The sequence below is a fragment of the Ovis canadensis genome, chromosome 21, assembly GCF_042477335.2.
Source record: "Ovis canadensis isolate MfBH-ARS-UI-01 breed Bighorn chromosome 21, ARS-UI_OviCan_v2, whole genome shotgun sequence".
Classification (NCBI taxonomy): domain Eukaryota; kingdom Metazoa; phylum Chordata; class Mammalia; order Artiodactyla; family Bovidae; genus Ovis; species Ovis canadensis.
Genome location: NC_091265.1, coordinates 8,960,437 through 9,102,517, shown reverse-complemented (window position 1 = coordinate 9,102,517; position 142,081 = coordinate 8,960,437).

Sequence of the window (142,081 nt, the reverse complement as noted above, 5' to 3'; positions counted from 1 at the left end):
ATCCATGTCAGCACTGGAGAGGAATCCTCAGGTTCCGGCCCCGACTCCACACAAGGTCTTAGGCCACGGCATCGATGGGAGAGGAATCCCGAGAGGCCCCCGAGGAACTCGCATGGGGACTGGCCTTTCCTGAGGCCACCAGAGCGGGTCCCTGAGGTCCCCGTCGTAAGTCGAGAGCACCTGCCGCAACTCGAGAAAATCCAGGAGGTTATGCCCTCCAGGCAAGATGAGGCCCATTTCCATTGAGGCTTCTCGAGGCCAATCACATCTAACCACTGGACCTTCCAAAGGGTCCTTCACACCCTTGCTGCAAGTCCAGAAGTTCCCCGACATACCCGTCTGCACTCGAGAGGAAGCACGTGGGGTCCCGCACACATCCAGGGGAGCCCCGTTTCCGCCTCCTAGCTCGAGATGAGGGATCCTTTCCCTGTTTCGTAGAGAAAGAATTCCCGGCGTTCCCGTCGCATTTCAAGAGGAGGCGCTCTCCACAGGAAAGGCGAGAGGAACTCCAGGGTCGAGCCACCATTCCAAGAGTAACCCAGATGTGTCAGTCCATACCAGAGGAACCTGTTTTCCCTGCACTGCCTTGACGTTCAAGCCGAGGATCGACTACCACCACGTGTGCACGTGGGACAGCCCTGTGGGAAAGCCTCGTGGGAAAGCCTCGTGGGAAAGCTCGAGGGAAAACCATAGATCCTTTGATCCACGCGGCGGACTGCGTGACACTGCTGCTACCGCTCTGGAAGAAAGCGCAAGTCCATGCCCGCATTCGAGACGAGGACTGACTCCCCTGGGGAGACTCCAGAAGTACCCCAAGATCCATGTCAGCACTGGAGAGGAATCCTCAGGTTCCGGCACCGACTCCACACAAGGTCTTAGGCCCCGGCATCGATGGGAGAGGAATCCCGAGCGGCCCCCGAGGAACTCGCATGGGGACTGGCCTTTCCTGAGGCCACCAGAGAGGGTCCCCGAGGTCCCCGTCGTAAGTTGAGAGCACATGCCGCAACTCGAGAAAATCCAGGAGGTTTTCACCTCCAGGCGAGATGAGGCCCATTTCCGCTGAGGCTTCTCGAGGCTAATCACATCTAACCACTGGAATTTCCAAAGGGTCCTTCACACCCTTGCTACAACTCAAGAAGTTCCCCGACATACCCGTCTCCCCTCGAGAGGAAGCACAAGCGTCCCGCACACAACCAGGGAAGCCCCGTTTCCGCCTCCCACCTCGAGATGAGGGATCCTTTCCCTGTTTCGTAGGGAAAGAATTCCCGGCGTTCCCGTCTCATCTCAAGAGGAGGCGCTCTCCACAGGAAAGGCGAGAGGAACTCCAGGGTCGTGCCACCATTCCAAGAGTTCCCCAGATGTGTCAGTCCATTCCAGAGGAACCTGTTTGCCCTGCACTGCCTTGACGTTCAAGCCGAGGATCGACTCCCACCACATTTGCACGTTAGACAGCCCAGTGGGAAAGCCTGGTGGGAAAGCCTCGTGGGAAAGACTCGAGGGAAAACCATACATCCTTTGATGCACGCGGCGGACTGCGTGACACTGCTGCTACCGCTCTGGAGGAAAGCGCAAGTGCATGCCCGCATTCGAGACGAGGACTGACTCCCCTGGGGAGTCTCAAGAAGTACCCCAAGATCCATGTCAGCACTGGAGAGGAATCCTCAGGTTCCGGCCCCGACTCCACACAGGGTCTTAGGCCCCGGCATCGACGGGAGAGGAATCCCGAGAGGCCCCCGAGGAACTCGCATGGGGACTGGCCTTTCCTGAGGCCAACAGAGCGGGTCCCTGAGGTCCTCGTCGTAAGTCGAGAGCACCTGCCGCAACTCGCGAAAATCCAGGAGGTTTTGCCCTCCAGGCGAGATGAGGCCCATTTCCGCTGAGGCTTCTCGAGGCTAATCACGTCTAAATACTGGAATTTCCAACGGGTCCTTCACACCCTTGCTGCGACTCAAGAAGTTCCCCGACATACCCGTCTCCACTCCAGAGGAAGCACGTGGGGTCCCGCACACATCCAGGGGAGCACCGTTTCCGCCTCCCAGCTCGAGATGAGTGATCCTTTCACTGCTTTGTAGGGAAAGATTTCCCGGCGTTCCCTTCGCATCTCAAGAGGAGGCGCTCTCCACAGGAAAGGCGAGAGGAACTCCAGGGTCGTGCCACCATTCCAAGAGTCCCCCAGATGTGTCAGTCCATTCCAGAGGAACCTGTTTTCCCTGCACTGCCTTGACGTTCAAGCCGAGGATCGACTCCCACCACGTGTGCACGTGGGACAGCCCTGTGGGAAAGCCTCGTGGGAAAGCCTCGTGGGAAAGACTCGAGGGAAAACCATAGATCCTTTTATCCACGCGGCGGACTGCGTGACACTGCTGCTACCGCTCTGGAGGAAAGCGCAAGTGCATGCCCGCATTCGAGACGAGGACTGACGCCCCTGGGGAGACTCCAGAAGTACCCCAAGATCCATGTCAGCACTGGAGAGGAATCCTCAGGTTCCGGCCCCGACTCCACACAAGGTCTTAGGCCCCGGCATCGACGGGAGAGGAATCCCGAGACGCCCCCGAGGAACTCGCATGGGGACTGGCCTTTCCTGAGGCCACCAGAGCGGGTCCCTGAGGTCCCCGTCGTAAGTCGAGAGCACCTGCCGCAACTCGAGAAAATCCAGGAGGTTTTGCCCTCCAGGCGAGATGAGGCCCATTTCCGCTGAGGCTTCTCGAGGCTAATCACGTCTAACCACTGGAACTTCCAAAGGGTCCTTCACACCCTTGCTGCAAATCAAGAAGTTCCCCGACATACCCGTCTCCACTCGAGATCAAGCACGGTGGGTCCCGCACACATCCAGGGGAGCCCCGTTTCCGCCTCCTAGCTCGAGATGAGGGATCCTTTCCCTGTTTCGTAGGGAAAGAATTCCCGGCGTTCCCATAGCATCTCAAGAGGAGGCGCTCTCCACAGGAAAGGCGAGAGGAACTCCAGGGTCGTGCCACCATTCCAAGAGTCCCCCAGATGTGTCAGTCCATTCCAGAGGAACCTGTTTTCCCTGCACTGCCTTGACGTTCAAGCCGAGGATCGACTCCCACCACGTGTGCACGTGGGCCAGCCCTGTGGGAAAGCCTCGTGGGAAAGCCTCGTGGGAAAGACTCGAGGGAAAACCATAGATCCTTTGATCCACGGGGCGGACTGCGTGACACTGCTGCTACCGCTCTGGAGGAAATCGCAAGTGCATGCCCGCATTCGAGACGAGGACTGACTCCCCTGGGGAGACTCCAGAAGTACCCCAAGATCCATGTCAGCACTGGAGAGGAATCCTCAGGTTCCGGCCCCGACTCCACACAAGGTCTTAGGCCCCGGCATCGACGGGAGAGGAATCCCGAGAGGCCCCGGAGGAACTCGCATGGGGACTGGCCTGTCCTGAGGCCACCAGAGCGGGTCCCTGAGGTCCCCGTCGTAAGTCGAGAGCACCTGCCGCAACTCGAGAAAATCCAGGAGGTTTTGCCCTCCAGGCGAGATGAGGCCCATTTCCGCTGAGGCTTCTTGAGGCTAATCACGTCTAACCACTGGAACTTCCAAAGGGTCCTTCACACCCTTGCTGCAACTCAAGAAGTTCCCCGACATACCCGTCTCCACTCGAGAGGAAGCACGTGGGGTCCCGCACACATCCAGGGGAGCCCCGTTTCCGCCTCCTAGCTCGAGATGAGGGATCCTTTCCCTGTTTCGTAGGGAAAGAATTCCCGGCGTTCCCGTCGCATCTCAAGAGGAGGCGCTCTCCACAGGAAAGGCGAGAGGAACTCCAGGGTCGTGCCACCATTCCAAGAGTCCCCCAGATGTGTCAGTCCATTCCAGAGGAACCTGTTTTCCCTGCACTGCCTTGACGTTCAAGCCGAGGATCGACTCCCACCACGTGTGCACGTGGGACAGCCCTGTGGGAAAGCCTCGTGGGAAAGCCTCGTGGGAAAGACTCGAGGGAAAACCATAGATCCTTTGATCCACGTGGCGGACTGCGTGACACTGCTGCTACCGCTCTGGAGGAAAGCGCAAGTGCATGCCCGCATTCGAGACGAGTACTGACTCCCCTGGGGAGACTCCAGAAGTACCCCAAGATCCATGTCAGCACTGGAGAGGAATCCTCAGGTTCCGGCCCCGACTCCACACAAGGTCTTAGGCCCCGGCATCGACGGGAGAGGAATCCCGAGAGGCCCCCGAGGAACTCGCATGTGGACTGGCCTTTCCTGAGGCCACCAGAGCGGGTCCCTGAGGTCCCCGTCGTAAGTCGAGAGCACCTGCCGCAACTCGAGAAAATCCAGGAGGTTTTGCCCTCCAGGCGAGATGAGGCCCATTTCCGCTGAGGCTTCTCGAGGCTAATCACGTCTAACCACTGGAACTTCCAAAGGGTCCTTCACACCATTGCTGCAACTTAAGCAGTTCCGCGACATACCCGTCTCAACTCGAGAGGAAGCACGTGGTGTCCCGCACACATCCAGGGGAGCCCCGTTTCCGCCTCCTAGCTCGAGATGAGGGATCCTTTCCCTGTTTCGCAGGGAAAGAATTCCCGGCGTTCCCGTCGCATCTCAAGAGGAGGCGCTCTCCACAGGAAAGGCGAGAGGAACTCCAGGGTCGTGACACCATTCCAAGAGTCCCCCAGAGGTGTCAGTCCATTCCAGAGGAACCTGTTTTCCCTGCACTGCCTTGACGTTCAAGCCGAGGATCGACTCCCACCACGTGTGCACATGGGCCAGCCCTGTGGGAAAGCCTAGTGGGAAAGCCTCGTGGGAAAGACTCGAGGGAAAACCATAGATCCTTTGATCCACGCGGCGGACTGCGTGACACTGCTGCTACCGCTCTGGAGGAAAGCGCAAGTGCATGCCCGCATTCGAGACGAGGACTGACTCCCCTGGGGAGACTCCAGAAGTACCCCAAGATCCATGTCAGCACTGGAGAGGAATCCTCAGGTTCCGGCCCCGACTCCACACAAGGTCTTAGGCCCCGGCATCGACGGGAGAGGAATCCCGAGAGGCCCCCGAGGAACTCGCATGGGGACTGGCCTTTCCTGAGGCCACCAGAGCGGGTCCCTGAGGTCCCGGTCTTAAGTCGAGAGCACCTGCCGCAACTCGAGAAAATCCAGGAGGTTTTGCCCTCGAGGCGAGATGAGGCCCATTTCCGCTGAGGCTTCTCGAGGCTAATCACGTCTAACCACTGGAACTTCCAAAGGGTCCTTCACACCCTTGATGCAACTCAAGCAGTTCCGCGACATACCCGTCTCCACTCGAGAGGAAGCACGTGGGGTCCCGCACACATCCAGCGAGCCCCGATTCCGCCTCCTAGCTCGAGATGAGGGATCCTTTCCCTGTTTCGTAGGGAAAGAATTCCCGGCGTTCCCGTCGCATCTCAAGAGGAGGCGCTCTCCACAGGAAAGGCGAGAGGAACTCCAGGGTCGTGCCACCATTCCAAGAGTCCCCCAGATGTGTCAGTCCATTCCAGAGGAACCTGTTTTCCCTGCACTGCCTTGACGTTCAAGCCGAGGATCCACTCCCACCACTTGTGCACGTGGGACAGCCCTGTGGGAAAGCCTCGTGGGAAAGCCTCGTGGGAAAGACTCGAGGGAAAACAATAGATCCTTTGATCCACGCGGCGGATTGCGTGACACTGCTGCTACCGCTCTGGAGGAAAGCGCAAGAGCATGCCCGCATTCGAGACGAGGACTGACTCCCCTGGGGAGACTCCAGAATTACCTCAAATCCATGTCAGCAGTGCAGAGGAATCCTCAGGTTCCGGCCCCGACTCCAAAAAAGGTCTTAGGCCCCGGCATCGACGGGAGAGGAATCCCGAGCGGCCCCCGAGGAACTCGCATGGGGACTGGCCATTCCTGAGGCCACCAGAGCGGGTCCCTGAGGTCCCCGTCATAAGTCGAGAGCACCTGCCGCAACTCGAGAAAATCCAGGAGGTTTTGCCCTCCAGGCGAGATGAGGCCCATTTCCGCTGAGGCTTCTCGAGGCTAATCACGTCTAACCACTGGAACTTCCAAAGGGTCCTTCACACCCTTGCTGCAACTCAAGAAGTTCCCCGACATACCCGTCTCCACTCGAGAGGAAGCACGTGGGGTCCCGCACACATCCAGGGGAGCCCCGTTTCCGCCTCCTAGCTCGAGATGAGGGATCCTTTCCCTGTTTCGTAGGGAAAGAATTCCCGGCGTTCCCGTCGCATCTCAAGAGGAGGCGCTCTCCACAGGAAAGGCGAGAGGAACTCCAGGGTCATGCCACCATTCCAAGAGTCCCCCAGATGTGTCAGTCCATTCCAGAGGAACCTGTTTTCCCTGCACTGCCTTGACGTTCAAGCCGAGGATCCACTCCCACCACGTGTGCACGTGGGACAGCACTGTGGGAAAGCCTCGTGGGAAAGCCTCTTGGGAAAGACTCGAGGGAAAACCATAGATCCTTTGATCCACGCGGCGGACTGCGTGACACTGCTGCTACCGCTCTGGAGGAAAGCGCAAGTGCATGCCCGCATTCGAGACGAGGACTGACTCCCCTGGGGAGACTCCAGAAGTACCCCAAGATCCATGTCAGCACTGGAGAGGAATCCTCAGGTTCCGGCCCCGACTCCACACAAGGTCTTAGGCCCCGGCATCAACCGGAGAGGAATGCCAAGAGGCCCCCGAGGAACTCGCATGGGGACTGGCCTTTCCTGAGGCCACCAGAGCGGTTCCCTGAGGTCCCCGTCGTAAGTCGAGAGCACTTGCCGCAACTCGAGAAAATCCAGGAGGTTTTGCCCTCCAGGCGAGATGAGGCCCATTTCCGCTGAGGCTTCTCGAGGCCAATCACATCTAACCACTGGAACTTCCAAAGGGTCCTTCACACCCTTGTTGCAACTCAAGAAGTTCCCCGACATACCCGTCTCCACTCGAGAGGAAGCACGTGGGTCCCGCACACATCCAGGGGAGCCCCTTTTCCGCCTCCTAGCTCGAGATGAGGGATCCTTTCCCTGTTTCGTAGGGAAAGAATTCCCGGCGTTCCCGTCGCATCTCAAGAGGAGGCGCTCTCCACAGGAAAGGCGAGAGGAACTCCAGGGTCGTGCCACCATTCCAAGAGTCCCCCAGATGTGTCAGTCCATTCCAGAGGAACCTGTTTTCCCTGCACTGCCTTGACGTTCAAGCCGAGGATCGACTCCCACCACGTGTGTACGTGGGACAGCCCTGTGGGAAAGCCTCGGGGGAAAGCCTCGTGGGAAAGACTCGAGGGAAAACCATAGATCCTTTGATCCACGCGGCGGACTGCGTGACACTGCTGCTACCGCTCTGGAGGAAAGCGCAAGTGCATGCCCGCATTCGAGACGAGGACTGACTCCCCTGGGGAGACTCCAGAAGTACCCCAAGATCCATGTCAGCACTGGAGAGGAATCCTCAGGTTCCGGCCCCGACTCCACACAAGGTCTTAGGCCACGGCATCGATGGGAGAGGAATCCCGAGAGGCCCCCGAGGAACTCGCATGGGGACTGGCCTTTCCTGAGGCCACCAGAGCGGGTCCCTGAGGTCCCCGTCGTAAGTCGAGAGCACCTGCCGCAACTCGAGAAAATCCAGGAGGTTATGCCCTCCAGGCAAGATGAGGCCCATTTCCATTGAGGCTTCTCGAGGCCAATCACATCTAACCACTGGACCTTCCAAAGGGTCCTTCACACCCTTGCTGCAAGTCCAGAAGTTCCCCGACATACCCGTCTGCACTCGAGAGGAAGCACGTGGGGTCCCGCACACATCCAGGGAGCCCCGTTTCCGCCTCCTAGCTCGAGATGAGGGATCCTTTCCCTGTTTCGTAGAGAAAGAATTCCCGGCGTTCCCGTCGCATTTCAAGAGGAGGCGCTCTCCACAGGAAAGGCGAGAGGAACTCCAGGGTCGAGCCACCATTCCAAGAGTAACCCAGATGTGTCAGTCCATACCAGAGGAACCTGTTTTCCCTGCACTGCCTTGACGTTCAAGCCGAGGATCGACTCCCACCACGTGTGCACGTGGGACAGCCCTGTGGGAAAGCCTCGTGGGAAAGCCTCGTGGGAAAGCTCGAGGGAAAACCATAGATCCTTTGATCCACGCGGCGGACTGCGTGACACTGCTGCTACCGCTCTGGAAGAAAGCGCAAGTCCATGCCCGCATTCGAGACGAGGACTGACTCCCCTGGGGAGACTCCAGAAGTACCCCAAGATCCATGTCAGCACTGGAGAGGAATCCTCAGGTTCCGGCACCGACTCCACACAAGGTCTTAGGCCCCGGCATCGATGGGAGAGGAATCCCGAGCGGCCCCCGAGGAACTCGCATGGGGACTGGCCTTTCCTGAGGCCACCAGAGCGGGTCCCCGAGGTCCCCGTCGTAAGTTGAGAGCACATGCCGCAACTCGAGAAAATCCAGGAGGTTTTCACCTCCAGGCGAGATGAGGCCCATTTCCGCTGAGGCTTCTCGAGGCTAATCACATCTAACCACTGGAATTTCCAAAGGGTCCTTCACACCCTTGCTACAACTCAAGAAGTTCCCCGACATACCCGTCTCCCCTCGAGAGGAAGCACAAGCGTCCCGCACACAACCAGGGAAGCCCCGTTTCCGCCTCCCACCTCGAGATGAGGGATCCTTTCCCTGTTTCGTAGGGAAAGAATTCCCGGCGTTCCCGTCTCATCTCAAGAGGAGGCGCTCTCCACAGGAAAGGCGAGAGGAACTCCAGGGTCGTGCCACCATTCCAAGAGTCCCCCAGATGTGTCAGTCCATTCCAGAGGAACCTGTTTGCCCTGCACTGCCTTGACGTTCAAGCCGAGGATCGACTCCCACCACATTTGCACGTTAGACAGCCCAGTGGGAAAGCCTGGTGGGAAAGCCTCGTGGGAAAGACTCGAGGGAAAACCATACATCCTTTGATGCACGCGGCGGACTGCGTGACACTGCTGCTACCGCTCTGGAGGAAAGCGCAAGTGCATGCCCGCATTCGAGACGAGGACTGACTCCCCTGGGGAGTCTCAAGAAGTACCCCAAGATCCATGTCAGCACTGGAGAGGAATCCTCAGGTTCCGGCCCCGACTCCACACAAGGTCTTAGGCCCCGGCATCGACGGGAGAGGAATCCCGAGAGGCCCCCGAGGAACTCGCATGGGGACTGGCCTTTCCTGAGGCCACCAGAGCGGGTCCCTGAGGTCCTCGTCGTAAGTCGAGAGCACCTGCCGCAACTCGCGAAAATCCAGGAGGTTTTGCCCTCCAGGCGAGATGAGGCCCATTTCCGCTGAGGCTTCTCGAGGCTAATCACGTCTAAATACTGGAATTTCCAACGGGTCCTTCACACCCTTGCTGCGACTCAAGAAGTTCCCCGACATACCCGTCTCCACTCCAGAGGAAGCACGTGGGGTCCCGCACACATCCAGGGGAGCACCGTTTCCGCCTCCCAGCTCGAGATGAGTGATCCTTTCACTGCTTTGTAGGGAAAGATTTCCCGGCGTTCCCTTCGCATCTCAAGAGGAGGCGCTCTCCACAGGAAAGGCGAGAGGAACTCCAGGGTCGTGCCACCATTCCAAGAGTCCCCCAGATGTGTCAGTCCATTCCAGAGGAACCTGTTTTCCCTGCACTGCCTTGACGTTCAAGCCGAGGATCGACTCCCACCACGTGTGCACGTGGGACAGCCCTGTGGGAAAGCCTCGTGGGAAAGCCTCGTGGGAAAGACTCGAGGGAAAACCATAGATCCTTTTATCCACGCGGCGGACTGCGTGACACTGCTGCTACCGCTCTGGAGGAAAGCGCAAGTGCATGCCCGCATTCGAGACGAGGACTGACGCCCCTGGGGAGACTCCAGAAGTACCCCAAGATCCATGTCAGCACTGGAGAGGAATCCTCAGGTTCCGGCCCCGACTCCACACAAGGTCTTAGGCCCCGGCATCGACGGGAGAGGAATCCCGAGACGCCCCCGAGGAACTCGCATGGGGACTGGCCTTTCCTGAGGCCACCAGAGCGGGTCCCTGAGGTCCCCGTCGTAAGTCGAGAGCACCTGCCGCAACTCGAGAAAATCCAGGAGGTTTTGCCCTCCAGGCGAGATGAGGCCCATTTCCGCTGAGGCTTCTCGAGGCTAATCACGTCTAACCACTGGAACTTCCAAAGGGTCCTTCACACCCTTGCTGCAAATCAAGAAGTTCCCCGACATACCCGTCTCCACTCGAGATCAAGCACGGTGGGTCCCGCACACATCCAGGGGAGCCCCGTTTCCGCCTCCTAGCTCGAGATGAGGGATCCTTTCCCTGTTTCGTAGGGAAAGAATTCCCGGCGTTCCCATAGCATCTCAAGAGGAGGCGCTCTCCACAGGAAAGGCGAGAGGAACTCCAGGGTCGTGCCACCATTCCAAGAGTCCCCCAGATGTGTCAGTCCATTCCAGAGGAACCTGTTTTCCCTGCACTGCCTTGACGTTCAAGCCGAGGATCGACTCCCACCACGTGTGCACGTGGGCCAGCCCTGTGGGAAAGCCTCGTGGGAAAGCCTCGTGGGAAAGACTCGAGGGAAAACCATAGATCCTTTGATCCACGGGGCGGACTGCGTGACACTGCTGCTACCGCTCTGGAGGAAAGCGCAAGTGCATGCCCGCATTCGAGACGAGGACTGACTCCCCTGGGGAGACTCCAGAAGTACCCCAAGATCCATGTCAGCACTGGAGAGGAATCCTCAGGTTCCGGCCCCGACTCCACACAAGGTCTTAGGCCCCGGCATCGACGGGAGAGGAATCCCGAGAGGCCCCGGAGGAACTCGCATGGGGACTGGCCTGTCCTGAGGCCACCAGAGCGGGTCCCTGAGGTCCCCGTCGTAAGTCGAGAGCACCTGCCGCAACTCGAGAAAATCCAGGAGGTTTTGCCCTCCAGGCGAGATGAGGCCCATTTCCGCTGAGGCTTCTTGAGGCTAATCACGTCTAACCACTGGAACTTCCAAAGGGTCCTTCACACCCTTGCTGCAACTCAAGAAGTTCCCCGACATACCCGTCTCCACTCGAGAGGAAGCACGTGGGGTCCCGCACACATCCAGGGGAGCCCCGTTTCCGCCTCCTAGCTCGAGATGAGGGATCCTTTCCCTGTTTCGTAGGGAAAGAATTCCCGGCGTTCCCGTCGCATCTCAAGAGGAGGCGCTCTCCACAGGAAAGGCGAGAGGAACTCCAGGGTCGTGCCACCATTCCAAGAGTCCCCCAGATGTGTCAGTCCATTCCAGAGGAACCTGTTTTCCCTGCACTGCCTTGACGTTCAAGCCGAGGATCGACTCCCACCACGTGTGCACGTGGGACAGCCCTGTGGGAAAGCCTCGTGGGAAAGCCTCGTGGGAAAGACTCGAGGGAAAACCATAGATCCTTTGATCCACGTGGCGGACTGCGTGACACTGCTGCTACCGCTCTGGAGGAAAGCGCAAGTGCATGCCCGCATTCGAGACGAGTACTGACTCCCCTGGGGAGACTCCAGAAGTACCCCAAGATCCATGTCAGCACTGGAGAGGAATCCTCAGGTTCCGGCCCCGACTCCACACAAGGTCTTAGGCCCCGGCATCGACGGGAGAGGAATCCCGAGAGGCCCCCGAGGAACTCGCATGTGGACTGGCCTTTCCTGAGGCCACCAGAGCGGGTCCCTGAGGTCCCCGTCGTAAGTCGAGAGCACCTGCCGCAACTCGAGAAAATCCAGGAGGTTTTGCCCTCCAGGCGAGATGAGGCCCATTTCCGCTGAGGCTTCTCGAGGCTAATCACGTCTAACCACTGGAACTTCCAAAGGGTCCTTCACACCATTGCTGCAACTTAAGCAGTTCCGCGACATACCCGTCTCAACTCGAGAGGAAGCACGTGGTGTCCCGCACACATCCAGGGGAGCCCCGTTTCCGCCTCCTAGCTCGAGATGAGGGATCCTTTCCCTGTTTCGCAGGGAAAGAATTCCCGGCGTTCCCGTCGCATCTCAAGAGGAGGCGCTCTCCACAGGAAAGGCGAGAGGAACTCCAGGGTCGTGACACCATTCCAAGAGTCCCCCAGAGGTGTCAGTCCATTCCAGAGGAACCTGTTTTCCCTGCACTGCCTTGACGTTCAAGCCGAGGATCGACTCCCACCACGTGTGCACATGGGCCAGCCCTGTGGGAAAGCCTAGTGGGAAAGCTTCGTGGGAAAGACTCGAGGGAAAACCATAGATCCTTTGATCCACGCGGCGGACTGCGTGACACTGCTGCTACCGCTCTGGAGGAAAGCGCAAGTGCATGCCCGCATTCGAGACGAGGACTGACTCCCCTGGGGAGACTCCAGAAGTACCCCAAGATCCATGTCAGCACTGGAGAGGAATCCTCAGGTTCCGGCCCCGACTCCACACAAGGTCTTAGGCCCCGGCATCGACGGGAGAGGAATCCCGAGAGGCCCCCGAGGAACTCGCATGGGGACTGGCCTTTCCTGAGGCCACCAGAGCGGGTCCCTGAGGTCCCGGTCGTAAGTCGAGAGCACCTGCCGCAACTCGAGAAAATCCAGGAGGTTTTGCCCTCGAGGCGAGATGAGGCCCATTTCCGCTGAGGCTTCTCGAGGCTAATCACGTCTAACCACTGGAACTTCCAAAGGGTCCTTCACACCCTTGATGCAACTCAAGCAGTTCCGCGACATACCCGTCTCCACTCGAGAGGAAGCACGTGGGGTCCCGCACACATCCAGCGAGCCCCGATTCCGCCTCCTAGCTCGAGATGAGGGATCCTTTCCCTGTTTCGTAGGGAAAGAATTCCCGGCGTTCCCGTCGCATCTCAAGAGGAGGCGCTCTCCACAGGAAAGGCGAGAGGAACTCCAGGGTCGTGCCACCATTCCAAGAGTCCCCCAGATGTGTCAGTCCATTCCAGAGGAACCTGTTTTCCCTGCACTGCCTTGACGTTCAAGCCGAGGATCCACTCCCACCACTTGTGCACGTGGGACAGCCCTGTGGGAAAGCCTCGTGGGAAAGCCTCGTGGGAAAGACTCGAGGGAAAACAATAGATCCTTTGATCCACGCGGCGGATTGCGTGACACTGCTGCTACCGCTCTGGAGGAAAGCGCAAGAGCATGCCCGGATTCGAGACGAGGACTGACTCCCCTGGGGAGACTCCAGAATTACCTCAAATCCATGTCAGCAGTGCAGAGGAATCCTCAGGTTCCGGCCCCGACTCCACAAAAGGTCTTAGGCCCCGGCATCGACGGGAGAGGAATCCCGAGAGGCCCCCGAGGAACTCGCATGGGGACTGGCCATTCCTGAGGCCACCAGAGCGGGTCCCTGAGGTCCCCGTCATAAGTCGAGAGCACCTGCCGCAACTCGAGAAAATCCAGGAGGTTTTGCCCTCCAGGCGAGATGAGGCCCATTTCCGCTGAGGCTTCTCGAGGCTAATCACGTCTAACCACTGGAACTTCCAAAGGGTCCTTCACACCCTTGCTGCAACTCAAGAAGTTCCCCGACATACCCGTCTCCACTCGAGAGGAAGCACGTGGGGTCCCGCACACATCCAGGGGAGCCCCGTTTCCGCCTCCTAGCTCGAGATGAGGGATCCTTTCCCTGTTTCGTAGGGAAAGAATTCCCGGCGTTCCCGTCGCATCTCAAGAGGAGGCGCTCTCCACAGGAAAGGCGAGAGGAACTCCAGGGTCATGCCACCATTCCAAGAGTCCCCCAGATGTGTCAGTCCATTCCAGAGGAACCTGTTTTCCCTGCACTGCCTTGACGTTCAAGCCGAGGATCCACTCCCACCACGTGTGCACGTGGGACAGCACTGTGGGAAAGCCTCGTGGGAAAGCCTCTTGGGAAAGACTCGAGGGAAAACCATAGATCCTTTGATCCACGCGGCGGACTGCGTGACACTGCTGCTACTGCTCTGGAGGAAAGCGCAAGTGCATGCCCGCATTCGAGACGAGGACTGACTCCCCTGGGGAGACTCCAGAAGTACCCCAAGATCCATGTCAGCACTGGAGAGGAATCCTCAGGTTCCGGCCCCGACTCCACACAAGGTCTTAGGCCCCGGCATCAACCGGAGAGGAATGCCAAGAGGCCCCCGAGGAACTCGCATGGGGACTGGCCTTTCCTGAGGCCACCAGAGCGGGTCCCTGAGGTCCCCATCGTAAGTCGAGAGCACCTGCCGCAACTCGAGAAAATCCAGGAGGTTTTGCCCTCCAGGCGAGATGAGGCCCATTTCCGCTGAGGCTTCTCGAGGCTAATCACATCTAACAACTGGAACTTCCAAAGGGTCATTCACACCCTTGCTGCAACTCAAGAAGTTCCCCGACATACCTGTCTCCACTAGAGAGGAAGCACGTGGGGTCCCGCACACATCCAGGGGTGCCCCGTTTCCGCCTCCTTGCTCGAGATGAAGGATCCTTTCCCTGTTTCGTAGGGAAAGAATTCCCGGCGTTCCCGTCGCAACTCAAGAGGAGGCGCTCTCCACAGGAAAGGCGAGAGGAACTCCAGGGTCGTGCCACCATTCCAAGAGTCCCCCAGATGTGTCAGTCCATTCCAGAGGAACCTGTTTTCCCTGCACTGCCTTGACGTTCAAGCCGAGGATCCACTCCCACCACGTGTGCACGTGGGACAGCCCTTTGGGAAAGCCTCGTGGGAAAGCCTCGTGGGAAAGACTCGAGGGAAAACCAAAGATCCTTTGATCCACGCGGCGGTCTGCGTGACACTGCTGCTACCGCTCTGGAGGAAAGCGCAAGTGTATGCCCGCATTCGAGACGAGGACTGACTCCCCTGCGGAGACTCCAGAAGTACCCCAAGATCCATGTCAGCACTGGAGAGGAATCCTCAGGTTCCGGCCCCGACTCCACACAAGGTCTTAGGCCCCGGCATCAACGGGAGAGGAATGCCAAGAGGCCCCCGAGGAACTCGCATGGGGACTGGCCTTTCCTGAGGCCACCAGAGCGGGTCCCTGAGGTCCCCATCGTAAGTCTAGAGCACCTGCCGCAACTCGAGAAAATCCAGGAGGTTTTGCCCTCCAGGCGAGATGAGGCCCATTTCCGCTGAGGCTTCTCGAGGCTAATCACGTCTAACCACTGGAACTTCCAAAGGGTCCTTCACACCATTGCTGCAACTTAAGCAGTTCCGCGACATACCCGTCTCAACTCGAGAGGAAGCACGTGGGGTCCCGCACACATCCAGGGGAGCCCCGTTTCCGCCTCCTAGCTCGAGATGAGGGATCCTTTCCCTGTTTCGTAGGGAAAGAATTCCCGGCGTTCCCGTCGCAACTCAAGAGGAGGCGCTCTCCACAGGAAAGGCGAGAGGAACTCCAGGGTCGTGCCACCATTCCAAGAGTCCCCCAGATGTGTCAGTCCATTCCAGAGGAACCTGTTTTCCCTGCACTGCTTTGACGTTCAAGCCGAGGATCCACTCCCACCACGTGTGCACGTGGGACAGCCCTGTGGGAAAGCCTCGTGGGAAAGCCTCGTGGGAAAGACTCGAGGGAAAACCATAGATCCTTTGATCCACGCGGCGGACTGCGTGACACTGCTGCTACCGCTCTGGAGGAAAGCGCAAGTGTATGCCCACATTCGAGACGAGGACTGACTCCCCAGCGGAGACTCCAGAAATACCCCAAGATCCATGTCAGCACTGGAGAGGAATCCTCAGGTTCCGGCCCCGACTCCACACAAGGTCTTAGGCCCCGGCATCAACGGGAGAGGAATGCCAAGAGGCCCCCGAGGAACTCGCATGGGGACTGGCCTTTCCTGAGGCCACCAGAGCGGGTCCCTGAGGTCCCCATCGTAAGTCGAGAGCACCTGCCGCAACTCGAGAAAATCCAGGTTTTGCCCTCCAGGCGAGATGAGGCCCATTTCCGCTGAGGCTTCTCGAGGCTAATCACATCTAACCGCTGGAACTTCCAAAGGGTCATTCACACCCTTGCTGCAACTCAAGAAGTTCCCCGACATACCTGTCTCCACTCGAGAGGAAGCACGTGGGGTCCCGCACATATCCAGGGGAGCCCCGTTTCCGCCTCCTAGCTCGAGATGAGGGATCCTTTCCCTGTTTCGTAGGGAAAGAATTCCCGGCGTTCCCGTCGCAACTCAAGAGGAGGCGCTCTCCACAGGAAAGGCGAGAGGAACTCCAGGGTCGTGCCACCATTCCAAGAGTCCCCCAGATGTGTCAGTCCATTCCAGAGGAACCTGTTTTCCCTGCACTGCCTTGACGTTCAAGCCGAGGATCCCCTCCCACCACGTGTGCACGTGGGACAGCCCTGTGGGAAAGCCTCGTGGGAAAGCCTCGTGGGAAAGACTCGAGGGAAAACCATAGATCCTTTGATCCACTCGGCGGACTGCGTGACACTGCTGCTACCGCTCTGGAGGAAAGCGCAAGTGCATGCCCGCATTCGAGATGAGGACTGACTCCCCTGGGGAGACTCCAGAAGTACCCCAAGATCCATGTCAGCACTGGAGAGGAATCCTCAGGATCCGGCCCCGACTCCACACAAGGTCTTAGGCCCCGGCATCGACGGGAGAGGAATCCCGAGACGCCCCCGAGGAACCCGCATTGGGGCTGGCCTTTCCTGAGGCCACCACAGCGGTTCCCTGAGGTCCCCGTCGTAAGTCGAGAGCACCTGCCGCAACTCGAGAAAATCCAGGAGGTTGCCCTCCAGGCGAGATGAGGCCCATTTCCGCTGAGGATTCTCGACGCCAATCACATCTAACCACTGGAACTTCCAAAGGGTCCTTCACACCCTTGCTGCAACTCAAGAAGTTCCCCGACATACCCGTCTGCACTCGAGAGGAAGCACGTGGTGTCCCGCACACATCCAGGGGAGCCCCGTTTCCGCCTCCTAGCTCGAGATGAGGGATCCTTTCCCTGTTTCGTAGGGAAAGAATTCCCGGCGTTCCCGTCGCATCTCAAGAGGAGGCGCTCTCCACAGGAAAGGCGAGAGGAAGTCCAGGGTCGTGACACCATTCCAAGAGTCCCCCAGATGTGTCAGTCCATTCCAGAGGAACCTGTTTTCCCTGCACTGCCTTGACGTTCAAGCCGAGGATCGACTCCCACCACGTGTGCACGTGGGAGAGCCCTGTGGGAAAGCCTCGTGGGAAAGCCTCGTGGGAAAGACTCGAGGGAAAACCATAGATCCTTTGATCCACGCGGCGGACTGCGTGACACTGCTGCTACCGCTCTGGAGGAAAGCGCAATGCATGCCCGCATTCGAGACGAGGACTGACTCCCCTGGGGAGACTCCAGAAGTACCCCAAGATCCATGTCAGCACTGGAGAGGAATCCTCAGGTTCCGGCCCCGACTGCACACAAGGTCTTAGGCCCCGGCATCGACGGGAGAGGAATCCCGAGAGGCCCCCGAGGAACTCGCATGGGGACGGGCCTTTCCTGAGGCAACCAGAGCGGGTCCCTGAGGTCCCCGTCGTAAGTCGAGAGCACCTGCCGCAACACGAGAAAATCCACGAGGTTTTGCCCTCCAGGCGAGATGAGGCCCATTTCCGCTGAGGCTTCTCGAGGCTAATCACATCTAACCACTGGAACTTCCAATGGGTCCTTCACACCCTTGCTGCAACTCAAGAAGTTCCCGGACATACCCGTCTCCACTCGAGAGGAAGCACGTGGGGTCCCGCACACATCCAGGGTAGCCCCGTTTCCACCTCCTAGCTCGAGATGAGGGATCCTTTCCCTGTTTCGTAGGGAAAGAATTCCCGGCGTTCCCGTCACATCTCAAGAGGAGGCGCTCTCCACAGGAAAGGCGAGAGGAACTCCAGGGTCATGCCACCATTCCAAGAGTCCCCCAGATGTGTCAGTCCATTCCAGAGGAACCTGTTTTCCCTGCACTGCCTTGACGTTCAAGCCGAGGATCGACTCCCACCACGTGTGCACGTGGGACCGCCCTGTGGGAAAGCCTCGTGGGAAAGCCTCGTGGGAAAGACTCGAGGGAAAACCATAGATCCTTTAATCCACGCGGCGGACTGCGTGACACTGCTGCTACCGCTCTGGAGGAAAGCGTAGGTGCATGCCCGCATTCGAGACGAGGACTGACTCCCCTGGGGAGACTCCAGAAGTACCCCAAGTTCCATGTCAGCACTGGAGAGGAATCCTCAGGTTCCGGCCCCGACTCCACACAAGGTCTTAGGCCCCGGCATCGACGGGAGAGGAATCCCGAGACGCCCCCGAGGAACTCGCATGGGGACTGGCCTTTCCTGAGGCCACCAGAGTGGTTCCCTGTGGTCCCCGTCGTAAGACGAGAGCACCTGCCGCAACTCGAGAAAATCCAGGAGGTTTTGCCCTCCTGGCGAGATGAGCCCCATTTCCGCTGAGGCTTCTCGAGGCCAATCACATCTAACCACTGGAACTTCCAAATGGTCCTTCACACCCTTGCTGCAACTCAAGAAGTTCCCCGACATACCCGTCTCCACTCGAGAGGAAGCACGTGGGGTCCCGAACACATACAGGGGAGACCCGTTTCCGCCTCCGAGCTCGAGATGAGGGATCCTTTCCCTGTTTCGTAGGGAAAGAATTCCCGGAGTTCCCGTCGCATCTCAAGAGGAGGCGCTCTCCACAGGAAAGGCGAGAGGAACTCCAGGGTCGTGACACCATTCCAAGAGTCCTCCAGATGTGTCAGTCCATTCCAGAGGAACCTGTTTTCCCTGCACTGCCTTGACGTTCAAGCCGAGGATCGACTCCCACCACGTGTGCACGTGGGACAACCTCGTGGGAAAGCCTCGTGGGAAAGACTCGAGGGAAAACCAAACATCCTTTGATCCACGCGGCGGACTGCGTGACACTGCTGCTACCGCTCTGGAGGAAAGCGCAAGTGCATGCCCGCATTCGAGACGAGGACTGACTCCCCTGGGGAGACTCCAGAAGTACCCGAAGATCCATGTCAGCACTGGAGAGGAATCCTCAGGATCCGGCCCCGACTCCACACAAGGTCTTAGGCACCGGCATGGACGGGAGAGGAATCCCGAGACGCCCCCGAGGAACTCGCATTGGGGCTGGCCTTTCCTGAGGCCACCAGAGCGGTTCCCTGAGGTCCCCGTCGTAAGTCGAGAGCACCTGCCGCAACTCGAGAAAATCCAGGAGGTTTTGCCCTCCAGGCGAGATGAGGCCCATTTCCGCTGAGGATTCTCGAGGCCAATCACATCTAACCACTGGAACTTCCAAAGGGTCCTTCACACCCTTGCTGCAACTCAAGAAGTTCCCCGACATACCCGTCTGCACTCGAGAGGAAGCACGTGGTGTCCCGCACACATCCAGGGGAGCCCCGTTTCCGCCTCCTAGCTCGAGATGAGGGATCCTTTCCCTGTTTCGAAGGGAAAGAATTCCCGGCGTTCCCGTCGCATCTCAAGAGGAGGCGCTCTCCACAGGAAAGGCGAGAGGAAGTCCAGGGCGTGACACCATTCCAAGAGTCCCCCAGATGTGTCAGTCCATTCCAGAGGAACCTGTTTTCCCTGCACTGCCTTGACGTTCAAGCCGAGGATCGACTCCCACCACGTGTGCACGTGGGAGAGCCCTGTGGGAGAGCCCTGTGGGAAAACCTCGTGGGAAAGCCTCGTGGGAAAGACTCGCGGGAAAACCATAGATCCTTTGATCCACGCAGCGGACTGCGTGACACTGCTGCTACCGCTCTGGAGGAAAGCGCAAGTGCATGCCCGCATTCGAGACGAGGACTGACTCCCCTGGGGAGACTCCAGAAGTACCCCCAAGATCCATGTCAGCACTGGAGAGGAATCCTCAGGTTCCGGCCCCGACTCCACACAAGGTCTTAGGCCCCGGCATCGACGGGAGAGGAATCCCGAGAGGCCCCCGAGGAACTCGCATGGGGACTGGCCTTTCCTGAGGCCACCAGAGCGGGTCCCTGAGGTCCCCGTCGAAAGTCGAGAGCACCTGCCGCAACTCGAGAAAATCCAGGAGGTTTTGCCCTCCAGGCGAGATGAGGCCCATTTCCGCTGAGGCTTCTCGAGGCTAATCACGTCTAACCACTGGAACTTCCAAAGGGTCCTTCACACCCTTGCTGCAACTCAAGAAGTTGCCCGACATACCCGTCTCCACTCGAGAGGAAGCACGTGGGTCACGCACACATCCAGGGGAGCCCCGATTCCGCCTCCTAGCTCGAGATGAGGGTTCCTTTCCCTGTTTCGTAGGGAAAGAATTCCCGGCGTTCCCGTCGCATCTCAAGAGGAGGCGCTCTCCACAGGAAAGGCGAGAGGAACTCCAGGGTCGTGCCACCATTCCAAGAGTCCCCCAGATGTGTCAGTCCATTCCAGAGGAACCTGTTTTCCCTGCACTGCCTTGACGTTCAAGCCGAGGATCGACTCCCACCACGTGTGCACGTGGGACAACCCTGTGGGAAAGCCTCGTGGGAAAGCCTCGTGGGAAAGACTCGAGGGAAAAACATAGATCCTTTGATCCACGCGGCGGACTGCGTGACACTGCTGCTACCGCTCTGGAGGAAAGCGCAATGCATGCCCGCATTCGAGACGAGGACTGACTCCCCTGGGGAGACTCCAGAATTACCCCCAAGATCCATGTCAGCACTGGAGAGGAATCCTCAGGTTCCGGCACCGACTCCACACAAGGTCTTAGGCCCCGGCATCAACGGGAGAGGAATCCCGAGAGGCCCCCGAGGAACTCGCATGGGGACTGGCCTTTCCAGAGGCCACCAGAGCGGGTCCCTGAGGTCCCCGTAGTAAGTCGAGAGAACCTGCCGCAACTCGAGAAAATCCAGGAGGTTTTGCCCTCCAGGCGAGATGAGGCCCATTTCCGCTGAGGCTTCTCGAGGCCAATCACATCTAACCACTGGAACTTCCAAAGGGTCCTTCACACCATTGCTGCAACTCAAGAAGTTCCCCGACATACCCGTCTGCACTCGAGAGGAAGCACGTGGGGTCCCGCACACATCCAGGGGAGCCCCGTTTCCGCCTCCTAGCTCGAGATGAGGGATCCTTTCCCTGTTTCGTAGGGAAAGAATTCCCGGCGTTCCCGTCGCATCTCAAGAGGAGGCGCTCTCCACAGGAAAGGCGAGAGGAACTCCAGGGTCATACCACCATTCCAAGAGTCCCCCAGATGTGTCAGTCCATTCCAGAGGAACCTGTTTTCCCTGCACTGCCTTGACGTTCAAGCTGAGGATCGACTCCCACCACGTGTGCACGTGGGACAGCCCTGTGGGAAAGCCTCGTGGGAAATCCTCGTGGGAAAGACTCGAGGGAAAACCAAACATCCTTTGATCCACGCGGCGGACTGCGTGACACTGCTGCTACCGCTCTGGAGGAAAGCGCAAGTGCATGCCCGCATTCGAGACGAGGACTGACTCCCCTGGGGAGACTCCAGAAGTACCCCAAGATCCATGTCAGCACTGGAGAGGAATCCTCAGGTTCCGGCCCCGACTGCACACAAGGTCTTAGGCCCCGGCATCGACGGGAGAGGAATCCCGAGAGGCCCCCGAGGAACATGCATGGGGACTGGCCTTTCCTGAGGCCACCAGAGCGGTTCCCTGAGGTCCCCGTCGTAAGTCGAGAGCACTTGCCGCAACTCGAGAAAATCCAGGAGGTTTTGCCCTCCAGGCGAGATGAGGCACATTTCCGCTGAGGCTTCTCGAGGCTAATCACGTCTAACCACTGGAACTTCCAAAGGGTCCTTCACACCCTTGCTGCAACTCAAGAAGTTCCCCGACATACCCGTCTCCACTCGAGAGGAAGCACGTGGTGTCCCGCACACATCCAGGGGAGCCCCGTTTCCGCCTCCTAGCTCGAGATGAGGGATCATTTCCCTTTTTCGTAGGGAAAGAATTCCCGGCGTTCCCGTCGCATCTCAAGAGGAGGCGCTCTCCACAGGAAAGGCGAGAGGAACTCCAGGGTCGTGCCACCATTCCAAGAGTCCCCCAGATGTGTCAGTCCATTCCAGAGGAACCTGTTTTCCCTGCACTGCCTTGACGTTCAAGCCGAGGATCGACTCCCACCACGTGTGCACGTGGGACAGCCCTGTGGGAAAGCCTCGTGGGAAAGCCTCGTGGGAAAGACTCGAGGGAAAACCATAGATCCTTTGATCCACGCGGCGGACTGCGTGACACTGCTGCTACCGCTCTGGAGGAAAGCGCAAGTGCATGCCCGCATTCGAGACGAGGACTGACTCCCCTGGGGAGACTCCAGAAGTACCCCAAGATCCATGTCAGCACTGGAGAGGAATCCTCAGGTTCCGGCCCCGACTCCACACAAGGTCTTAGGCCCCGGCATCGACGGGAGAGGAATCCCGAGAGGCCCCCGAGGAACTCGCATGGGGACTGGCCTTTCCTGAGGCCACCAGAGCGGGTCCCTGAGGTCCCCGTCGTAAGTCGAGAGCACCTGCCGCAACTCGAGAAAATCCAGGAGGTTTTGCCCTCCAGGCGAGATGAGGCCCATTTCCGCTGAGGCTTCTCGAGGCTAATCACGTCTAACCACTGGAACTTCCAAAGGGTCCTTCACACCCTTGCTGCAAATCAAGAAGTTGCCCGACATACCCGTCTCCACTCGAGAGGAAGCACGTGGGTCACGCACACATCCAGGGGAGCCCCGTTTCCGCCTCCTAGCTCGAGATGAGGGATCCTTTCCCTGTTTCGTAGGGAAAGAATTCCCGGCGTTCCCGTCGCATCTCAAGAGGAGGCGCTCTCCACAGGAAAGGCGAGAGGAACTCCAGGGTCGTGCCACCATTCCAAGAGTCCAGCAGATGTGTCAGTCCATTCCAGAGGAACCTGTTTTCCCTGCACTGCCTTGACGTTCAAGCCGAGGATCTACTCCCACCACGTGTGCACGTGGGACAACCCTGTGGGAAAGCCTCGTGGGAAAGCCTCGTGGGAAAGACTCGAGGGAAAAACATAGATCCTTTGATCCACGCGGCGGACTGCGTGACACTGCTGCTACCGCTCTGGAGGAAAGCGCAATGCATGCCCGCATTCGAGACGAGGACTGACTCCCCTGGGGAGACTCCAGAAGTACCCCCAAGATCCATGTCAGCACTGGAGAGGAATCCTCAGGTTCCGGCACCGACTCCACACAAGGTCTTAGGCCCCGGCATCAACGGGAGAGGAATCCCGAGAGGCCCCCGAGGAACTCGCATGGGGACTGGCCTTTCCAGAGGCCACCAGAGCGGGTCCCTGAGGTCCCCGTAGTAAGTCGAGAGAACCTGCCGCAACTCGAGAAAATCCAGGAGGTTTTGCCCTCCAGGCGAGATGAGGCCCATTTCCGCTGAGGCTTCTCGAGGCCAATCACATCTAACCACTGGAACTTCCAAAGGGTCCTTCACACCATTGCTGCAACTCAAGAAGTTCCCCGACATACCCGTCTGCACTCGAGAGGAAGCACGTGGGGTCCCGCACACATCCAGGGGAGCCCCGTTTCCGCCTCCTAGCTCGAGATGAGGGATCCTTTCCCTGTTTCGTAGGGAAAGAATTCCCGGCGTTCCCGTCGTATCTCAAGAGGAGGCGCTCTCCACAGGAAAGGCGAGAGGAACTCCAGGGTCGTGACACCATTCCAAGAGTCCCCCAGATGTGTCAGTCCATTCCAGAGGAACCTGTTTTCCCTGCACTGCCTTGACGTTCAAGCCGAGGATCGACTCCCACCACGTGTGCACGTGGGACAGCCCTGTGGGAAAGCCTCGTGGGAAAGCCTCGTGGGAAAGACTCGAGGGAAAACCATAGATCCTTTGATCCACGCGGCGGACTGGGTGACACTGCTTCTACCGCTCTGGAGGAAAGCGCAATGCATGCCCGCATTCGAGACGAGGACTGACTCCCCTGGGGAGACTCCAGAAGTACCCCAAGATCCATGTCAGCACTGGAGAGGAATCCTCAGTTTCCGGCCCCGACTCCACACAAGGTCTTAGGCCCCGGCATCGACGGGAGAGGAATCCCGAGACGCCCCCGAGGAACTCGCATGGGGACTGGCCTTTCCTGAGGCCACCAGAGCGGGTCTCTGATCTCCCCGTCGTAAGTCGAGAGCACCTGCCGCAACTCGAGAAAATCTAGGAGGTTTTCCCCTTCAGGCGAGATGAGGCCCATTTCCGCTGAGGCTTCTCGAGGCCAATCACATCTAACCACTGGAACTTCCAAAGGGTCCTTCACACCCTTGCTGCAACTCAAGAAGTTCCCCGACATACCCGTCTCCACTCGAGAGGAAGCACGTGGGGTCCCGCACACATCCAGGGGAGCCCCGTTTCCGCCTCCTAGCTCGAGATGAGGGATCCTTTCCCTGTTTCGTAGGGAAAGAATTCCCGGCGTTCCCGTCGCATCTCAAGAGAAGGCGCTCTCCACTGGAAAGGCGAGAGGAACTCCAGGGTCGTGCCACCATTCCAAGAGTCCCCCAGATGTGTCAGTCCATTCCAGAGGAACCTGTTTTCCCTGCACTGCCTTGACGTTCAAGCCGAGGATCGACTCCCACCACGTGTGCACGTGGGACAGCCCTGTGGGAAAGCCTCGTGGGAAAGCCTCGTGGGAAAGACTCGTGGGAAAACCATAGATCCTTTGATCCACGCGGCGGACTGCATGACACTGCTGCTACCGCTCTGGAGGAAAGCGCAAGTGCATGCCCGCATTCGAGACGAGGACTGACTCCCCTGGGGAGACTCCAGAAGTACCCCAAGATCCATGTCAGCACCGGAGAGGAATCCTCAGGTTCCGACCCCGACTCCACACAAGGTCTTAGGCCCCGGCTTCGACGGGAGAGGAATCCCGAGAGTCCCCCGAGGAACTCGCATGGGGACTGGCCTTTCCTGAGGCCACCAGAGCGGGTCCCTGAGGTCCCCGTCGTAAGTCGAGAGCACCTGCCGCAACTTGAGAAAATCCAGGAGGTTTTGCCCTCCAGGCGAGATGAGGCCCATTTCCGCTGAGGCTTCTCGAGGCTAATCACGTCTAACCACTGGAATTTCCAAAGGGTCCTTCACACCCTTGCTGCAAATCAAGAAGTTCCCCGACATACCCGTCTCCACTCGAGATCAAGCACGGTGGGTCCCGCACACATCCAGGGGAGCCCCGTTTCCGCCTCCTAGCTCGAGATGAGGGATCCTTTCCCTGTTTCGTAGGGAAAGAATTCCCGGCGTTCCCATAGAATCTCAAGAGGAGGCGCTCTCCACAGGAAAGGCGAGAGGAACTCCAGGGTCGTGCCACCATTCCAAGAGTCCCCCAGATGTGTCAGTCCATTCCAGAGGAACCTGTTTTCCCTGCACTGCCTTGACGTTCAAGCCGAGGATCGACTCCCACCACGTGTGCACGTGGGCCAGCCCTGTGGGAAAGCCTCGTGGGAAAGCCTCGTGGGAAAGACTCGAGGGAAAACCATAGATCCTTTGATCCACGGGGCGGACTGCGTGACACTGCTGCTACCGCTCTGGAGCAAAGCGCAAGTGCATGCCCGCATTCGAGACGAGGACTGACTCCCCTGGGGAGACTCCAGAAGTACCCCAAGATCCATGTCAGCACTGGAGAGGAATCCTTAGGTTCCGGCCCCGACTCCACACAAGGTCTTAGGCCCCGGCATCGACGGGAGAGGAATCCCGAGAGGCCCCGGAGGAACTCGCATGGGGACTGGCCTTTCCTGAGGCCACCAGAGCGGGTCCCTGAGGTCCCCATAGTAAGTCGAGAGCACCTGCCGCAACTCGAGAAAATCCAGGAGGTTTTGCCCTCCAGGCGAGATGAGGCCCATTTCCGCTGAGGCTTCTTGAGGTTAATCACGTCTAACCACAGGAACTTCCAAAGGGTCCTTCACACCCTTGCTGCAACTCAAGAAGTTCCCCGACATACCCGTCTCCACTCGAGAGGAAGCACGTGGTGTCCCGCACACATCCAGGGGAGCCCCGTTTCCGCCTCCTAGCTCGAGATGAGGGATCCTTTCCCTGTTTCATAGGGAAAGAATTCCCGGCGTTCCCGTCGCATCTCAAGAGGAGGCGCTCTCCACAGGAAAGGCGAGAGGAACTCCAGGGTCGTGCCACCATTCCAAGAGTCCCCCAGATGTGTCAGTCCATTCCAGAGGAACCTGTTTTCCCTGCACTGCCTTGACGTTCAAGCCGAGGATCGACTCCCACCACGTGTGCACGTGGGACAGCCCTGTGGGAAAGCCTCGTGGGAAAGCCTCGTGGGAAAGACTCGAGGGAAAACCATAGATCCTTTGATCCATGCGGCGGACTGCGTGACACTGCTGCTACCGCTCTGGAGGAAAGCGCAAGTGCATGCCCGCATTCGAGACGAGGACTGACTCCCCTGGGGAGACTCCAGAAGTACCCCAAGATCCATGTCAGCACTGGAGAGGAATCCTCAGGTTCCGGCCCCGACTCCACACAAGGTCTTAGGCCCCGGCATCGACGGGAGAGGAATCCCGAGAGGCCCCCGAGGAACTCGCATGGGGACTGGCCTTTCCTGAGGCCACCAGAGCGGGTCCCTGAGGTCCCCGTCGTAAGTCGAGAGCACCTGCCGCAACTCGAGAAAATCCAGGAGGTTTTGCCCTCCAGGCGAGATGAGGCCCATTTCCGCTGAGGCTTCTCGAGGCCAATCACATCTAACCACTGGAACTTCCAAAGGGTCCTTCACACCATTGCTGCAACTCAAGAAGTTCCCCGACATACCCGTCTCCACTCGAGAGGAAGCACGTGGTGTCCCGCACACATCCAGGGGAGCCCCGTTTCCGCCTCCTAGCTCGAGATGAGGGATCCTTTCCCTGTTTCGTAGGGAAAGAATTCCCGGCGTTCCCGTCGCATCTCAAGAGGAGGCGCTCTCCACAGGAAAGGCGAGAGGAACTCCAGGGTCGTGCCACCATTCCAAGAGTCCCCCAGATGTGTCAGTCCATTCCAGAGGAACCTGTTTTCCCTGCACTGCCTTGACGTTCAAGCCGAGGATCGACTCCCACCACGTGTGCACGTGGGACAGCCCTGTGGGAAAGCCTCGTGGGAAAGACTCGAGGGAAAACCATAGATCCTTTGATCCACGCGGCGGACTGCGTGACACTGCTGCTACCGCTCTGGAGGAAAGCGCAAGTGCATGCCCGCATTCGAGACGAGGACTGACTCCCCTGGGGAGACTCCAGAAGTACCCCAAGATCCATGTCAGCACTGGAGAGGAATCCTCAGGTTCCGGCCCCGACTCCACACAAGGTCTTAGGCCCCGGCATCGACGGGAGAGGAATCCCGAGAGGCCCCCGAGGAACTCGCATGGGGACTGGCCTTTCCTGAGGCCACCAGAGCGGGTCCCTGAGGTCCCCGTCGTAAGTCGAGAGCACCTGCCGCAACTCGAGAAAATCCAGGAGGTTTTGCCCTCCAGGCGAGATGAGGCCCATTTCCGCTGAGGCTTCTGGAGGCGAATCACGTCTAACCACTGGAACTTCCAAAGGGTCCTTCACACCCTTGCTGCAACTCAAGAAGTTCCCCGACATACCCGTCTCCACTCGAGAGGAAGCACGTGGGTCCCGCACACATCCAGGGGAGCCCCGTTTCCGCCTCCGAGCTCGAGATGAGGGATCCTTTCCCTGTTTCGTAGGGAAAGAATTCCCGGCGTTCCCGTCGCATCTCAAGAGGAGGCGCTCTCCACAGGAAAGGCGAGAGGAACTCCAGGGTCGTGCCACCATTCCAAGAGTCCCCCAGATGTGTCCGTCCATTCCAGAGGAACCTGTTTTCCCTGCACTGCCTTGACGTTCAAGCCGAGGATCGACTCCCACCACGTGTGCACTTGGGACAGCCCTGTGGGAAAGCCTCGTGGGAAAGCCTCGTGGGAAAGACTCGAGGGAAAACCATAGATCCTTTGATCCACGGGGCGGACTGCGTGACACTGCTGCTACCGCTCTGGAGGAAAGCGCAAGTGCATGCCCGCATTCGAGACGAGGACTGACTCCCCTGGGGAGACTCCAGAAGTACCCCAAGATCCATGTCAGCACTGGAGAGGAATCCTCAGGTTCCGGCCCCGACTCCACACAAGGTCTTAGGCCCCGGCATCGACGGGAGAGGAATCCCGAGAGGCCCCCGAGGAACTCGCATGGGGACTGGCCTTTCCTGAGGCCACCAGAGCGGGTCCCTGAGGTCCCCGTCGTAAGTCGAGAGCACCTGCCGCAACTCGAGAAAATCCAGGAGGTTTTGCCCTCCAGGCGAGATGAGGCCCATTTCCGCTGAGGCTTCTCGAGGCCAATCACATCTAACCACTGGAACTTCCAAAGGGTCCTTCACACCATTGCTGCAACTCAAGAATTTCCCCGACATACCCGTCTCCACTCGAGAGGAAGCACGTGGTGTCCCGCACACATCCAGGGGAGCCCCGTTTCCGCCTCCTAGCTCGAGATGAGGGATCCTTTCCCTGTTTCGTAGGGAAAGAATTCCCGGCGTTCCCGTCGCATCTCAAGAGGAGGCGCTCTCCACAGGAAAGGCGAGAGGAACTCCAGGGTCGTGCCACCATTCCAAGAGTCCCCCAGATGTGTCAGTCCATTCCAGAGGAACCTGTTTTCCCTGCACTGCCTTGACGTTCAAGCCGAGGATCGACTCCCACCACGTGTGCACGTGGGACAGCCCTGTGGGAAAGCCTCGTGGGAAAGCCTCGTGGGAAAGACTCGAGGGAAAACCATAGATCCTTTGATGCACGCGGCGGACTGCGTGACACTGCTGCTACCGCTCTGGAGGAAAGCGCAAGTGCATGCCCGCATTCGAGACGAGGACTGACTCCCCTGGGGAGACTCCAGAAGTACCCCAAGATCCATGTCAGCACTGGAGAGGAATCCTCAGGTTCCGGCCCCGACTCCACACAAGGTCTTAGGCCCCGGCATCGACGGGAGAGGAATCCCGAGAGGCCCCCGAGGAACTCGCATGGGGACTGGCCTTTCCTGAGGCCACCAGAGCCTTTCCCTGAGGTCCCCGTCGTAAGTCGAGAGCACCTGCCGCAACTCGAGAAAATCCAGGAGGTTTTGCCCTCCAGGCGAGATGAGGCCCATTTCCGCTGAGGCTTCTCGAGGCTAATCACGTCTAACCACTGGAACTTCCAAAGGGTCCTTCACACCCTTGCTGCAACTCAAGAAGTTCCCCGACATACCCGTCTGCACTCGAGAGGAAGCACGTGGGTCCCGCACACATCCAGGGGAGCCCCGTTTCCGCCTCCTAGCTCGAGATGAGGGATCCTTTCCCTGTTTCGTAGGGAAAGAATTCCCGGCGTTCCCGTCGCATCTCAAGAGGAGGCGCTCTCCACAGGAAAGGCGAGAGGAACTCCAGGGTCGTGACACCATTCCAAGAGTCCCCCAGATGTGTCAGTCCATTCCAGAGGAACCTGTTTTCCCTGCACTGCCTTGACGTTCAAGCCGAGGATCGACTCCCACCACGTGTGCACGTGGGACAGCCCTGTGGGAAAGCCTCGTGGGAAAGCCTCGTGGGAAAGACTCGAAGGAAAACCATAGATCCTTTGATCCACGCGGCGGACTGCGTGACACTGCTGCTACCGCTCTGGAGGAAAGCGCAAGTGCATGCCCGCATTCGAGACGAGGACTGACTCCCCTGGGTAGACTCCAGAAGTACCCCAAGATCCATGTCAGCACTGGAGAGGAATCCTCAGGTTCCGGCCCCGACTCCACACAAGGTCTTAGGCCCCGGCATCGACGGGAGAGGAATCCTGAGACGCCCCCGAGGAACTCGCATGGGGACTGGCCTTTCCTGAGGCCACCAGAGCGGTTCCCTGAGGTCCCCGTCGTAAGTCGAGAGCACCTGCCGCAACTCGAGAAAATCCAGGAGGTTTTGCCCTCGGGGCGAGATGAGGCCCATTTCCGCTGAGGCTTCTCGAGGCCAATCACATCTAACCACTGGAACTTCCAAAGGGTCCTTCACACCATTGCTGCAACTCAAGAAGTTCCCCGACTTACCCGTCTCCACTCGAGAGGAAGCACGTGGGGTCCCGCACACATCCAGGGGAGCCCCGTTTCCGCCTCCTAGCTCGAGATGAGGGATCCTTTCCCTGTTTCGTAGGGAAAGAATTCCCGGCGTTCCCGTGGCATCTCAAGAGGAGGTGCTCTCCACAGGAAAGGCGAGAGGAACTCCAGGGTCGTGCCACCATTCCCAGAGTCCCCCAGATGTGTCAGTCCATTCCAGAGGAACCTGTTTTCCCTGCACTGCCTTGACGTTCAAGCCGAGGATCGACTCCCATTTCGTGTGCACGTGGGACAGCCCTGTGGGAAAGCCTCGTGTGAAAGCCTCGTGGGAAAGACTCGAGGGAAAACCATAGATCCTTTGATCCACGCGGTGGACTGCGTGACACTGCTGCTACCACTCTGGAGGAAAGCGCAAGTGCATGCCCGCATTCGAGACGAGGACTGACTCCCCTGGGGAGACTCCAGAAGTACCTCAAGATCCATGTCAGCACTGGAGAGGAATCTTCAGGTTCCGGCCCCGACTCCACACAAGGTCTTAGGCCCCGGCATCGACGGGAGAGGAATCCCGAGAGGCCCCCGAGGAACTCGCATGGGGACTGGCCTGTCCTGAGGCCACCAGAGCGGGTCCCTGAGGTCCCCGTCGTAAGTCGAGAGCACCTGCCGCAACTCGAGAAAATCCAGGAGGTTTTGCCCTCCAGGCCAGATGAGGCCCATTTCCGCTGAGGCTTCTCGAGGCCAATCACGTCTAACCACTGGAACTTCCAAAGGGTCCTTCACACCCTTGCTGCAACTCAAGAAGTTCCCCGACATACCCGTCTCCACTCGAGAGGAAGCACGTGGGGTCCCGCACACATCCAGGGGACCCCGTTTCGCCTCCTAGCTCGAGATGAGGGATCCTTTCCCTGTTTCGTAGGGAAAGAATTCCCGGCGTTCCCGTCGCATCTCAAGAGGAGGTGCTCTCCACAGGAAAGGCGAGAGGAACTCCAGGGTCGTGACACCATTCCAAGGGTCCCCCAGATGTGTCAGTCCATTCCAGAGGAACCTGTTTTCCCTGCACTGCCTTGACGTTCAAGCCGAGGATCGACTCCCACCACGTGTGCACGTGGTACAGCCCTGTGGGAAAGCCTCGTGGGAAAGCCTCGTGGGAAAGACTCGAGGGAAAACCATAGATCCTTTGATCCACGCGGCGGACTGCGTGACACTGCTGCTACCGCTCTGGAGGAAAGCGCAAGTGCATGCCCGCATTCGAGACGAGGACTGACTCCCCTGGGGAGACTCCAGAAGTACCCCAAGATCCATGTCAGCACTGGAGAGGAATCCTCAGGTTCCGGCCGCGAATCCACACAAGGTCTTAGGTCCCGGCATCGACGGGAGAGGAATCCCGAGACGCCCCCGAGGAACTCGCATGGGGACTGGCCTTTCCTGAGGCCACCAGAGCGGGTCTCTGAGGTCCCCGTAGTAAGTCGAGAGCACCTGCCGCAACTCGAGAAAATCCAGGAGATTTTGCCCTGCAGGCGAGATGAGGCCCATTTCCGCTGAGGCTTCTCGAGGCCAATCACATCTAACCACTGGAACTTCCAAAGGGTCCTTCACACCATTGCTGCAACTCAAGAAGTTCCCCGACATACCCGTCTGCACTCGAGAGGAAGCACGTGGTGTCCCGCACACATCCAGGGGAGCCCCGTTTCCACCTCCAAGCTCGAGATGAGGGATCCTTTCCCTGTTTCGTAGGGAAAGAATTCCCTGCGTTCCGTCGCATCTCAAGAGGAGGCGCTCTCCACAGGAAAGGCGAGAGGAACTCCAGGGTCGTGACACCATTCCAAGAGTCCCCCAGATGTGTCAGTCCATTCCAGAGGAACCTGTTTTCCCTGCACTGCCTTGACGTTCAAGCCGAGGATCGACTCCCACCACGTGTGTACGTGGGACAGCCCTGTGGGAAAGCCTCGTGGGAAAGCCTCGTGGGAAAGACTCGAGGGAAAACCATAGATCCTTTGATCCACGCGGCGGACTGCGTGACACTGCTGCTACCGCTCTGGAGGAAAGCGCAAGTGCATGCCCGCATTCGAGACGAGGACTGACTCCCCTGGGGAGACTCCAGAAGTACCCCAAGATCCATGTCAGCACTGGAGAGGAATCCTCAGGTTCCGGCCCCGACTCCACACAAGGTCTTAGGCCCCGGCATCGACGGGAGAGGAATCCCGAGAGGCCCCCGAGGAACTTGCATGGGGACTGGCCTTTCCTGAGGCCACCAGAGCGGTTCCCTGAGGTCCCCGTCGTAAGTCGAGAGCACTTGCCGCAACTCGAGAAAATCCAGGAGGTTTTGCCCTCCAGGCCAGATGAGGCCCATTTCCGCTGAGGCTTCTCGAGGCCAATCACATCTAACCACTGGAACTTCCAAAGGGTCCTTCACACCATTGCTGCAACTCAAGAAGTTCCCCGACATACCCGTCTCCACTCGAGAGGAAGCACGTGGGGTCCCGCACACTTCCACCGGAGCCCCGTTTCTGCCTCCTAGCTCGAGATGAGGGATCCTTTCCCTGTTTCGTAGGGAAAGAATTCCCGGCGTTCCCGTCGCATCTCAAGAGGAGGCGCTCTCCACAGGAAAGGCGAGAGGAACTCCAGGGTCGTGACACCATTCCAAGGGTCCCCCAGATGTGTCAGTCCATTCCAGAGGAACCTGCTTTCCCTGCACTGCCTTGACGTTCAAGCCGAGGATCGACTCCCACCACGTGTGCACTTGGGACAGCCCTGTGGGAAAGCCTCGTGGGAAAGCCTCGTGGGAAAGACTCGAGGGAAAACCATAGATCCTTTGATCCACGCGGCGGACTGCGTGACACTGCTGCTACCGCTCTGGAGGAAAGCGCAAGTGCATGCCCGCATTCGAGACGAGGACTGACTCCCCTGGGGAGACTCCAGAAGTACCCCAAGATCCATGTCAGCACTGGAGAGGAATCCTCAGGTTCCGGCCCCGACTCCACACAAGGTCTTAGGCCCCGGCATCAACGGGAGAGGAATCCCGAGAGGCCCCCGAGGAACTCGCATGGGGACTGGCCTTTCCTGAGGCCACCAGAGCGGGTCCCTGAGGTCCCCGTCGTAAGTCGAGAGCACCTGCCGCAACTCGAGAAAATCCAGGAGGTTTTGCCCTCCAGGCGAGATGAGGCCCATTTCCGCTGAGGCTTCTCGAGGCCAATCACGTCTAACCACTGGAACTTCCAAAGGGTCCTTCACACCCTTGCTGCAACTCAAGAAGTTCCCCGACATACCCGTCTCCACTCGAGAGGAAGCATGTGGTGTCCCGCACACATCCAGGGGAGCCCCGTTTCCGCCTCCTAGCTCGAGATGAGGGATCCTTTCCCTGTTTCGTAGGGAAAGAATTCCCGGCGTTCCCGTCGCATCTCAAGAGGAGGCGCTCTCCACAGGAAAGGCGAGAGGAACTCCAGGGTCGCGCCACCATTCCAAGAGTCCCCCAGATGTGTCAGTCCATTCCAGAGGAACCTGTTTTCCCTGCACTGCCTTGACGTTCAAGCCGAGGATCGACTCCCACCACGTGTGCACGTGGGACAGCCCTGTGGGAAAGCCTCGTGGGAAAGCCTCGTGGGAAAGACTCGAGGGAAAACCATAGATCCTTTGATCCACGCGGCGGACTGCGTGACACTGCTGCTACCGCTGGGGAGGAAAGCGCAAGTGCATGCCCGCATTCGAGACGAGGACTGACTCCCCTGGGGAGACTCCAGAAGTACCCCAAGATCCATGTCAGCACTGGAGAGGAATCCTCAGGTTCCGGCCCCGACTCCACACAAGGTCTTAGGCCCCGGCTTCGACGGGAGAGGAATCCCGAGAGGCCCCCGAGGAACTTGCATGGGGACTGGCCTTTCCTGAGGCCACCAGAGCGATTCCCTGAGGTCCCCGTCGTAAGTCGAGAGCACTTGCCGCAACTCGAGAAAATCCAGGAGGTTTTGCCCTCCAGGCCAGATGAGGCCCATTTCCGCTGAGGCTTCTCGAGGCCAATCACATCTAACCACTGGAACTTCCAAAGGGTCCTTCACACCATTGCTGCAACTCAAGAAGTTCCCCGACATACCCGTCTCCACTCGAGAGGAAGCACGTGGGGTCCCGCACACTTCCACCGGAGCCCCGTTTCTGCCTCCTAGCTCGAGATGAGGGATCCTTTCCCTGTTTCGTAGGGAAAGAATTCCCGGCGTTCCCGTCGCATCTCAAGAGGAGGCGCTCTCCACAGGAAAGGCGAGAGGAACTCCAGGGTCGTGACACCATTCCAAGGGTCCCCCAGATGTGTCAGTCCATTCCAGAGGAACCTGCTTTCCCTGCACTGCCTTGACGTGCAAGCCGAGGATCGACTCCCACCACGTGTGCACTTGGGACAGCCCTGTGGGAAAGCCTCGTGGGAAAGCCTCGTGGGAAAGACTCGAGGGAAAACCATAGATCCTTTGATCCACGCGGCGGACTGCGTGACACTGCTGCTACCGCTCTGGAGGAAAGCGCAAGTGCATGCCCGCATTCGAGACGAGGACTGACTCCCCTGGGGAGACTCCAGAAGTACCCCAAGATCCATGTCAGCACTGGAGAGGAATCCTCAGGTTCCGGCCCCGACTCCACACAAGGTCTTAGGCCCCGGCATCAACGGGAGAGGAATCCCGAGAGGCCCCCGAGGAACTCGCATGGGGACTGGCCTTTCCTGAGGCCACCAGAGCGGGTCCCTGAGGTCCCCGTCGTAAGTCGAGAGCACCTGCCGCAACTCGAGAAAATCCAGGAGGTTTTGCCCTCCAGGCGAGATGAGGCCCATTTCCGCTGAGGCTTCTCGAGGCCAATCACGTCTAACCACTGGAACTTCCAAAGGGTCCTTCACACCCTTGCTGCAACTCAAGAAGTTCCCCGACATACCCGTCTCCACTCGAGAGGAAGCATGTGGTGTCCCGCACACATCCAGGGGAGCCCCGTTTCCGCCTCCTAGCTCGAGATGAGGGATCCTTTCCCTGTTTCGTAGGGAAAGAATTCCCGGCGTTCCCGTCGCATCTCAAGAGGAGGCGCTCTCCACAGGAAAGGCGAGAGGAACTCCAGGGTCGCGCCACCATTCCAAGAGTCCCCCAGATGTGTCAGTCCATTCCAGAGGAACCTGTTTTCCCTGCACTGCCTTGACGTTCAAGCCGAGGATCGACTCCCACCACGTGTGCACGTGGGACAGCCCTGTGGGAAAGCCTCGTGGGAAAGCCTCGTGGGAAAGACTCGAGGGAAAACCATAGATCCTTTGATCCACGCGGCGGACTGCGTGACACTGCTGCTACCGCTGGGGAGGAAAGCGCAAGTGCATGCCCGCATTCGAGACGAGGACTGACTCCCCTGGGGAGACTCCAGATGTACCCCAAGATCCATGTCAGCACTGGAGAGGAATCCTCAGGTTCCGGCCCCGACTCCACACAAGGTCTTAGGCCCCGGCATCAACGGGAAAGGAATCCCGAGGGGCCCCCGAGGAACTCGCATGGGGACTGGCCTTTCCTGAGGCCACCAGAGCGGTTCCCTGAGGTCCCCGTCGTAAGTCGAGAGCACCTTCCGCAACTCGAGAAAATCCAGGAGGTTTTGCCCTCCAGGCGAGATGAGGCCCATTTCCGCTGAGGCTTCTCGAGGCCAATCACGTCTAACCACTGGAACTTCCAAAGGTCCTTCACACCCTTGCTGCAACTCAAGAAGTTCCCCGACATACCCGTCTCCACTCGAGAGGAAGCACGTGGGGTCCCGCACACATCCAGGGGACCCCGTTTCGCCTCCTAGCTCGAGATGAGGGATCCTTTCCCTGTTTCGTCCGGAAAGAATTCCCGGCGTTCCCGTCGCATCTCAAGAGGAGGTGCTCTCCACAGGAAAGGCGAGAGGAACTCCAGGGTCGTGACACCATTCCAAGGGTCACCCAGATGTGTCAGTCCATTCCAGAGGAACCTGTTTTCCCTGCACTGCCTTGACGTTCAAGCCGAGGATCGACTCCCACCACGTGTGCACGTGTGACAGCCCTGTGGGAAAGCCTCGTGGGAAAGCCTCGTGGGAAAGACTCGAGGGAAAACCATAGATCCTTTGATCCACGCGGCGGACTGCGTGACACTGCTGCTACCGCTCTGGAGGAAAGCGCAAGTGAATGCCCACATTCGAGACGAGGACTGACTCCCCTGGGGAGACTCCAGAAGTACCCCAAGATCCATGTCAGCACTGGAGAGGAATCCTCAGGTTCCGGCCCCGACTCCACACAAGGTCTTAGGCCCCGGCATCAACGGGAGAGGAATCCCGAGAGGCCCCCGAGGAACTCGCATGGGGACTGGCCTTTCCTGAGGCCACCAGAGCGGGTCCCTGAGGTCCCCGTCGTAAGTCGAGAGCACGTGCCGCAACTCGAGAAAATCCAGGAGGTTTTTCCCTCCAGGCGAGATGAGGCCCATTTCCGCTGAGGCTTCTCGAGGCCAATCACATCTAACCACTGGAACTTCCAAAGGGTCCTTCACACCATTGCTGCAACTCAAGAAGTTCCCCGACATACCCGTCTCCACTCGAGAGGAAGCACGTGGGGTCCCGCACACATCCAGGGGAGCCCCGTTTCCGCCTCCTAGCTCGAGATGAGGGATCCTTTCCCTGTTTCGTAGGGAAAGAATTCCCGGCGTTCCTGTCGCATCTCAAGAGGAGGCGCTCTCCACAGGAAAGGCGAGAGTAACTCCAGTGTCGAGACATCATTCCAAGAGTCCCCCAGATGTGTCAGTCCATTACAGAGGAACCTGTTTTCCCTGCACTGCCTTGACGTTCAAGCCGAGGATCGACTCCCACCACGTGTGCACGTGGGACAGCCCTGTGGGAAAGCCTTGGGGGAAAGCCTCGTGGGAAAGACTCGAGAGAAATCCATAGATCCTTTGATCCACACGACGGACTGCGGGACACTGCTGCTACCGCTCTGGAGGAAAGCGCAAGTGCATGCCCGCATTCGAGACGAGGACTGACTCCCCTGGGGAGACTCCAGAAGTACCCCAAGATCCATGTCAGCACTGGAGAGGAATCCTCAGGTTCCGGCCCCGACTCCACACAAGGTCTTAGGCCCCGGCATCGACGGGAGAGGAATCCCGAGACGCCCCCGAGGAACTCGCATGGGGACTGGCCTTTCCTGAGGCCACCAGAGCGGGTCCCTGAGGTCCCCGTCGTAAGTCGAGAGCCCCTGCCACAACTCGAGAAAATCCAGGAGGTTTTGCCCTCCAGGCGAGATGAGGCCCATTTCCGCTGAGGCTTCTCGAGGCCAATCACATCTAACCACTGGAACTTTCAAAGGGGCCTTCACACCCTTGCTGCAACTCAAGAAGTTCCCCGACATACCCGTCTCCACTCGAGAGGAAGCACGTGGTGTCCCGCACACATCCAGGGGAGCCCCGTTTCCGCCTCCTAGCTCGAGATGAGGGATCCTTTCCCTGTTTCGTAGGGAAAGAATTCCCGGCGTTCCCGTCGCATCTCAACAGGAGGCGCTCTCCACAGGAAAGGCGAGAGGAACTCCAGGGTCATGCCACCATTCCAAGAGTCCCCCAGATGTGTCAGTCCATTCCAGAGGAACCTGTTTTCCCTGCACTGCCTTGACGTTCAAGCCGAGGATCGACTCCCACCACGTGTGCACGTGGGACAGCCCTGTGGGAAAGCCTCGTGGGAAAGCCTCGTGGGAAAGACTCGAGGGAAAACCATAGATCCTTTGATCCACGCGGCGGACTGGGTGACACTGCTGCTACCGCTCTGGAGGAAAGCGCAAGTGCATGCCCGCATTCGAGACGAGGACTGACTCCCCTGGGGAGACTCCAGAAGTACCCCAAGATCCATGTCAGCACTGGAGAGGAATCCTCAGGTTCCGGCCCCGATTCCACACAAGGTCTTAGGCCCCGGCATCGACGGGAGAGGAATCCCGAGAGGCCCCCGAGGAACTCGCATGGGGACTGGCCTTTCCTGAGGCCACCAGAGCGGGTCCCTGAGGTCCCCGTCGTAAGTCGAGAGCACCTGCCGCAACTCGAGAAAATCCAGGAGGTTTTGCCCTCCAGGCGAGATGAGGCCCATTTCCGCTGAGGCTTCTCGAGGCTAATCACGTCTAACCACTGGAACTTCCAAAGGGTCCTTCACACCCTTGCTGCAACTCAATAAGTTCCCCGACATACCCGTCTCCACTTGAGAGGAAGCACGTGGGTCCCGCACACATCCAGGGGAGCCCCGTTTCCGCCTCCTAGCTCGAGATGAGGGATCCTTTCCCTGTTTCCTAGGGAAAGAATTCCCGGCGTTCCCGTCGCATCTCAAGAGGAGGCGCTCTCCACAGGAAAGGCGAGAGGAACTCCAGGGTCGTGCCACCATTCCAAGAGTCCCCCAGATGTGTCAGTCCATTCCAGAGGAACCTGTTTTCCATGAACTGCCTTGACGTTCAAGCCGAGGATCGACTCCCACGACGTGTGCACGTGGGACAGCCCTGTGGGAAAGCCTCGTGGGAAAGCCTCGTGGGAAAGACTCAAGGGAAAACCATAGATCCTTTGATCCACGCGGCGGACTGCGTGACACTGCTGCTACCGCTCTGGAGGAAAGCGCAAGTGCATGCCCGCATTCGAGACGAGGACTGACTCCCCTAGGGAGACTCCAGAAGTACCCCAAGATCCATGTCAGCACTGGAGAGGAATCCTCAGGTTCCGGCCCCGACTCCACACAAGGTCTTAGGCCCCGGCATCGACGGGAGAGGAATCCCGAGAGGCCCCCGAGGAACTCGCATGGGGACTGGCCTTTCCTGAGGCCACCAGAGCGGTTCCCTGAGGTCCCCGTCGTAAGTCGAGAGCACCTGCCGCAACTCGAGAAAATCCAGGAGGTTTTGCCCTACAGGCGAGATGAGGCCCATTTCCGCTGAGGCTTCTCGAGGCTAATCACGTCAAACCACTGGAACTTCCAAAGGGTCCTTCACACCCTTGCTGCAACTCAAGAAGTTCCCCGACATACCCGTCTCCACTCGAGAGGAAGCACGTGGTGTACCGCCCACATCCCGGGGAGCTCCGTTTCCGACTCCTAGCTCGAGATGAGGGATCCTTTCCCTGTTTCGTAGGGAAAGAATTCCCGGCGTTCCCGTCGCATCTCAAGAGGAGGCGCTCTCCACAGGAAAGGCGAGCAGAACTCCAGGGTCGTGACACCATTCCAAGAGTCCCCCAGATGTGTCAGTCCATTCCAGAGGAATCTGTTTTCCCTGCACTGCCTTGACGTTCAAGCCAAGGATCGACTCCCACCACGTGTGCACGTGGGACAGCCCTGTGGGAAAGCCTCGTGGGAAAGCCTCGTGGGAAAGACTCGAGGGAAAACCATAGATCCTTTGATCCACGCGTCGGACTACGTGACACTGCTGCTACCGCTCTCGAGGAAAGCGCAAGTGCATGCCCGCATTCGAGAGGAGGACTGACTCCCCTGGGGAGACTCCAGAAGTACCCCAAGATCCATGTCAGCACTGGAGAGGAATCCTCAGGTTCCGGCCCCGACTCCACACAAGGTCTTAGGCCCCGGCATCGACGGGAGAGGAATCCCGAGAGGCCCCCGAAGAACTCGCATGGGGACTGGCCTTTCCTGAGGCCGCCAGAGCGGGTCCCTGAGGTCCCCGTCGTAAGTCGAGAGCACCTGCCGCAACTCGAGAAAATCCAGGAGGTTTTGCCCTCCAGGCGAGATGAGGCCCATTTCCGCTGAGGCTTCTCGAGTCCAATCACATCTAACCACTGGAACTTCCAAAGGGTCCTTCACACCCTTGCTGCAACTCAAGAAGTTCCCCGACATACCCGTCTCCACTCGAGAGGAACACGTGGGGTCCCGCACACATCCAGGGGAGCCCCGTTTCCGCCTCCTAGCTCGAGATGAGGGATCCTTTCCCTGTTTCGTAGGGAAAGAATTCCCGGCGTTCCGTCGCATCTCAAGAGGAGGCGCTCTCCACAGGAAAGGCGAGAGGAACTCCAGGGTCGTGCCACCATTCCAAGATTCCCCCAGATGTGTCAGTCCATTCCAGAGGAACCTGTTTTCCCTGCACTGCCTTGACGTTCAAGCCGAGGATCGACTCCCACCACGTGTGCACGTGGCGCAGCCCTGTGGGAAAGCCTCGTGGGAAAGCCTCGTGGGAAAGACTCGAGGGAAAACCATAGATCCTTTGATCCACGCGGCGGACTGCGTGACACTGCTGCTACCGCTCAGGAGGAAAGCGCAAGTGCATGCCCGCATTCGAGAGGAGGACTGACTCCCCTGGGGAGACTCCAGAAGTACCCCAAGATCCATGTCAGCACTGGAGAGGAATCCTCAGGTTCCGGCCCCGACTCCACACAAGGTCTTAGGCCCTGTCATCGACGGGAGAGGAATCCCGAGAGGCCCCCGAGGAACTCGCATGGGGACTGGCCTTTCCTGAGGCCACCAGAGAGGTTCCCTGAGGTCCCCGTCGTAAGTCGAGAGCACCTGCCGCAACTCGAGAAAATCCAGGAGGTTTTGCCCTCCAGGCGAGATGAGGCCCATTTCCGCTGAGGCTTCTCGAGGCCAATCACATCTAACCACTGGAACTTCCAAAGGGTCCTTCACACCATTGCTGCAACTCAAGAAGTTCCCCGACATACCCGTCTCCACTCGAGAGGAAGCACGTGGGGTCCCGCACACATCCAGGGGAGCCCCGTTTCCGCCTCCTAGCTCGAGATGAGGGATCCTTTCCCTGTTTCGTAGGGAAAGAATTCCCGGCGTTACGTCGCATCTCAAGAGGAGGCGCTCTCCACAGGAAAGGCGAGAGGAACTCCAGGGTCGTGCCACCATTCCAAGAGTCCCCCAGATGTGTCAGTCCATTCCAGAGGAACCTGTTTTCCCTGCACTGCCTTGACGTTCAAGCCGAGGATCGACTCCCACGACGTGTGCACGTGGGACAGCCCTGTGGGAAAGCCTCGTGGGAAAGCCTCGTGGGAAAGACTCGAGGGAAAACCATAGATCCTTTGATACACGCGGCGGTCGGCGTGACACTGCTGCTACCGCTCTGGAGGAAAGCGCAAGTGCATGCCCACATTCGAGACGAGGACTGACTCCCCTGGGGAGACTCCAGAAGTACCCCAAGATCCATGTCAGCCCTGGAGAGGAATCCTCAGGTTCCGGCCTCGACTCCACACAAGGTCTTAGGCCCCGGCATCGACGGGAGAGGAATCCCGAGAGGCCCCCGAGGAACTCGCATGGGGACTGGCCTTTCCTGAGGCCACCAGAGCGGGTCCCTGAGGTCCCCGTCGTAAGTCGAGAGCACCTGCCGCAACTCGAGAAAATCCAGGAGGTTTTGCCCTCCAGGCGAGATGAGGCCCATTTCCGCTGAGGCTTCTCGAGGCTAATCACGTCTAACCACTGGCACTTCCAAAGGGTCCTTCACACCCTTGCTGCAACTCAAGAAGTCCCCGACATACCCGTCTCCACTCGAGAGGAAGCACGTGGGTCCCGCCCACATCCAGGGGAGCCCCGTTTCCGCCTCCGAGCTCGAGATGAGGGATCCTTTCCCTGTTTCGTAGGGAAAGAATTCCCGGCGTTCCCGTCGCATCTCAAGAGGAGGCGCTCTCCACAGGAAAGGCGAGAGGAACTCCAGGGTCGTGCCACCATTCCGAGAGTCCCCCAGATGTGTCAGTCCATTCCAGAGGAACCTGTTTTCCATGAACTGCCTTGACGTTCAAGCCGAGGATCGACTCCCACCACGTGTGCACGTGGGACAGCCCTGTGGGAAAGCCTCGTGGGAAAGCCTCGTGGGAAAGACTCAAGGGAAAACCATAGATCCTTTGATCCACGCGGCGGACTGCGTGACACTGCTGCTACCGCTCTGGAGGAAAGCGCAAGTGCATGCCCGCATTCGAGACGAGGACTGACTCCCCTAGGGAGACTCCAGAAGTACCCCAAGATCCATGTCAGCACTGGAGAGGAATCCTCAGGTTCCGGCCCCGACTCCACACAAGGTCTTAGGCCCCGGCATCGACGGGAGAGGAATCCCGAGAGGCCCCCGAGGAACTCGCATGGGGACTGGCCTTTCCTGAGGCCACCAGAGCGGTTCCCTGAGGTCCCCGTCGTAAGTCGAGAGCACCTGCCGCAACTCGAGAAAATCCAGGAGGTTTTGCCCTACAGGCGAGATGAGGCCCATTTCCGCTGAGGCTTCTCGAGGCTAATCACGTCAAACCACTGGAACTTCCAAAGGGTCCTTCACACCCTTGCTGCAACTCAAGAAGTTCCCCGACATACCCGTCTCCACTCGAGAGGAAGCACGTGGTGTACCGCCCACATCCCGGGGAGCTCCGTTTCCGACTCCTAGCTCGAGATGAGGGATCCTTTCCCTGTTTCGTAGGGAAAGAATTCCCGGCGTTCCCGTCGCATCTCAAGAGGAGGCGCTCTCCACAGGAAAGGCGAGCAGAACTCCAGGGTCGTGACACCATTCCAAGAGTCCCCCAGATGTGTCAGTCCATTCCAGAGGAATCTGTTTTCCCTGCACTGCCTTGACGTTCAAGCCAAGGATCGACTCCCACCACGTGTGCACGTGGGACAGCCCTGTGGGAAAGCCTCGTGGGAAAGCCTCGTGGGAAAGACTCGAGGGAAAACCATAGATCCTTTGATCCACGCGTCGGACTACGTGACACTGCTGCTACCGCTCTCGAGGAAAGCGCAAGTGCATGCCCGCATTCGAGAGGAGGACTGACTCCCCTGGGGAGACTCCAGAAGTACCCCAAGATCCATGTCAGCACTGGAGAGGAATCCTCAGGTTCCGGCCACGACTCCACACAAGGTCTTAGGCCCCGGCATCGACGGGAGAGGAATCCCGAGAGGCCCCCGAGGAACTCGCATGGGGACTGGCCTTTCCTGAGGCCGCCAGAGCGGGTCCCTGAGGTCCCCGTCGTAAGTCGAGAGCACCTGCCGCAACTCGAGAAAATCCAGGAGGTTTTGCCCTCCAGGCGAGATGAGGCCCATTTCCGCTGAGGCTTCTCGAGTCCAATCACATCTAACCACTGGAACTTCCAAAGGGTCCTTCACACCCTTGCTGCAACTCAAGAAGTTCCCCGACATACCCGTCTCCACTCGAGAGGAAGCACGTGGGGTCCCGCACACATCCAGGGGAGCCCCGTTTCCGCCTCCTAGCTCGAGATGAGGGATCCTTTCCCTGTTTCGTAGGGAAAGAATTCCCGGCGTTACGTCGCATCTCAAGAGGAGGCGCTCTCCACAGGAAAGGCGAGAGGAACTCCAGGGTCGTGCCACCATTCCAAGAGTCCCCCAGATGTGTCAGTCCATTCCAGAGGAACCTGTTTTCCCTGCACTGCCTTGACGTTCAAGCCGAGGATCGACTCCCACCACGTGTGCACGTGGGACAGCCCTGTGGGAAAGCCTCGTGGGAAAGCCTCGTGGGAAAGACTCGAGGGAAAACCATAGATCCTTTGCTCCACGCGGAGGACTGCGTGACACTGCTGCTACCGCTCTGGAGGAAAGCGCAAGTGCATGCCCGCATTCGAGACGAGGACTGACTCCCCTGGGGAGACTCCAGAAGTACCCCAAGATCCATGTCAGCACTGGAGAGGAATCCTCAGGTTCCGGCCCCGACTCCACACAAGGTCTTAGGCCCCGGCATCGACGGGAGAGCAATCCCGAGAGGCCCCCGAGGAACTCGCATGGGGACTGGCCTTTCCTGACGCCACCAGAGCGGGTCCCTGAGGTCCCCGTCGTAAGTCGAGAGCACCTGCCGCAACTCGAGAAAATCCAGGAGGTTTTGCCGTCCAGGCGAGATGACGCCCATTTCCGCTGAGGCTTCTCGAGGCCAATCAGGTCTAACCACTGGAACTTCCAAAGGGTCCTTCACACCCTTGCTGCAACTCAAGAAGTTCCCCAACATACCCGTCTCCACTCGAGAGGAAGCACGTGGTGTCCCGCAAACATCCAGGGGAGACCCGTTTCCGCCTCCTAGCTCGAGATGAGGTATCCTTTCCCTGTTTCGTAGGGAAAGAATTCCCGGCGTTCCCGTCGCATCTCAAGAGGAGGCGCTCTCCACAGGAAAGGCGAGAGGAACTCCAGGGTCGTGACACCATTCCAAGAGTCCCCCAGATGTGTCAGTCCATTCCAGAGGAACCTGTTTTCCCTGCACTGCCTTGACGTTCAAGCCGATGATCGACTCCCACCACGTGTGCACGTGGGACAGCCCTGTGGGAAAGCCTCGTGGGAAAGCCTCGTGGGAAAGACTCGAGGGAAAACCATAGATCCTTTGATCCATGCGGCGGACTGCGTGACACTGCTGCTACCGCTCTGGAGGAAAGCGCAACTGCATGCCCGCATTCGAGACGAGGACTGACTCCCCTGGGGAGACTCCAGAAGTACCCCAAGATCCATGTCAGCACTGGAGAGGAATCCTCAGGTTCCGGCCCCGAATCCACACAAGGTCTTAGGCCCCGGCATCGACGGGAGAGGAATCCCGAGAGGCCCCCGAGGAACTCGCATGGGGACTGGCCTTTCCTGAGGCCACCAGAGCGGTTCCCTGAGGTCCCCGTCGTAAGTCGAGAGCACCTGCCGCAACTCGAGAAAATCCAGGAGGTTTTGCCCTCCAGGCGAGATGAGGCCCATTTCCGCTGAGGCTTCTCGAGGCCAATCACATCTAACCACTGGAACTTCCAAAGGGTCCTTCACACCATTGCTGCAACTCAAGAAGTTCCCCGACATACCCGTCTCCACTCGAGAGGAAGCACGTGGTGTCCCGCACACATCCAGCGGAGCCCCGTTTCGCCTCCTAGCTCGAGATGAGGGATCCTTTCCCTGTTTCGTAGGGAAAGAATTCCCGGCGTTCCCGTCGCATCTCAAGAGGAGGCGCTCTCCACAGGAAAGGCGAGAGGAACTCCAGGGTCGAGACACCATTCCAAGAGTCCCCCAGATGTGTCAGTCCATTCCAGAGGAACCTGTTTTCCCTGCACTGCCTTGACGTTCAAGCCGAGGATCGACTCCCACCACGTGTGCACGTGGGACAGCCCTGTGGGAAAGCCTCGTGGGAAAGCCTCGTGGGAAAGACTCGAGGGAAAACCATAGATCCTTTTATCCACGCGGCGGACTGCGTGACACTGCTGCTACCGCTCTGGAGGAAAGCGCAAGTGCATGCCCGCATTCGAGACGAGGACTGACTCCCCTGGGGAGACTCCAGAAGTACCCCAAGATCCATGTCAGCACTGGAGAGGAATCCTCAGGTTCCGGCCCCGACTCCACACAAGGTCTTAGGCCCCGGCATCGACGGGAGAGGAATCCCGAGACGCCCCCGAGGAACTCGCATGGGGACTGGCCTTTCCTGAGGCCACCAGAGCGGGTCCCTGAGGTCCCCGTCGTAAGTCGAGAGCACCTGCCGCAACTCGAGAAAATCCAGGAGGTTTTGCCCTCCAGGCGAGATGAGGTCCATTTCCGCTGAGGCTTCTCGAGGCCAATCCCATCTAACCACTGGAACTTCCAAAGGGTCCTTCACACCATTGCTGCAACTCAAGAAGTTCCCCGACATACCCGTCTCCACTCGAGAGGAAGCACGTGGTGTCCCGCACACATCCAGGGGAGCCCCGTTTCCGCCTCCTAGTTCGAGATGAGGGATCCTTTCCCTGTTTCGTAGGGAAAGAATTCCCGGCGTTCCCGTCGCATCTCAAGAGGAGGCGCTCTCCACAGGAAAGGGGAGAGGAACTCCAGGGTCGAGACACCATTCCAAGAGTCCCCCAGATGTGTCAGTCCATTCCAGAGGAACCTGTTTTCCCTGCACTGCCTTGACGTTCAAGCCGAGGATCGACTCCCACCACGTGTGCACGTGGGACAGCCCTGTGGGAAAGCCTCGTGGGAAAGCCTCGTGGGAAAGACTCGAGGGAAAACCATAGATCCTTTGATCCACGCGGAGGACTGCGTGACACTGCTGCTACCGCTCTGGAGGAAAGCGCAAGTGCATGCCCGCATTCGAGACGAGGACTGACTCCCCTGGGGAGACTCCAGAAGTACCCCAAGATCCATGTCAGCACTGGAGAGGAATTCTCAGGTTCCGGCCCCGACTCCACACAAGGTCTTAGGCCCCGGCATCGACGGGAGAGGAATCCCGAGAGGCCCCCGAGGAACTCGCATGGGGACTGGCCTTTCCTGAGGCCACCAGAGCGGGTCCCTGAGGTCCCCGTCGTAAGTCGAGAGCACCTGCCGCAACTCGAGAAAATCCAGGAGGTTTTGCCCTCCAGGCGAGATGACGCCCATTTCCGCTGAGGCTTCTCGAGGCCAATCACGTCTAACCACTGGAACTTCCAAAGGGTCCTTCACACCCTTGCTGCAACTCAAGAAGTTCCCGACATACCCGTCTCCACTCGAGAGGAAGTACGTGGTGTCCCGCACACATCCAGGGGAGCCCCGTTTCCGCCTCCTAGTTCGAGATGAGGGATCCTTTCCCTGTTTCCTAGGGAAAGAATTCCCTGCGTTCCCGTCGCATCTCAAGAGGAGGCGCTCTCCACAGGAAAGGCGAGAGGAACTCCAGGGTCGTGCCAGCATTCCAAGAGTCCCCCAGATGTGTCAGTCCATTCCAGAGGAACCTGTTTTCCCTGCACTGCCTTCACGTTCAAGCCGAGGATCGACTCCTACCACGTGTGCACGTGGGACAGCCCTGTGGGAAAGCCGCGTGGGAAAGCCTCGTGGGAAAGACTCGAGGGAAAACCATAGATCCTTTGATCCACGCGGCGGACTGCGTGACACTGCTGCTACCGCTCTGGAGGAAAGCGCAAGTGCATGCCCGCATTCGAGACGAGGACTGAGTCCCCTGGGGAGACTCCAGAAGTACCCCAAGATCCATGTCAGCACTGGAGAGGAATCCTCAGGTTCCGGCCCCGACTCCACACAAGGTCTTAGGCCCCGGCATCGACGGGAGAGGAATCCCGAGAGGACCCCGAGGAACTCGCATGGGGACTGGCCTTTCCTGAGGCCACCAGAGCGGGTCCCTGAGGTACCCGTCGTAAGTCGAGAGCACCTGCCGCAACTCGACAAAATCCAGGAGGATTTGCCCTCCAGGCGAGATGAGGCCCATTTCCGCTGAGGCTTCTCGAGGCCAATCACGTCTAACCACTGGAACTTCCAAAGGGTCCTTCACACCCTTGCTGCAACTCAAGAAGTTCCCCGACATACCCGTCTCCACTCGAGAGGAAGCACGTGGTGTCCCGCACACATCCAGGGGAGCCCCGTTTCCGCCTCCTAGCTCGAGATGAGGGATCCTTTCCCTGTTTCGTAGGGAAAGAGTTCCCGGCGTTCCCGTCGCATCTCAAGAGGAGGCGCTCTCCACAGGAAAGGCGAGAGGAACTGCAGGGTCGAGACACCATTCCAAGATTCCCCCAGATGTGTCAGTCCATTCCAGAGGAACCTGTTTTCCCTGCACTGCCTTGACGTTCAAGCCGACGATCGACTCCCACCACGTGTGCACGTGGGACAGCCCTCTGGGAAAGCCTCTTGGGAAAGCCTCGTGGGAAAGACTCGAGGGAAAACCATAGATCCTTTGATCCATGCGGCGAACTGCGTGACACTGCTGCTACCGCTCTGGAGGAAAGCGCAAGTGCCTGCCCGCATTCGAGACGAGGACTAACTCCCCAGGGGAGACTCCAGAAATACCCCAAGATCCATGTCAGCACTGGAGAGGAATCCTCAGGTTCCGGCCCCGACTCCACACAAGGACTTAGGCCCTGGCATCGACGGGAGAGGAATCCCCAGAGGCCCCCGAGGAACTCGCATGGGGACTGGCCTTTCCTGAGGCCACCAGAGAGGGTCCCTGAGGTCCCCGTCGTAAGTCGAGAGCACCTGCCGCAACTCGAGAAAATCCAGGATGTTTTGCCCTCCAGGCGAGATGAGGCCCATTTCCGCTGAGGCTTCTCGAGGCCAATCACGCCTAACCCCTGGAACTTCCAAAGGGTCCTTCACACCCTTGCTGCAACTCAAGAAGTTCCCCGACATACCCGTCTGCACTCGAGAGGAAGCACGTGGGTCCCGCACACATCCAGGGGAGCCCCGTTTCCGCCTCCTAGCTCGAGATGAGGGATCCTTTCCCTGTTTCGTAGGGAAAGAATTCCCGGCGTTCCCGTCGCATCTCAAGAGGAGGCGCTCTACACAGGAAAGGCGAGAGGAACTCCAGGGTCCTGCCACCATTCCAAGAGTCCCCCAGATTTGTCAGTCCATTCAAGAGGAACCTGTTTTCCCTGCACTGCCTTGACGTTCAAGCCGAGGTTCGACTCCCACCACGTGTGCACGTGGGACAGCCCTGTGTGAAAGCCTCGTGGGAAAGACTCGAGGGAAAACCATAGATCATTTGATCCACGCGGCAGACTGCGTGACACTGCTGCTCCCGTCTGGAGGAAAGCGCAAGTGCATGCCCTCATTCGAGACGAGGACTGTTTCCCCTGGGGAGACTCCAGAAGTACCCCAAGATCCATGTCAGCACTGGAGAGGAATCCTCAGTTTCCGGCCCCGACTCCACACAAGGTCTTAGGCCCCGGCATCGACGGGAGAGGAATCCCGAGACGCCACCGAGGAACTCGCATGAGGACTGGCCTTTCCTGAGGCCACCAGAGCGGGTCCCTGAGGTCCCCGTCGTAAGTCGAGAGCACCTGCCGCAACTCGAGAAAATCCAGGAGGTTTTGCCCTCCAGGCGAGATGAGGCCCATTTCCGCTGAGGCTTCTCGAGGCCAATCACATCTAACCACTGGAACTTCCAAAGGGTCCTTCACACCCTTGCTGCAACTCAAGAAGTTTCCCGACATACCCATCTCCACTCCAGAGGAAGCACGTGGTGTCCCGCACACATCCAGAGGAGCCCCGTTTCCGCCTCCTAGCTTGAGATGAGGGATCCTTTCCCTGTTTCGTAGGGAAAGAATTCCCGGCGTTCCCGTCGCATCTCAAGAGGAGGCGCTCTCCACAGGAAAGGCGAGAGGAACTCCAGGGTCATGCCACCATTCCAAGAGTCCCCCAGATGTGTCAGTACATTCCAGAGGAACCTGTTTTCCCTGCACTGCCTTGACGTTCAAGCCGAGGATCGACTCCCACCACGTGTGCACGTGGGACAGCCCTGTGGGAAAGCCTCGTGGGAAAGCCTCGTGGGAAAGACTCGAGGGAAAACCATAGATCCTTTGATCCACGCGGCAGACTGCGTGACACTGCTGCTACTGCTCTGGAGGAAAGCGCAAGTGCATGCCCGCATTCGAGACGAGGACTGACTCCCCTGGGGAGACTCCAGAAGTACCCCAAGATCCATGTCAGCACTGGAGAGGAATCCTCAGGTTCCGGCCCCGACTCCACACAAGGTCTTAGGCCCCGGCATCGATGGGAGAGGAATCCCGAGAGGCCCCCGTGGAACTCGCATGGGGACTGGCCTTTCCTGAGGCCACCAGAGCGGGTCCCTGAGGTCCCCGTCGTAAGTCGAGAGCACCTGCCGCAACTCGAGAAAATCCAGGAGGTTTTGCCCTCCAGGCGAGATGAGGCCCATTTCCGCTGAGGCTTCTCGAGGCCAATCACATCTAACCACTGGAACTTCCAAACGGTCCTTCACACAATTGCTGCAAATCAAGAAGTTCCCCGACATACCAGTCTCCACTCGAGAGGAAGCACGTGGGGTCCCGCACCCATCCAGGGGAGCTCCGTTTCCGCCCCCTAGCTCGAGGTGAGGGATCCTTTCCCTGTTTCCTAGGGAAAGAATTCCCGGCGTTCCCGTCGCATCTCAAGAGGAGGCGCTCTCCACAGGAAAGGCGAGAGGAACTCCAGGGTCGTGACACCATTCCAAGAGTCCCCCAGATGTGTCAGTACATTCCAGAGGAACCTGTTTTCCCTGCACTGCTTTGACGTTCAAGCCGAGGATCGACTCCCACCACGTGTGCACGTGGGACAGCCCTGTGGGAAAGCCTCGTGGGAAAGCCTCGTGGGAAAAACTCGAGGGAAAACCATAGATCCTTTGATCCACGATGCGGAATGCGTGACACTGCTGCTACCGCTCTGGAGGAAAGCGCAAGTGCATGCCGGCATTCGAGACGAGAACTGACTCCCCTGGGGAGACTCCAGAAGTACCCCAAGATCCATGTCAGCACTGGAGAGGAATTCTCATTTTCCGGCCCCGACTCCACACAAGGTCTTAGGCCCCGGCATCGACGGGAGAGGAATCCGGAGAGGCCCCCGAGGAACTCGCATGGGGACTGGCCTTTCCTGAGGCCACCAAGCGGGTCCCTGAGGTCCCCGTCGTAAGTCGAGAGCACCTGCCGCAACTCGAGAAAATCCAGGAGGTTTTGCCCTCCAGGCGAGATGAGGCCCATTTCCGCTGAGGCTTCTCGAGGCCAATCACGTCTAACCACTGGAACTTCCAAAGGGTCCTTCACACCCTTGCTGCAACTCAAGAAGTTCCCCGACATACCCGTCTGCACTCGAGAGGAAGCACGTGGTGTCCCGCACACATGCAGGGGAGCCCCGTTTCCGCCTCCTAGCTCGAGATGAGGGATCCTTTCCCTGTTTCGTAGGGAAAGAATTCCCGGCGTTCCCGTCGCATCTCAAGAGGAGGCGCTCTCCACAGGAAAGGCGAGAGGAACTGCAGGGTCGAGACACCATTCCAAGATTCCCCCAGATGTGTCAGTCCATTCCAGAGGAACCTGTTTTCCCTGCACTGCCTTGACGTTCAAGCCGACGATCGACTCCCACCACGTGTGCACGTGGGACAGCCCTCTGGGAAAGCCTCGTGGGAAAGCCTCGTGGGAAAGACTCGAGGGAAAACCATAGATCCTTTGATCCATGCGGCGAACTGCGTGACACTGCTGCTACCGCTCTGGAGGAAAGCGCAAGTGCATGCCCGCATTCGAGACGAGGACTGACTCCCATGGGGAGACTCCAGAAATACCCCAAGATACATGTCAGCACTGGAGAGGAATCCTCAGGTTCCGGCCCCGACTCCACACAAGGACTTAGGCCCTGGCATCGACGGGAGAGGAATCCCCAGAGGCCCCCGAGGAACTCGCATGGGGACTGGCCTTTCCTGAGGCCACCAGAGAGGGTCCCTGAGGTCCCCGTCGTAAGTCGAGAGCACCTGCCGCAACTCGAGAAAATCCAGGAGGTTTTGCCCTCCAGGCGAGATGAGGCCCATTTCCGCTGAGGCTTCTCGAGGCCAATCACGTCTAACCACTGGAACTTCCAAAGGGTCCTTCACACCCTTGCTGCAACTCAAGAAGTTCCCCGACATACCCGTCTGCACTCGAGAGGAAGCACGTGGGTCCCGCACACATCCAGGGGAGCCCCGTTTCCGCCTCCTAGCTCGAGATGAGGGATCCTTTCCCTGTTTCGTAGGGAAAGAATTCCCGGCGTTCCCGTCGCATCTCAAGAGGAGGTGCTCTCCACAGGAAAGGCGAGAGGAACTCCAGGGTCGTGCCACCATTCCCAGAGTCCCCCAGATGTGTCAGTCCATTCCAGAGGAACCTGTTTTCCCTGCACTGCCTTGACGTTCAAGCCGAGGATCGACTCCCATTTCGTGTGCACGTGGGACAGCCCTGTGGGAAAGCCTCGTGTGAAAGCCTCGTGGGAAAGACTCGAGGGAAAACCATAGATCCTTTGATCCACGCGGTGGACTGCGTGACACTGCTGCTACCACTCTGGAGGAAAGCGCAAGTGCATGCCCGCATTCGAGACGAGGACTGACTCCCCTGGGGAGACTCCAGAAGTACCTCAAGATCCATGTCAGCACTGGAGAGGAATCTTCAGGTTCCGGCCCCGACTCCACACAAGGTCTTAGGCCCCGGCATCGACGGGAGAGGAATCCCGAGAGGCCCCCGAGGAACTCGCATGGGGACTGGCCTGTCCTGAGGCCACCAGAGCGGGTCCCTGAGGTCCCCGTCGTAAGTCGAGAGCACCTGCCGCAACTCGAGAAAATCCAGGAGGTTTTGCCCTCCAGGCCAGATGAGGCCCATTTCCGCTGAGGCTTCTCGAGGCCAATCACGTCTAACCACTGGAACTTCCAAAGGGTCCTTCACACCCTTGCTGCAACTCAAGAAGTTCCCCGACATACCCGTCTCCACTCGAGAGGAAGCACGTGGGGTCCCGCACACATCCAGGGGACCCCGTTTCGCCTCCTAGCTCGAGATGAGGGATCCTTTCCCTGTTTCGTAGGGAAAGAATTCCCGGCGTTCCCGTCGCATCTCAAGAGGAGGTGCTCTCCACAGGAAAGGCGAGAGGAACTCCAGGGTCGTGACACCATTCCAAGGGTCCCCCAGATGTGTCAGTCCATTCCAGAGGAACCTGTTTTCCCTGCACTGCCTTGACGTTCAAGCCGAGGATCGACTCCCACCACGTGTGCACGTGGTACAGCCCTGTGGGAAAGCCTCGTGGGAAAGCCTCGTGGGAAAGACTCGAGGGAAAACCATAGATCCTTTGATCCACGCGGCGGACTGCGTGACACTGCTGCTACCGCTCTGGAGGAAAGCGCAAGTGCATGCCCGCATTCGAGACGAGGACTGACTCCCCTGGGGAGACTCCAGAAGTACCCCAAGATCCATGTCAGCACTGGAGAGGAATCCTCAGGTTCCGGCCGCGAATCCACACAAGGTCTTAGGTCCCGGCATCGACGGGAGAGGAATCCCGAGACGCCCCCGAGGAACTCGCATGGGGACTGGCCTTTCCTGAGGCCACCAGAGCGGGTCTCTGAGGTCCCCGTAGTAAGTCGAGAGCACCTGCCGCAACTCGAGAAAATCCAGGAGATTTTGCCCTGCAGGCGAGATGAGGCCCATTTCCGCTGAGGCTTCTCGAGGCCAATCACATCTAACCACTGGAACTTCCAAAGGGTCCTTCACACCATTGCTGCAACTCAAGAAGTTCCCCGACATACCCGTCTGCACTCGAGAGGAAGCACGTGGTGTCCCGCACACATCCAGGGGAGCCCCGTTTCCACCTCCAAGCTCGAGATGAGGGATCCTTTCCCTGTTTCGTAGGGAAAGAATTCCCTGCGTTCCGTCGCATCTCAAGAGGAGGCGCTCTCCACAGGAAAGGCGAGAGGAACTCCAGGGTCGTGACACCATTCCAAGAGTCCCCCAGATGTGTCAGTCCATTCCAGAGGAACCTGTTTTCCCTGCACTGCCTTGACGTTCAAGCCGAGGATCGACTCCCACCACGTGTGTACGTGGGACAGCCCTGTGGGAAAGCCTCGTGGGAAAGCCTCGTGGGAAAGACTCGAGGGAAAACCATAGATCCTTTGATCCACGCGGCGGACTGCGTGACACTGCTGCTACCGCTCTGGAGGAAAGCGCAAGTGCATGCCCGCATTCGAGACGAGGACTGACTCCCCTGGGGAGACTCCAGAAGTACCCCAAGATCCATGTCAGCACTGGAGAGGAATCCTCAGGTTCCGGCCCCGACTCCACACAAGGTCTTAGGCCCCGGCATCGACGGGAGAGGAATCCCGAGAGGCCCCCGAGGAACTTGCATGGGGACTGGCCTTTCCTGAGGCCACCAGAGCGGTTCCCTGAGGTCCCCGTCGTAAGTCGAGAGCACTTGCCGCAACTCGAGAAAATCCAGGAGGTTTTGCCCTCCAGGCCAGATGAGGCCCATTTCCGCTGAGGCTTCTCGAGGCCAATCACATCTAACCACTGGAACTTCCAAAGGGTCCTTCACACCATTGCTGCAACTCAAGAAGTTCCCCGACATACCCGTCTCCACTCGAGAGGAAGCACGTGGGGTCCCGCACACTTCCACCGGAGCCCCGTTTCTGCCTCCTAGCTCGAGATGAGGGATCCTTTCCCTGTTTCGTAGGGAAAGAATTCCCGGCGTTCCCGTCGCATCTCAAGAGGAGGCGCTCTCCACAGGAAAGGCGAGAGGAACTCCAGGGTCGTGACACCATTCCAAGGGTCCCCCAGATGTGTCAGTCCATTCCAGAGGAACCTGCTTTCCCTGCACTGCCTTGACGTGCAAGCCGAGGATCGACTCCCACCACGTGTGCACTTGGGACAGCCCTGTGGGAAAGCCTCGTGGGAAAGCCTCGTGGGAAAGACTCGAGGGAAAACCATAGATCCTTTGATCCACGCGGCGGACTGCGTGACACTGCTGCTACCGCTCTGGAGGAAAGCGCAAGTGCATGCCCGCATTCGAGACGAGGACTGACTCCCCTGGGGAGACTCCAGAAGTACCCCAAGATCCATGTCAGCACTGGAGAGGAATCCTCAGGTTCCGGCCCCGACTCCACACAAGGTCTTAGGCCCCGGCATCAACGGGAGAGGAATCCCGAGAGGCCCCCGAGGAACTCGCATGGGGACTGGCCTTTCCTGAGGCCACCAGAGCGGGTCCCTGAGGTCCCCGTCGTAAGTCGAGAGCACCTGCCGCAACTCGAGAAAATCCAGGAGGTTTTGCCCTCCAGGCGAGATGAGGCCCATTTCCGCTGAGGCTTCTCGAGGCCAATCACGTCTAACCACTGGAACTTCCAAAGGGTCCTTCACACCCTTGCTGCAACTCAAGAAGTTCCCCGACATACCCGTCTCCACTCGAGAGGAAGCATGTGGTGTCCCGCACACATCCAGGGGAGCCCCGTTTCCGCCTCCTAGCTCGAGATGAGGGATCCTTTCCCTGTTTCGTAGGGAAAGAATTCCCGGCGTTCCCGTCGCATCTCAAGAGGAGGCGCTCTCCACAGGAAAGGCGAGAGGAACTCCAGGGTCGCGCCACCATTCCAAGAGTCCCCCAGATGTGTCAGTCCATTCCAGAGGAACCTGTTTTCCCTGCACTGCCTTGACGTTCAAGCCGAGGATCGACTCCCACCACGTGTGCACGTGGGACAGCCCTGTGGGAAAGCCTCGTGGGAAAGCCTCGTGGGAAAGACTCGAGGGAAAACCATAGATCCTTTGATCCACGCGGCGGACTGCGTGACACTGCTGCTACCGCTGGGGAGGAAAGCGCAAGTGCATGCCCGCATTCGAGACGAGGACTGACTCCCCTGGGGAGACTCCAGAAGTACCCCAAGATCCATGTCAGCACTGGAGAGGAATCCTCAGGTTCCGGCCCCGACTCCACACAAGGTCTTAGGCCCCGGCTTCGACGGGAGAGGAATCCCGAGAGGCCCCCGAGGAACTTGCATGGGGACTGGCCTTTCCTGAGGCCACCAGAGCGATTCCCTGAGGTCCCCGTCGTAAGTCGAGAGCACTTGCCGCAACTCGAGAAAATCCAGGAGGTTTTGCCCTCCAGGCCAGATGAGGCCCATTTCCGCTGAGGCTTCTCGAGGCCAATCACATCTAACCACTGGAACTTCCAAAGGGTCCTTCACACCATTGCTGCAACTCAAGAAGTTCCCCGACATACCCGTCTCCACTCGAGAGGAAGCACGTGGGGTCCCGCACACTTCCACCGGAGCCCCGTTTCTGCCTCCTAGCTCGAGATGAGGGATCCTTTCCCTGTTTCGTAGGGAAAGAATTCCCGGCGTTCCCGTCGCATCTCAAGAGGAGGCGCTCTCCACAGGAAAGGCGAGAGGAACTCCAGGGTCGTGACACCATTCCAAGGGTCCCCCAGATGTGTCAGTCCATTCCAGAGGAACCTGCTTTCCCTGCACTGCCTTGACGTGCAAGCCGAGGATCGACTCCCACCACGTGTGCACTTGGGACAGCCCTGTGGGAAAGCCTCGTGGGAAAGCCTCGTGGGAAAGACTCGAGGGAAAACCATAGATCCTTTGATCCACGCGGCGGACTGCGTGACACTGCTGCTACCGCTCTGGAGGAAAGCGCAAGTGCATGCCCGCATTCGAGACGAGGACTGACTCCCCTGGGGAGACTCCAGAAGTACCCCAAGATCCATGTCAGCACTGGAGAGGAATCCTCAGGTTCCGGCCCCGACTCCACACAAGGTCTTAGGCCCCGGCATCAACGGGAGAGGAATCCCGAGAGGCCCCCGAGGAACTCGCATGGGGACTGGCCTTTCCTGAGGCCACCAGAGCGGGTCCCTGAGGTCCCCGTCGTAAGTCGAGAGCACCTGCCGCAACTCGAGAAAATCCAGGAGGTTTTGCCCTCCAGGCGAGATGAGGCCCATTTCCGCTGAGGCTTCTCGAGGCCAATCACGTCTAACCACTGGAACTTCCAAAGGGTCCTTCACACCCTTGCTGCAACTCAAGAAGTTCCCCGACATACCCGTCTCCACTCGAGAGGAAGCATGTGGTGTCCCGCACACATCCAGGGGAGCCCCGTTTCCGCCTCCTAGCTCGAGATGAGGGATCCTTTCCCTGTTTCGTAGGGAAAGAATTCCCGGCGTTCCCGTCGCATCTCAAGAGGAGGCGCTCTCCACAGGAAAGGCGAGAGGAACTCCAGGGTCGCGCCACCATTCCAAGAGTCCCCCAGATGTGTCAGTCCATTCCAGAGGAACCTGTTTTCCCTGCACTGCCTTGACGTTCAAGCCGAGGATCGACTCCCACCACGTGTGCACGTGGGACAGCCCTGTGGGAAAGCCTCGTGGGAAAGCCTCGTGGGAAAGACTCGAGGGAAAACCATAGATCCTTTGATCCACGCGGCGGACTGCGTGACACTGCTGCTACCGCTGGGGAGGAAAGCGCAAGTGCATGCCCGCATTCGAGACGAGGACTGACTCCCCTGGGGAGACTCCAGATGTACCCCAAGATCCATGTCAGCACTGGAGAGGAATCCTCAGGTTCCGGCCCCGACTCCACACAAGGTCTTAGGCCCCGGCATCAACGGGAAAGGAATCCCGAGGGGCCCCCGAGGAACTCGCATGGGGACTGGCCTTTCCTGAGGCCACCAGAGCGGTTCCCTGAGGTCCCCGTCGTAAGTCGAGAGCACCTTCCGCAACTCGAGAAAATCCAGGAGGTTTTGCCCTCCAGGCGAGATGAGGCCCATTTCCGCTGAGGCTTCTCGAGGCCAATCACGTCTAACCACTGGAACTTCCAAAGGTCCTTCACACCCTTGCTGCAACTCAAGAAGTTCCCCGACATACCCGTCTCCACTCGAGAGGAAGCACGTGGGGTCCCGCACACATCCAGGGGACCCCGTTTCGCCTCCTAGCTCGAGATGAGGGATCCTTTCCCTGTTTCGTCCGGAAAGAATTCCCGGCGTTCCCGTCGCATCTCAAGAGGAGGTGCTCTCCACAGGAAAGGCGAGAGGAACTCCAGGGTCGTGACACCATTCCAAGGGTCACCCAGATGTGTCAGTCCATTCCAGAGGAACCTGTTTTCCCTGCACTGCCTTGACGTTCAAGCCGAGGATCGACTCCCACCACGTGTGCACGTGTGACAGCCCTGTGGGAAAGCCTCGTGGGAAAGCCTCGTGGGAAAGACTCGAGGGAAAACCATAGATCCTTTGATCCACGCGGCGGACTGCGTGACACTGCTGCTACCGCTCTGGAGGAAAGCGCAAGTGAATGCCCACATTCGAGACGAGGACTGACTCCCCTGGGGAGACTCCAGAAGTACCCCAAGATCCATGTCAGCACTGGAGAGGAATCCTCAGGTTCCGGCCCCGACTCCACACAAGGTCTTAGGCCCCGGCATCAACGGGAGAGGAATCCCGAGAGGCCCCCGAGGAACTCGCATGGGGACTGGCCTTTCCTGAGGCCACCAGAGCGGGTCCCTGAGGTCCCCGTCGTAAGTCGAGAGCACGTGCCGCAACTCGAGAAAATCCAGGAGGTTTTTCCCTCCAGGCGAGATGAGGCCCATTTCCGCTGAGGCTTCTCGAGGCCAATCACATCTAACCACTGGAACTTCCAAAGGGTCCTTCACACCATTGCTGCAACTCAAGAAGTTCCCCGACATACCCGTCTCCACTCGAGAGGAAGCACGTGGGGTCCCGCACACATCCAGGGGAGCCCCGTTTCCGCCTCCTAGCTCGAGATGAGGGATCCTTTCCCTGTTTCGTAGGGAAAGAATTCCCGGCGTTCCTGTCGCATCTCAAGAGGAGGCGCTCTCCACAGGAAAGGCGAGAGTAACTCCAGTGTCGAGACATCATTCCAAGAGTCCCCCAGATGTGTCAGTCCATTACAGAGGAACCTGTTTTCCCTGCACTGCCTTGACGTTCAAGCCGAGGATCGACTCCCACCACGTGTGCACGTGGGACAGCCCTGTGGGAAAGCCTTGGGGGAAAGCCTCGTGGGAAAGACTCGAGAGAAATCCATAGATCCTTTGATCCACACGACGGACTGCGGGACACTGCTGCTACCGCTCTGGAGGAAAGCGCAAGTGCATGCCCGCATTCGAGACGAGGACTGACTCCCCTGGGGAGACTCCAGAAGTACCCCAAGATCCATGTCAGCACTGGAGAGGAATCCTCAGGTTCCGGCCCCGACTCCACACAAGGTCTTAGGCCCCGGCATCGACGGGAGAGGAATCCCGAGACGCCCCCGAGGAACTCGCATGGGGACTGGCCTTTCCTGAGGCCACCAGAGCGGGTCCCTGAGGTCCCCGTCGTAAGTCGAGAGCCCCTGCCACAACTCGAGAAAATCCAGGAGGTTTTGCCCTCCAGGCGAGATGAGGCCCATTTCCGCTGAGGCTTCTCGAGGCCAATCACATCTAACCACTGGAACTTTCAAAGGGGCCTTCACACCCTTGCTGCAACTCAAGAAGTTCCCCGACATACCCGTCTCCACTCGAGAGGAAGCACGTGGTGTCCCGCACACATCCAGGGGAGCCCCGTTTCCGCCTCCTAGCTCGAGATGAGGGATCCTTTCCCTGTTTCGTAGGGAAAGAATTCCCGGCGTTCCCGTCGCATCTCAACAGGAGGCGCTCTCCACAGGAAAGGCGAGAGGAACTCCAGGGTCATGCCACCATTCCAAGAGTCCCCCAGATGTGTCAGTCCATTCCAGAGGAACCTGTTTTCCCTGCACTGCCTTGACGTTCAAGCCGAGGATCGACTCCCACCACGTGTGCACGTGGGACAGCCCTGTGGGAAAGCCTCGTGGGAAAGCCTCGTGGGAAAGACTCGAGGGAAAACCATAGATCCTTTGATCCACGCGGCGGACTGGGTGACACTGCTGCTACCGCTCTGGAGGAAAGCGCAAGTGCATGCCCGCATTCGAGACGAGGACTGACTCCCCTGGGGAGACTCCAGAAGTACCCCAAGATCCATGTCAGCACTGGAGAGGAATCCTCAGGTTCCGGCCCCGATTCCACACAAGGTCTTAGGCCCCGGCATCGACGGGAGAGGAATCCCGAGAGGCCCCCGAGGAACTCGCATGGGGACTGGCCTTTCCTGAGGCCACCAGAGCGGGTCCCTGAGGTCCCCGTCGTAAGTCGAGAGCACCTGCCGCAACTCGAGAAAATCCAGGAGGTTTTGCCCTCCAGGCGAGATGAGGCCCATTTCCGCTGAGGCTTCTCGAGGCTAATCACGTCTAACCACTGGAACTTCCAAAGGGTCCTTCACACCCTTGCTGCAACTCAATAAGTTCCCCGACATACCCGTCTCCACTTGAGAGGAAGCACGTGGGTCCCGCACACATCCAGGGGAGCCCCGTTTCCGCCTCCTAGCTCGAGATGAGGGATCCTTTCCCTGTTTCGTAGGGAAAGAATTCCCGGCGTTCCCGTCGCATCTCAAGAGGAGGCGCTCTCCACAGGAAAGGCGAGAGGAACTCCAGGGTCGTGCCACCATTCCAAGAGTCCCCCAGATGTGTCAGTCCATTCCAGAGGAACCTGTTTTCCATGAACTGCCTTGACGTTCAAGCCGAGGATCGACTCCCACGACGTGTGCACGTGGGACAGCCCTGTGGGAAAGCCTCGTGGGAAAGCCTCGTGGGAAAGACTCAAGGGAAAACCATAGATCCTTTGATCCACGCGGCGGACTGCGTGACACTGCTGCTACCGCTCTGGAGGAAAGCGCAAGTGCATGCCCGCATTCGAGACGAGGACTGACTCCCCTAGGGAGACTCCAGAAGTACCCCAAGATCCATGTCAGCACTGGAGAGGAATCCTCAGGTTCCGGCCCCGACTCCACACAAGGTCTTAGGCCCCGGCATCGACGGGAGAGGAATCCCGAGAGGCCCCCGAGGAACTCGCATGGGGACTGGCCTTTCCTGAGGCCACCAGAGCGGTTCCCTGAGGTCCCCGTCGTAAGTCGAGAGCACCTGCCGCAACTCGAGAAAATCCAGGAGGTTTTGCCCTACAGGCGAGATGAGGCCCATTTCCGCTGAGGCTTCTCGAGGCTAATCACGTCAAACCACTGGAACTTCCAAAGGGTCCTTCACACCCTTGCTGCAACTCAAGAAGTTCCCCGACATACCCGTCTCCACTCGAGAGGAAGCACGTGGTGTACCGCCCACATCCCGGGGAGCTCCGTTTCCGACTCCTAGCTCGAGATGAGGGATCCTTTCCCTGTTTCGTAGGGAAAGAATTCCCGGCGTTCCCGTCGCATCTCAAGAGGAGGCGCTCTCCACAGGAAAGGCGAGCAGAACTCCAGGGTCGTGACACCATTCCAAGAGTCCCCCAGATGTGTCAGTCCATTCCAGAGGAATCTGTTTTCCCTGCACTGCCTTGACGTTCAAGCCAAGGATCGACTCCCACCACGTGTGCACGTGGGACAGCCCTGTGGGAAAGCCTCGTGGGAAAGCCTCGTGGGAAAGACTCGAGGGAAAACCATAGATCCTTTGATCCACGCGTCGGACTACGTGACACTGCTGCTACCGCTCTCGAGGAAAGCGCAAGTGCATGCCCGCATTCGAGAGGAGGACTGACTCCCCTGGGGAGACTCCAGAAGTACCCCAAGATCCATGTCAGCACTGGAGAGGAATCCTCAGGTTCCGGCCCCGACTCCACACAAGGTCTTAGGCCCCGGCATCGACGGGAGAGGAATCCCGAGAGGCCCCCGAAGAACTCGCATGGGGACTGGCCTTTCCTGAGGCCGCCAGAGCGGGTCCCTGAGGTCCCCGTCGTAAGTCGAGAGCACCTGCCGCAACTCGAGAAAATCCAGGAGGTTTTGCCCTCCAGGCGAGATGAGGCCCATTTCCGCTGAGGCTTCTCGAGTCCAATCACATCTAACCACTGGAACTTCCAAAGGGTCCTTCACACCCTTGCTGCAACTCAAGAAGTTCCCCGACATACCCGTCTCCACTCGAGAGGAACACGTGGGGTCCCGCACACATCCAGGGGAGCCCCGTTTCCGCCTCCTAGCTCGAGATGAGGGATCCTTTCCCTGTTTCGTAGGGAAAGAATTCCCGGCGTTCCGTCGCATCTCAAGAGGAGGCGCTCTCCACAGGAAAGGCGAGAGGAACTCCAGGGTCGTGCCACCATTCCAAGATTCCCCCAGATGTGTCAGTCCATTCCAGAGGAACCTGTTTTCCCTGCACTGCCTTGACGTTCAAGCCGAGGATCGACTCCCACCACGTGTGCACGTGGCGCAGCCCTGTGGGAAAGCCTCGTGGGAAAGCCTCGTGGGAAAGACTCGAGGGAAAACCATAGATCCTTTGATCCACGCGGCGGACTGCGTGACACTGCTGCTACCGCTCAGGAGGAAAGCGCAAGTGCATGCCCGCATTCGAGAGGAGGACTGACTCCCCTGGGGAGACTCCAGAAGTACCCCAAGATCCATGTCAGCACTGGAGAGGAATCCTCAGGTTCCGGCCCCGACTCCACACAAGGTCTTAGGCCCTGTCATCGACGGGAGAGGAATCCCGAGAGGCCCCCGAGGAACTCGCATGGGGACTGGCCTTTCCTGAGGCCACCAGAGAGGTTCCCTGAGGTCCCCGTCGTAAGTCGAGAGCACCTGCCGCAACTCGAGAAAATCCAGGAGGTTTTGCCCTCCAGGCGAGATGAGGCCCATTTCCGCTGAGGCTTCTCGAGGCCAATCACATCTAACCACTGGAACTTCCAAAGGGTCCTTCACACCATTGCTGCAACTCAAGAAGTTCCCCGACATACCCGTCTCCACTCGAGAGGAAGCACGTGGGGTCCCGCACACATCCAGGGGAGCCCCGTTTCCGCCTCCTAGCTCGAGATGAGGGATCCTTTCCCTGTTTCGTAGGGAAAGAATTCCCGGCGTTACGTCGCATCTCAAGAGGAGGCGCTCTCCACAGGAAAGGCGAGAGGAACTCCAGGGTCGTGCCACCATTCCAAGAGTCCCCCAGATGTGTCAGTCCATTCCAGAGGAACCTGTTTTCCCTGCACTGCCTTGACGTTCAAGCCGAGGATCGACTCCCACGACGTGTGCACGTGGGACAGCCCTGTGGGAAAGCCTCGTGGGAAAGCCTCGTGGGAAAGACTCGAGGGAAAACCATAGATCCTTTGATACACGCGGCGGTCGGCGTGACACTGCTGCTACCGCTCTGGAGGAAAGCGCAAGTGCATGCCCACATTCGAGACGAGGACTGACTCCCCTGGGGAGACTCCAGAAGTACCCCAAGATCCATGTCAGCCCTGGAGAGGAATCCTCAGGTTCCGGCCTCGACTCCACACAAGGTCTTAGGCCCCGGCATCGACGGGAGAGGAATCCCGAGAGGCCCCCGAGGAACTCGCATGGGGACTGGCCTTTCCTGAGGCCACCAGAGCGGGTCCCTGAGGTCCCCGTCGTAAGTCGAGAGCACCTGCCGCAACTCGAGAAAATCCAGGAGGTTTTGCCCTCCAGGCGAGATGAGGCCCATTTCCGCTGAGGCTTCTCGAGGCTAATCACGTCTAACCACTGGCACTTCCAAAGGGTCCTTCACACCCTTGCTGCAACTCAAGAAGTCCCCGACATACCCGTCTCCACTCGAGAGGAAGCACGTGGGTCCCGCCCACATCCAGGGGAGCCCCGTTTCCGCCTCCGAGCTCGCGATGAGGGATCCTTTCCCTGTTTCGTAGGGAAAGAATTCCCGGCGTTCCCGTCGCATCTCAAGAGGAGGCGCTCTCCACAGGAAAGGCGAGAGGAACTCCAGGGTCGTGCCACCATTCCGAGAGTCCCCCAGATGTGTCAGTCCATTCCAGAGGAACCTGTTTTCCATGAACTGCCTTGACGTTCAAGCCGAGGATCGACTCCCACCACGTGTGCACGTGGGACAGCCCTGTGGGAAAGCCTCGTGGGAAAGCCTCGTGGGAAAGACTCAAGGGAAAACCATAGATCCTTTGATCCACGCGGCGGACTGCGTGACACTGCTGCTACCGCTCTGGAGGAAAGCGCAAGTGCATGCCCGCATTCGAGACGAGGACTGACTCCCCTAGGGAGACTCCAGAAGTACCCCAAGATCCATGTCAGCACTGGAGAGGAATCCTCAGGTTCCGGCCCCGACTCCACACAAGGTCTTAGGCCCCGGCATCGACGGGAGAGGAATCCCGAGAGGCCCCCGAGGAACTCGCATGGGGACTGGCCTTTCCTGAGGCCACCAGAGCGGTTCCCTGAGGTCCCCGTCGTAAGTCGAGAGCACCTGCCGCAACTCGAGAAAATCCAGGAGGTTTTGCCCTACAGGCGAGATGAGGCCCATTTCCGCTGAGGCTTCTCGAGGCTAATCACGTCAAACCACTGGAACTTCCAAAGGGTCCTTCACACCCTTGCTGCAACTCAAGAAGTTCCCCGACATACCCGTCTCCACTCGAGAGGAAGCACGTGGTGTACCGCCCACATCCCGGGGAGCTCCGTTTCCGACTCCTAGCTCGAGATGAGGGATCCTTTCCCTGTTTCGTAGGGAAAGAATTCCCGGCGTTCCCGTCGCATCTCAAGAGGAGGCGCTCTCCACAGGAAAGGCGAGCAGAACTCCAGGGTCGTGACACCATTCCAAGAGTCCCCCAGATGTGTCAGTCCATTCCAGAGGAATCTGTTTTCCCTGCACTGCCTTGACGTTCAAGCCAAGGATCGACTCCCACCACGTGTGCACGTGGGACAGCCCTGTGGGAAAGCCTCGTGGGAAAGCCTCGTGGGAAAGACTCGAGGGAAAACCATAGATCCTTTGATCCACGCGTCGGACTACGTGACACTGCTGCTACCGCTCTCGAGGAAAGCGCAAGTGCATGCCCGCATTCGAGAGGAGGACTGACTCCCCTGGGGAGACTCCAGAAGTACCCCAAGATCCATGTCAGCACTGGAGAGGAATCCTCAGGTTCCGGCCACGACTCCACACAAGGTCTTAGGCCCCGGCATCGACGGGAGAGGAATCCCGAGAGGCCCCCGAGGAACTCGCATGGGGACTGGCCTTTCCTGAGGCCGCCAGAGCGGGTCCCTGAGGTCCCCGTCGTAAGTCGAGAGCACCTGCCGCAACTCGAGAAAATCCAGGAGGTTTTGCCCTCCAGGCGAGATGAGGCCCATTTCCGCTGAGGCTTCTCGAGTCCAATCACATCTAACCACTGGAACTTCCAAAGGGTCCTTCACACCCTTGCTGCAACTCAAGAAGTTCCCCGACATACCCGTCTCCACTCGAGAGGAAGCACGTGGGGTCCCGCACACATCCAGGGGAGCCCCGTTTCCGCCTCCTAGCTCGAGATGAGGGATCCTTTCCCTGTTTCGTAGGGAAAGAATTCCCGGCGTTACGTCGCATCTCAAGAGGAGGCGCTCTCCACAGGAAAGGCGAGAGGAACTCCAGGGTCGTGCCACCATTCCAAGAGTCCCCCAGATGTGTCAGTCCATTCCAGAGGAACCTGTTTTCCCTGCACTGCCTTGACGTTCAAGCCGAGGATCGACTCCCACCACGTGTGCACGTGGGACAGCCCTGTGGGAAAGCCTCGTGGGAAAGCCTCGTGGGAAAGACTCGAGGGAAAACCATAGATCCTTTGCTCCACGCGGAGGACTGCGTGACACTGCTGCTACCGCTCTGGAGGAAAGCGCAAGTGCATGCCCGCATTCGAGACGAGGACTGACTCCCCTGGGGAGACTCCAGAAGTACCCCAAGATCCATGTCAGCACTGGAGAGGAATCCTCAGGTTCCGGCCCCGACTCCACACAAGGTCTTAGGCCCCGGCATCGACGGGAGAGCAATCCCGAGAGGCCCCCGAGGAACTCGCATGGGGACTGGCCTTTCCTGACGCCACCAGAGCGGGTCCCTGAGGTCCCCGTCGTAAGTCGAGAGCACCTGCCGCAACTCGAGAAAATCCAGGAGGTTTTGCCGTCCAGGCGAGATGACGCCCATTTCCGCTGAGGCTTCTCGAGGCCAATCAGGTCTAACCACTGGAACTTCCAAAGGGTCCTTCACACCCTTGCTGCAACTCAAGAAGTTCCCCAACATACCCGTCTCCACTCGAGAGGAAGCACGTGGTGTCCCGCAAACATCCAGGGGAGACCCGTTTCCGCCTCCTAGCTCGAGATGAGGTATCCTTTCCCTGTTTCGTAGGGAAAGAATTCCCGGCGTTCCCGTCGCATCTCAAGAGGAGGCGCTCTCCACAGGAAAGGCGAGAGGAACTCCAGGGTCGTGACACCATTCCAAGAGTCCCCCAGATGTGTCAGTCCATTCCAGAGGAACCTGTTTTCCCTGCACTGCCTTGACGTTCAAGCCGATGATCGACTCCCACCACGTGTGCACGTGGGACAGCCCTGTGGGAAAGCCTCGTGGGAAAGCCTCGTGGGAAAGACTCGAGGGAAAACCATAGATCCTTTGATCCATGCGGCGGACTGCGTGACACTGCTGCTACCGCTCTGGAGGAAAGCGCAACTGCATGCCCGCATTCGAGACGAGGACTGACTCCCCTGGGGAGACTCCAGAAGTACCCCAAGATCCATGTCAGCACTGGAGAGGAATCCTCAGGTTCCGGCCCCGAATCCACACAAGGTCTTAGGCCCCGGCATCGACGGGAGAGGAATCCCGAGAGGCCCCCGAGGAACTCGCATGGGGACTGGCCTTTCCTGAGGCCACCAGAGCGGTTCCCTGAGGTCCCCGTCGTAAGTCGAGAGCACCTGCCGCAACTCGAGAAAATCCAGGAGGTTTTGCCCTCCAGGCGAGATGAGGCCCATTTCCGCTGAGGCTTCTCGAGGCCAATCACATCTAACCACTGGAACTTCCAAAGGGTCCTTCACACCATTGCTGCAACTCAAGAAGTTCCCCGACATACCCGTCTCCACTCGAGAGGAAGCACGTGGTGTCCCGCACACATCCAGCGGAGCCCCGTTTCGCCTCCTAGCTCGAGATGAGGGATCCTTTCCCTGTTTCGTAGGGAAAGAATTCCCGGCGTTCCCGTCGCATCTCAAGAGGAGGCGCTCTCCACAGGAAAGGCGAGAGGAACTCCAGGGTCGAGACACCATTCCAAGAGTCCCCCAGATGTGTCAGTCCATTCCAGAGGAACCTGTTTTCCCTGCACTGCCTTGACGTTCAAGCCGAGGATCGACTCCCACCACGTGTGCACGTGGGACAGCCCTGTGGGAAAGCCTCGTGGGAAAGCCTCGTGGGAAAGACTCGAGGGAAAACCATAGATCCTTTTATCCACGCGGCGGACTGCGTGACACTGCTGCTACCGCTCTGGAGGAAAGCGCAAGTGCATGCCCGCATTCGAGACGAGGACTGACTCCCCTGGGGAGACTCCAGAAGTACCCCAAGATCCATGTCAGCACTGGAGAGGAATCCTCAGGTTCCGGCCCCGACTCCACACAAGGTCTTAGGCCCCGGCATCGACGGGAGAGGAATCCCGAGACGCCCCCGAGGAACTCGCATGGGGACTGGCCTTTCCTGAGGCCACCAGAGCGGGTCCCTGAGGTCCCCGTCGTAAGTCGAGAGCACCTGCCGCAACTCGAGAAAATCCAGGAGGTTTTGCCCTCCAGGCGAGATGAGGTCCATTTCCGCTGAGGCTTCTCGAGGCCAATCCCATCTAACCACTGGAACTTCCAAAGGGTCCTTCACACCATTGCTGCAACTCAAGAAGTTCCCCGACATACCCGTCTCCACTCGAGAGGAAGCACGTGGTGTCCCGCACACATCCAGGGGAGCCCCGTTTCCGCCTCCTAGTTCGAGATGAGGGATCCTTTCCCTGTTTCGTAGGGAAAGAATTCCCGGCGTTCCCGTCGCATCTCAAGAGGAGGCGCTCTCCACAGGAAAGGGGAGAGGAACTCCAGGGTCGAGACACCATTCCAAGAGTCCCCCAGATGTGTCAGTCCATTCCAGAGGAACCTGTTTTCCCTGCACTGCCTTGACGTTCAAGCCGAGGATCGACTCCCACCACGTGTGCACGTGGGACAGCCCTGTGGGAAAGCCTCGTGGGAAAGCCTCGTGGGAAAGACTCGAGGGAAAACCATAGATCCTTTGATCCACGCGGAGGACTGCGTGACACTGCTGCTACCGCTCTGGAGGAAAGCGCAAGTGCATGCCCGCATTCGAGACGAGGACTGACTCCCCTGGGGAGACTCCAGAAGTACCCCAAGATCCATGTCAGCACTGGAGAGGAATTCTCAGGTTCCGGCCCCGACTCCACACAAGGTCTTAGGCCCCGGCATCGACGGGAGAGGAATCCCGAGAGGCCCCCGAGGAACTCGCATGGGGACTGGCCTTTCCTGAGGCCACCAGAGCGGGTCCCTGAGGTCCCCGTCGTAAGTCGAGAGCACCTGCCGCAACTCGAGAAAATCCAGGAGGTTTTGCCCTCCAGGCGAGATGACGCCCATTTCCGCTGAGGCTTCTCGAGGCCAATCACGTCTAACCACTGGAACTTCCAAAGGGTCCTTCACACCCTTGCTGCAACTCAAGAAGTTCCCGACATACCCGTCTCCACTCGAGAGGAAGCACGTGGTGTCCCGCACACATCCAGGGGAGCCCCGTTTCCGCCTCCTAGTTCGAGATGAGGGATCCTTTCCCTGTTTCCTAGGGAAAGAATTCCCTGCGTTCCCGTCGCATCTCAAGAGGAGGCGCTCTCCACAGGAAAGGGAAGAGGAACTCCAGGGTCGTGCCAGCATTCCAAGAGTCCCCCAGATGTGTCAGTCCATTCCAGAGGAACCTGTTTTCCCTGCACTGCCTTCACGTTCAAGCCGAGGATCGACTCCTACCACGTGTGCACGTGGGACAGCCCTGTGGGAAAGCCGCGTGGGAAAGCCTCGTGGGAAAGACTCGAGGGAAAACCATAGATCCTTTGATCCACGCGGCGGACTGCGTGACACTGCTGCTACCGCTCTGGAGGAAAGCGCAAGTGCATGCCCGCATTCGAGACGAGGACTGAGTCCCCTGGGGAGACTCCAGAAGTACCCCAAGATCCATGTCAGCACTGGAGAGGAATCCTCAGGTTCCGGCCCCGACTCCACACAAGGTCTTAGGCCCCGGCATCGACGGGAGAGGAATCCCGAGAGGACCCCGAGGAACTCGCATGGGGACTGGCCTTTCCTGAGGCCACCAGAGCGGGTCCCTGAGGTACCCGTCGTAAGTCGAGAGCACCTGCCGCAACTCGACAAAATCCAGGAGGATTTGCCCTCCAGGCGAGATGAGGCCCATTTCCGCTGAGGCTTCTCGAGGCCAATCACGTCTAACCACTGGAACTTCCAAAGGGTCCTTCACACCCTTGCTGCAACTCAAGAAGTTCCCCGACATACCCGTCTCCACTCGAGAGGAAGCACGTGGTGTCCCGCACACATCCAGGGGAGCCCCGTTTCCGCCTCCTAGCTCGAGATGAGGGATCCTTTCCCTGTTTCGTAGGGAAAGAGTTCCCGGCGTTCCCGTCGCATCTCAAGAGGAGGCGCTCTCCACAGGAAAGGCGAGAGGAACTGCAGGGTCGAGACACCATTCCAAGATTCCCCCAGATGTGTCAGTCCATTCCAGAGGAACCTGTTTTCCCTGCACTGCCTTGACGTTCAAGCCGACGATCGACTCCCACCACGTGTGCACGTGGGACAGCCCTCTGGGAAAGCCTCTTGGGAAAGCCTCGTGGGAAAGACTCGAGGGAAAACCATAGATCCTTTGATCCATGCGGCGAACTGCGTGACACTGCTGCTACCGCTCTGGAGGAAAGCGCAAGTGCCTGCCCGCATTCGAGACGAGGACTAACTCCCCAGGGGAGACTCCAGAAATACCCCAAGATCCATGTCAGCACTGGAGAGGAATCCTCAGGTTCCGGCCCCGACTCCACACAAGGACTTAGGCCCTGGCATCGACGGGAGAGGAATCCCCAGAGGCCCCCGAGGAACTCGCATGGGGACTGGCCTTTCCTGAGGCCACCAGAGAGGGTCCCTGAGGTCCCCGTCGTAAGTCGAGAGCACCTGCCGCAACTCGAGAAAATCCAGGATGTTTTGCCCTCCAGGCGAGATGAGGCCCATTTCCGCTGAGGCTTCTCGAGGCCAATCACGCCTAACCCCTGGAACTTCCAAAGGGTCCTTCACACCCTTGCTGCAACTCAAGAAGTTCCCCGACATACCCGTCTGCACTCGAGAGGAAGCACGTGGGTCCCGCACACATCCAGGGGAGCCCCGTTTCCGCCTCCTAGCTCGAGATGAGGGATCCTTTCCCTGTTTCGTAGGGAAAGAATTCCCGGCGTTCCCGTCGCATCTCAAGAGGAGGCGCTCTACACAGGAAAGGCGAGAGGAACTCCAGGGTCCTGCCACCATTCCAAGAGTCCCCCAGATTTGTCAGTCCATTCAAGAGGAACCTGTTTTCCCTGCACTGCCTTGACGTTCAAGCCGAGGTTCGACTCCCACCACGTGTGCACGTGGGACAGCCCTGTGTGAAAGCCTCGTGGGAAAGACTCGAGGGAAAACCATAGATCATTTGATCCACGCGGCAGACTGCGTGACACTGCTGCTCCCGTCTGGAGGAAAGCGCAAGTGCATGCCCTCATTCGAGACGAGGACTGTTTCCCCTGGGGAGACTCCAGAAGTACCCCAAGATCCATGTCAGCACTGGAGAGGAATCCTCAGTTTCCGGCCCCGACTCCACACAAGGTCTTAGGCCCCGGCATCGACGGGAGAGGAATCCCGAGACGCCACCGAGGAACTCGCATGAGGACTGGCCTTTCCTGAGGCCACCAGAGCGGGTCCCTGAGGTCCCCGTCGTAAGTCGAGAGCACCTGCCGCAACTCGAGAAAATCCAGGAGGTTTTGCCCTCCAGGCGAGATGAGGCCCATTTCCGCTGAGGCTTCTCGAGGCCAATCACATCTAACCACTGGAACTTCCAAAGGGTCCTTCACACCCTTGCTGCAACTCAAGAAGTTTCCCGACATACCCATCTCCACTCCAGAGGAAGCACGTGGTGTCCCGCACACATCCAGAGGAGCCCCGTTTCCGCCTCCTAGCTTGAGATGAGGGATCCTTTCCCTGTTTCGTAGGGAAAGAATTCCCGGCGTTCCCGTCGCATCTCAAGAGGAGGCGCTCTCCACAGGAAAGGCGAGAGGAACTCCAGGGTCATGCCACCATTCCAAGAGTCCCCCAGATGTGTCAGTACATTCCAGAGGAACCTGTTTTCCCTGCACTGCCTTGACGTTCAAGCCGAGGATCGACTCCCACCACGTGTGCACGTGGGACAGCCCTGTGGGAAAGCCTCGTGGGAAAGCCTCGTGGGAAAGACTCGAGGGAAAACCATAGATCCTTTGATCCACGCGGCAGACTGCGTGACACTGCTGCTACTGCTCTGGAGGAAAGCGCAAGTGCATGCCCGCATTCGAGACGAGGACTGACTCCCCTGGGGAGACTCCAGAAGTACCCCAAGATCCATGTCAGCACTGGAGAGGAATCCTCAGGTTCCGGCCCCGACTCCACACAAGGTCTTAGGCCCCGGCATCGATGGGAGAGGAATCCCGAGAGGCCCCCGTGGAACTCGCATGGGGACTGGCCTTTCCTGAGGCCACCAGAGCGGGTCCCTGAGGTCCCCGTCGTAAGTCGAGAGCACCTGCCGCAACTCGAGAAAATCCAGGAGGTTTTGCCCTCCAGGCGAGATGAGGCCCATTTCCGCTGAGGCTTCTCGAGGCCAATCACATCTAACCACTGGAACTTCCAAACGGTCCTTCACACAATTGCTGCAAATCAAGAAGTTCCCCGACATACCAGTCTCCACTCGAGAGGAAGCACGTGGGGTCCCGCACCCATCCAGGGGAGCTCCGTTTCCGCCCCCTAGCTCGAGGTGAGGGATCCTTTCCCTGTTTCCTAGGGAAAGAATTCCCGGCGTTCCCGTCGCATCTCAAGAGGAGGCGCTCTCCACAGGAAAGGCGAGAGGAACTCCAGGGTCGTGACACCATTCCAAGAGTCCCCCAGATGTGTCAGTACATTCCAGAGGAACCTGTTTTCCCTGCACTGCTTTGACGTTCAAGCCGAGGATCGACTCCCACCACGTGTGCACGTGGGACAGCCCTGTGGGAAAGCCTCGTGGGAAAGCCTCGTGGGAAAAACTCGAGGGAAAACCATAGATCCTTTGATCCACGATGCGGAATGCGTGACACTGCTGCTACCGCTCTGGAGGAAAGCGCAAGTGCATGCCGGCATTCGAGACGAGAACTGACTCCCCTGGGGAGACTCCAGAAGTACCCCAAGATCCATGTCAGCACTGGAGAGGAATTCTCATTTTCCGGCCCCGACTCCACACAAGGTCTTAGGCCCCGGCATCGACGGGAGAGGAATCCGGAGAGGCCCCCGAGGAACTCGCATGGGGACTGGCCTTTCCTGAGGCCACCAAGCGGGTCCCTGAGGTCCCCGTCGTAAGTCGAGAGCACCTGCCGCAACTCGAGAAAATCCAGGAGGTTTTGCCCTCCAGGCGAGATGAGGCCCATTTCCGCTGAGGCTTCTCGAGGCCAATCACGTCTAACCACTGGAACTTCCAAAGGGTCCTTCACACCCTTGCTGCAACTCAAGAAGTTCCCCGACATACCCGTCTGCACTCGAGAGGAAGCACGTGGTGTCCCGCACACATGCAGGGGAGCCCCGTTTCCGCCTCCTAGCTCGAGATGAGGGATCCTTTCCCTGTTTCGTAGGGAAAGAATTCCCGGCGTTCCCGTCGCATCTCAAGAGGAGGCGCTCTCCACAGGAAAGGCGAGAGGAACTGCAGGGTCGAGACACCATTCCAAGATTCCCCCAGATGTGTCAGTCCATTCCAGAGGAACCTGTTTTCCCTGCACTGCCTTGACGTTCAAGCCGACGATCGACTCCCACCACGTGTGCACGTGGGACAGCCCTCTGGGAAAGCCTCGTGGGAAAGCCTCGTGGGAAAGACTCGAGGGAAAACCATAGATCCTTTGATCCATGCGGCGAACTGCGTGACACTGCTGCTACCGCTCTGGAGGAAAGCGCAAGTGCATGCCCGCATTCGAGACGAGGACTGACTCCCATGGGGAGACTCCAGAAATACCCCAAGATACATGTCAGCACTGGAGAGGAATCCTCAGGTTCCGGCCCCGACTCCACACAAGGACTTAGGCCCTGGCATCGACGGGAGAGGAATCCCCAGAGGCCCCCGAGGAACTCGCATGGGGACTGGCCTTTCCTGAGGCCACCAGAGAGGGTCCCTGAGGTCCCCGTCGTAAGTCGAGAGCACCTGCCGCAACTCGAGAAAATCCAGGAGGTTTTGCCCTCCAGGCGAGATGAGGCCCATTTCCGCTGAGGCTTCTCGAGGCCAATCACGTCTAACCACTGGAACTTCCAAAGGGTCCTTCACACCCTTGCTGCAACTCAAGAAGTTCCCCGACATACCCGTCTGCACTCGAGAGGAAGCACGTGGGTCCCGCACACATCCAGGGGAGCCCCGTCTCCGCCTCCTAGCTCGAGATGAGGGATCCTTTCCCTGTTTCGTAGGGAAAGAATTCCCGGCGTTCCCGTCGCATCTCAAGAGGAGGCGCTCTACACAGGAAAGGCGAGAGGAACTCCAGGGTCGTGCCACCATTCCAAGAGTCCCCCAGATTTGTCAGTCCATTCAAGAGGAACCTGTTTTCCCTGCACTGCCTTGACGTTAAAGCCGAGGTTCGACTCCCACCACGTGTGCACGTGGGACAGCCCTGTGTGAAAGCCTCGTGGGAAAGACTCGAGGGAAAACCATAGATCCTTTGATCCACGCGGCAGACTGCGTGACACTGCTGCTCCCGTCTGGAGGAAAGCGCAAGTGCATGCCCGCATTCGAGACGAGGACTGTTTCCCCTGGGGAGACTCCAGAAGTACCCCAAGATCCATGTCAGCACTGGAGAGGAATCCTCAGGTTCCGGCCCCGACTCCACACAAGGTCTTAGGCCCCGGCATCGAGGGCAGATGAATCCCGAGAAGCCCACGAGGAACTCGCATGGGGACTGGCCTTTCCTGAGGCCACCAGAGCCAGTCCCTGAGGTCCCCATCGTAAGTCGAGAGCACCTGCCGCAACTCGAGAAAATCCAGGAGGTTTTGCCCTCCAGGCGAGATGAGGCCCATTTCCGCTGAGGCTTCTCGAGGCCAATCACATCTAACCACTGGAACTTCCAAAGGGTCCTTCACACCCTGGCTGCAACTCAAGAAGTTCCCCGACATACCCATCTCCACTCGAGAGGAAGCACGTGGGGTCCCGCACACATCCAGGGGAGCCCCGTTTCCGCCTCCTAGCTCGAGATGAGGGATCCTTTCCCTGTTTCGTAGGGAAAGAATTCCCGGCGTTCCCGTCGCATCTCAAGAGGAGGCGCTCTCCACAGGAAAGGCGAGAGGAACTCCAGGGTCGTGCCACCATTCCAAGAGACCCCCAGATGTGTCAGTCCATTCCAGAGGAACCTGTTTTCCCTGCACTGCCTTGACGTTCAAGCCGAGGATCGCCTCCCACCACGTGTGCACGTGGGACAGCCCTGTGGGAAAGCCTCGTGGGAAAGCCTCGTGGGAAAGACTCGAGGGAAAACCATAGATCCTTTGATCCACGCGGCGGACTGCGTGACACTGCTGCTTCCGCTCTGGAGGAAAGCGCAAGTGCATGCCCTCATTCGAGACGAGGACTGACTCCCCTGGGGAGACTCCAGAAGTACCCCAAGATCCATGTCAGCACTGGAGAGGAATCCTCAGTTTCCGGCCCCGACTCCACACAAGGTCTTAGGCCCCGGCATCGACGGGAGAGGAATCCCGAGACGCCACCGAGGAACTCGCATGGGGACTGGCCTTTCCTGAGGCCACCAGAGCGGGTCCCTGAGGTCCCCGTCGTAAGTCGAGAGCACCTGCCGCAACTCGAGAAAATCCAGGAGGTTTTGCCCTCCAGGCGAGATGAGGCCCATTTCCGCTGAGGCTTCTCGAGGCCAATCACATCTAACCACTGGAACTTCCAAAGGGTCCTTCACACCCTTGCTGCAACTCAAGAAGTTTCCCGACATACCCATCTCCACTCCAGAGGAAGCACGTGGTGTCCCGCAGACATCCAGGGGAGCCCCGTTTCCGCCTCCTAGCTCGAGATGAGGGATCCTTTCCCTGTTTCGTAGGGAAAGAATTCCCGGCGTTCCCGTCGCATCTCAAGAGGAGGCGCTCTCCACAGGAAAGGCGAGAGGAACTCCAGGGTCATGCCACCATTCCAAGAGTCCCCCAGATGTGTCAGTACATTCCAGAGGAACCTGTTTTCCCTGCACTGCCTTGACGTTCAAGCCGAGGATCGACTCCCACCACCTGTGCACGTGGGACAGCCCTGTGGGAAAGCCTCGTGGGAAAGCCTCGTGGGAAAGACTCGAGGGAAAACCATAGATCCTTTGATCCACGCGGCGGACTGCGTGACACTGCTGCTACCGCTCTGGAGGAAAGCGCAAGTGCATGCCCGCATTCGAGACGAGGACTGACTCCCCTGGGGAGACTCCAGAAGTACCCCAAGATCCATGTCAGCACTGGAGAGGAATCCTCAGGTTCCGGCCCCGACTCCACACAAGGTCTTAGGCCCCGGCATCGAGGGGAGAGGAATCCCGAGAGGCCCCCGAGGAACTCGCATGGGGACTGGCCTTTCCTGAGGCCACCAGAGCGGGTCGCTGAGGTCCCCGTCGTAAGTCGAGAGCACCTGCCGCAACTCGAGAAAATCCAGGAGGTTTTGCCCTCCAGGCGAGATGAGGCCCATTTCCGCTGAGGCTTCTCGAGGCCAATCACATCTAACCACTGGAACTTCCAAAGGGTCCTTCACACCATTGCTGCAACTCAAGAAGTTCCCCGACATACCCGTCTCCACTCGAGAGGAAGCACGTGGGGTCCCGCACACATCCAGGGGTGCTCCGTTTCCGCCTCCTAGCTCGAGATGAGGGATCCTTTCCCTGTTTCGTAGGGAAAGAATTCCCGGCGTTCCCGTCGCATCTCAAGAGGATGCGCTCTCCACAGGAAAGGCGAGAGGAACTCCAGGGTCGTGCCACCATTCCAAGAGTCCCCCAGATGTGTCAGTCCATTCCAGAGGAACCTGTTTTCCCTGCACTGCCTTGACGTTCAAGCCGAGGATCGACTCCCACCACGTGTGCACGTGGGACAGCCCTGTGGGAAAGCCTCGTGGGAAAGCCTCGTGGGAAAGACTCGAGGGAAAACCATAGATCCTTTGATCCACGCGGCGGACTGCGTGACACTGCTGCTACCGCTCTGGAGGAAAGCGCAAGTGCATGCCCGCATTCGAGACGAGGACTGACTCCCCTGGGGAGACTCCAGAAGTACCCCAAGATCCATGTCAGCACTGGAGAGGAATCCTCAGGTTCCGGCCCCGACTCCACACAAGGTCTTAGGCCCCGGCATCGACGGGAGAGGAATCTCGAGAGGCCCCCGAGGAACTCGCATGGGGACTGGCCTTTCCTGAGGCCACCAGAGCGGGTCCCTGAGGTCCCCGTCGTAAGTCGAGAGCACCTGCCGCAACTCGAGAAAATCCAGGAGGTTTTGTCCTCCAGGCGAGATGAGGCCCATTTCCGCTGAGGCTTCTCGAGGCCAATCACATCTAACCACTGGAACTTCCAAAGGGTCCTTCACACCATTGCTGCAACTCAAGAAGTTCCCCGACATACCCGTCTGCACTCGAGAGGAAGCACGTGGGGTCCCGCACACATCCAGGGGAGCCCCGTTTCCGCCTCCTAGCTCGAGATGAGGGATCCTTTCCCTGTTTCGTAGGGAAAGAATTCCCGGCGTTCCCGTCGCATCTCAAGAGGAGGCGCTCTCCACAGGAAAGGCGAGAGGAACTCCAGGGTCGTGACACCATTCCAAGAGTCCCCCACATGTGTCAGTCCATTCCAGAGGAACCTGTTTTCCCTGCACTGCATTGACTTTCAAGCCGAGGATCGACTCCCACCACGTGTGCACGTGGGACAGCCCTGTGGGAAAGCCTCGTGGGAAAGCCTCGTGGGAAAGACTCGAGGGAAAACCATAGATCCTTTGATCCACGCGGCGGACTGCGTGACACTGCTGCTACCGCTGTGGAGGAAAGCGCAAGTGCATGCCCGCATTCGAGACGAGGACTGACTCCCCTGGGGAGACTCCAGAAGTACCCCAAGATCCATGTCAGCACTGGAGAGGAATCCTCAGGTTCCGGCCCCGACTCCACACAAGGTCTTAGGCCCCGGCATCGACGGGAGAGGAATCCCGAGAGGCCCCCGAGGAACTCGCATGGGGACTGACCTTTCCTGAGGCCACCAGAGCGGGTCCCTGAGGTCCCCGTTGTAAGTCGACAGCACCTGCCGCAACTCGAGAAAATCCAGGAGGTTTTGCCCTCCAGGCGAGATGAGGCCTATTTCCGCTGAGGCTTCTCGAGGCCAATCACATCTAACCACTGGAACTTCCAAAGGGTCCTTCACACCATTGCTGCAACTCAAGAAGTTCCCCGACATACCCGTCTTCACACGAGAGGAAGCACGTGGGGTCCCGCACACATCCAGGGGAGCCCCGTTTCGGCCTCCTAGCTCGAGATGAGGGATCCTTTCCCTGTTTCGTAGGGAAAGAATTCCCGGCGTTCCCGTCGCATCTCAAGAGGAGGCGCTCTCCACAGGAAAGGCGAGAGGAACTCCAGGGTCGTGACACCATTCCAAGAGTCCCCCAGATGTGTCAGTCCATTCCAGAGGAACCTGTTTTCCCTGCACTGCCTTGACGTTCAAGCCGAGGATCGACTCCCACCACGTGTGCACGTGGGACAGCCCTGTGGGAAAGCCTCGTGGGAAAGCCTCGTGGGAAAGACTCGAGGGAAAACCATAGATCCTTTGATCCACGCGGCGGACTGCGTGACACTGCTGCTACCGCTCTGGAGGAAAGCGCAAGTGCATGCCCGCATTCGAGACGAGGACTGACTCCCCTGGGGAGACTCCAGAAGTACCCCAAGATCCATGTCAGCACTGGAGAGGAATCCTCAGGTTCCGGCCCCGACTCCACACAAGGTCTTAGGCCCCGGTATCGATGGGAGAGGAATCCCGAGAGGCCCCCGAGGAACTCGCATGGGGACTGGCCTTTCCTGAGGCCACCAGAGCGGGTCCCTGAGGTCCCCGTCGTAAGTCGAGAGCACCTGCCGCAACTCGAGAAAATCCAGGAGGTTTTGCCCTCCAGGCGAGATGAGGCCCATTTCCGCTGAGGCTTCTCGAGGCCAATCACATCTAACCACTGGAACTTCCAAAGGGTCCTTCACACCCTTTCTGTAACTCAAGAAGTTCCCCGACATACCCGTCTGCACTCGAGAGGAAGCACGTGGGGTCCCGCACACATCCAGGGGAGCCCCGTTTCGGCCTCCTAGCTCGAGATGAGGGATCCTTTCCCTGTTTCGTAGGGAAAGAATTCCCGGCGTTCCCGTCGCATCTCAAGAGGAGGCGCTCTCCACAGGAAAGGCGAGAGGAACTCCAGGGTCGTGACACCATTCCAAGAGTCCCCCAGATGTGTCAGTCCATTCCAGAGGAACCTGTTTTCCCTGCACTGCCTTGACGTTCAAGCCGAGGATCGACTCCCACCACGTGTGCACGTGGGACAGCCCTGTGGGAAAGCATCGTGGGAAAGACTCGAGGGAAAACCATAGATCCTTTGATCCACGCGGCGGACTGCGTGACACTGCTGCTACCGCTCTGGAGGAAAGCGCAAGTGCATGCCCGCATTCGAGACGAGGACTGACTCCCCTGGGGAGACTCCAGAAGTACCCCAAGATCCATGTCAGCACTGGAGAGGAATCCTCAGGTTCCGGCCCCGACTCCACACAAGGTCTTAGGCCCCGGCATCGACGGGAGAGGAATCTCGAGAGGCCCCCGAGGAACTCGCATGGGGACTGGCCTTTCTTGAGGCTACCAGAGCGGGTCCCTGAGGTCCCCGTCGTAAGTCGAGAGCACCTGCCTCAACTCGAGAAAATCCAGGAGGTTTTGCCCTCCAGGCGAGATGAGGCCCATTTCCGCTGAGGCTTCTCGAGGCCAATCACATCTATCCACTGGAACTTCCAAAGGGTCCTTCACACCCTTGCTGCAACTCCAGCAGTTCCACGACATACCCGTCTCCACTCGAGAGGAAGCACGTGGGGTGCCGCACACATCCAGGGGAGCCCCGTTTCCGCCTCCTAGTTCGAGATGAGGGATCCTATCCCTGTTTCGTAGGGAAAGAATTCCCGGCGTTCCCGTTGCATCTCAAGAGGAGGCGCTCTCCACAGGAAAGGCGAGAGGAACTCCAGGGTCGTGCCACCATTCCAAGAGTCCCACTGATGTGTCAGTCCATTCCAGAGGAAGCTGTTTTCCCTGCAATGCCTTGACGTTCATGCCGAGGATCGACCGCCACCACGTGTGCACGTGGGACAGCCCTGTGGGAAAGCCTCGTGGGAAAGCCTCGTGGGAAATACTCGAGGGAAAACCATAGATCCTTTGATCCACGCGGCGGACTTCGTGACACTGCTGCTACCGCTCTGGAGGAAAGCGCAAGTGCATGCCCGCATTCGAGACGAGGACTGACTCCCCTGGGGAGACTCCAGAAGTACCCCAAGATCCATGTCAGCACTGGAGAGGAATCCTCAGGTTCCGGCCCCGACTCCACACAAGGTCTTAGGCCCCGGCATCGACGGGAGAGGAATCCCGAGAGGCCCCCGAGGAACTCGCATGGGGACTGGCCTTTCCTGAGGCCATCAGAGCGGTCCCTGAGGTCCCCCTCGTTTGTCGAGAGCACCTGCCGCAACTCGAGAAAATCCAGGAGGTTTTGCCCTCCAGGCGACATGAGGCCCATTTCCGCTGAGGCTTCTCGAGGCTAATCACATCTAACCACTGGAACTTCCAAAGGGTCCTTCACACCCTTGCTGCAACTCAAGAAGTTCCCCGACATACCGTCTCCACTCGAGAGGAAGCACGTGGGGTCCCGCACACATCCAGGGGAGCCCCGTTTCCGCCTCCTAGCTCGAGATGAGGGATCCTTTCCCTGTTTCGTAGGGAAAGAATTCCCGGCGTTCCCGTCGCATCTCAAGAGGAGGCGCTCTCCACAGGTAAGGGGAGAGGAACTCCAGGGTCGTGGCACCATTCCAAGAGTCCCCCAGATGTGTCAGTCCATTCCAGAGGAACCTGTTTTCCCTGAACTGCCTTGACGTTCAAGCCGAGGATCGACTCCCACCACGTGTGCACGTGGGACAGCCCTGTGGGAAAGCCTCGTGGGAAAGCCTCGTGGGAAAGACTCGAGGGAAAACCATAGATCATTTGATCCACGCGGCGGACTGCGTGACACTGCTGCTACTGCTCTGGAGGAAAGCGCAAGTGCATGCCCGCATTCGAGACGATGACTGACTCCCCTCGGAAGACTCCAGAAATACCCCAAGATCCATGTCACCACAGGAGAGGAATCCTCAGGTTCCGGCCCCGACCTCACCCAAGTCTTAGGACCCGGCATCGACGGGAGAGGAATCCCGAGAGGCCCCCGAAGAACTCGCATGGGGACTGGCCTTTCCTGAGGCCACCAGAGCGGGTCCCTGAGGTCCCCGTCGTAAGTCGAGAGCACCTGCCGCAACTCGAGAAAATCCAGGAGGTTTTGCCCTCCAGGCGAGATGAGGCCCATTTCCGCTGAGGCTTCTCGAGGCCAATCACGTCTAACCACTGGAACTTCCAAAGGGTCCTTCACACCCTTGCTGCAACTCAAGAAGTTCCCCGACATACCCGTCTCCACTCGAGAGGAAGCATGTGGTGTCCCGCACACATCCAGGGGAGCCCCGTTTCCGCCTCCTAGCTCGAGATGAGGGATCCTTTCCCTGTTTCGTAGGGAAAGAATTCCCGGCGTTCCCGTCGCATCTCAAGAGGAGGCGCTCTCCACAGGAAAGGCGAGAGGAACTCCAGGGTCGCGCCACCATTCCAAGAGACCCCCAGATGTGTCAGTCCATTCCAGAGGAACCTGTTTTCCCTGCACTGCCTTGACGTTCAAGCCGAGGATCGACTCCCACCACGTGTGCACGTGGGACAGCCCTGTAGGAAAGCCTCGTGGGAAAGCCTCGTGGGAAAGACTCGAGGGAAAACCATAGATCCTTTGATCCACGCGGCGGACTGCGTGACACTGCTGCTACCGCTCTGGAGGAAAGTGCAAGTGAATGCCCGCATTCGAGACGAGGACTGACTCCCCTGGGGAGACTCCAGAAGTACCCCAAGATCCATGTCAGCACTGGAGAGGAATCCTCAGGTTCCGGCCCCGACTCCACACAAGGTCTTAGGCCCCGGCATCGACGGGAGAGGAATCCCGAGACGCCCCCGAGGAACTCGCATGGGGACTGGCCTTTCCTGAGGCCACCAGAGCGGGTCCCTGAGGTCCCCGTCGTAAGTCGAGAGCACCTGCCGCAACTCGAGAAAATCCAGGAGGTTTTGCCCTCCAGGCGAGATGAGGCCCATTTCCGCTGAGGCTTCTCGAGGCCAATCACGTCTAACCACTGGAACTTCCAAAGGTCCTTCACACCCTTGCTGCAACTCAAGAAGTTCCCCGACATACCCGTCTCCACTCGAGAGGAAGCACGTGGGGTCCCGCACACATCCAGGGGACCCCGTTTCGCCTCCTAGCTCGAGATGAGGGATCCTTTCCCTGTTTCGTAGGGAAAGAATTCCCGGCGTTCCCGTCGCATCTCAAGAGGAGGTGCTCTCCACAGGAAAGGCGAGAGGAACTCCAGGGTCGTGACACCATTCCAAGGGTCCCCCAGATGTGTCAGTCCATTCCAGAGGAACCTGTTTTCCCTGCACTGCCTTGACGTTCAAGCCGAGGATCGACTCCCACCACGTGTGCACGTGTGACAGCCCTGTGGGAAAGCCTCGTGGGAAAGCCTCGTGGGAAAGACTCGAGGGAAAACCATAGATCCTTTGATCCACGCGGCGGACTGCGTGACACTGCTGCTACCGCTCTGGAGGAAAGTGCAAGTGAATGCCCGCATTCGAGACGAGGACTGACTCCCCTGGGGAGACTCCAGAAGTACCCCAAGATCCATGTCAGCACTGGAGAGGAATCCTCAGGTTCCGGCCCCGACTCCACACAAGGTCTTAGGCCCCGGCATCGACGGGAGAGGAATCCCGAGACGCCCCCGAGGAACTCGCATGGGGACTGGCCTTTCCTGAGGCCACCAGAGCGGGTCCCTGAGGTCCCCGTCGTAAGTCGAGAGCACGTGCCGCAACTCGAGAAAATCCAGGAGGTTTTTCCCTCCAGGCGAGATGAGGCCCATTTCCGCTGAGGCTTCTCGAGGCCAATCACATCTAACCACTGGAACTTCCAAAGGGTCCTTCACACCATTGCTGCAACTCAAGAAGTTCCCCGACATACCCGTCTCCACTCGAGAGGAAGCACGTGGGGTCCCGCACACATCCAGGGGAGCCCCGTTTCCGCCTCCTAGCTCGAGATGAGGGATCCTTTCCCTGTTTCGTAGGGAAAGAATTCCCGGCGTTCCGGTCGCATCTCAAGAGGAGGCGCTCTCCACAGGAAAGGCGAGAGTAACTCCAGTGTCGAGACACCATTCCAAGAGTCCCCCAGATGTGTCAGTCCATTCCAGAGGAACCTGTTTTCCCTGCACTGCCTTGACGTTCAAGCCGAGGATCGACTCCCACCACGTGTGCACGTGGGACAGCCCTGTGGGAAAGCCTCGGGGGAAAGCCTCGTGGGAAAGACTCGAGAGAAATCCATAGATCCTTTGATCCACACGACGGACTGCGGGACACTGCTGCTACCGCTCTGGAGGAAAGCGCAAGTGCATGCCCGCATTCGAGACGAGGACTGACTCCCCTGGGGAGACTCCAGAAGTACCCCAAGATCCATGTCAGCACTGGAGAGGAATCCTCAGGTTCCGGCCCCGACTCCACACAAGGTCTTAGGCCCCGGCATCGACGGGAGAGGAATCCCGAGACGCCCCCGAGGAACTCGCATGGGGACTGGCCTTTCCTGAGGCCACCAGAGCGGGTCCCTGAGGTCCCCGTCGTAAGTCGAGAGACCCTGCCACAACTCGAGAAAATCAAGGAGGTTTTGCCCTCCAGGCGAGATGAGGCCCATTTCCGCTGAGGCTTCTCGAGGCTAATCACGTCTAACCACTGGAACTTCCAAAGGGTCCTTCACACCCTTGCTGCAACTCAATAAGTTCCCCGACATACCCGTCTCCACTCGAGAGGAAGCACGTGGGTCCCGCACACATCCAGGGGAGCCCCGTTTCCGCCTCCTAGCTCGAGATGAGGGATCCTTTCCCTGTTTCGTAGGGAAAGAATTCCCGGCGTTCCCGTCGCATCTCAAGAGGAGGCGCTCTCCACAGGAAAGGCGAGAGGAACTCCAGGGTCGTGCCACCATTCCAAGAGTCCCCCAGATGGGTCAGTCCATTCCAGAGGAACCTGTTTTCCCTGCACTGCCTTGACGTTCAAGCCGAGGATCGACTCCCACCACGTGTGCACGTGGGACAGCCCTTTGGAAAAGCCTCGTGGGAAAGCCTCGTGGGAAAGACTCGAGGGAAAACCATAGATCCTTTGATCCACGCGGCGGACTGCGTGACACTGCTGCTACCGCTCTGGAGGAAAGTGCAAGTGCATGCCCGCATTCGAGACGAGGACTGACCCCCCTGGGGAGACTCCAGAAGTACCCCAAGATCCATGTCAGCACTGGAGAGGAATCCTCAGGTTCCGGCCCAGACTCCACACAAGGTCTTAGGCCCCGGCTCGATGGGAGAGGAATCCCGAGACGCCCCCGAGGAACTCGCATGGGGACTGGCCTTTCCTGAGGCCACCAGAGCGGTTCCCTGAGGTCCCCGTCGTAAGTCGCGAGCACCTGCCGCAACTCGAGAAAATCCAGGAGGTTTTGCCCTCCAGGCAGGATGAGGCCCATTTCCGCTGAGGCTTCTCGAGGCCAATCACATCTAACCACTGGAACTTCCAACGGGTCCTTCACACCATTGCTGCAACTCAAGAAGTTCCCCGACATACCCGTCTCCCCTCGAGAGGAAGCAGGTGGTGTCCCGCACACATCCAGGGGAGCCCCGTTTCGCCTCCTATCTCGAGATGGGGGATCCTTTCCCTGTTTCGTAGGGAAAGAATTCCCGGCGTTCCCGTCGCATCTCAAGAGGAGGCGCTCTCCACAGGAAAGGCGAGAGGAACTCCAGGGTCGTGCCACCATTCCAAGAGTCCCCCAGATGTGTCAGTCCATTCCAGAGGAACCTGTTTTCCCTGCACTGCCTTGACGTTGAAGCCGAGGATCGACTCCCACGACGTGTGCACGTGGGACAGCCCTGTGGGAAAGCCTCGTGGGAAAGCCTCGTGGGAAAGACTCGAGGGAAAACCATAGATCCTTTGATACACGCGGCGGACTGCGTGACACTGCTGCTACCGCTCTGGAGGAAAGCGCAAGTGCATGCCCACATTCGAGACGAGGACTGACTCCCCTGGGGAGACTCCAGAAGTACCCCAAGATCCATGTCAGCCCTGGAGAGGAATCCTCAGGTTCCGGCCCCGACTCCACACAAGGTCTTAGGCCCCGGCATCGACGGGAGAGGAATCCCGAGAGGCCCCCGAGGAACTCGCATGGGGACTGGCCTTTCCTGAGGCCACCAGAGCGGGTCCCTGAGGTCCCCGTCGTAAGTCGAGAGCACCTGCCGCAACTCGAGAAAATCCAGGAGGTTTTGCCCTCCAGGCGAGATGAGGCCCATTTCCGCTGAGGCTTCTCGAGGCTAATCACGTCTAACCACTGGAACTTCCAAAGGGTCCTTCACACCCTTGCTGCAACTCAATAAGTTCCCCGACATACCCGTCTCCACTCGAGAGAAAGCACGTGGGTCCCGCACACATCCAGGGGAGCCCCGTTTCCGCCTCCTAGCTCGAGATGAGGGATCCTTTCCCTGTTTCGTAGGGAAAGAATTCCCGGCGTTCCCGTCGCATCTCAAGAGGAGGCGCTCTCCACAGGAAAGGCGAGAAGAACTCCAGGGTCGTGCCACCATTCCAAGAGTCCCCCAGATGGGTCAGTCCATTCCAGAGGAACCTGTTTTCCCTGCACTGCCTTGACGTTCAAGCCAAGGATCGACTCCCACCACGTGTGCACGTGGGACAGCCCTTTGGAAAAGCCTCGTGGGAAAGCCTCGTGGGAAAGACTCGAGGGAAAACCATAGATCCTTTGATCCACGCGGCGGACTGCGTGACACTGCTGCTACCGCTCTGGAGGAAAGTGCAAGTGCATGCCCGCATTCGAGACGAGGACTGACTCCCCTGGGGAGACTCCAGAAGTACCCCAAGATCCATGTCAGCACTGGAGAGGAATCCTCAGGTTCCGGCCCCGACTCCACACAAGGTCTTAGGCCCCGGCATCGATGGGAGAGGAATCCCGAGACGCCCCCGAGGAACTCGCATGGGGACTGGCCTTTCCTGAGGCCACCAGAGCGGTTCCCTGAGGTCCCCGTCGTAAGTCGCGAGCACCTGCCGCAACTCGAGAAAATCCAGGAGGTTTTGCCCTCCAGGCAGGATGAGGCCCATTTCCGCTGAGGCTTCTCGAGGCCAATCACATCTAACCACTGGAACTTCCAAAGGGTCCTTCACACCATTGCTGCAACTCAAGAAGTTCCCCGACATACCCGTCTCCCCTCTAGAGGAAGCACGTGGTGTCCCGCACACATCCAGGGGAGCCCCGTTTCGCCTCCTATCTCGAGATGGGGGATCCTTTCCCTGTTTCGTAGGGAAAGAATTCCCGGCGTTCCCGTTGCATCTCAAGAGGAGGCGCTCTCCACAGGAAAGGCGAGAGGAACTCCAGGGTCGTGCCACCATTCCAAGAGTCCCCCTGATGTGTCAGTCCATTCCAGAGGAAGCTGTTTTCCCTGCAATGCCTTGACGTTCATGCCGAGGATCGACCGCCACCACGTGTGCACGTGGGACAGCCCTGTGGGAAAGCCTCGTGGGAAAGCCTCGTGGGAAATACTCGAGGGAAAACCATAGATCCTTTGATCCACGCGGCGGACTTCGTGACACTGCTGCTACCGCTCTGGAGGAAAGCGCAAGTGCATTCCCGCATTCGAGACGAGGACTGACTCCCCTGGGGAGACTCCAGAAGTACCCCAAGATCCATGTCAGCACTGGAGAGGAATCCTCAGGTTCCGGCCCCGACTCCACACAAGGTCTTAGGCCCCGGCATCGACGGGAGAGGAATCCCGAGAGGCCCCCGAGGAACTCGCATGGGGACTGGCCTTTCCTGAGGCCATCAGAGCGGTCCCTGAGGTCCCCCTCGTTTGTCGAGAGCACCTGCCGCAACTCGAGAAAATCCAGGAGGTTTTGCCCTCCAGGCGACATGAGGCCCATTTCCGCTGAGGCTTCTCGAGGCTAATCACATCTAACCACTGGAACTTCCAAAGGGTCCTTCACACCCTTGCTGCAACTCAAGAAGTTCCCCGACATACCGTCTCCACTCGAGAGGAAGCACGTGGGGTCCCGCACACATCCAGGGGAGCCCCGTTTCCGCCTCCTAGCTCGAGATGAGGGATCCTTTCCCTGTTTCGTAGGGAAAGAATTCCCGGCGTTCCCGTCGCATCTCAAGAGGAGGCGCTCTCCACAGGTAAGGGGAGAGGAACTCCAGGGTCGTGGCACCATTCCAAGAGTCCCCCAGATGTGTCAGTCCATTCCAGAGGAACCTGTTTTCCCTGCACTGCCTTGACGTTCAAGCCGAGGATCGACTCCCACCACGTGTGCACGTGGGACAGCCCTGTGGGAAAGCCTCGTGGGAAAGCCTCGTGGGAAAGACTCGAGGGAAAACCATAGATCATTTGATCCACGCGGCGGACTGCGTGACACTGCTGCTACTGCTCTGGAGGAAAGCGCAAGTGCATGCCCGCATTCGAGACGATGACTGACTCCCCTCGGAAGACTCCAGAAATACCCCAAGATCCATGTCACCACAGGAGAGGAATCCTCAGGTTCCGGCCCCGACCTCACCCAAGTCTTAGGACCCGGCATCGACGGGAGAGGAATCCCGAGAGGCCCCCGAAGAACTCGCATGGGGACTGGCCTTTCCTGAGGCCACCAGAGCGGGTCCCTGAGGTCCCCGTCGTAAGTCGAGAGCACCTGCCGCAACTCGAGAAAATCCAGGAGGTTTTGCCCTCCAGGCGAGATGAGGCCCATTTCCGCTGAGGCTTCTCGAGGCCAATCACGTCTAACCACTGGAACTTCCAAAGGGTCCTTCACACCCTTGCTGCAACTCAAGAAGTTCCCCGACATACCCGTCTCCACTCGAGAGGAAGCATGTGGTGTCCCGCACACATCCAGGGGAGCCCCGTTTCCGCCTCCTAGCTCGAGATGAGGGATCCTTTCCCTGTTTCGTAGGGAAAGAATTCCCGGCGTTCCCGTCGCATCTCAAGAGGAGGCGCTCTCCACAGGAAAGGCGAGAGGAACTCCAGGGTCGCGCCACCATTCCAAGAGACCCCCAGATGTGTCAGTCCATTCCAGAGGAACCTGTTTTCCCTGCACTGCCTTGACGTTCAAGCCGAGGATCGACTCCCACCACGTGTGCACGTGGGACAGCCCTGTAGGAAAGCCTCGTGGGAAAGCCTCGTGGGAAAGACTCGAGGGAAAACCATAGATCCTTTGATCCACGCGGCGGACTGCGTGACACTGCTGCTACCGCTCTGGAGGAAAGTGCAAGTGAATGCCCGCATTCGAGACGAGGACTGACTCCCCTGGGGAGACTCCAGAAGTACCCCAAGATCCATGTCAGCACTGGAGAGGAATCCTCAGGTTCCGGCCCCGACTCCACACAAGGTCTTAGGCCCCGGCATCGACGGGAGAGGAATCCCGAGACGCCCCCGAGGAACTCGCATGGGGACTGGCCTTTCCTGAGGCCACCAGAGCGGGTCCCTGAGGTCCCCGTCGTAAGTCGAGAGCACCTGCCGCAACTCGAGAAAATCCAGGAGGTTTTGCCCTCCAGGCGAGATGAGGCCCATTTCCGCTGAGGCTTCTCGAGGCCAATCACGTCTAACCACTGGAACTTCCAAAGGTCCTTCACACCCTTGCTGCAACTCAAGAAGTTCCCCGACATACCCGTCTCCACTCGAGAGGAAGCACGTGGGGTCCCGCACACATCCAGGGGACCCCGTTTCGCCTCCTAGCTCGAGATGAGGGATCCTTTCCCTGTTTCGTAGGGAAAGAATTCCCGGCGTTCCCGTCGCATCTCAAGAGGAGGTGCTCTCCACAGGAAAGGCGAGAGGAACTCCAGGGTCGTGACACCATTCCAAGGGTCCCCCAGATGTGTCAGTCCATTCCAGAGGAACCTGTTTTCCCTGCACTGCCTTGACGTTCAAGCCGAGGATCGACTCCCACCACGTGTGCACGTGTGACAGCCCTGTGGGAAAGCCTCGTGGGAAAGCCTCGTGGGAAAGACTCGAGGGAAAACCATAGATCCTTTGATCCACGCGGCGGACTGCGTGACACTGCTGCTACCGCTCTGGAGGAAAGTGCAAGTGAATGCCCGCATTCGAGACGAGGACTGACTCCCCTGGGGAGACTCCAGAAGTACCCCAAGATCCATGTCAGCACTGGAGAGGAATCCTCAGGTTCCGGCCCCGACTCCACACAAGGTCTTAGGCCCCGGCATCGACGGGAGAGGAATCCCGAGACGCCCCCGAGGAACTCGCATGGGGACTGGCCTTTCCTGAGGCCACCAGAGCGGGTCCCTGAGGTCCCCGTCGTAAGTCGAGAGCACGTGCCGCAACTCGAGAAAATCCAGGAGGTTTTTCCCTCCAGGCGAGATGAGGCCCATTTCCGCTGAGGCTTCTCGAGGCCAATCACATCTAACCACTGGAACTTCCAAAGGGTCCTTCACACCATTGCTGCAACTCAAGAAGTTCCCCGACATACCCGTCTCCACTCGAGAGGAAGCACGTGGGGTCCCGCACACATCCAGGGGAGCCCCGTTTCCGCCTCCTAGCTCGAGATGAGGGATCCTTTCCCTGTTTCGTAGGGAAAGAATTCCCGGCGTTCCGGTCGCATCTCAAGAGGAGGCGCTCTCCACAGGAAAGGCGAGAGTAACTCCAGTGTCGAGACACCATTCCAAGAGTCCCCCAGATGTGTCAGTCCATTCCAGAGGAACCTGTTTTCCCTGCACTGCCTTGACGTTCAAGCCGAGGATCGACTCCCACCACGTGTGCACGTGGGACAGCCCTGTGGGAAAGCCTCGGGGGAAAGCCTCGTGGGAAAGACTCGAGAGAAATCCATAGATCCTTTGATCCACACGACGGACTGCGGGACACTGCTGCTACCGCTCTGGAGGAAAGCGCAAGTGCATGCCCGCATTCGAGACGAGGACTGACTCCCCTGGGGAGACTCCAGAAGTACCCCAAGATCCATGTCAGCACTGGAGAGGAATCCTCAGGTTCCGGCCCCGACTCCACACAAGGTCTTAGGCCCCGGCATCGACGGGAGAGGAATCCCGAGACGCCCCCGAGGAACTCGCATGGGGACTGGCCTTTCCTGAGGCCACCAGAGCGGGTCCCTGAGGTCCCCGTCGTAAGTCGAGAGACCCTGCCACAACTCGAGAAAATCAAGGAGGTTTTGCCCTCCAGGCGAGATGAGGCCCATTTCCGCTGAGGCTTCTCGAGGCTAATCACGTCTAACCACTGGAACTTCCAAAGGGTCCTTCACACCCTTGCTGCAACTCAATAAGTTCCCCGACATACCCGTCTCCACTCGAGAGGAAGCACGTGGGTCCCGCACACATCCAGGGGAGCCCCGTTTCCGCCTCCTAGCTCGAGATGAGGGATCCTTTCCCTGTTTCGTAGGGAAAGAATTCCCGGCGTTCCCGTCGCATCTCAAGAGGAGGCGCTCTCCACAGGAAAGGCGAGAGGAACTCCAGGGTCGTGCCACCATTCCAAGAGTCCCCCAGATGGGTCAGTCCATTCCAGAGGAACCTGTTTTCCCTGCACTGCCTTGACGTTCAAGCCGAGGATCGACTCCCACCACGTGTGCACGTGGGACAGCCCTTTGGAAAAGCCTCGTGGGAAAGCCTCGTGGGAAAGACTCGAGGGAAAACCATAGATCCTTTGATCCACGCGGCGGACTGCGTGACACTGCTGCTACCGCTCTGGAGGAAAGTGCAAGTGCATGCCCGCATTCGAGACGAGGACTGACCCCCCCTGGGGAGACTCCAGAAGTACCCCAAGATCCATGTCAGCACTGGAGAGGAATCCTCAGGTTCCGGCCCAGACTCCACACAAGGTCTTAGGCCCCGGCATCGATGGGAGAGGAATCCCGAGACGCCCCCGAGGAACTCGCATGGGGACTGGCCTTTCCTGAGGCCACCAGAGCGGTTCCCTGAGGTCCCCGTCGTAAGTCGCGAGCACCTGCCGCAACTCGAGAAAATCCAGGAGGTTTTGCCCTCCAGGCAGGATGAGGCCCATTTCCGCTGAGGCTTCTCGAGGCCAATCACATCTAACCACTGGAACTTCCAAAGGGTCCTTCACACCATTGCTGCAACTCAAGAAGTTCCCCGACATACCCGTCTCCCCTCGAGAGGAAGCAGGTGGTGTCCCGCACACATCCAGGGGAGCCCCGTTTCGCCTCCTATCTCGAGATGGGGGATCCTTTCCCTGTTTCGTAGGGAAAGAATTCCCGGCGTTCCCGTCGCATCTCAAGAGGAGGCGCTCTCCACAGGAAAGGCGAGAGGAACTCCAGGGTCGTGCCACCATTCCAAGAGTCCCCCAGATGTGTCAGTCCATTCCAGAGGAACCTGTTTTCCCTGCACTGCCTTGACGTTGAAGCCGAGGATCGACTCCCACGACGTGTGCACGTGGGACAGCCCTGTGGGAAAGCCTCGTGGGAAAGCCTCGTGGGAAAGACTCGAGGGAAAACCATAGATCCTTTGATACACGCGGCGGACTGCGTGACACTGCTGCTAGGGCTCTGGAGGAAAGCGCAAGTGCATGCCCGCATTCGAGACGAGGACTGACTCCCCTGGGGAGACTCCAGAAGTACCCCAAGATCCATGTCAGCCCTGGAGAGGAATCCTCAGGTTCCGGCCCCGACGCCACACAAGGTCTTAGGCCCCGGCATCGACGGGAGAGGAATCCCGAGAGGCCCCCGAGGAACTCGCATGGGGACTGGCCTTTCCTGAGGCCACCAGAGCGGTTCCCTGAGGTCCCCGTCGTAAGTAGAGAGCACCTGCCGCAACTCGAGAAAATCCAGGAGGTTTTGCCCTCCAGGCGAGATGAGGCCCATTTCCGCTGAGGCTTCTCGAGGCCAATCACGTCTAACCACTGGAACTTCCAAAGGGTCCTTCACACCCTTGCTGCAACTCAAGAAGTTCCCCGACATACCCGTCTCCACTCGAGAGGAAGCACGTGGTGTCCCGCACACATCCAGGGGAGCCCCGTTTCCGCCTCCTAGCTCGAGATGAGGGATCGTTTCCCTGTTTCGTAGGGAAAGAATTCCCGGCGTTCCCGTCGCATCTCAAGAGGAGGCGCTCTCCACAGGAAAGGCGAGAGGAACTCCAGGGTCGTGCCACCATTCCAAGAGTCCCCCAGATGGGTCAGTCCATTCCAGAGGAACCTGTTTTCCCTGCACTGCCTTGACGTTCAAGCCGAGGATCGACTCCCACCACGTGTGCACGTGGGACAGCCCTGTGGGAAAGCCTCGTGGGAAAGCCTCGTGGGAAAGACTCGAGGGAAAACCATAGATCCTTTGATCCACGCGGCGGACTGCGTGACACTGCTGCTACCGCTCTGGAGGAAAGCGCAAGTGCATGCCCGCATTCGAGACGAGGACTGACTCCCCTGGGGAGACTCCAGAAGTACCCCAAGATCCATGTCAGCCCTGGAGAGGAATCCTCAGGTTCCGGCCCCGACTCCACACAAGGTCTTAGGCCCCGGCATCGACGGGAGAGGAATCCCGAGAGGCCCCCGAGGAACTCGCATGGGGACTGGCCTTTCCTGAGGCCACCAGAGCGGGTCCCTGAGGTCCCCGTCGTAAGTCGAGAGCACCTGCCGCAACTCGAGAAAATCCAGGAGGTTTTGCCCTCCAGGCGAGATGAGGCCCATTTCCGCTGAGGCTTCTCGAGGCCAATCACATCTAACCACTTGAACTTCTAAAGGGTCCTTCACACCATTGCTGCAACTCAAGAAGTTCCCCGACATACCCGTCTCCACTCGAGAGGAAGCACGTGGGGTCCCGCACACATCCAGGGGAGCCCCGTTTCCGCCTCCTAGCTCGAGATGAGGGACCCTTTCCCTGTTTCGTAGGGAAAGAATTCCCGGCGTTCCCGTCGCATCTCAAGAGGAGGCGCTCTCCACAGGAAAGGCGAGAGGAACTCCAGGGTCGAGACACCATTCCAAGAGTCCCCCAGATGTGTCAGTCCATTCCAGAGGAACCTGTTTTCCCCGCACTGCCTTGACGTTCAAGCCGAGGATCGACTCCCACCACGTGTGCACGTGGGACAGCCCTGTGGGAAAGCCTCGTGGGAAAGACTCGAGGGAAAACCATAGATCCTTTGATCCACGCGGCGGACTCCGTGACACTGCTGCTACTGCTCTGGAGGAAAGCGCAAGTGCATGCCCACATTCGAGACGAGGACTGACTCCCCTGGGGAGACTCCAGAAGTACCCCAAGATCCATGTCAGCCCTGGAGAGGAATCCTCAGGTTCCGGCCCCGACTCCACACAAGGTCTTAGGCCCCGGCATCGACGGGAGAGGAATCCCGAGAGGCCCCCGAGGAACTCGCATGGGGACTGGCCTTTCCTGAGGCCGCCAGAGCGGGTCTCTGAGGTCCCCGTCCTAAGTCGAGAGCACCTGCCGCAACTCGAGAAAATCCAGGAGGTTTTGCCCTCCAGGCGACATGAGGCCCATTTCCGCTGAGGCTTCTCGAGGCTAATCACATCTAACCACTGGAACTTCCAAAGGGTCCTTCACACCCTTGCTGCAACTCAAGAAGTTCCCCGACATACCGTCTCCACTCGAGAGGAAGCACGTGGGGTCCCGCACACATCCAGGGGAGCCCCGTTTCCGCCTCCTAGCTCGAGATGAGGGATCCTTTCCCTGTTTCGTAGGGAAAGAATTCCCGGCGTTCCCGTCGCATCTCAAGAGGAGGCGCTCTCCACAGGTAAGGGGAGAGGAACTCCAGGGTCGTGGCACCATTCCAAGAGTCCCCCAGATGTGTCAGTCCATTCCAGAGGAACCTGTTTTCCCTGCACTGCCTTGACGTTCAAGCCGAGGATCGACTCCCACCACGTGTGCACGTGGGACAGCCCTGTGGGAAAGCCTCGTGGGAAAGCCTCGTGGGAAAGACTCGAGGGAAAACCATAGATCATTTGATCCACGCGGCGGACTGCGTGACACTGCTGCTACTGCTCTGGAGGAAAGCGCAAGTGCATGCCCGCATTCGAGACGATGACTGACTCCCCTCGGAAGACTCCAGAAATACCCCAAGATCCATGTCACCACAGGAGAGGAATCCTCAGGTTCCGGCCCCGACCTCACCCAAGTCTTAGGACCCGGCATCGACGGGAGAGGAATCCCGAGAGGCCCCCGAAGAACTCGCATGGGGACTGGCCTTTCCTGAGGCCACCAGAGCGGGTCCCTGAGGTCCCCGTCGTAAGTCGAGAGCACCTGCCACAACTCGAGAAAATCCAGGAGGTTTTGCCCTCCAGGCGAGATGAGGCCCATTTCCGCTGAGGCTTCTCGAGGCCAATCACGTCTAACCACTGGAACTTCCAAAGGGTCCTTCACACCCTTGCTGCAACTCAAGAAGTTCCCCGACATACCCGTCTCCACTCGAGAGGAAGCATGTGGTGTCCCGCACACATCCAGGGGAGCCCCGTTTCCGCCTCCTAGCTCGAGATGAGGGATCCTTTCCCTGTTTCGTAGGGAAAGAATTCCCGGCGTTCCCGTCGCATCTCAAGAGGAGGCGCTCTCCACAGGAAAGGCGAGAGGAACTCCAGGGTCGCGCCACCATTCCAAGAGACCCCCAGATGTGTCAGTCCATTCCAGAGGAACCTGTTTTCCCTGCACTGCCTTGACGTTCAAGCCGAGGATCGACTCCCACCACGTGTGCACGTGGGACAGCCCTGTAGGAAAGCCTCGTGGGAAAGCCTCGTGGGAAAGACTCGAGGGAAAACCATAGATCCTTTGATCCACGCGGCGGACTGCGTGACACTGCTGCTACCGCTCTGGAGGAAAGTGCAAGTGAATGCCCGCATTCGAGACGAGGACTGACTCCCCTGGGGAGACTCCAGAAGTACCCCAAGATCCATGTCAGCACTGGAGAGGAATCCTCAGGTTCCGGCCCCGACTCCACACAAGGTCTTAGGCCCCGGCATCGACGGGAGAGGAATCCCGAGACGCCCCCGAGGAACTCGCATGGGGACTGGCCTTTCCTGAGGCCACCAGAGCGGGTCCCTGAGGTCCCCGTCGTAAGTCGAGAGCACCTGCCGCAACTCGAGAAAATCCAGGAGGTTTTGCCCTCCAGGCGAGATGAGGCCCATTTCCGCTGAGGCTTCTCGAGGCCAATCACGTCTAACCACTGGAACTTCCAAAGGTCCTTCACACCCTTGCTGCAACTCAAGAAGTTCCCCGACATACCCGTCTCCACTCGAGAGGAAGCACGTGGGGTCCCGCACACATCCAGGGGACCCCGTTTCGCCTCCTAGCTCGAGATGAGGGATCCTTTCCCTGTTTCGTAGGGAAAGAATTCCCGGCGTTCCCGTCGCATCTCAAGAGGAGGTGCTCTCCACAGGAAAGGCGAGAGGAACTCCAGGGTCGTGACACCATTCCAAGGGTCCCCCAGATGTGTCAGTCCATTCCAGAGGAACCTGTTTTCCCTGCACTGCCTTGACGTTCAAGCCGAGGATCGACTCCCACCACGTGTGCACGTGTGACAGCCCTGTGGGAAAGCCTCGTGGGAAAGCCTCGTGGGAAAGACTCGAGGGAAAACCATAGATCCTTTGATCCACGCGGCGGACTGCGTGACACTGCTGCTACCGCTCTGGAGGAAAGTGCAAGTGAATGCCCGCATTCGAGACGAGGACTGACTCCCCTGGGGAGACTCCAGAAGTACCCCAAGATCCATGTCAGCACTGGAGAGGAATCCTCAGGTTCCGGCCCCGACTCCACACAAGGTCTTAGGCCCCGGCATCGACGGGAGAGGAATCCCGAGACGCCCCCGAGGAACTCGCATGGGGACTGGCCTTTCCTGAGGCCACCAGAGCGGGTCCCTGAGGTCCCCGTCGTAAGTCGAGAGCACCTGCCGCAACTCGAGAAAATCCAGGAGGTTTTGCCCTCCAGGCGAGATGAGGCCCATTTCCGCTGAGGCTTCTCGAGGCCAATCACATCTAACCACTGGAACTTCCAAAGGGTCCTTCACACCATTGCTGCAACTCAAGAAGTTCCCCGACATACCCGTCTCCACTCGAGAGGAAGCACGTGGGGTCCCGCACACATCCAGGGGAGCCCCGTTTCCGCCTCCTAGCTCGAGATGAGGGATCCTTTCCCTGTTTCGTAGGGAAAGAATTCCCGGCGTTCCGGTCGCATCTCAAGAGGAGGCGCTCTCCACAGGAAAGGCGAGAGTAACTCCAGTGTCGAGACACCATTCCAAGAGTCCCCCAGATGTGTCAGTCCATTCCAGAGGAACCTGTTTTCCCTGCACTGCCTTGACGTTCAAGCCGAGGATCGACTCCCACCACGTGTGCACGTGGGACAGCCCTGTGGGAAAGCCTCGGGGGAAAGCCTCGTGGGAAAGACTCGAGAGAAATCCATAGATCCTTTGATCCACACGACGGACTGCGGGACACTGCTGCTACCGCTCTGGAGGAAAGTGCAAGTGCATGCCCGCATTCGAGACGAGGACTGACTCCCCTGGGGAGACTCCAGAAGTACCCCAAGATCCATGTCAGCACTGGAGAGGAATCCTCAGGTTCCGGCCCCGACTCCACACAAGGTCTTAGGCCCCGGCATCGACGGGAGAGGAATCCCGAGACGCCCCCGAGGAACTCGCATGGGGACTGGCCTTTCCTGAGGCCACCAGAGCGGGTCCCTGAGGTCCCCGTCGTAAGTCGAGAGACCCTGCCACAACTCGAGAAAATCAAGGAGGTTTTGCCCTCCAGGCGAGATGAGGCCCATTTCCGCTGAGGCTTCTCGAGGCTAATCACGTCTAACCACTGGAACTTCCAAAGGGTCCTTCACACCCTTGCTGCAACTCAATAAGTTCCCCGACATACCCGTCTCCACTCGAGAGGAAGCACGTGGGTCCCGCACACATCCAGGGGAGCCCCGTTTCCGCCTCCTAGCTCGAGATGAGGGATCCTTTCCCTGTTTCGTAGGGAAAGAATTCCCGGCGTTCCCGTCGCATCTCAAGAGGAGGCGCTCTCCACAGGAAAGGCGAGAGGAACTCCAGGGTCGTGCCACCATTCCAAGAGTCCCCCAGATGGGTCAGTCCATTCCAGAGGAACCTGTTTTCCCTGCACTGCCTTGACGTTCAAGCCGAGGATCGACTCCCACCACGTGTGCACGTGGGACAGCCCTTTGGAAAAGCCTCGTGGGAAAGCCTCGTGGGAAAGACTCGAGGGAAAACCATAGATCCTTTGATCCACGCGGCGGACTGCGTGACACTGCTGCTACCGCTCTGGAGGAAAGTGCAAGTGCATGCCCGCATTCGAGACGAGGACTGACCCCCCCTGGGGAGACTCCAGAAGTACCCCAAGATCCATGTCAGCACTGGAGAGGAATCCTCAGGTTCCGGCCCAGACTCCACACAAGGTCTTAGGCCCCGGCATCGATGGGAGAGGAATCCCGAGACGCCCCCGAGGAACTCGCATGGGGACTGGCCTTTCCTGAGGCCACCAGAGCGGTTCCCTGAGGTCCCCGTCGTAAGTCGCGAGCACCTGCCGCAACTCGAGAAAATCCAGGAGGTTTTGCCCTCCAGGCAGGATGAGGCCCATTTCCGCTGAGGCTTCTCGAGGCCAATCACATCTAACCACTGGAACTTCCAAAGGGTCCTTCACACCATTGCTGCAACTCAAGAAGTTCCCCGACATACCCGTCTCCCCTCGAGAGGAAGCAGGTGGTGTCCCGCACACATCCAGGGGAGCCCCGTTTCGCCTCCTATCTCGAGATGGGGGATCCTTTCCCTGTTTCGTAGGGAAAGAATTCCCGGCGTTCCCGTCGCATCTCAAGAGGAGGCGCTCTCCACAGGAAAGGCGAGAGGAACTCCAGGGTCGTGCCACCATTCCAAGAGTCCCCCAGATGTGTCAGTCCATTCCAGAGGAACCTGTTTTCCCTGCACTGCCTTGACGTTGAAGCCGAGGATCGACTCCCACGACGTGTGCACGTGGGACAGCCCTGTGGGAAAGCCTCGTGGGAAAGCCTCGTGGGAAAGACTCGAGGGAAAAGCATAGATCCTTTGATCCACGCGGCGGACTGCGTGACACTGCTGCTACCGCTCTGGAGGAAAGCGCAAGTGCATGCCCGCATTCGAGACGAGGACTGACTCCCCTGGGGAGACTCCAGAAGTACCCCAAGATCCATGTCAGCCCTGGAGAGGAATCCTCAGGTTCCGGCCCCGACGCCACACAAGGTCTTAGGCCCAGGCATCGACGGGAGAGGAATCCCGAGAGGCCCCCGAGGAACTCGCATGGGGACTGGCCTTTCCTGAGGCCACCAGAGCGGTTCCCTGAGGTCCCCGTCGTAAGTAGAGAGCACCTGCCGCAACTCGAGAAAATCCAGGAGGTTTTGCCCTCCAGGCGAGATGAGGCCCATTTCCGCTGAGGCTTCTCGAGGCCAATCACGTCTAACCACTGGAACTTCCAAAGGGTCCTTCACACCCTTGCTGCAACTCAAGAAGTTCCCCGACATACCCGTCTCCACTCGAGAGGAAGCACGTGGTGTCCCGCACACATCCAGGGGAGCCCCGTTTCCGCCTCCTAGCTCGAGATGAGGGATCGTTTCCCTGTTTCGTAGGGAAAGAATTCCCGGCGTTCCCGTCGCATCTCAAGAGGAGGCGCTCTCCACAGGAAAGGCGAGAGGAACTCCAGGGTCGTGCCACCATTCCAAGAGTCCCCCAGATGGGTCAGTCCATTCCAGAGGAACCTGTTTTCCCTGCACTGCCTTGACGTTCAAGCCGAGGATCGACTCCCACCACGTGTGCACGTGGGACAGCCCTGTGGGAAAGCCTCGTGGGAAAGCCTCGTGGGAAAGACTCGAGGGAAAACCATAGATCCTTTGATCCACGCGGCGGACTGCGTGACACTGCTGCTACCGCTCTGGAGGAAAGCGCAAGTGCATGCCCGCATTCGAGACGAGGACTGACTCCCCTGGGGAGACTCCAGAAGTACCCCAAGATCCATGTCAGCCCTGGAGAGGAATCCTCAGGTTCCGGCCCCGACTCCACACAAGGTCTTAGGCCCCGGCATCGACGGGAGAGGAATCCCGAGAGGCCCCCGAGGAACTCGCATGGGGACTGGCCTTTCCTGAGGCCACCAGAGCGGGTCCCTGAGGTCCCCGTCGTAAGTCGAGAGCACCTGCGGCAACTCGAGAAAATCCAGGAGGTTTTGCCCTCCAGGCGAGATGAGGCCCATTTCCGCTGAGGCTTCTCGAGGCCAATCACATCTAACCACTTGAACTTCTAAAGGGTCCTTCACACCATTGCTGCAACTCAAGAAGTTCCCCGACATACCCGTCTCCACTCGAGAGGAAGCACGTGGGGTCCCGCACACATCCAGGGGAGCCCCGTTTCCGCCTCCTAGCTCGAGATGAGGGACCCTTTCCCTGTTTCGTAGGGAAAGAATTCCCGGCGTTCCCGTCGCATCTCAAGAGGAGGCGCTCTCCACAGGAAAGGCGAGAGGAACTCCAGGGTCGAGACACCATTCCAAGAGTCCCCCAGATGTGTCAGTCCATTCCAGAGGAACCTGTTTTCCCCGCACTGCCTTGACGTTCAAGCCGAGGATCGACTCCCACCACGTGTGCACGTGGGACAGCCCTGTGGGAAAGCCTCGTGGGAAAGACTCGAGGGAAAACCATAGATCCTTTGATCCACGCGGCGGACTGCGTGACACTGCTGCTACTGCTCTGGAGGAAAGCGCAAGTGCATGCCCACTTTCGAGACGAGGACTGACTCCCCTGGGGAGACTCCAGAAGTACCCCAAGATCCATGTCAGCCCTGGAGAGGAATCCTCAGGTTCCGGCCCCGACTCCACACAAGGTCTTAGGCCCCGGCATCGACGGGAGAGGAATCCCGAGAGGCCCCCGAGGAACTCGCATGGGGACTGGCCTTTCCTGAGGCCGCCAGAGCGGGTCTCTGAGGTCCCCGTCCTAAGTCGAGAGCACCTGCCGCAACTCGAGAAAATCCAGGAGGTTTTGCCCTCCAGGCGAGATGAGGCCCATTTCCGCTGAGGCTTCTCGAGGCCAATCACATCTAACCACTGGAACTTCCAAAGGGTCCTTCACACCCTTGCTGCAACTCAAGAAGTTCCCCGACATACCCGTCTCCACTCGAGAGGAACACGTGGGGTCCCGCACACATCCAGGGGAGCCCCGTTTCCGCCTCCTAGTTCGAGATGAGGGATCCTATCCCTGTTTCGTAGGGAAAGAATTCCCGGCGTTCCCGTCGCATCTCAAGAGGAGGCGCTCTCCACAGGAAAGGCGAGAGGAACTCCAGGGTCGTGCCACCATTCCAAGAGTCCCCCTGATGTGTCAGTCCATTCCAGAGGAAGCTGTTTTCCCTGCACTGCCTTGACGTTCAAGCCGAGAATCGACTCCCACCACGTGTGCACGTGGGACAGCCCTGTGGGAAAGCCTCGTGGGAAAGCCTCGTGGGAAAGACTCGAGGGAAAACCATAGATCCTTTGATCCACGCGGCGGACTTCGTGACACTGCTGCTACCGCTCTGGAGGAAAGCGCAAGTGCATGCCCGCATTCGAGACGAGGACTGACTCCCCTGGGGAGACTCCAGAACTACCCCTAGATCAATGTCAGCACTGCAGAGGAATCCTCAGGTTCCGGCCCCGACTCCACACAAGGTCTTAGGCCCCGGCATCGACGGGAGAGGAATCCCGAGAGGCCCCCGAGGAACTCGCATGGGGACTGGCCTTTCCTGAGGCCATCAGAGCGGGTCCCTGAGGTCCCCCTCGTAAGTCGAGAGCACCTGCCGCAACTCGAGAAAATCCATGAGGTTTTGCCCTCCAGGCGAGATGAGGCCCATTTCCGCTGAGGCTTCTCGAGGCTAATCACATCTAACCACTGGAACTTCCAAAGGGTCCTTCACACCCTTGCTGCAAGTCCAGACGTTCCCCGACATACCCGTCTCCACTCGAGAGGAAGCACGTGGGGTCCCGCACACATCCAGGGGAGCCCCGTTTCCGCCTCCTAGCTCGAGATGAGGGATCCTTTCCCTGTTTCGTAGGGAAAGAATTCCCGGCGTTCCCGTCGCATCTCAAGAGGAGGCGCTCTCCACAGGAAAGGCGAGAGGAACTCCAGGGTCGTGCCACCATTCCAAGAGTCCCCCAGATGTGTCAGTCCATTCCAGAGGAACCTGTTTTCCCTGCACTGCCTTGACGTTCAAGCCGAGGATCGACTCCCACCACGTGTGCACGTGGGACAGCCCTGTGGGAAAGCCTCGTGGGAAAGCCTCGTGGGAAAGACTCGAGGGAAAAGCATAGATCCTTTGATCCACGCGGCGGACTGCGTGACACTGCTGCTACCGCTCTGGAGGAAAGCGCAAGTGCATGCCCGCATTCGAGACGAGGACTGACTCCCCTGGGGAGACTCCAGAAGTACCCCTAGATCCAAGTCAGCACTGGAGAGGAATCCTCAGGTTCCGGCCCCGACTCCACACAAGGTCTTAGGCCCCGGCATCGACGGGAGAGGAATCCCGAGAGGCCCCCGAGGAACTCGCATGGGGACTGGCCTTTCCTGAGGCCACCAGAGCGAGTCCCTGAGGTCCCCGTCGTAAGTTGAGAGTACCTGCCGCAACTCTAGAAAATCCAGGAGGTTTTGCCCTCCAGGCGAGATGAGGCCCATTTCCGCTGAGGCTTCTCGAGGCTAATCACGTCTAACCACTGGCACTTCCAAAGGGTCCTTCACACCCTTGCTGCAACTCAAGAAGTTCCCCGACATACCCGTCTCCACTCGAGAGGAAGCACGTGGGTCCCGCACACAACCAGGGGAGCCCCGTTTCCGCCTCCTAGCTCGAGATGAGGGATCCTTTCCCTGTTTCGTAGGGAAAGAATTCCCGGCGTTCCCGTCGCATCTCAAGAGGAGGCGCTCTCCACAGGAAAGGCGAGAGGAACTCCAGGGTCGTGCCACCTTTCCAAGAGTCCCCCAGATGTGTCAGTCCATTCCAGAGGAACCTGTTTTCCCTGCACTGCCTTGACGTTCAAGCCGAGGATCGACTCCCACCACGTGTGCACGTGGGACAGCCCTGTGGGAAAGCCTCGTGGGAAAGCCTCGTGGGAAAGACTCGAGGGAAAACCATAGATCCTTTGATCCACGCGGCGGACTGCGTGACACTGCTGCTACCGCTCTGGAGGAAAGCGCAAGTGCATGCCCGCATTCGAGACGAGGACTGACTCCCCTGGGGAGACTCCAGAAGTACCCCAAGATCCATGTCAGCACTGGAGAGGAATCCTCAGGTTCCGGCCCCGACTCCACACAAGGTCTTAGGCCCCGGCATCGACGGGAGAGGAATCCCGAGAGGCCCCCGAGGAACTCGCATGGGGACTGGCCTTTCCTGAGGCCACCAGAGCGGTTCTCTGAGATCCCCGTCGTAAGTCGAGAGCACCTTCCGCAACTCGAGAAAATCCAGGAGGTTTTGCCCTCCAGGCGAGATGAGGCCCATTTCCGCTGAGGCTTCTCGAGGCCAATCACATCTAACCACTGGAACTTCCAAAGGGTCCTTTACACCCTTGCTGCACCTCAAGAAGTTCCCCGACATACCCGTCTCCACTCGAGAGGAAGCACGTGGGGTCCCGCACACATCCAGGGGAGCCCCGTTTCCAACTCCTAGCTCGAGATGAGGGACCCTTTCCCTGTTTCGTAGGGAAAGAATTCCCGGCGTTCCCGTCGCATCTCAAGAGGAGGCGCTCTCCACAGGAAAGGCGAGAGGAACTCCAGGGTCGAGACACCATTCCAAGAGTCCCCCAGATGTGTCAGTCCATTCCAGAGGAACCTGTTTTCCCCGCACTGCCTTGACGTTCAAGCCGAGGATCGACTCCCACCACGTGTGCACGTGGGACAGCCCTGTGGGAAAGCCTCGTGGGAAAGACTCGAGGGAAAACCATAGATCCTTTGATCCACGCGGCGGACTGCGTGACACTGCTGCTACTGCTCTGGAGGAAAGCGCAAGTGCATGCCCGCATTCGAGACGAGGACTGACTCCCCTGGGGAGACTCCAGAAGTACCCCAAGATCCATGTCAGCACTGGAGAGGAATACTCAGGTTCCGGCCCCGACTCCACACAAGGGCTTAGGCCCCGGCATCGACGGGAGAAGAATCCCGAGACGCCCCCGAGGAACTCGCATGGGGACTGGCCTTTCCTGAGGCCACCAGAGCGGGTCCCTGAAGTCCCCGTCGTAAGTCGAGAGCACCTGCCGCAACTCGAGAAAATCCAGGAGGTTTTGCCCTCCAGGCGAGATGAGGCCCATTTGCGCTGAGGCTTCTCGAGGCCAATCACATCTAACCACTGGAAATTCCAAAGCGTCCTTCACACCATTGCTGCAACTCAAGAAGTTCCCCGACATACCCGTCTCCACTCGAGAGGAACACATGTGGTCCCGCACACATCCAGGGGAGCCCCGTTTCCGCCTCCTAGTTCGAGATGAGGGATCCTATCCCTGTTTCGTAGGGAAAGAATTCCCGGCGTTCCCGTCGCATCTCAAGAGGAGGCGCTCTCCACAGGAAAGGCGAGAGGAACTCCAGGGTCGTGCCACCATTCCAAGAGTCCCCCTGATGTGTCAGTCCATTCCAGAGGAAGCTGTTTTCCCTGCACTGCCTTGACGTTCAAGCCGAGGATCGACCCCCACCACGTGTGCACGTGGGACAGCCCTGTGGGAAAGCCTCGTGGGAAAGCCTCGTGGAAAAGACTCGAGGGAAAAACATAGATCCTTTGATCCACGCGGCGGACTGCGTGACACTGCTGCTACCGCTCTGGAGGAAAGCGCAAGTGCATGCCCGCATTCGAGACGAGGACTGACTCCCCTGGGGAGACTCCAGAAGTACCCCAAGATCCATGTCAGCACTGGAGAGGAATCCTCAGGTTCCGGCCTTGACTCCACACAAGGTCTTAGGCCCCGGCATCGACGGGAGAGGAATCCCGAGTGGCCCCCGAGGAACTCGCATGGGGACTGGCCTTTCCTGAGGCCACCAGAGCGGGTTCCTGAGGTCCCCGTCGTAAGTCGAGAGCACCTGCCGCAACTCGAGAAAATCCAGGAGGTTTTGCCCTCCAGGGGAGATGAGGCCCATTTCCGCTGAGGCTTATCGAGGCTACTCACGTCTAACCACTGGAACTTCCAAAGGGTCCTTCACACCCTTGCTGCAACTCAAGAAGTTCCCCGACATACCAGTCATAACTCGAGAGGAAGCACGTGGGTCCCGCACACATCCAGGGGAGCCCCGTTTCCGCCTCCTAGCTCGAGATGAGGGATCCTTTCCCTGTTCCGTAGGGAAAGAATTCCCGGCGTTCCCGTCGCATCTCAAGAGGAGGCGCTCTCCACAGGAAAGGCGAGAGGAACTCCAGGGTCGTGCCACCATTCCAAGAGTCCCCCAGATTTGTCAGTCCATTCCAGAGGAACCTGTTTTCCCTGCACTGCCTTGACGTTCAAGCCGAGGATCGACTCCCACCACGTGTGCACGTGGGACAGCCCTGTGGGAAAGCCTCGTGGGAAAGCCTCGAGGGAAAACCATAGATCCTTTGATCCACGCGGCGGACTGCGTGACACTGCTGCTACCGCTCTGGAGGAAAGCGCAAGTGCATGCCCGCATTCGAGACGAGGACTGACTCCCCTGGGGAGACTCCAGAAGTACCCCAAGATCCATGTCAGCACTGGAGAGGAATCCTCAGGTTCCGGCCTCGACTACACACAAGGTCTTAGGCCCGGGCATCGAACGGAGAGGAATCCCGAGAGGCCCCCGAGGAACTCGCATGGGGACTGGCCTTTCCTGAGGCCACAAAAGCCAGTCCCTTAGGTCCCCGTCGTAAGTCGAGAGCACCTGCCGCAACTCGAGAAAATCCAGGAGGTTTTGCCCTACAGGCGAGATGAGGCCCATTTCCGCTGAGGCTTCTCGAGGCTAATCACATCAAACCAATGGAACTTCCAAAGGGTCCTTCACACCCTTGCTGCAACTCAAGAAGTTCCCCAACATACCCGTCTCCACTCGAGAGGAAGCACGAGGGTCCCGCACACATCCAGGGGAGCCCGGTTTCCGCTTCCTAGGTCGAGATGAGGGATCCTTTCCCTGTTTCGTAGGGAAAGAATTCCCGGCGTTCCCGTCGCATCTCAAGAGGAGGCGCTCTCCACAGGAAAGGCGAGAGGAACTCCAGGGTCGTGCCACCATTCCAAGATACCCCAGATGTGTCAGTCCTTTCCAGAGGAACTTGTTTTCCCTGTACTGCATTGACGTTCAAGCCGAGGATCAACTCCCACCACGTGTGCACGTGGGACAGCCCTGTGGGAAAGCCTCGTGGGAAAGCCTCGTGGGAAAGACTCGAGGGAAAAACATAGATCCTTTGATCCACGCGGCGGACTGCGTGACACTGCTGCTACCGCTCTGGAGGAAAGCGCAAGTGCATGCCCGCATTCGAGACGAGGACTGACTCCCCTGGGGAGACTCCAGAACTACCCCTAGATCAATGTCAGCACTGGAGAGGAATCCTCAGGTTCCGGCCCCGACTCCACACAAGGTCTTAGGCCCCGGCATCGACGGGAGATGAATCCCGAGAGGACCCCGAGGAACTCGCATGGGGACTGGCCTTTCCTGAGGCCATCAGAGCGGGTCCCTGAGGTCCCCGACGTAAGTCGAGAGCACCTGCCGCAACTCGAGAAAATCCAGGAGGTTTTGCCCTCCAGGCGAGATGAGGCCCATTTCCGCTGAGGCTTCTCCAGGCTAATCACATCTAACCACTGGAACTTCCAAAGGGTTCTTCACACCCTTGCTGCACCTCAAGAAGTTCCCCGACATACCCGTCTCCACTCGAGAGGAAGCACGTGGGGTCCCGCACACATCCAGGGGAGCCCCGTTTCCGCCTCCTAGCTCGAGATGAGGGATCCTTTCCCTGTTTCGTAGGGAAAGAATTCCCGGCGTTCCCGTCGCATCTCAAGAGGAGGCGCTCTCCACAGGAAAGGCGAGAGGAACTCCAGTGTCGTGCCACCATTCCAAGAGTCCCCCAGATGTGTCAGTCCATTCCAGAGGAACCTGTTTTCCCTGCACTGCCTTGACGTTCAAGCCGAGGATCGACTCCCACCACGTGTGCACGTGGGACAGCCCTGTGGGAAAGCCTCATGGGAAAGCCTCGTGGGAAAGACTCGAGGGAAAACCATAGATCCTTTGATCCACGCGGCGGACTGCGTGACACTGCTGCTACCGCTCTGGAGGAAAGCGCAAGTGCATGCCCGCATTCGAGACGAGGACTGACTCCCCTGGGGAGACTCCAGAAGTCCCCTAGATCCATGTCAGCACTGGAGAGGAATCCTCAGGTTCCGGCCCCGACTCCACACAAGGTCTTAGGCCCCGGCATCGACGGGAGAGGAATCCCGAGAGGCCCCCGAGGAACTCGCATGGGGACTGGCCTTTCCTGAGGCCACCAGAGCGAGTCCCTGAGGTCCCCGTCGTAAGTTGAGAGTACCTGCCGCAACTCGAGAAAATCCAGGAGGTTTTGCCCTCCAGGCGAGATGAGGCCCATTTCCGCTGAGGCTTCTTGAGGCTAATAACATCTAACCACTGGAACTTCCAAAGGGTCCTTCACACACTTGCTGCAACTCAAGAAGTTCCCCGACATACCCGTCTCCACTCGAGAGGAAGAACGTGGGGTCCTGCACACATCCAGGGGAGCCCCGTTTCCGCCTCCTAGCTCGAGATGAGGGATCCTTTCCCTTTTTCGTAGGGAAAGAATCCCCGGCGTTCCCGTCGCATCTCAAGAGGAGGCGCTCTCCACAGGAAAGGCGAGAGGAACTCCAGGGTCGTGCCACCATTCCAAGAGACCCCCAGATGTGTCAGTCCATTCCAGAGGAACCTGTTTTCGCTGCACTGCCTTGACGTTCAAGCCGAGGATCGACTCCCACCACGTGTGCACGTGGGACAGCCCTGTGGGAAAGCCTCGTGGAAAAGCCTCGTGGGAAAAACTCGAGGGAAAACCATAGATCCTTTGATCCGCGCGGCGGACTGCGTGACACTGCTGCTACCGCTCTGGAGGAAAGCGCAAGTGCATGCCCGCATTCGAAACGAGGACTGACTCCCCTGGGGAGACTCCAGAACTACCCCAAGATCCATGTCAGCACTGGAGAGGAATCCTCAGGTTCCGGCCCCGAATCCACACAAGGTCTTAGTCCCCGGCATCGACGGGAGAGGAATCCCGAGAGGCCCCCGAGGAACTCGCATGGGGACTGGCCTTTCCTGAGGCCACCAGAGCGGGTCCCTGAGGTCCCCGTCGTAAGTCGAGAGCACCTGCCGCAACTCGAGAAAATCCAGGAGGTTTTGCCCTCCAGGCGAGATGAGGCCCATTTCCGCTGAGGCTTCTCGAGGCTAATCACATCAAACGAATGGAACTTCCAAAGGGTCTTTCACACCCTTGCTGCAACTCAAGAAGTTCCCCAACATACCCGTCTCCACTCGAGAGGAAGCACGAGGGTCCCGCACACATCCAGGGGAGCCCGGTTTCCGCCTCCTAGCTCGAGATGAGGGATCCTTTCCCTGTTTCGTAGGGAAAGAATTCCCGGCGTTCCCGTCGCATCTCAAGAGGAGGCGCTCTCCACAGGAAAGGCGAGAGGAACTCCAGGGTCGTGCCACCATTCCAAGAGTCCCCCAGATGTGTCAGTCCATTCCAGCGGAAACTATTTTCCCTGCACTGCCTTGACGTTCAAGCCGAGGATCGACTCCCACCACGTGTGAACCTGGGACAGCCCTGTGGGAAAGCCTCGTGGGAAAGCCTCGTGGGAAAGACTCGAGGGAAAACCATAGATCCTTTGATCCACGAGGCGGACTGCGTGACACTGCTGCTACCGCTCTGGAGGAAAGCGCAAGTGCATGCCCGCATTCGAGACGAGGACTGACTCGCATGGGGAGACTCCAGAAGTACCCCAAGATCCATGTCAGCACTGGAGAGGAATCCTCAGGTTCCGGCCCCGACTCCACACAAAGTCTTAGGCCCCGGTATCGACGGGAGAGGAATCCCGAGAGGCCCCCGAGGAACTCGCATGGGGACTGGCCTTTCCTGAAGCCACCAGAGCGGGTCCTTGATGTCCCCGGCGTAAGTCGAGAGCACCTGCCGCAACTCGAGAAAATCCAGGAGGTTTTGCCCTCCAGGCGAGATGAGGCCCATTTCCGCTGAGGCTTCTCAAGGCTAATCACATCTAACCACTGGAACTTCCAAAGGGTCCTTCACACCCTTGCTGCAAGTCAAGAAGTTCCCCGACATACCCGTCTCCACTCGAGAGGAAGCACGAGGGTCCCGCACACATCCAGGGGAGCCCCGTTTCCGCCTCCTAGCTCGAGATGAGGGATCCTTTCCCTGTTTCGTAGGGAAAGAATTCCCGGCGTTCCCGTCGCATCTCAAGAGGAGGCGCTCTCCACAGGAAAGGCGAGAGGAACTCCAGGGTCGTGCCACCATTCCAAGAGTCCCCCAGATGTGTCAGTCCATTCCAGAGGAACCTGCTCTCCCTGCACTGCCTTGACGTTCAAGCCGAGGATCGACTCCCACCACGTGTGCACGTGGGACAGCCCTGTGGGAAAGCCTCGTGGGAAAGCCTCGTGGGAAAGACTCGAGGGAAAACCATAGATCCTTTTATCCACGCGGCGGACTGCATGACACTGCTGCTACCGCTCTGGAGGAAAGCGCAAGTGCATGCCCGCATTCGAGACGAGGACTGACTCCCCTGGGGAGACTCCGGAAGTACCCCAAGATCCATGTCAGCACTGGAGAGGAAACCTCAGATTCCGGCCCCGACTCCACACAAGGTCTTAGGCCCCGGCATCGACGGGAGAGGAATCCCGAGAGGCCCCCGAGGAACTCGCATGGGGATTGGCCTTTCCTGAGGCCACCAGAGCGGGTCCCTGAGGTCCCCGTCGTAAGTCGAGAGCACCTGCCGCAACTCGAGAAAATCCAGGAGGTTTTGCCCTCCAGGCGAGATGAGGCCCATTTCCGCTGAGGCTTCTCGAGGCCAATCACATCTAACCACTGGAACTTCCAAAGGGTCCTTCACACCCTTGCTGCAAGTCAAGAAGTTCCCCGACATACCCGTCTCCACTCGAGAGGAAGCACGTGGTGTCCCGCTCACATCCAGGGGAGCCCCGTTTCCGCCTCCTAGCTCGAGATGAGGGATCCTTTCCCTGTTTCGAAGGGAAAGAATTCCCGGCGTTCCCGTCGCATCTCAAGAGGATGCGCTCTCCACTGGAAAGCGAGAGGAACTCCAGGGTCATGCCACCATTCCAAGAGTCCCCCAGATGTGTCAGTCCATTCCAGACGAACCTGTTTTCCCTGCACTGCCTTGACGTTCAAGCCGAGGATCGACTCCCACCACGTGTGCACGTGGGACAGCCTTGTGGGAAAGCCTCGTGGGAAAGCCTCGTGGGAAAGACTCGAGGGAAAACCATAGATCCTTTGATCCACGCGGCGGACTGCGTGACACTGCTGCTACCGATCTGGAGGAAAGCGCAAGTGCATGCCCGCATTCGAGACGAGGACTGACTCCCCTGGTGAGACTCCAGAAGTACCCCAAGATCCATGTCAGCACTGGAGAGGAATCCTCAGGTTCCGGCCCCGACTCCACACAAGGTCTTAGGCCCCGGCATCGACGGGAGAGGAATCCCGAGAGGACCCCGAGGAACTCGCATGGGGACTGGCCTTTCCTGAGGCCACCAGAGCGGGTCCCTGAGGTCCCCGTCGTAAGTCGAGAGCACCTGCCGCAACTCGAGAAAATCCAGGAGGTTTTCACCTCCAGGCGAGATGAGGCCCATTTCCGCTGAGGCTTCTCGAGGCTAATCACGTCTAACCACTGGAACTTCCAAAGGGTCCTTCACACCCTTGCTGCAACTCAAGAAGTTCCCCGACATACCCGACTCCACTCGAGAGGAAGCACGTGGGTCACGCACACATCCAGGGGAGCCCCGTTTCCGCCTCCTAGCTCGAGATGAGGGATCCTTTCCCTGTTTCGTAGGGAAAGAATTCCTGGCGTTCCCATCGCATCTCAAGAGGAGGCGCTCTCACAGGAAAGGCGAGAGGAACTCCAGGGTCGTGACACCATTCCAAGAGACCCCAGATGTGTCACTCCATTCCCGAGGAACCGGTTTCCCTGCACTGCCTTGACGTTCAAGCCGAGGATCGACTCCCACCACGTGTGCACGTGGGAGAGCCCTGTGGGAAAGCCTCGTGGGAAAGCCTCGTGGGAAAGACTCGAGGGAAAACCATAGATCCTTTGACCCACGCGGCGGACTGTGTGACACTGCTGCTACCGATCTGGAGGAAAGCGCTAGTGCATGCCCGCTTTCGAGACGAGGACTGACTCCCCTGGGGAGACTCCAGAAGTACCCCAAGATCCATGTCAGCACTGGAGAGGAATCCTCAGGTTCCGGCCCCGACTCCACACAAGGTCTTAGGCCCCGGCATCGAAGGGAGAGGAATCCCGAGAGGCCCCCGAGGAACTCGCATTGAGACTGGCCTTTCCTGAGGCCACCAGAGCGGGTCCCTGAGGTCCCCGTCGTAAGTCGAGAGCACCTGCCGCAACTCGAGAAAATCCAGGAGGTTTTGCCCTCCAGGCGAGATGAGGCCCATTTCCGCTGAGGCTTCTCGAGGCCAATCACATCTAACCACTGGAACTTCCAAAGGGTCCTTCACACCATTGCTGCAACTCAAGAAGTTCCCCGACATACCCGTCTCCAGTCGAGAGGAAGCCCGTGGGTCCCGCACACATCCAGGGGAGCCCCGTTTCCGCCTCCTAGCTCGAGATGAGGGATCCTTTCCCTGCTTCGTAGGGAAAGAATTCCCGGCGTTCCCGTCGCATCTCAAGAGGAGGCGCTCTCCACAGGAAAGGCGAGAGGAACTCCAGGGTCGTGCCACCATTCCAAGAGTCCCCCAGATGTGTCAGTCCATTCCAGAGGAACCTGTTTTCCCTGCACTGCCTTGACGTTCAAGCCGAGGATCGACTCAAACCACGTGTGCACGGGGGACAGACCTGTGGGAAAGCCTCGTGGGAAAGCCTCGTGGGAAAGACTCGAGGGAAAACCATAGATCCTTTGATCCACGCGGCGGACTGCGTGACACTGCTGCTACCACTCTGGAGGAAAGCGCAAGTGCGTGCCCGCATTCGAGACGAGGACTGACTCCCCTGGGGAGACTCCAGAAGTACCCCAAGATCCATGTCAGCACTGGAGAGGAATCCTCAGGTTCCGGCCCAGACTCCACACAAGGTCTTAGGCCCCGGCATCGAAGGGAGAGGAATCCCGAGAGGCCCCCGAGGAACTCGCATGGGGACTGGCCTTTCCTGAGGCCACCAGAGCGGGTCCCTGTGGTCCCCTCGTAAGTAGAGAGCACCTGCCGCAACTCGAGAAAATCCAGGAGGTTTTGCCCTCCAGGAGAGAGGAGGCCCATTTCCGCTGAGGCTTCTCGAGGCCAACCACATCTAACCACTGGAACTTCCAAAGGGACCTTCACACCATTGCTGCAACTCAAGAAGTTCCCCGACATACCCGTCTCCACTCGAGAGGAAGCACGTGGTGTCCCGCAAACATCCAGGGGAGCCCCGTTTCCGCCTCCTAGCTCGAGATGAGGGATCCTTTCCCTGTTTCGTAGGGAAAGAATTCCCGGCGTTCCCGTCGCATCTCAAGAGGAGGCGCTCTCCACAGGAAAGGCGAGAGAAACTCCAGGGACCTGACACCATTCCAAGAGTCCCCCAGATGTGTCAGTCCATTCCAGAGGAACCTGTTTTCCCTGCACTGCCTTGACGTTCAAGCCGAGGATCGACTCCCACCACGTGTGCACGTGGGACAGCCCTGTGGGAAAGCCTCGTGGGAAAGCCTCGTGGGAAAGACTCGAGGGAAAACCATAGATCCTTGGACCCACGCGGCGGACTGTGTGACACTGCTGCTACCGCTCTGGAGGAAAGCGCAAGTGCATGCCCGCTTTCGAGACGAGGACTGACTCCCCTGGGGAGACTCCAGAAGTACCCCAAGATCCATGTCAGCACTGGAGAGGAATCCTCAGGTTCCGGCCCCGACTCCACACAAGGTCTTAGGCCCCGGCATCGAAGGGAGAGGAATCCCGAGAGGGCCCCGAGGAACTCGCATTGAGACTGGCCTTTCCTGAGGCCACCAGAGCGGGTCCCTGAGGTCCCCGTCGTAAGTCGAGAGCACCTGCCGCAACTCGAGAAAATCCAGGAGGTTTTGCCCTCCAGGCGAGATGAGGCCCATTTCCGCTGAGGCTTCTTGAGGCCAATCACATCTAACCACTGGAACTTCCAAAGGGTCCTTCACACCCTTGCTGCAACTCAAGAAGTTCCCCGACATACCCGTCTCCACTCGAGAGGAAGCACGTGGTGTCCCGCACACATCCAGGGGAGCCCCGTTTCCGCCTCCTAGCTCGAGATGAGGGATCCTTTCCCTGTTTCGTAGGGAAAGAATTCCCGGCGTTCCCGTCGCATCTCAAGAGGAGGCGCTCTCCACAGGAAAGGCGAGAGGAACTCCAGGGTCATGACACCATTCCAAGAGTCCCCCAGATGTGTCAGTCCATTCCAGAGGAACCTGTTTTCCCTGCACTGCCTTGACGTTCAAGCCGAGGATCGACTCCCACCACGTGTGCACGGGGGACAGACCTGTGGGAAAGCCTCGTGGGAAAGCCTCGTGGGAAAGACTCGAGGGAAAACCATAGATCCTTTGATCCACGCGGCGGACTGCGTGACACTGCTGCTACCGCTCTGGAGGAAAGCGCAAGTGCATGCCCGCATTCGAGACGAGGACTGACTCCCCTGGGGAGACTCCAGAAGTACCCCAAGATCCATGTCAGCACCGGAGAGGAATCCTCAGGTTCCGGCCCCGACTCCACACAAGGTCTTAGGCCCCGGCATCGACGGGAGAGGAATCCCGAGAGGCCCCCGAGGAACTCGCATGGGGACTGGCCTTTCCTGAGGCCACCAGAGCGGGTCCCCGAGGTCCCCGTCGTAAGTCGAGAGCACCTGCCGCAACTCGAGAAAATCCAGGTTTTGCCCTCCAGGCGAGAGGAGGCCCATTTCCGCTGAGGCTTCTCGAGGCCAACCACATCTAACCACTGGAACTTCCAAAGGGTCCTTCACACCATTGCTGCAACTAAAGAAGTTCCCCGACATACCCGTCTCCACTCGAGAGGAAGCACGTGGTGTCCCGCACATATCCAGGGGAGCCCCGTTTCCGCCTCCTAGCTCGAGATGAGGGATCCTTTCCCTGTTTCGTATGGAAAGAATTCCCGGCGTTCCCGTCGCATCTCAAGAGGAGGCGCTCTCCACAGGAAAGGCGAGAGAAACTCCAGGGTCGTGACACCATTCCAAGTGTCCCCCAGATGTGTCAGTCCATTCCAGAGGAACCTGTTTTCCCTGCACTGCCTTGACGTTCAAGCCGAGGATCGACTCCCACCACGTGTGCACGTGGGACAGCCCTGTGGGAAAGCCTCGTGGGAAAGCCTCGTGGGAAAGACTCGAGGGAAAAACATAGATCCTTTGATCCACGCGGCGGACTGCGTGACACTGCTGCTACCGCTCTGGAGGAAAGCGCAAGTGCATGCCCGCATTCGAGACGAGGACTGACTCCCCTGCGGAGACTCCAGAAGTACCCCAAGATCCATGTCAGCACTGGAGAGGAATCCTCAGTTTCCGGCCCCGACTCCACACAAGGTCTTAGGCCCAGGCATCGACGGGAGAGGAATCCCGAGAGGCCCCCGAGGAACTCACATGGGGACTGGCCTTTCCTGAGGCCACCAGAGCGGGTCCCTGAGGTCCCCGTCGAAAGTCGAGAGCACCTGCCGCAACTCGAGAAAATCCAGGAGGTTTTGCCCTCCAGGCGAGATGAGGCCCATTTCCGCTGAGGCTTCTCGAGGCCAACCACATCTAACCACTGGAACTTCCAAAGGGTCATTCACACCCTTGCTGCAACTCAAGAAGTTCCCCGACATACCCGTCTCCACTCGAGAGGAAGCACGTGGGGTCCTGCACACATCCAGGGGAGCCCCGTTTCCGCCTCCTAGCTCGAGATGAGGGATCCTTTCCCTGTTTCGTAGGGAAAGAATTCCCGGCGTTCCCGTCGCATCTCAAGAGGAGGCGCTCTCCACAGGAAAGGCGAGAGGAACTCCAGGGTCATGCCACCATTCCAAGAGTCCCCCAGATGTGTCAGTCCATTCCAGAGGAACCTGTTTTCCCTGCCCTGCCTTGACGTTCAAGCAGAGGATCGACTCCCACCACGTGTGCACGTGGGACAGCCCTGTGGGAAAGCCTCGTGGGAAAGCCTCGTGGGAAAGACTCGAGGGAAAACCATAGATCCTTTGATCCACGCGGCGGACTGCGTGACACTGCTGCTACCGCTCTGGAGGAAAGCGCAAGTGCATGCCCGCATTCGAGACGAGGACTGACTCCCCTGCGGAGACTCCAGAAGTACCCCAAGATCCATGTCAGCACTGGAGAGGAATCCTCAGGTTCCGGCCCCGACTCCACACAAGGTCTTAGGCCCCGGCATCGACGGGAGAGGAATCCCGAGAGGCCCCCGAGGAACTCGCATGGGGACTGGCCTTTCCTGAGGCCACCAGAGCGGGTCCCTGAGGTCCCCGTCGTAAGTCTAGAGCACCTGCCGCAACTCGAGAAAATCCAGGAGGTTTTGCCCTCCAGGCGAGATGAGGCCCATTTCCGCTGAGGCTTCTCGAGGCTAATCACGTCTAACCAGTGGAACTTCCAAAGGGTCCTTCACACCCTTGCTGCAACTCAAGAAGTTCCCCGACATACCCGTCTCCACTCGAGAGGAAGCCCGTGGGTCCCGCACACATCCAGGGGAGCCCCGGTTCCGCCTCCTAGCTCGAGATGAGGGATCCTTTCCCTGCTTCGTAGGGAAAGAATTCCCGGCGTTCCCGTCGCATCTCAAGAGGAGGCGCTCTCCACAGGAAAGGCGAGAGGAACTCCAGGGTCGTGCCACCATTCCAAGAGTCCCCCAGATGTGTCAGTCCATTCCAGAGGAACCTGTTTTCCCTGCACTGCCTTGACGTTCAAGCCGAGGATCGACTCCCACCACGTGTGCACGTGGGACAGCCCTGTGGGAAAGCCTCGTGGGAAAGCCTCGTGGGAAAGACTCGAGGGAAAACCATAGATCCTTTGATCCACGCGGCGGACTGCGTGACACTGCTGCTACCGCTCTGGAGGAAAGCGCAAGTGCATGCCCGCATTCGAGACGAGGACTGACTCCCCTGGGGAGACTCCAGAAGTACCCGAAGATCCATGTCAGCACTGGAGAGGAATCCTCAGGTTCCGGCCCCGACTCCACACAAGGTCTTAGGCCCCGGCATCGACGTGAGAGGAATCCCGAGAGGCCCCCGAGGAACTCGCATGGGGACTGGCCTTTCCTGAGGCCACCAGAGCGGGTCCCTGAGGTCCCCGTCGTAAGTCGAGAGCACCTGCCGCAACTCGAGAAAATCCAGGAGGTTTTGCCCTCCAGGCGAGATGAGGCCCATTTCCGCTGAGGCTTCTCGAGGCCAATCACATCTAACCACTGGAACTTCCAAAGGGTCCTTCACACCATTGCTGCAACTCAAGAAGTTCCCCGACATACCCGTCTCCACTCGAGAGGAAGCACGTGGGGTCCCGCACACATCCAGGGGAGCCCCGTTTCCGCCTCCTCGCTCGAGATGAGGGATCCTTTCCCTGTTTCGTAGGGAAAGAATTCCCGGCGTTCCCGTCGCATCTCAAGAGGAGGCGCTCTCCACAGGAAAGGCGAGAGGAACTCCAGGGTCGTGCCACCATTCCAAGAGTCCCCCAGATGTGTCAGTCCATTCCAGAGGAACCTGTTTTCCCTGCACTGCCTTGACGTTCAAGCCGAGGATCGACTCAAACCACGTGTGCACGGGGGACAGACCTGTGGGAAAGCCTCGTGGGAAAGCCTCGTGGGAAAGACTCGAGGGAAAACCAGAGATCCTTTGATCCACGCGGCGGACTGCGTGACACTGCTGCTACCGCTCTGGAGGAAAGCGCAAGTGCATGTCCGCATTCGAGACGAGGACTGACTCCCCTGGGGAGACTCCAGAAGTACCCCAAGATCCATGTCAGCACCGGAGAGGAATCCTCAGGTTCCGGCCCCGACTCCACACAAGGTCTTAGGCCCCGGCATCGACGGGAGAGGAATCCCGAGAGGCCCCCGAGGAACTCGCATGGGGACTGGCCTTTCCTGAGGCCACCAGAGCGGGTCCCTGAGGTCCCCGTCGTAAGTCGAGAGCACCTGCCGCAACTCGAGAAAATCCAGGTTTTGCCCTCCAGGCGAGAGGAGGCCCTTTTCCGCTGAGGCTTCTCGAGGCCAACCACATCTAACCACTGGAACTTCCAAAGGGTCCTTCACACCATTGCTGCAACTAAAGAAGTTCCCCGACATACCCGTCTCCACTCGAGAGGAAGCACGTGGTGTCCCGCACATATCCAGGGGAGCCCCGTTTCCGCCTCCTAGCTCGAGATGAGGGATCCTTTCCCTGTTTCGTATGGAAAGAATTCCCGGCGTTCCCGTCGCATCTCAAGAGGAGGCGCTCTCCACAGGAAAGGCGAGAGAAACTCCAGGGTCGTGACACCATTCCAAGAGTCCCCCAGATGTGTCAGTCCATCCCAGAGGAACCTGTTTTCCCTGCACTGCCTTGACGATCAAGCCGAGGATCGACTCCCACCACGTGTGCACGTGGGACAGCCCTGTGGGAAAGCCTCGTGGGAAAGCCTCGTGGGAAAGACTCGAGGGAAAACCATAGATCCTTTGATCCACGCGGCGGACTGCGTGACACTGCTGCTACCGCTCTGGAGGAAAGCGCAAGTGCATGCCCGCATTCGAGACGAGGACTGACTCCCCTGCGGAGACTCCAGAAGTACCCCAAGATCCATGTCAGCACTGGAGAGGAATCCTCAGGTTCCGGCCCCGACTCCACACAAGGTCTTAGGCCCCGGCATCGACGGGAGAGGAATCCCGAGAGGCCCCCGAGGAACTCGCATGGGGACTGGCCTTTCCTGAGGCCACCAGAGCGCGTCCCTGAGGTCCCCGTCGTAAGTCTAGAGCACCTGCCGCAACTCGAGAAAATCCAGGAGGTTTTGCCCTCCAGGCGAGATGAGGCCCATTTCCGCTGAGGCTTCTCGAGGCTAATCACGTCTAACCAGTGGAACTTCCAAAGGGTCCTTCACACCCTTGCTGCAACTCAAGAAGTTCCCCGACATACCCGTCTCCACTCGAGAGGAAGCCCGTGGGTCCCGCACACATCCAGGGGAGCCCCGGTTCCGCCTCCTAGCTCGAGATGAGGGATCCTTTCCCTGCTTCGTAGGGAAAGAATTCCCGGCGTTCCCGTCGCATCTCAAGAGGAGGCGCTCTCCACAGGAAAGGCGAGAGGAACTCCAGGGTCGTGCCACCATTCCAAGAGTCCCCCAGATGTGTCAGTCCATTCCAGAGGAACCTGTTTTCCCTGCACTGCCTTGACGTTCAAGCCGAGGATCGACTCCCACCACGTGTGCACGTGGGAAAGCCCTGTGGGAAAGCCTCGTGGGAAAGCCTCGTGGGAAAGACTCGAGGGAAAACCATAGATCCTTTGATCCACGCGGCGGACTGCGTGACACTGCTGCTACCGCTCTGGAGGAAAGCGCAAGTGCATGCCCGCATTCGAGACGAGGACTGACTCCCCTGGGGAGACTCCAGAAGTACCCGAAGATCCATGTCAGCACTGGAGAGGAATCCTCAGGTTCCGGCCCCGACTCCACACAAGGTCTTAGGCCCCGGCATCGACGTGAGAGGAATCCCGAGAGGCCCCCGAGGAACTCGCATGGGGACTGGCCTTTCCTGAGGCCACCAGAGCGGGTCCCTGAGGTCCCCGTCGTAAGTCGAGAGCACCTGCCGCAACTCGAGAAAATCCAGGAGGTTTTGCCCTCCAGGCGAGATGAGGCCCATTTCCGCTGAGGCTTCTCGAGGCCAATCACATCTAACCACTGGAACTTCCAAAGGGTCCTTCACACCATTGCTGCAACTCAAGAAGTTCCCCGACATACCCGTCTCCACTCGAGAGGAAGCACGTGGGGTCCCGCACACATCCAGGGGAGCCCCGTTTCCGCCTCCTCGCTCGAGATGAGGGATCCTTTCCCTGTTTCGTAGGGAAAGAATTCCCGGCGTTCCCGTCGCATCTCAAGAGGAGGCGCTCTCCACAGGAAAGGCGAGAGGAACTCCAGGGTCGTGCCACCATTCCAAGAGTCCCCCAGATGTGTCAGTCCATTCCAGAGGAACCTGTTTTCCCTGCACTGCCTTGACGTTCAAGCCGAGGATCGACTCAAACCACGTGTGCACGGGGGACAGACCTGTGGGAAAGCCTCGTGGGAAAGCCTCGTGGGAAAGACTCGAGGGAAAACCATAGATCCTTTGATCCACGCGGCGGACTGCGTGACACTGCTGCTACCGCTCTGGAGGAAAGCGCAAGTGCGTGCCCGCATTCGAGACGAGGACTGACTCCCCTGGGGAGACTCCAGAAGTACCCCAAGATCCATGTCAGCACTGGAGAGGAATCCTCAGGTTCCGGCCCAGACTCCACACAAGGTCTTAGGCCCCGGCATCGAAGGGAGAGGAATCCCGAGAGGCCCCCGAGGAACTCGCATGGGGACTGGCCTTTCCTGAGGCCACCAGAGCGGGTCCCTGTGGTCCCCTCGTAAGTAGAGAGCACCTGCCGCAACTCGAGAAAATCCAGGAGGTTTTGCCCTCCAGGCGAGAGGAGGCCCATTTCCGCTGAGGCTTCTCGAGGCCAACCACATCTAACCACTGGAACTTCCAAAGGGACCTTCACACCATTGCTGCAACTCAAGAAGTTCCCCGACATACCCGTCTCCACTCGAGAGGAAGCACGTGGTGTCCCGCAAACATCCAGGGGAGCCCCGTTTCCGCCTCCTAGCTCGAGATGAGGGATCCTTTCCCTGTTTCGTAGGGAAAGAATTCCCGGCGTTCCCGTCGCATCTCAAGAGGAGGCGCTCTCCACAGGAAAGGCGAGAGAAACTCCAGGGACCTGACACCATTCCAAGAGTCCCCCAGATGTGTCAGTCCATTCCAGAGGAACCTGTTTTCCCTGCACTGCCTTGACGTTCAAGCCGAGGATCGACTCCCACCACGTGTGCACGTGGGACAGCCCTGTGGGAAAGCCTCGTGGGAAAGCCTCGTGGGAAAGACTCGAGGGAAAACCATAGATCCTTGGACCCACGCGGCGGACTGTGTGACACTGCTGCTACCGCTCTGGAGGAAAGCGCAAGTGCATGCCCGCTTTCGAGATGAGGACTGACTCCCCTGGGGAGACTCCAGAAGTACCCCAAGATCCATGTCAGCACTGGAGAGGAATCCTCAGGTTCCGGCCCCGACTCCACACAAGGTCTTAGGCCCCGGCATCGAAGGGAGAGGAATCCCGAGAGGGCCCCGAGGAACTCGCATTGAGACTGGCCTTTCCTGAGGCCACCAGAGCGGGTCCCTGAGGTCCCAGTCGTAAGTCGAGAGCACCTGCCGCAACTCGAGAAAATCCAGGAGGTTTTGCCCTCCAGGCGAGATGAGGCCCATTTCCGCTGAGGCTTCTCGAGGCCAATCACATCTAACCACTGGAACTTCCAAAGGGTCCTTCACACCCTTGCTGCAACTCAAGAAGTTCCCCGACATACCCGTCTCCACTCGAGAGGAAGCACGTGGTGTCCCGCACACATCCAGGGGAGCCCCGTTTCCGCCTCCTAGCTCGAGATGAGGGATCCTTTCCCTGTTTCGTAGGGAAAGAATTCCCGGCGTTCCCGTCGCATCTCAAGAGGAGGCGCTCTCCACAGGAAAGGCGAGAGGAACTCCAGGGTCGTGCCACCATTCCAAGAGTCCCCCAGATGTGTAGGTCCATTCCAGAGGAACCTGTTTTCCCTGCACTGCTTTGACGTTCAAGCCGAGGATCGACTCCCACCACGTGTGCACGTGGGACAGCCCTGTAGGAAAGCCTCGTGGGAAAGCCTCGTGGGAAAGACTCGAGGGAAAACCATAGATCCTTTGATCAACGCGGCGGACTGCGTGACACTGCTACTACCGCGCTGGAGGAAAGCGCAAGTGCATGCCCGCATTCGAGACGAGGACTGACTCCCCTGGGGAGACTCCAGAAGTACCCCAAGATCCATGTCAGCACCGGAGAGGAATCCTCAGGTTCCGGCCCCGACTCCACACAAGGTCTTAGGCCCCGGCATCGACGGGATAGGGATCCCGAGAGGCCCCCGAGGAACTCGCATGGGGACTGGCCTTTCCTGAGGCCACCAGAGCGGGTCCCTGAGGTCCCCGTCGTAAGTCGAGAGCACCTGCCGCAACTCGAGAAAATCCAGGTTTTGCCCTCCAGGCGAGAGGAGGCCCATTTCCGCTGAGGCTTCTCGAGGCCAACCACATCTAACCACTGGAACTTCCAAAGGGTCCTTCACACCATTGCTGCAACTAAAGAAGTTCCCCGACATACCCGTCTCCACTCGAGAGGAAGCACGTGGTGTCCCGCACATATCAAGGGGAGCCCCGTTTCCGCCTCCTAGCTCGAGATGAGGGATCCTTTCCCTGTTTCTTATGGAAAGAATTCCCGGCGTTCCCGTCGCATCTCAAGAGGAGGCGCTCTCCACAGGAAAGGCGAGAGAAACTCCAGGGTCGTGACACCATTCCAAGAGTCCCCCAGATGTGTCAGTCCATTCCAGAGGAACCTGTTTTCCCTGCACTGCCTTGACGATCAAGCCGAGGATCGACTCCCACCACGTGTGCACGTGGGACAGCCCTGTGGGAAAGCCTCGTGGGAAAGCCTCGTGGGAAAGACTCGAGGGAAAACCATAGATCCTTTGATCCACGCGGCGGACTGCGTGACACTGCTGCTACCGCTCTGGAGGAAAGCGCAAGTGCATGCCCGCATTCGAGACGAGGACTGACTCCCCTGCGGAGACTCCAGAAGTACCCCAAGATCCATGTCAGCACTGGAGAGGAATCCTCAGTTTCCGGCCCCGACTCCACACAAGGTCTTAGGCCCAGGCATCGACGGGAGAGGAATCCCGAGAGGCCCCCGAGGAACTCACATGGGGACTGGCCTTTCCTGAGGCCACCAGAGCGGGTCCCTGAGGTCCCCGTCGTAAGTCGAGAGCACCTGCCGCAACTCGAGAAAATCCAGGAGGTTTTGCCCTCCAGGCGAGATGAGGCCCATTTCCGCTGAGGCTTCTCGAGGCCAATCACATCTAACCACTGGAACTTCCAAAGGGTCATTCACACCCTTGCTGCAACTCAAGAAGTTCCCCGACATACCCGTCTCCACTCGAGAGGAAGCACGTGGGGTCCCGCACACATCCAGGGGAGCCCCGTTTCCGCCTCCTAGCTCGAGATGAGGGATCCTTTCCCTGTTTCGTAGGGAAAGAATTCCCGGCGTTCCCGTCGCATCTCAAGAGGAGGCGCTCTCCACAGGAAAGGCGAGAGGAACTCCAGGGTCATGCCACCATTCCAAGAGTCCCCCAGATGTGTCAGTACATTCCAGAGGAACCTGTTTTCCCTGCACTGCCTTGACGTTCAAGCAGAGGATCGACTCCCACCACGTGTGCACGTGGGACAGCCCTGTGGGAAAGCCTCGTGGGAAAGCCTCGTGGGAAAGACTCGAGGGAAAACCATAGATCCTTTGATCCACGCGGCGGACTGCGTGACACTGCTGCTACCGCTCTGGAGGAAAGCGCAAGTGCATGCCCGCATTCGAGACGAGGACTGACTCCCCTGCGGAGACTCCAGAAGTACCCCAAGATCCATGTCAGCACTGGAGAGGAATCCTCAGGTTCCGGCCCCGACTCCACACAAGGTCTTAGGCCCCGGCATCGACGGGAGAGGAATCCCGAGAGGCCCCCGAGGAACTCGCATGGGGACTGGCCTTTCCTGAGGCCACCAGAGCGGGTCACTGAGGTCCCCGTCGTAAGTCTAGAGCACCTGCCGCAACTCGAGAAAATCCAGGAGGTTTTGCCCTCCAGGCGAGATGAGGCCCATTTCCGCTGAGGCTTCTCGAGGCTAATCACGTCTAACCAGTGGAACTTCCAAAGGGTCCTTCACACCCTTGCTGCAACTCAAGAAGTTCCCCGACATACCCGTCTCCAGTCGAGAGGAAGCCCGTGGGTCCCGCACACATCCAGGGGAGCCCCGTTTCCGCCTCCTAGCTCGAGATGAGGGATCCTTTCCCTGCTTCGTAGGGAAAGAATTCCCGGCGTTCCCGTCGCATCTCAAGAGGAGGCGCTCTCCACAGGAAAGGCGAGAGGAACTCCAGGGTCGTGCCACCATTCCAAGAGTCCCCCAGATGTGTCAGTCCATTCCAGAGGAACCTGTTTTCCCTGCACTGCCTTGACGTTCAAGCCGAGGATCGACTCCCACCACGTGTGCACGTGGGACAGAACTGTGGGAAAGCCTCGTGGGAAAGCCTCGTGGGAAAGACTCGAGGGAAAACCATAGATCCTTTGATCCACGCGGCGGACTGCGTGACACTGCTGCTACCGCTCTGGAGGAAAGCGCAAGTGCATGCCCGCATTCGAGACGAGGACTGACTCCCCTGGGGAGACTCCAGAAGTACCCCAAGATCCATGTCAGCACTGGAGAGGAATCCTCAGGTTCCGGCCCCGACTCCACACAAGGTCTTAGGCCCCGGCATCGAAGGGAGAGGAATCCCGAGAGGCCCCCGAGGAACTCGCATTGAGACTGGCCTTTCCTGAGGCCACCAGAGCGGGTCCCTGAGGTCCCCGTCGTAAGTCGAGAGCACCTGCCGCAACTCGAGAAAATCCAGGAGGTTTTGCCCTCCAGGCGAGATGAGGCCCATTTCCGCTGAGGCTTCTCGAGGCCAATCACATCTAACCACTGGAACTTCCAAAGGGTCCTTCACACCCTTGCTGCAACTCAAGAAGTTCCCCGACATACCCGTCTCCACTCGAGAGGAAGCACGTGGTGTCACGCACACATCCAGGGGAGCCCCGTTTCCGCCTCCTAGCTCGAGATGAGGGATCCTTTCCCTGTTTCGTAGGGAAAGAATTCCCGGCGTTCCCGTCGCATCTCAAGAGGAGGCGCTCTCCACAGGAAAGGCGAGAGGAACTCCAGGGTCATGACACCATTCCAAGAGTCCCCCAGATGTGTCAGTCCATTCCAGAGGAACCTGTTTTCCCTGCACTGCCTTGACGTTCAAGCCGAGGATCGACTCCCACCACGTGTGCACGGGGGACAGACCTGTGGGAAAGCCTCGTGGGAAAGCCTGGTGGGAAAGACTCGAGGGAAAACCATAGATCCTTTGATCCACGCGGCGGACTGCGTGACACTGCTGCTACCGCTCTGGAGGAAAGCGCAAGTGCATGTCCGCATTCGAGACGAGGACTGACTCCCCTGGGGAGACTCCAGAAGTACCCCAAGATCCATGTCAGCACCGGAGAGGAATCCTCAGGTTCCGGCCCCGACTCCACACAAGGTCTTAGGCCCCGGCATCGACGGGAGAGGAATCCCGAGAGGCCCCCGAGGAACTCGCATGGGGACTGGCCTTTCCTGAGGCCACCAGAGCGGGTCCCAGAGGTCCCCGTCGTAAGTCGAGAGCACCTGCCGCAACTCGAGAAAATCCAGGTTTTGCCCTCCAGGCGAGAGGAGGCCCTTTTCCGCTGAGGCTTCTCGAGGCCAACCACATCTAACCACTGGAACTTCCAAAGGGTCCTTCACACCATTGCTGCAACTAAAGAAGTTCCCCGACATACCCGTCTCCACTCGAGAGGAAGCACGTGGTGTCCCGCACATATCCAGGGGAGCCCCGTTTCCGCCTCCTAGCTCGAGATGAGGGATCCTTTCCCTGTTTCGTATGGAAAGAATTCCCGGCGTTCCCGTCGCATCTCAAGAGGAGGCGCTCTCCACAGGAAAGGCGAGAGAAACTCCAGGGTCGTGACACCATTCCAAGAGTCCCCCAGATGTGTCAGTCCATTCCAGAGGAACCTGTTTTCCCTGCACTGCCTTGACGATCAAGCCGAGGATCGACTCCCACCACGTGTGCACGTGGGACAGCCCTGTGGGAAAGCCTCGTGGGAAAGCCTCGTGGGAAAGACTCGAGGGAAAACCATAGATCCTTTGATCCACGCGGCGGACTGCGTGACACTGCTGCTACCGCTCTGGAGGAAAGCGCAAGTGCATGCCCGCATTCGAGACGAGGACTGACTCCCCTGCGGAGACTCCAGAAGTACCCCAAGATCCATGTCAGCACTGGAGAGGAATCCTCAGTTTCCGGCCCCGACTCCACACAAGGTCTTAGGCCCAGGCATCGACGGGAGAGGAATCCCGAGAAGCCCCCGAGGAACTCACATGGGGACTGGCCTTTCCTGAGGCCACCAGAGCGGGTCCCTGAGGTCCCCGTCGTAAGTCGAGAGCACCTGCCGCAACTCGAGAAAATCCAGGAGGTTTTGCCCTCCAGGCGAGATGAGGCCCATTTCCGCTGAGGCTTCTCGAGGCCAATCACATCTAACCACTGGAACTTCCAAAGGGTCATTCACACCCTTGCTGCAACTCAAGAAGTTCCCCGACATACCCGTCTCCACTCGAGAGGAAGCACGTGGGGTCCTGCACACATCCAGGGGAGCCCCGTTTCCGCCTCCTAGCTCGAGATGAGGGATCCTTTCCCTGTTTCGTAGGGAAAGAATTCCCGGCGTTCCCGTCGCATCTCAAGAGGAGGCGCTCTCCACAGGAAAGGCGAGAGGAACTCCAGGGTCATGCCACCATTCCAGGAGTCCCCCAGATGTGTCAGTCCATTCCAGAGGAACCTGTTTTCCCTGCCCTGCCTTGACGTTCAAGCAGAGGATCGACTCCCACCACGTGTGCACGTGGGACAGCCCTGTGGGAAAGCCTCGTGGGAAAGCCTCGTGGGAAAGACTCGAGGGAAAACCATAGATCCTTTGATCCACGCGGCGGACTGCGTGACACTGCTGCTACCGCTCTGGAGGAAAGCGCAAGTGCATGCCCGCATTCGAGACGAGGACTGACTCCCCTGCGGAGACTCCAGAAGTACCCCAAGATCCATGTCAGCACTGGAGAGGAATCCTCAGGTTCCGGCCCCGACTCCACACAAGGTCTTAGGCCCCGGCATCGACGGGAGAGGAATCCCGAGAGGCCCCCGAGGAACTCGCATGGGGACTGGCCTTTCCTGAGGCCACCAGAGCGGGTCCCTGAGGTCCCCGTCGTAAGTCTAGAGCACCTGCCGCAACTCGAGAAAATCCAGGAGGTTTTGCCCTCCAGGCGAGATGAGGCCCATTTCCGCTGAGGCTTCTCGAGGCTAATCACGTCTAACCAGTGGAACTTCCAAAGGGTCCTTCACACCCTTGCTGCAACTCAAGAAGTTCCCCGACATACCCGTCTCCACTCGAGAGGAAGCCCGTGGGTCCCGCACACATCCAGGGGAGCCCCGGTTCCGCCTCCTAGCTCGAGATGAGGGATCCTTTCCCTGCTTCGTAGGGAAAGAATTCCCGGCGTTCCCGTCGCATCTCAAGAGGAGGCGCTCTCCACAGGAAAGGCGAGAGGAACTCCAGGGTCGTGCCACCGTTCCAAGAGTCCCCCAGATGTGTCAGTCCATTCCAGAGGAACCTGTTTTACCTGCACTGCCTTGACGTTCAAGCCGAGGATCGACTCCCACCACGTGTGCACGTGGGACAGCCCTGTGGGAAAGCCTCGTGGGAAAGCCTCGTGGGAAAGACTCGAGGGAAAACCATAGATCCTTTGATCCACGCGGCGGACTGCGTGACACTGCTGCTACCGCTCTGGAGGAAAGCGCAAGTGCATGCCCGCATTCGAGACGAGGACTGACTCCCCTGGGGAGACTCCAGAAGTACCCCAAGATACATGTCAGCACTGGAGAGGAATCCTCAGGTTCCGGCCCCGACTCCACACAAGGTCTTAGGCCCCGGCATCGACATGAGAGGAATCCCGAGAGGCCCCCGAGGAACTCGCATGGGGACTGGCCTTTCCTGAGGCCACCAGAGCGGGTCCCTGAGGTCCCCGTCGTAAGTCGAGAGCACCTGCCGCAACTCGAGAAAATCCAGGAGGTTTTGCCCTCCAGGCGAGATGAGGCCCATTTCCGCTGAGGCTTCTCGAGGCCAATCACATCTAACCACTGGAACTTCCAAAGGGTCCTTCACACCATTGCTGCAACTCAAGAAGTTCCCCGACATACCCGTCTCCACTCGAGAGGAAGCACGTGGGGTCCCGCACACATCCAGGGGAGCCCCGTTTCCGCCTCCTCGCTCGAGATGAGGGATCCTTTCCCTGTTTCGTAGGGAAAGAATTCCCGGCGTTCCCGTCGCATCTCAAGAGGAGGCGCTCTCCACAGGAAAGGCGAGAGGAACTCCAGAGTCATGCCACCATTCCAAGAGTCCCCCAGATGTGTCAGTCCATTCCAGAGGAACCTGTTTTCCCTGCACTGCCTTGACGTTCAAGCAGAGGATCGACTCCCACCACGTGTGCACGTGGGACAGCCCTGTGGGAAAGCCTCGTGGGAAAGCCTCGTGGGAAAGACTCGAGGGAAAACCATAGATCCTTTGATCCACGCGGCGGACTGCGTGACACTGCTGCTACCGCTCTGGAGGAAAGCGCAAGTGCATGCCCGCATTCGAGACGAGGACTGACTCCCCTGGGGAGACTCCAGAAGTACCCCAAGATCCATGTCAGCACTGGAGAGGAATCCTCAGGTTCCGGCCCCGACTCCACACAAGGTCTTAGGCCCAGGCATCGACGGGAGAGGAATCCCGAGAGGCCCCCGAGGAACTCGCATGGGGACTGGCCTTTCCTGAGGCCACCAGAGCGGGTCCCTGAGGTCCCCGTCGTAAGTCGAGAGCACCTGCCGCAACTCGAGAAAATCCAGGAGGTTTTGCCCTCCAGGCGAGATGAGGCCCATTTCCGCTGAGGCTTCTCGAGGCCAATCACATCTAACCACTGGAACTTCCAAAGGGTCCTTCACACCCTTGCTGCAACTCAAGAAGTTCCCCGACATACCCGTCTCCACTAGAGAGGAAGCACGTGGTGTCCCGCACACATCCAGGGGAGCCCCGTTTCCGCCTCCTAGCTCGAGATGAGGGATCCTTTCCCTGTTTCGTAGGGAAAGAATTCCCGGCGTTCCCGTCGCATCTCAAGAGGAGGCGCTCTCCACAGGAAAGGCGAGAGGAACTCCAGGGTCGTGCCACCATTCCAAGAGTCCCCCAGATGTGTCCGTCCATTCCAGAGGAACCTGTTTTCCCTGCACTGCTTTGACGTTCAAGCCGAGGATCGACTCCCACCACGTGTGCACGTGGGACAGCCCTGTGGGAAAGCCTCGTGGGAAAGCCTCGTGGGAAAGACTCGAGGGAAAACCATAGATCCTTTGATCCACGCGGCGGACTGCGTGACACTGCTACTACCGCTCTGGAGGAAAGCGCAAGTGCATGCCCGCATTCGAGACGAGGACTGACTCCCCTGGGGAGACTCCAGAAGTACCCCAAGATCCATGTCAGCACTGGAGAGGAATCCTCAGGTTCCGGCCCCGACTCCACACAAGGTCTTAGGCCCCGGCATCGACGGGAGAGGAATCCCGAGAGGCCCCCGAAGAACTCGCATGGGGACTGGCCTTTCCTGAGGCCACCAGAGCGGGTCCCTGAGGTCCCCGTCGTAAGTCGAGAGCACCTGCCGCAACTCGAGAAAATCCAGGAGGTTTTGCCCTCCAGGCGAGATGAGGCCCATTTCCGCTGAGGCTTCTCGAGGCCAATCACATCTAACCACTGGAACTTCCAAAGGGTCCTTCACACCATTGCTGCAACTCAAGAAGTTCCCCGACATACCCGTCTCCACTCGAGAGGAAGCACGTGGGATCCTGCACACATCCAGGGGAGCCCCGTTTCCGCCTCCTAGCTCGAGATGAGGGATCCTTTCCCTGTTTCGTAGGGAAAGAATTCCCGGCGTTCCCGTCGCATCTCAAGAGGAGGCGCTCTCCACAGGAAAGGCGAGAGGAACTCCAGGGTCGTGACACCATTCCAAGAGTCCCCCAGATGTGTCAGTGCATTCCAGAGGAACCTGTTTTCCCTGCACTGCCTTGACGTTCAAGCCGAGGATCGACTCCCACCACGTGTGCACGGGGGACAGCCCTGTGGGAAAGCCTCGTGGGAAAACCTCGTGGGAAAGACTCGAGGGAAAACCATAGATCCTTTGATGCACGCGGCGGACTGCGTGACACTGCTGCTACCGCTCTGGAGGAAAGCGCAAGTGCATTCCCGCATTCAAGACGAGGACTGACTCCCCTGGGGAGACTCCAGAAGTACCCCAAGATCCATGTCAACACTGGAGAGGAATCCTCAGGTTCCGGCCCCGACTCCACACAAGGTCTTAGGCCCCGACATCGACGGGAGAGGAATCCCGAGAGGCCCCCGAGGAACTCGAATGGGGACTGGCCTTTCCTGAGGCCACCAGAGCGGGTCCCTGAGGTCCCCGTCGTAAGTCGAGAGCACCTGCCACAACTCGAGAAAATCCAGGATGTTTTGCCCTCCGGGCGAGATGAGCCCATTTCCCCTGAGGCTTGTCGAGGCTAATCACATCTAACCACTGGAACTTCCAAAGGGTCCTTCACACCCTTGCTGCAACTCAAGCAGTTCCGCGACATACCCGTCTCCACTCTAGAGGAAGCACGTGGGGTCCCGCACACATCCATGGGAGCCCCGTTTCCGCCTCCTAGCTCGAGATGAGGGATCCTTTCCTTGTTTCGTAGGGAAAGAATTCCCGGCGTTCCCGTCGCTTATCAAGAGGAGGCGCTCTCCACAGGAAAGGCGAGAGGAACTCCAGGGTCATGCCACCATTCCAAGAGTCCCCCAGATGTGTCAGTCCATTCCAGAGGAACCTGTTTTCCCTGCACTGCCTTGACGTTCAAGCCGAGGATCGACTCCAACCACGTGTGCACGAGGGACAGCCCTGTGGGAAAGCCTCGTGGGAAAGATTCGAGGGAAAACCACAGATCCTTTGATCCACGCGGCGGACTGCGTGACACTGCTGCTACCACTCTGGAGGAAAGCGCAAGTGCATGCCCGCATTCGAGACGAGGACTGACTCCCCTGGGGAGACTCCAGAAGTACCCCAAGATCCATGTCAGCACTGGAGAGGAATCCTCAGGTTCCGGCCCCGACTCCACACGAGGTCTTAGGCCCCGGCATCAACGGGAGAGGAATCCCGAGAGGCCCCCGAGGAACTCTCATGCGGGCTGGCCTTTCCTGAGGCCTCCAGAGCGGGTCCCTGAGGTCCCCGTCGTAAGTCGAGAGCACCTGCCGCAAGTCGAAAAAATCCACGAGGTTTTGCCCTCCAGGCGAGATGAGGCCCATTTCCGCTGAGGCTTCTCGAGGCTAATCATATCTAACCACTGGAACTTCCAAAGGGTCCTTCACACCCTTGCTGCAACTCAAGAAGTTCCGCGACATACCCGTCTCCACTCGAGAGGAAGCACGTGGGGTCCCGCACACATCCAGGGAAGCCCCGTTTCCGCCTCCTAGCTCGAGATGAGGGATCCTTTCCCTGTTTCGTAGGGAAAGAATACCCGGAGTTCCCGTCGCATCTCAAGAGGAGGCGCTCTCCACAGGAAAGGCGAGAGGAACTCCAGAGTCGTGCCACCATTCCAAGAGTCCCCCAGATGTGTCAGTCCATTCCAGAGGAACCTGTTTTCCCTGCACTGCCTTGACGTTCCGCCGACGATCGACTCCCACCACGTGTGCACGTGGGACAGGCCTGTGGGAAAGCCTCGTGGGAAAGCCTCGTGGGAAAGACTCGAGGGAAAACCATAGATCCTTTGATCCACGCGGCGGACTGCATGACACTGCTGCTACCGCTCTGGAGGAAAGCGCAAGTGCATGCCCGCATTCGAGACGAGGATTGACTCCCCTGGGGAGACTCCAGAAGTACCCCAAGATCCATGTCAGCACTGGAGAGGAATCCTCAGGTTCCGGCCCCGACCCCACACAAGGTCTGAGGCCCCGGCATCGACGGGAGAGGAATCCCGAGAGGCCCCCGAGGAACTCGCATGGGGACTGGCCTTTCCTGAGGCCACCAGAGCGCGTCCCTGAGGTCCCCGTCGTAAGTCTAGAGCACCTGCCGCAACTCGAGAAAATCCAGGAGGTTTTGCCCTCCAGGCGAGATGAGGCCCATTTCCGCTGAGGCTTCTCGAGGCTAATCACGTCTAACCAGTGGAACTTCCAAAGGGTCCTTCACACCCTTGCTGCAACTCAAGAAGTTCCCCGACATACCCGTCTCCAGTCGAGAGGAAGCCCGTGGGTCCCGCACACATCCAGGGGAGCCCCGTTTCCGCCTCCTAGCTCGAGATGAGGGATCCTTTCCCTGCTTCGTAGGGAAAGAATTCCCGGCGTTCCCGTCGCATCTCAAGAGGAGGCGCTCTCCACAGGAAAGGCGAGAGGAACTCCAGGGTCGTGCCACCATTCCAAGAGTCCCCCAGATGTGTCAGTCCATTCCAGAGGAACCTGTTTTCCCTGCACTGCCTTGACGTTCAAGCCGAGGATCGACTCCCACCACGTGTGCACGTGGGACAGAACTGTGGGAAAGCCTCGTGGGAAAGCCTCGTGGGAAAGACTCGAGGGAAAACCATAGATCCTTTGATCCACGCGGCGGACTGCGTGACACTGCTGCTACCGCTCTGGAGGAAAGCGCAAGTGCATGCCCGCATTCGAGACGAGGACTGACTCCCCTGGGGAGACTCCAGAAGTACCCCAAGATCCATGTCAGCACTGGAGAGGAATCCTCAGGTTCCGGCCCCGACTCCACACAAGGTCTTAGGCCCCGGCATCGAAGGGAGAGGAATCCCGAGAGGCCCCCGAGGAACTCGCATTGAGACTGGCCTTTCCTGAGGCCACCAGAGCGGGTCCCTGAGGTCCCCGTCGTAAGTCGAGAGCACCTGCCGCAACTCGAGAAAATCCAGGAGGTTTTGCCCTCCAGGCGAGATGAGGCCCATTTCCGCTGAGGCTTCTCGAGGCCAATCACATCTAACCACTGGAACTTCCAAAGGGTCCTTCACACCCTTGCTGCAACTCAAGAAGTTCCCCGACATACCCGTCTCCACTCGAGAGGAAGCACGTGGTGTCCCGCACACATCCAGGGGAGCCCCGTTTCCGCCTCCTAGCTCGAGATGAGGGATCCTTTCCCTGTTTCGTAGGGAAAGAATTCCCGGCGTTCCCGTCGCATCTCAAGAGGAGGCGCTCTCCACAGGAAAGGCGAGAGGAACTCCAGGGTCATGACACCATTCCAAGAGTCCCCCAGATGTGTCAGTCCATTCCAGAGGAACCTGTTTTCCCTGCACTGCCTTGACGTTCAAGCCGAGGATCGACTCCCACCACGTGTGCACGGGGGACAGACCTGTGGGAAAGCCTCGTGGGAAAGCCTCGTGGGAAAGACTCGAGGGAAAACCATAGATCCTTTGATCCACGCGGCGGACTGCGTGACACTGCTGCTACCGCTCTGGAGGAAAGCGCAAGTGCATGTCCGCATTCGAGACGAGGACTGACTCCCCTGGGGAGACTCCAGAAGTACCCCAAGATCCATGTCAGCACCGGAGAGGAATCCTCAGGTTCCGGCCCCGACTCCACACAAGGTCTTAGGCCCCGGCATCGACGGGAGAGGAATCCCGAGAGGCCCCCGAGGAACTCGCATGGGGACTGGCCTTTCCTGAGGCCACCAGAGCGGGTCCCTGAGGTCCCCGTCGTAAGTCGAGAGCACCTGCCGCAACTCGAGAAAATCCAGGTTTTGCCCTCCAGGCGAGAGGAGGCCCTTTTCCGCTGAGGCTTCTCGAGGCCAACCACATCTAACCACTGGAACTTCCAAAGGGTCCTTCACACCATTGCTGCAACTAAAGAAGTTCCCCGACATACCCGTCTCCACTCGAGAGGAAGCACGTGGTGTCCCGCACATATCCAGGGGAGCCCCGTTTCCGCCTCGTAGCTCGAGATGAGGGATCCTTTCCCTGTTTCGTATGGAAAGAATTCCCGGCGTTCCCGTCGCATCTCAAGAGGAGGCGCTCTCCACAGGAAAGGCGAGAGAAACTCCAGGGTCGTGACACCATTCCAAGAGTCCCCCAGATGTGTCAGTCCATTCCAGAGGAACCTGTTTTCCCTGCACTGCCTTGACGATCAAGCCGAGGATCGACTCCCACCACGTGTGCACGTGGGACAGCCCTGTGGGAAAGCCTCGTGGGAAAGCCTCGTGGGAAAGACTCGAGGGAAAACCATAGATCCTTTGATCCACGCGGCGGACTGCGTGACACTGCTGCTACCGCTCTGGAGGAAAGCGCAAGTGCATGCCCGCATTCGAGACGAGGACTGACTCCCCTGCGGAGACTCCAGAAGTACCCCAAGATCCATGTCAGCACTGGAGAGGAATCCTCAGTTTCCGGCCCCGACTCCACACAAGGTCTTAGGCCCAGGCATCGACGGGAGAGGAATCCCGAGAGGCCCCCGAGGAACTCACATGGGGACTGGCCTTTCCTGAGGCCACCAGAGCGGGTCCCTGAGGTCCCCGTCGTAAGTCGAGAGCACCTGCCGCAACTCGAGAAAATCCAGGAGGTTTTGCCCTCCAGGCGAGATGAGGCCCATTTCCGCTGAGGCTTCTCGAGGCCAATCACATCTAACCACTGGAACTTCCAAAGGGTCATTCACACCCTTGCTGCAACTCAAGAAGTTCCCCGACATACCCGTCTCCACTCGAGAGGAAGCACGTGGGGTCCTGCACACATCCAGGGGAGCCCCGTTTCCGCCTCCTAGCTCGAGATGAGGGATCCTTTCCCTGTTTCGTAGGGAAAGAATTCCCGGCGTTCCCGTCGCATCTCAAGAGGAGGCGCTCTCCACAGGAAAGGCGAGAGGAACTCCAGGGTCATGCCACCATTCCAGGAGTCCCCCAGATGTGTCAGTCCATTCCAGAGGAACCTGTTTTCCCTGCCCTGCCTTGACGTTCAAGCAGAGGATCGACTCCCACCACGTGTGCACGTGGGACAGCCCTGTGGGAAAGCCTCGTGGGAAAGCCTCGTGGGAAAGACTCGAGGGAAAACCATAGATCCTTTGATCCACGCGGCGGACTGCGTGACACTGCTGCTACCGCTCTGGAGGAAAGCGCAAGTGCATGCCCGCATTCGAGACGAGGACTGACTCCCCTGCGGAGACTCCAGAAGTACCCCAAGATCCATGTCAGCACTGGAGAGGAATCCTCAGGTTCCGGCCCCGACTCCACACAAGGTCTTAGGCCCCGGCATCGACGGGAGAGGAATCCCGAGAGGCCCCCGAGGAACTCGCATGGGGACTGGCCTTTCCTGAGGCCACCAGAGCGGGTCCCTGAGGTCCCCGTCGTAAGTCTAGAGCACCTGCCGCAACTCGAGAAAATCCAGGAGGTTTTGCCCTCCAGGCGAGATGAGGCCCATTTCCGCTGAGGCTTCTCGAGGCTAATCACGTCTAACCAGTGGAACTTCCAAAGGGTCCTTCACACCCTTGCTGCAACTCAAGAAGTTCCCCGACATACCCGTCTCCACTCGAGAGGAAGCCCGTGGGTCCCGCACACATCCAGGGGAGCCCCGGTTCCGCCTCCTAGCTCGAGATGAGGGATCCTTTCCCTGCTTCGTAGGGAAAGAATTCCCGGCGTTCCCGTCGCATCTCAAGAGGAGGCGCTCTCCACAGGAAAGGCGAGAGGAACTCCAGGGTCGTGCCACCGTTCCAAGAGTCCCCCAGATGTGTCAGTCCATTCCAGAGGAACCTGTTTTACCTGCACTGCCTTGACGTTCAAGCCGAGGATCGACTCCCACCACGTGTGCACGTGGGACAGCCCTGTGGGAAAGCCTCGTGGGAAAGCCTCGTGGGAAAGACTCGAGGGAAAACCATAGATCCTTTGATCCACGCGGCGGACTGCGTGACACTGCTGCTACCGCTCTGGAGGAAACCGCAAGTGCATGCCCGCATTCGAGACGAGGACTGACTCCCCTGGGGAGACTCCAGAAGTACCCCAAGATACATGTCAGCACTGGAGAGGAATCCTCAGGTTCCGGCCCCGACTCCACACAAGGTCTTAGGCCCCGGCATCGACATGAGAGGAATCCCGAGAGGCCCCCGAGGAACTCGCATGGGGACTGGCCTTTCCTGAGGCCACCAGAGCGGGTCCCTGAGGTCCCCGTCGTAAGTCGAGAGCACCTGCCGCAACTCGAGAAAATCCAGGAGGTTTTGCCCTCCAGGCGAGATGAGGCCCATTTCCGCTGAGGCTTCTCGAGGCCAATCACATCTAACCACTGGAACTTCCAAAGGGTCCTTCACACCATTGCTGCAACTCAAGAAGTTCCCCGACATACCAGTCTCCACTCGAGAGGAAGCACGTGGGGTCCCGCACACATCCAGGGGAGCCCCGTTTCCGCCTCCTCGCTCGAGATGAGGGATCCTTTCCCTGTTTCGTAGGGAAAGAATTCCCGGCGTTCCCGTCGCATCTCAAGAGGAGGCGCTCTCCACAGGAAAGGCGAGAGGAACTCCAGGGTCATGCCACCATTCCAAGAGTCCCCCAGATGTGTCAGTCCATTCCAGAGGAACCTGTTTTCCCTGCACTGCCTTGACGTTCAAGCAGAGGATCGACTCCCACCACGTGTGCACGTGGGACAGCCCTGTGGGAAAGCCTCGTGGGAAAGCCTCGTGGGAAAGACTCGAGGGAAAACCATAGATCCTTTGATCCACGCGGCGGACTGCGTGACACTGCTGCTACCGCTCTGGAGGAAAGCGCAAGTGCATGCCCGCATTCGAGACGAGGACTGACTCCCCTGGGGAGACTCCAGAAGTACCCCAAGATCCATGTCAGCACTGGAGAGGAATCCTCAGGTTCCGGCCCCGACTCCACACAAGGTCTTAGGCCCAGGCATCGACGGGAGAGGAATCCCGAGAGGCCCCCGAGGAACTCGCATGGGGACTGGCCTTTCCTGAGGCCACCAGAGCGGGTCCCTGAGGTCCCCGTCGTAAGTCGAGAGCACCTGCCGCAACTCGAGAAAATCCAGGAGGTTTTGCCCTCCAGGCGAGATGAGGCCCATTTCCGCTGAGGCTTCTCGAGGCCAATCACATCTAACCACTGGAACTTCCAAAGGGTCCTTCACACCCTTGCTGCAACTCAAGAAGTTCCCCGACATACCCGTCTCCACTAGAGAGGAAGCACGTGGTGTCCCGCACACATCCAGGGGAGCCCCGTTTCCGCCTCCTAGCTCGAGATGAGGGATCCTTTCCCTGTTTCGTAGGGAAAGAATTCCCGGCGTTCCCGTCGCATCTCAAGAGGAGGCGCTCTCCACAGGAAAGGCGAGAGGAACTCCAGGGTCGTGCCACCATTCCAAGAGTCCCCCAGATGTGTCCGTCCATTCCAGAGGAACCTGTTTTCCCTGCACTGCTTTGACGTTCAAGCCGAGGATCGACTCCCACCACGTGTGCACGTGGGACAGCCCTGTGGGAAAGCCTCGTGGGAAAGCCTCGTGGGAAAGACTCGAGGGAAAACCATAGATCCTTTGATCCACGCGGCGGACTGCGTGACACTGCTACTACCGCTCTGGAGGAAAGCGCAAGTGCATGCCCGCATTCGAGACGAGGACTGACTCCCCTGGGGAGACTCCAGAAGTACCCCAAGATCCATGTCAGCACTGGAGAGGAATCCTCAGGTTCCGGCCCCGACTCCACACAAGGTCTTAGGCCCCGGCATCGACGGGAGAGGAATCCCGAGAGGCCCCCGAAGAACTCGCATGGGACTGGCCTTTCCTGAGGCCACCAGAGCGGGTCCCTGAGGTCCCCGTCGTAAGTCGAGAGCACCTGCCGCAACTCGAGAAAATCCAGGAGGTTTTGCCCTCCAGGCGAGATGAGGCCCATTTCCGCTGAGGCTTCTCGAGGCCAATCACATCTAACCACTGGAACTTCCAAAGGGTCCTTCACACCATTGCTGCAACTCAAGAAGTTCCCCGACATACCCGTCTCCACTCGAGAGGAAGCACGTGGGGTCCTGCACACATCCAGGGGAGCCCCGTTTCCGCCTCCTAGCTCGAGATGAGGGATCCTTTCCCTGTTTCGTAGGGAAAGAATTCCCGGCGTTCCCGTCGCATCTCAAGAGGAGGCGCTCTCCACAGGAAAGGCGAGAGGAACTCCAGGGTCGTGACACCATTCCAAGAGTCCCCCAGATGTGTCAGTGCATTCCAGAGGAACCTGTTTTCCCTGCACTGCCTTGACGTTCAAGCCGAGGATCGACTCCCACCACGTGTGCACGGGGGACAGCCCTGTGGGAAAGCCTCGTGGGAAAACCTCGTGGGAAAGACTCGAGGGAAAACCATAGATCCTTTGATGCACGCGGCGGACTGCGTGACACTGCTGCTACCGCTCTGGAGGAAAGCGCAAGTGCATTCCCGCATTCAAGACGAGGACTGACTCCCCTGGGGAGACTCCAGAAGTACCCCAAGATCCATGTCAACACTGGAGAGGAATCCTCAGGTTCCGGCCCCGACTCCACACAAGGTCTTAGGCCCCGACATCGACGGGAGAGGAATCCCGAGAGGCCCCCGAGGAACTCGAATGGGGACTGGCCTTTCCTGAGGCCACCAGAGCGGGTCCCTGAGGTCCCCGTCGTAAGTCGAGAGCACCTGCCACAACTCGAGAAAATCCAGGATGTTTTGCCCTCCGGGCGAGATGAGCCCATTTCCCCTGAGGCTTGTCGAGGCTAATCACATCTAACCACTGGAACTTCCAAAGGGTCCTTCACACCCTTGCTGCAACTCAAGCAGTTCCGCGACATACCCGTCTCCACTCTAGAGGAAGCACGTGGGGTCCCGCACACATCCATGGGAGCCCCGTTTCCGCCTCCTAGCTCGAGATGAGGGATCCTTTCCTTGTTTCGTAGGGAAAGAATTCCCGGCGTTCCCGTCGCTTATCAAGAGGAGGCGCTCTCCACAGGAAAGGCGAGAGGAACTCCAGGGTCATGCCACCATTCCAAGAGTCCCCCAGATGTGTCAGTCCATTCCAGAGGAACCTGTTTTCCCTGCACTGCCTTGACGTTCAAGCCGAGGATCGACTCCAACCACGTGTGCACGAGGGACAGCCCTGTGGGAAAGCCTCGTGGGAAAGATTCGAGGGAAAACCACAGATCCTTTGATCCACGCGGCGGACTGCGTGACACTGCTGCTACCACTCTGGAGGAAAGCGCAAGTGCATGCCCGCATTCGAGACGAGGACTGACTCCCCTGGGGAGACTCCAGAAGTACCCCAAGATCCATGTCAGCACTGGAGAGGAATCCTCAGGTTCCGGCCCCGACTGCACACGAGGTCTTAGGCCCCGGCATCAACGGGAGAGGAATCCCGAGAGGCCCCCGAGGAACTCTCATGCGGGCTGGCCTTTCCTGAGGCCTCCAGAGCGGGTCCCTGAGGTCCCCGTCGTAAGTCGAGAGCACCTGCCGCAAGTCGAAAAAATCCACGAGGTTTTGCCCTCCAGGCGAGATGAGGCCCATTTCCGCTGAGGCTTCTCGAGGCTAATCATATCTAACCACTGGAACTTCCAAAGGGTCCTTCACACCCTTGCTGCAACTCAAGAAGTTCCGCGACATACCCGTCTCCACTCGATAGGAAGCACGTGGGGTCCCGCACACATCCAGGGAAGCCCCGTTTCCGCCTCCTAGCTCGAGATGAGGGATCCTTTCCCTGTTTCGTAGGGAAAGAATACCCGGAGTTCCCGTCGCATCTCAAGAGGAGGCGCTCTCCACAGGAAAGGCGAGAGGAACTCCAGAGTCGTGCCACCATTCCAAGAGTCCCCCAGATGTGTCAGTCCATTCCAGAGGAACCTGTTTTCCCTGCACTGCCTTGACGTTCCGCCGACGATCGACTCCCACCACGTGTGCACGTGGGACAGGCCTGTGGGAAAGCCTCGTGGGAAAGCCTCGTGGGAAAGACTCGAGGGAAAACCATAGATCCTTTGATCCACGCGGCGGACTGCATGACACTGCTGCTACCGCTCTGGAGGAAAGCGCAAGTGCATGCCCGCATTCGAGACGAGGATTGACTCCCCTGGGGAGACTCCAGAAGTACCCCAAGATCCATGTCAGCACTGGAGAGGAATCCTCAGGTTCCGGCCCCGACCCCACACAAGGTCTTAGGCCCCGGCATCGACGGGAGAGGAATCCCTAGAGGCCCCCGAGGAACTCGCATGGGGACTGGCCTTTCCTGAGGCCACCAGAGCGCGTCCCTGAGGTCCCCGTCGTAAGTCTAGAGCACCTGCCGCAACTCGAGAAAATCCAGGAGGTTTTGCCCTCCAGGCGAGATGAGGCCCATTTCCGCTGAGGCTTCTCGAGGCTAATCACGTCTAACCAGTGGAACTTCCAAAGGGTCCTTCACACCCTTGCTGCAACTCAAGAAGTTCCCCGACATACCCGTCTCCAGTCGAGAGGAAGCCCGTGGGTCCCGCACACATCCAGGGGAGCCCCGTTTCCGCCTCCTAGCTCGAGATGAGGGATCCTTTCCCTGCTTCGTAGGGAAAGAATTCCCGGCGTTCCCGTCGCATCTCAAGAGGAGGCGCTCTCCACAGGAAAGGCGAGAGGAACTCCAGGGTCGTGCCACCATTCCAAGAGTCCCCCAGATGTGTCAGTCCATTCCAGAGGAACCTGTTTTCCCTGCACTGCCTTGACGTTCAAGCCGAGGATCGACTCCCACCACGTGTGCACGTGGGACAGAACTGTGGGAAAGCCTCGTGGGAAAGCCTCGTGGGAAAGACTCGAGGGAAAACCATAGATCCTTTGATGCACGCGGCGGACTGCGTGACACTGCTGCTACCGCTCTGGAGGAAAGCGCAAGTGCATGCCCGCATTCGAGACGAGGACTGACTCCCCTGGGGAGACTCCAGAAGTACCCCAAGATCCATGTCAGCACTGGAGAGGAATCCTCAGGTTCCGGCCCCGACTCCACACAAGGTCTTAGGCCCCGGCATCGAAGGGAGAGGAATCCCGAGAGGCCCCCGAGGAACTCGCATTGAGACTGGCCTTTCCTGAGGCCACCAGAGCGGGTCCCTGAGGTCCCCGTCGTAAGTCGAGAGCACCTGCCGCAACTCGAGAAAATCCAGGAGGTTTTGCCCTCCAGGCGAGATGAGGCCCATTTCCGCTGAGGCTTCTCGAGGCCAATCACATCTAACCACTGGAACTTCCAAAGGGTCCTTCACACCCTTGCTGCAACTCAAGAAGTTCCCCGACATACCCGTCTCCACTCGAGAGGAAGCACGTGGTGTCCCGCACACATCCAGGGGAGCCCCGTTTCCGCCTCCTAGCTCGAGATGAGGGATCCTTTCCCTGTTTCGTAGGGAAAGAATTCCCGGCGTTCCCGTCGCATCTCAAGAGGAGGCGCTCTCCACAGGAAAGGCGAGAGGAACTCCAGGGTCATGACACCATTCCAAGAGTCCCCCAGATGTGTCAGTCCATTCCAGAGGAACCTGTTTTCCCTGCACTGCCTTGACGTTCAAGCCGAGGATCGACTCCCACCACGTGTGCACGGGGGACAGACCTGTGGGAAAGCCTCGTGGGAAAGCCTCGTGGGAAAGACTCGAGGGAAAACCATAGATCCTTTGATCCACGCGGCGGACTGCGTGACACTGCTGCTACCGCTCTGGAGGAAAGCGCAAGTGCATGTCCGCATTCGAGACGAGGACTGACTCCCCTGGGGAGACTCCAGAAGTACCCCAAGATCCATGTCAGCACCGGAGAGGAATCCTCAGGTTCCGGCCCCGACTCCACACAAGGTCTTAGGCCCCGGCATCGACGGGAGAGGAATCCCGAGAGGCCCCCGAGGAACTCGCATGGGGACTGGCCTTTCCTGAGGCCACCAGAGCGGGTCCCTGAGGTCCCCGTCGTAAGTCGAGAGCACCTGCCGCAACTCGAGAAAATCCAGGAGGTTTTGCCCTCCAGGCGAGTTGAGGCCCATTTCCGCTGAGGCTTCTCGAGGCCAATCACATCTAACCACTGGAACTTCCAAAGGGTCCTTCACACCATTGCTGCAACTCAAGAAGTTCCCCGACATACCCGTCTCCACTCGAGAGGAAGCACGTGGGGTCCTGCACACATCCAGGGGAGCCCCGTTTCCGCCTCCTAGCTCGAGATGAGGGATCCTTTCCCTGTTTCGTAGGGAAAGAATTCCCGGCGTTCCCGTCGCATCTCAAGAGGAGGCGCTCTCCACAGGAAAGGCGAGAGGAACTCCAGGGTCGTGACACCATTCCAAGAGTCCCCCAGATGTGTCAGTGCATTCCAGAGGAACCTGTTTTCCCTGCACTGCCTTGACGTTCAAGCCGAGGATCGACTCCCACCACGTGTGCACGGGGGACAGCCCTGTGGGAAAGCCTCGTGGGAAAACCTCGTGGGAAAGACTCGAGGGAAAACCATAGATCCTTTGATGCACGCGGCGGACTGCGTGACACTGCTGCTACCGCTCTGGAGGAAAGCGCAAGTGCATGCCCGCATTCAAGACGAGGACTGACTCCCCTGGGGAGACTCCAGAAGTACCCCAAGATCCATGTCAACACTGGAGAGGAATCCTCAGGTTCCGGCCCCGACTCCACACAAGGTCTTAGGCCCCGACATCGACGGGAGAGGAATCCCGAGAGGCCCCCGAGGAACTCGAATGGGGACTGGCCTTTCCTGAGGCCACCAGAGCGGGTCCCTGAGGTCCCCGTCGTAAGTCGAGAGCACCTGCCGCAACTCGAGAAAATCCAGGATGTTTTGCCCTCCGGGCGAGATGAGCCCATTTCCCCTGAGGCTTGTCGAGGCTAATCACATCTAACCACTGGAACTTCCAAAGGGTCCTTCACACCCTTGCTGCAACTCAAGCAGTTCCGCGACATACCCGTCTCCACTCTAGAGGAAGCACGTGGGGTCCCGCACACATCCATGGGAGCCCCGTTTCCGCCTCCTAGCTCGAGATGAGGGATCCTTTCCTTGTTTCGTAGGGAAAGAATTCCCGGCGTTCCCATCGCTTATCAAGAGGAGGCGCTCTCCACAGGAAAGGCGAGAGGAACTCCAGGGTCATGCCACCATTCCAAGAGTCCCCCAGATGTGTCAGTCCATTCCAGAGGAACCTGTTTTCCCTGCACTGCCTTGACGTTCAAGCCGAGGATCGACTCCAACCACGTGTGCACGAGGGACAGCCCTGTGGGAAAGCCTCGTGGGAAAGATTCGAGGGAAAACCACAGATCCTTTGATCCACGCGGCGGACTGCGTGACACTGCTGCTACCACTCTGGAGGAAAGCGCAAGTGCATGCCCGCATTCGAGACGAGGACTGACTCCCCTGGGGAGACTCCAGAAGTACCCCAAGATCCATGTCAGCACTGGAGAGGAATCCTCAGGTTCCGGCCCCGACTCCACACGAGGTCTTAGGCCCCGGCATCAACGGGAGAGGAATCCCGAGAGGCCCCCGAGGAACTCTCATGCGGGCTGGCCTTTCCTGAGGCCTCCAGAGCGGGTCCCTGAGGTCCCCGTCGTAAGTCGAGAGCACCTGCCGCAAGTCGAAAAAATCCACGAGGTTTTGCCCTCCAGGAGAGATGAGGCCCATTTCCGCTGAGGCTTCTCGAGGCTAATCATATCTAACCACTGGAACTTCCAAAGGGTCCTTCACACCCTTGCTGCAACTCAAGAAGTTCCGCGACATACCCGTCTCCACTCGAGAGGAAGCACGTGGGGTCCCGCACACATCCAGGGAAGCCCCGTTTCCGCCTCCTAGCTCGAGATGAGGGATCCTTTCCCTGTTTCGTAGGGAAAGAATTCCCGGAGTTCCCGTCGCATCTCAAGAGGAGGCGCTCTCCACAGGAAAGGCGAGAGGAACTCCAGGGTCGTGCCACCATTCCAAGAGTCCCCCAGATGTGTCAGTCCATTCCAGAGGAACCTGTTTTCCCTGCACTGCCTTGACGTTCAAGCCGAGGATCGACTCCCACCACGTGTGCACGTGGAACAGCCCTGTGGGGAAGCCTCGTCGGAAAGCCTCGTGGGAAAGACTCGAGTGAAAACCGTAGATCCTTTGATCCACGCGGCGGACTGTGTGACACTGCTGCTACCGCTCTGGAGGAAAGCGCAAGTGCATGCCCGCATTCGAGACGAGGACTGACTCCCCTGGGGAGACTCAAGAAGTACCCCAAGATCCTTGTCAGTACTGGAGAGGAATCCTCAGGTTCCGGCCGCGACTCCACACAAGGTCTTAGGCCCCGGCATCGACGGGAGAGCAATCCCGAGAGGCCCCCGAGGAACTCGCATGGGAACTGGCCTTTCCTGAGGCCACCAGAGCGGGTCCCTGAGGTCCCCGTCCTAAGTCGAGAGCACCTGCCGCAACTCGAGAAAATCCACGAGGTTTTGCCCTCCAGGCGAGATGACGCCCATTTCCGATGAGGCTTCTCGAGGCTAATCACATCTAACCACTGGAACTTCCAAAGGGTCCTTCACACCCTTGCTGCAACTCAAGAAGTTCCCCGACATAACCGTCTCCACTCGAGAGGAAGCACGTGGGGTCCCGCAAACATCCAGGGGAGCCCCGTTTCCGCCTCCTAGCTCGAGATGAGGGATCCTTTCCCTGTTACGTAGGGAAAGAATTCCCGGCGTTCCCGTCGCATCTCAAGAGGAGGCGCTCTCCACAGGAAAGGCGAGAGGAACTCCAGGGTCGTGCCACCATTCCAAGAGTCCCCCAGATGTGTCAGTCCATTCCAGAGGAACCTGTTTTCCCTGCACTGCCTTGACGTTCAAGCCGAGGATCAACTCCCACCACGTGTGCACGAGGGACAGCCCTGTCGGAAAGCCTCGTGGGAAAGACTCGAGGGAAAACCATAGATCCTTTGATCCACGCAGCGGACTGCGTGACACTGCTGCTACCACTCTGGAGGAAAGCGCAAGTGCATGCCCGCATTCGAGACGAGGACTGACTCCCCTGGGGAGACTCCAGAAGTACCCCAAGATCCATGTCAGCACTGGAGAGGAATCCTCAGGTTCCGGCCCCGACTCCACACAAGGTCTTAGGCCCCGGCATCGACGGGAGAGGAATCCCGAGAGGCCCCCATGGAACTCGCATGGGGACTCGCCTTTCCTGAGGCCACCAGAGCTGGTCCCTGAGGTTCCCGTCGTAAGTCGAGAGCACCTGCTGCAACTCGAGAAAATCCAGGAGGTTTTGCCCTCCAGGCGAGATGAGGCCCATTTCCGCAGAGGCTTCTCGAGGCTAATCACATCTAACCACTGGAACTTCCAAAGGGTCCTTCACACCCTTGCTGCAACTCAAGAAGTTCCCCGACACCCGTCTCCACTCGAGAGGAAGCACATGGGGTCCCGCACACATCCAGGGGAGCCCCGTTTCCGCCTCCTAGCTCGAGATGAGGGATCATTTCCCTGTTTCGTAAGGAAAGAATTCCCGGCGTTCCCGTCGCATCTCAAGAGGAGGCGCTCTCCACAGGAAAGTCGAGAGGAACTCCAGGGTCGTGCCACCATTCCAAGAGACCCCCAGATGTGTCAGTCCATTCCAGAGGAACCTGTTTTCCCTGCACTGCCTTGACGTTCAAGCCGAGGATCGACTCCCACCACGTGTGCACGTGGGACAGCCCTGTGGGAAAGCCTCGTGGGAAAGCCTCGTGGGAAAGACTCGAGGGAAAACCATAGATCCTTTGATCCACGCGGCGGACTGCGTGATACTGCTGCTACCGCTCTGGAGGAAAGCGCAAGTGCATGCCCGCATTCGAGACGAGGACTGACTCCCCTTGGGAGACTCCAGAAGTACCCCAAGATCCATGTCAGCACTGGAGAGGAATCCTGAGGTTCCGGCCCCGAATCCA